Genomic DNA, 144,179 nt, shown 5'->3' on the forward strand with positions numbered 1-144,179 from the left:
AGCATGCCACACTTATAACCAAGAGGCTGCAAGGAGTTTACGAATGATTCTCTTTTCTTCATGTGCTAGTTTGTGCTATGGAGTCGGAATGTTCCTCTTTTATACTCTAGTTCGTGCTATAGCGTCATCTATAAGAAAGTTATCCAAATTCTTTCCTTACTCTAATTTTATGGGTCATGCCTCATTGTCAAGGAGATACACTTCCAAGTGTCTAGCTCCCCTAGCGATGTAGTTCTCTCTAATTGAGTTATCCTTACAGTTTTGAATTTTCACAAGGACTTGAAAGGATTCCATGAGTGCTTTAAAGTGTGTTGATTTAAGCATATACCCCTATTTGTATCAGTTATGAACTTGAGCCCGAGGTATGGAGTGTATTCAGTCTTCTTTAATAAATTCTTGTTGTGGATGTCATGTTTAAGGATGAGGATGTGAAGAAGAATATTGGCACTATATTGGTAAAATAAAGTCACAAGGTTAGCAGTCAGAGTAAGGGTGACATTTGCATAAATAAATTATTTCAGTTGTGTAATCATAGATTTAGGAATGGGTTGCCATTGTATAGTGATAAACTAATGTGGTATCAATAGTTGTAGATTGTATGATAGTTTACGAAAGAAAGTGGTTGGATAACATTATTATTTGTTCAAAATAGGGAAGGATCTCAGAATGGATAGTTATGGTGGTTGTAGAAATTATGTATAGGTTGTGAATGAAAAGGGTAGATTAGTCTATAAGTTATGAGTAGGGACTCATTGGTGTGAATGGAATTTAAAGGTGGTCTAATGTATGCATGGGTAAGTAACTATGATGTGAGAAAGTGGAATATGTTGATAAGATTAAAATGGGTTATATTATCAGATTAAGATCGACTAATCCTATCATATGACTTTACCTCTTTAATGGTCTTTTTCTTTAGTAGTAGTAAACTAGTACTTTATGTGAGAAGGTATGTAGTGGATTTTGAGTTGTAATAGTGAGTTTATGGTAGGGTTATGATTGTAGGTATTAGCTAAGTGAAGTGAAGTAATTGGGTTGATTTCCCAATTTGATGGACCAATATAGTATGTGGCATGCTTTACCGGTGCTATATAATTGTGGATAGATAACAGGCTTGAACTGTAGATGTAAAGTTTAAGTGTGGAGTGTAGTTGTGAGAATAATAGCTTAAGACTAAGGATGTATATTTTATGGATTAATTAGCAGGCCTAATGTGATATGCAAAATGGCCTAGGTTGATGACTTATGAAAAGTTTAAGTGGTAATTGTAATGTATATGTGTACATCAGGACTAGTGTTAAAATGATGAATTGTGGTTGAATCATTAAGTGGATGAGAACGTGAGTATATGGGAATAATTTGAACCCCTGGTAGCAGGTTGCTAAATAAACTTTTATGTGTATAAGTATTTTGTGTACCTAGATTTAATTCTTGATTCTTGAAGTATGGAGAATTCTGGGAAGTTTTTGTATGGTGCTCTTTAGAGTTAAATTAAGGAAAATAGGCAGGCAATATGTGCCCTTGGTATAGTCTTATAGATTTTGTACAGTTGTAGGTTATGTGATTAGAGGTGTAATAATAGTATTCTAAGGAAGTGAAGATGGAACGTTAAGTATTTAGAAGTGTGGGTGTATATGTCCTTGAAAATATTAGTCGTATGTTGATGACTTTGGGAGTTAGAAGAAATTACAATTAGTATCCCTGAAGGGGGATGTCCTAGAAGGTAATTTAGTATCTTTGTATTAGAAACTAATGAGAGAAGTTGTGCTCATGTATATACTGATACCCTTTTTGTAATAAGGAGTCTGGATGCGTGCGCTCATAAGAGTAGGAGTTGTAGAGTCATGGCCATACAGGCTAGAGGAAGTTAAGAGTAGCATTTATAAAAAAGCAAGGCCTTCAGAGTATAGTTCTTTAGGGAGAGTTTTGATTTTAAGTGTGTGGTGATGTCTCTTTATGTTGAGAGTTGTGGCTATAGATTTTGATGTAGGGATATGTTCGTAAGTCTACGACTGTTACTTTGATCTAAGGGGGAGATAGTGAATGAAGGTAGTTCTTTAAATGAGGAGCAAGTACCTCAAGTGGAAATAATTGTCTTAGTTCTAATACAACACCCCATAGCATTCTCGACCCAATACAACTCTTGGTTGCATGTATAGAGAACTGACAACCTAAAAAAAAAATTTAGTTGTTAAAAGATTTAGTCATATTTTTGAGCTATTAACTTCCATAATTTTTAAATTGATTTTCCCGACCGCGAGACATATATATTTGAGTTGATTCATGATCAGGGGTGTAAAAGGGGTGTCTCAGAAAAGTTTTCAATTTTTTAGATGACATTTGAGGCATGTTTGGATGATCAAAATAATGGGCCAATGAGATGTCCACTCGTCGCGCCAGGAATCGCATCGGTAGAGACCGAAACGGCACGACACTTAACGCATCAGGTGCCCAGTTCGTCTTACTAACTTTAGGGTCCAGGAGAGTAATTCAATTTCTTTCCCTCATTTTATCCTAATATGTGCATCAATGTTTTCTCATTGTGCTCTATCCTAAGAATTCATGTTGTATTGTGTTTTTCTGAATGACTCTCTACTTATGATCGACACTTGATTTATGGAGCACTTTGTGTTTATTTTATCATATATTCATTTCATGTCCCTCTTTCAGTAGTGCAAGGAGTATAAGTTATGGTCTAATAGTGTTACTTTCCATTGATGACATTTATGCTCTGGTCCTATAATGACCCTCCGTAAGTTAGTTAATGGAGTTTCAATTCTCAAATTAAACAACTAAATGTACATAGGGTTTTTCAAAACTACATGGGCTCGTTGAAAACTCTTCGAATAAGATTTAAAGTTATAGAAATCATGAAATTTTAAAGGGGTTTTGAAATTATGTTTACAATCTTGCATTATGAATTCTTTAATGATATTATTGTTTTGGTCTTGAGGCCTTTCCCCCAAATTAATTTTTACTCATATATATGTATGTATGAAATTGTGTTTGAATATTTAATTAAGAGCATGAAAATATAGAATCCCTCTCTTGCTATGATTTCCCATTTTTTTCATACGATATGGATTATTTTGAATGCATTTAGAGATGCATGATACAAATGCCTTCATTATTATATATGACTTGATCATGGTTTTTGAAATGAAAAGAGGGGGTTTTACATGTTGATAAATGTTGTAAATATATAATGAAAGAATTGCATGGTTTGTCAAAAAAATACATGACCACCACATGTTTGTTGAAATGTTGAAAAGAGAGATTCTTTAAAAAGATTTGACATATGTTTTGAAGTCTGAGTCTTCTTGAATGGTTTGAACTTTGAAGTATGGTGGTATGAACTTTATCTTTTGAAAGAAGAGATTACAATATGCTATTTTATGGCTCATAGATTTGACTTGCAAGTCAATGGTATGATGATACCATATAAATAAATGCCATAATAGAGTAAGAGTTTCAGATTTGGTTTCAGAGAATACATGTCTTAAAAGAGCTAAAAATAGGCTTAAAAAGGGTTAGGTGGTTGTCCAAGAAGGCTTGAGTTCAAATAACACCTAGCCGAAAACTGTGTTTTGCCGATATGGATTTATTATGTCCCCTAGAGGGACCATACGCTGGCCTAGTGCCCTGTGAAATATCAAAGACAGAGACTCCAACCCTTGTGGAAAACTTGTGTTGGGGGCTTGGCTGTTGATTCAATGGCAGAGTCCACATAACCTATGGAATTTCAGAGTTGTAGGGTATACCACCTAGCTCAGAAGTAAGATAACGAGTGAGTCATGGATTTCAAATAATTTTTCCGAGTCTTTTAAATATGCCCATGTGTTTTTAACTATTTCATGCATGATATTTCAGACTTCCTCTTATCTATGTTATTTTTATATAAAAACACATTATTTTGGATTTCCCTGTGTACCAGTACATCTGTATTAACCCGCTATATTTTAGGATTCTAAGACACAGTCCTGGGATCCTGTATGCCATAGATTGACTTGTCAGAAGTTTGTAACTGGTGAGCCTCCATTACTTCGGAAGGTCTGGTTATGAAACTTGATATTGTTATTTTATTTTGTTTCATGGTTCAACTAGGGGCCTTCTCCTAGATTTTAGATAGATGTAATTTCCAGTTAGTAGAGATTTCGCAGATTGATGTTAGACATTGTTAGAGGTTTATGGTTTCCATTCTAGATTGTTCAATTGAATTATGATATTGACCATGATTTAGTGTTGTTTTATATTTCCATATTTTCCTTCATATTATATGAAAGTGTGTATGATTGTCAGATAGAGTAGAGCGCTAGGGCCTTCATGATTCGAGATTCCCATCACGACCAGTGCCCTACTCGAGTCATGAAAATAAGGTATTAGTGTGGCAGGGTTTGGCCATAATACGAATCATGAGTGAGAGTCATTATCTCTGACTACTAGTCATAGTGAGACTCATAAGGTGGAAGGTTGCCTACACATTATGCACTGGTTAGGTAATGAGTCCTTCTAACGTGTCATAATGTTAGACTATGACTTGTTACCAACACTCGTTATCTGACCAAAAATACTTTTCTAGTGCAACGCCCCTTCCCAATCATTATGACTCCTAACTACGAGTCGTATAGTGTAACTATGACTCTTTGAGATGAGTCTTAATGTTAACAGAACCTGTACTCTTCTAATCAACCATGTTACTAGTGGTTACGAGTTACATAATGACTCGTTAAATTACCTTACCAGTCATTAAGAGTCCTCTAGACACTATAACATTAAAGATTAGAGTAGTTGGTTCCCCTATTCATAACCAACACAATATAAATATTTAACAAAATCAAGTGTCTCTAATTCATCCCTTTCAAGAAATTCTAGTCTACATTAAGTCATTTTCTCCCATTATCACTCAAAATTTTCAATACTAGGGGTCATCTACTTATATGCTTATGTATTTTGAACATAAAGACCAAGCAACTGGTTCACATTGATGCATTACTTTAGCACTTAAGAATTTAAACATAAAACACTTACTTGCTGCTTGTCTAGGATACTTCTCGAACGTACTTTAGAAAATTTTGAGCCCTACCCTTTTTGAGATTTTTTAATTTATAGGAGATTTTATTGCACTTGATGATGGGATAAAGTTAGAGTGTGGTTAAGTGGAGTTGCTAGCCGAAGGGAATGGAGGGAGCCATAATTTTGAATAATTGTAATACCAATCATTTGACCCTTTTGCTTTATTTAGTTTTAACCATTTGATTTGGGTCAAGTCGACCCGTTGGGTCTTTGATGTCGATCCTAGTTACGACTTGTCATAACAACTCATAATTAGTAACTACGATTCTTAAAATCCCTCTATGAGGACTATAACCTTAAATAGGTCTCCAATCATTGCGACTCAAGGTAACGAGTTGTAGTCATTGAGTTTGACTTATTTTGAGAGTTGTAATGACTCCAGAAACCAAATACTTGAGAGTGGTCTGATTTCCAGCACCCTGCTACTCTTGCTTATGAGTTGTTAAGTCTAACTATGACTCATTAAGAGAGTTGTGAGTGCTGACACCAGAAAATTTTTTGCTCTTTTTCTGCAATCCCCAGCCCTACACATTGAACACCCAAGTTATCGTATAATCAAATATGTACAAAAACATGAGTTGCCTCCCACGAAAAGCTTGATTTAACATTGTGAAATGACGTGGCTAGGTTGAATACTCAGATTTTTCCAACCAACCCCATGGGTTTCCTCCCATGCAGCTCCTTATCTAACGTCGTGGATGACTCAGTTGCCTTATTTACTCAGATTTCACCAAGGCTCACATCATCGGCCACCTTTACTTACTCAATGGTGCACATATAGTGTTTTACCCTTTGCCCATTCACTTTTAATGGGGCTTCACCACCATGCTTCAATTCTATAGCACCATATGGGAACACCCTCATCACAATGGACGACCCATACCACCTAGACTTCAACTTGCCTGGAAACAAGCGAAGTCTCAAATTATAAAGCAACACTTACTCACCTGGCTTAAATACTTTTTTCTCAATTTTTCAATAATGATGCAACTTAATATTCTTGTTTTATAGTGAAGCACTTTCATAATCCTGGATTCGAAGCTCATCCAACTCATTTACCTTACTTAATCGTAGTTTTATTGTATCACTCTACTCCAAATTCAGCTTCTTCAATGCACATAATGACTTGTGCTCAAGTTGGCTAGGCAAGTGGCATGCTTTTAAATACACAAGCTAATATAGGGAGGCACCTATTGGGGTTTTATAAGTTGTCCGGTAGGACCATAATTCATCATCCAACCTTCTTGACCAACCAGTTCTATTGGGATTCACAGTCTTCGCCAAAATGGACTTGATTTCTCTATTAGAGACCTTAACTTGTGTACTTGTCTGAGGGTGATAAGGTGTTGCCACCTTATTATTTAATCCATATTTCTCAAGCAAACTCTTGAACAAGAGATTGCATTAGTGCAACCCACCATCACTAATTATTGCATGTGGAGTGCCAAATTAAGAAAAGATATGCTTTTTCAGGAATATGGTGACACTTTTACCTTCATTATTGGAGGGCGCTACTTCTTCCACACATTTGGACACATAATTAACCACAACAAAGATATACCTCATGCCATAGGAGCTCACGAACAGCCCCATAAAATGTATACCCCACACATCAAACAGCTCCAGCTCTAAAATAGGGGTCATAAAAAGTTCATGGCTCTTCAAAATATTGCCTTGACGCTGTCATTGGTCACAGGCTATGGCAAAGTCATGAGTATCTTTGTGTATTATAGGCCAGTGGTACCCACATTGTAAGATTGTGGGTTGTATGGGTTCCTCCATGGTGACCCCCAATAGGTAAAGCATGACAACCTTCAAGAATACTCATAATCTCCACCTTCGAGATGCATCTACGAATAATACCATTTGTACAAATTTGAAAGAGATAAGGTTCATCCCATAAGAATGTCCTTAACTCATGCATAAATATCTTTTGCTACTGAAAGGATAAGTCTTCTGGGACAAGATCACTCGCCAAGTAATTGTCATAATAAGCAAACTAGGGAATTAGGTCTTACGATGCGGCCAAATTCTGCTCATCTAGAAAAGTATCATCGATTTCAAGCCGATCCCCTAATTTCTACATTACTTCTTCCTTAAGTCTTGACAAGTGATTTGCAACCTTATTTTCTATGCCTTTCTAGTCCTTCAACGCAAAATCAAATTCTTGTAGCAAGATAACCTACAAAATCAATCTTGGCTTTGCATCTTTCTTCGTTATTATGTATCTCAATGTTGCATGGTCTATATGAACAATAATCTTAGTTCCTATCAGATAGGATCGGAAATTTTCAAAGGAAAAAACCACTTCTAACAAATCTTGCTCAGTAACAGTATAATTTTCTTATCAAGGTTTAATGTATTACTAGCATAGTACACAGGGTGAAGTACCTTTTTTAGTCTTTGGCCTAGGACAGCACCTAAAGCCACATTGCTTGCTTCACACATGATCTCTAATGGTAGAGACCAGTCCGGGGACACTATAATAGGGGTTGATACCTACCGCTCCTTCAAGCACTCAAAAGGTTTCAGACATGCCTCATCAAAATCAAACTTTACCTCTTTCTCAATAACCTTGTAAAGAGGATTTGCAATTTTTGAGAAATCCTTGATGAATCGCCTATAAAATCTAGCATGGTCCAAAAAACATCAAAATCCCTTCACCGACACTAATGGTGGAAGTTTCTTAATTACTTCAATTTTCTCCTTATCCACCTTTATTCCCTATTTTGAGATCTTGTGCCTAAGCACAATTTCTTTTTTCACCATGAAATAGCACTTCTCCTAGTTGAGTACTAAGTTACATTCTTCACATTGACAGAAAGAATTTTCCAAGTGAACCAAGTATTCAAGAAAAGAATCACCAACCATAAAAAAATCATCCATAAACACCTTAATGGTGTCTTTTACCATGTCAAAGAAGATGGACATCATGCATCTCTAAAATATGGCTGGAGCATTGCATAACCCAAGTGGCATTCTCTTGAAAGTAAAGGTCCCATAGAAGTAGATAAAGATTGTTTTCTCCTAATCTTTGGGAGAAATCCTAATCTGATTGTATCCAGAATAGCAATCCATAAAATAATACCAGCCTCTTCCTGCAAGTCTATCAAATATCTAGTCCATGAAGGGCATTAAAAGCTGGTCCTTTTGGGTCCATGTGTTCAACTTCCTATAGTCCATTTACACTCTCCAACTTGTGATTGGTCTCATTGGCACGAGCTCATTTTTCTCATTCGGCACAATAGTAATTTTGCCTTTTCCTTAGGACACACCAAACAAGACTGACCCACTTGCTATCAGCAATGGGGTAAACAACACCAGTGTCTAACTACTTAATGATCTCTTTCTTGACCACCTCCTACATAGGAAGATTTAGATACCTTTGATGCCTTATACTATCAAGGAAGTCCAGTTCGAGTTAGATCTTGTGAGTACAAATAGCTAGCAGAATACTCATAATATTATTAATGGTCCACCCTATATCTCTCTTGAACCTCTTTAACACTAATAATAATGCCTCTATCTCTATCTCAACTAAGTTAGTCGTAATAATCACTAGTAAGGTGTTGTCATCCCCCAAAAATGCATAGCGCAAGTAAGATGTGAGAGCCTTTAACTCCATAGCCGGTGGCTATTTTAATTGATGGACGAGCGGGAGGAGTGGTTCTATTTTTCAATCTTGATCAAGCTTCTTTGAATCATAATTATAAGAACCTCTCCAATACAGAGAACCTACCATCTCATCATATTCCATAATTCCATTACTATTGAAATTAATAATTACCACTACTAGTGCATCAACACTAGTATTTCTTCAATTAGCACAGTCACTGTATCAACTTCATCATCAATAGTGTCTATAATATATACCACTCTCACATTGTCTAGCTACCATATCGATTGTCATACATAGAAGGTTACCTGCTCATTGTTGACACTCAACCTCATCTATCCCAAATCCATATCAACCAACACCCTACCCTTAGCTAGTAAAGGTCTGCCCAAGACGATAGGGACTTGGAAATTAACCTCACAATAAATATCCCAAAATCGTCCAGGAAGATGAAGGACAACACCTTCACCAACACATCACAAAGAATACATATCAGCTTTTTTATGATTCGGTCATCGATCAACAATCTCATCGATGATAGTTTAGGTTCCCCAGCCCCAAAAACTTAAATACAACCAATGACATAAGATTAATATTGGCTCCTAGATCACATAAAGAATGAGAAAATTTAAAGGACTTAATGGTACATGGAATGATAAAGGCTACGGAGTCATCCTTCTTCTCAACTAATGGTCTAAAGGCAACAACATTGCAATGATGCACATTGTACGCAGGCTCATAACTCACTGTCCACTTCCTAGTGATCATATCTTTCATGAATGTCACGTAACCAGATATCTAATCCAATACATTTATAAATGGTATGTTTACAGATAGCTCCTTCAACATTGATAGAAACTTTTGATATTTACTTTTTTTGTGCTTATTCCTTATCTTCTAAGGAAAAGGAGGGAGAGGTCTTGGAATAGTCTTCAAAATAGGTTCATCGACCTTAAACTTACCTTTATTCATCTTATTACTATTAAAAATGTCTGATAATTTTTTAGCTTCAACTTTAGGTCTCAACATTAGCATAATCATCATCATTCTTTGACTCACTCACAGTAGGCATGGGCGGATCCATGGTTATCTTACCACTTTGAATAGTAATGGACTAATGATGACTATTTTTCTTTTGGGTTTTGGACCATACTACTAGTAAGAATGTTAAGCTGTCTTTGGTGCAATATATCCAACATTTAAAAGAACTACTGCTCCAATTGTTTAATGGTGATGGCATATAACTCAACTTATTAATTCTACCCTGATATGTCTTCCTTAATCTCCATAAGGCAGCTCTCTTGACTTTATTTTTATTTTACTAGCTTCAACAATATTGTTTCCATACTTGAATCGGTATCTCGGATACTTGGTGGAACATATCTGTCACTCTTCTCATCATAGTCATCTTTACATCTTCAATCACCATCTCATTATTAATTTCTGTCTCAGTACCTATCACCATAATAGTTTTGACCTTGATTTCTGTATCCCTTGGCTTGAAAACTTGTCACTTCACAATCTAGATACTTTTCTTCCTCATCTACATCAGACTCATAGGCTCTGGAAGTAGATCTCTATGCCCCAACTATATTCACGTTTTCAGCCGTTATTGCTTTAAATTTTTTGAAAGCAGCCAATATCAGTTTTGAGATGTGTAACTTTTTGTGCTATTATATCATCACCAATTCTATAGTCACCATAAGCTCCAATAGCATATGTACCAGCTCTTATATCAGCCTCTCGAGTATGCCATTCTCCATTGGTGACAAAGATTTTATCTAGAATTTCCTACACCATATCCCACCGAAGATGCATAAGTACTCCTCCAGATATAGTGTATACCATTGCCTTAGAGCTACTATTCAGGGATCTATAGAATATTTCAAATAGGTAGATCAAGGAATCCGGTGATAAGGTACCATGCTTAACTTTTTTAGAATGAAAACCATGCTTCATACATAGACTCTATAGCCAACTGCCAAAAATTATAAATCTCATCTTTCAAATGTAGCATCCTGGTAGAAGGAAATAATTGATTCAAAAACTATTTGTGCAGCTTATTCTAAGTTATGATTGAGCCTCTAGGAAGTTTCCCCATCCACAATGATTCTTCTTCAATCAGTAAGAAAGGGAATAACAGCAACCTCAAAGCTTTCTTATCCACCCCTGGTATGGTATATGAAGTTTTGGTTCTAGTAAAACTGGCAAGATATGTGTTTACATCATCTGTTCTTGATCCTAAAAATACATATTTTAAGTTCAGCAGTTGGATCATTCCACTAGTAATATCGAATTTAACATTCAGGGGTAAAGAATGAGAAATAATAGCTCCTATCTCAGTAGGCTCAACATAACCCATGTCCTCATCTTCAACGTATGGTAATAGACACTAATATAATGGGATAACTCAAGCTCTACCACCCTACGCTCGATCACATTCTTCATCAAGTGATGCACAATGATTAGGTACTGGTTTATGCCTGGCTAGTTTTGCTTGCTGAGCCAACCTGGGTTCCTCAGCCGCTCTTCTCTGATGTTTAGCTACCTCCTATAATATTAACTTTTTCTATCTATTAGCAATATTCTATGGATCACCTAGAGTAGGTGGAGGTTTAGCAAGAGGATCATCCTGAAATCCTATTGGAACACCATCACAAGTCTGTTTCGTTATCCTTCTTGGTGTTTACAGAATTCTTTTTAAATCTGGATTAGTAGGGAGTAAGATATTGCCTTGACTCCTAGTTTTAGGCATACACCAACGTATACATAACTCAAGAACAAAAAATAAAACTCGCAAACTCACCAACTTCAATCAATAATTCATATCGTAGTTCCCTGGAAACGGTACCAAAATTTGACGTTTCCTAAAAACTAGCCTCCAAAGAAGTGTGTTATGGTAGATGTCAAATATAGTAATCCAAACAATGTTGGGGTCAAACCCAGAAAAAATACATAGAATAGTCTGTCAGACTTAACAGAATCCATGAGCAATGCCTAAAAGTAAATGGTAGGATTTGAAAATCAACAGTAACAAGTAGCGAAACTTGGACTCTTGAGTTTGTAAACAATAAAAGACGACACTAGGACTTTGTTACCACTGGCTTCTCAACTTAGTAAGTTTCTCATATTTGATTCTCCTAACCCATTTCCCTGGGTGCAAAGTTGACAAGCTATGTCTTTTCAACCGTCTTGTGAATATGTTGATAAATCTTACCCTTCACCTTATGAGTCTTAGGGTGTCGCCTTGTTGTTCCTTATTTATAACCTCATTACAACTCTTACTTTTTGAGTCATGAGTTGACTAGACAAGTGTTAATAGCCTTGAATTACTATTGTAACCTCTTTTTCCCAATCTCAAACTCCCTTGTGAGGATGTTGTCGAGAACAGGCAATTCCTATTCTTCTGCCATAACTTTGGATACAATTAATGCAAAGAATATTATGATACATGCAACTACAATAGAATAGATGAATCTCCCACTTTATTTACGTATCTAATCTACCAGCATTCCCACAACCCTAATCATGGAAATTAACCGCTCATACTTATGCAATAATCCATTAAAATCAATTATGAAGATATGTAATTAATTGCACAATAATGAAAGATTAAAATCCAAAATCTCTAATTCAATACAAAACCAAAAACTTAAGAAAAATAATTTCAATGATAAAATAATTTGAAACTGTCAAGAAAATTATCAATAGTGTGTAACATAATAAAGGAATAACACTAGGGTATTATAGTATCTCAAAATAACAAAGGAATCCTAATTAAAATAGAATAGAAAATTATGTCAAAAGTGGTAATGCCTCTGGCAACGAGTTATTATGTCTCCATACGATGCACTACCTGCTATCATAGCTCTCATTTGTCTTAAGTGATGATGACCATATAGATGAATTACGAGTCTACCCTACTAATCGTAGTCAATCCAATAGATTTTAATCTTCATGGAACTTGAGCCCTTTGTCTTTGTGATTCCTCACCACAATTCGTACTCCGACATGATGACTCATGGTCTTCACTCCCAACCACTTGAGTATCAATCTTAAGGGATTTAGATATTAGTCACAGTATGACTTCTCAGTATGAGTCGTAATCTATCCGTACAATGCATACCCTTCCATTATTTAGTCCCTCAACTTATTTTCAGCTACTGTTATCCTTATGAGTTGGGATATAAGTTGTAATGTGACTTAATGACTCGTAGTTGGATTAGTACTTTACTTATAGAGAGAATTTTCTTCTATTTTTAAGTCCAATCCACTTCCTACATAATTTCCTACAAAACACGTAGAACACAAATCATAATCGATAAAACAACCTAAGAAAATGTATAGTTTTACCATTTTAAGCATCAAATGTGCCATGTTACTACGACACATCATCTTGTGAGCTTTCTTCGGCATTCGGGTAGGCTAGGTTTTACCCCTTGTTAGATTGAGACATTTCATAGTATGGTTATGATATTATTTTAGATTTGGGATGGTTTTTAGGTGTCGGTGTGATAAATTGAAATACTTGGGATTAGTTGGATTATTTAGGATATTTTGACTCTTATTTTGGTCATGATTACATTAGTTATTCTTATCTTAGGTGAAATTTACCTTGGAGGATCTTGTTAGGATGGAAATACCTTAGTTACTCAAATAATCTAAAGATTTCATTGGTCACTTGAGTTTATGATGAAACTTAATCAAGTTACCTTACTTTAGGAGAAATTGACTTATTTGCTTTATATTAGGAGTTACTATCCTAGGACTAGTTGTAGATTGTCTGACATCTAATAGTGGATTTAGATACCTTAGCCTAGTCCAGAGTAGACATTGCTTAGTAAATGATTTCAAGAATTATGAAGTGGATTTAGATACTTCATTTACTATATTGTCAATCATGCTATTGATTATGCTAGAACTCACGATTTTAACTATAATTATTGATTATGTTGATATACTATGTTAATGATTATATTGTTATTTATATTGATGATATTGATTATTTATACCTGGTAAAAATCTGGAGGATGGCTATGATATTGATGATAACATTTATAATGATTTATACAACTGACAAGGCTGGAGGATGGTTATGATAATTAATATGCATGTCAAGGTTGGAGGATGATTATGATGATTAATATACCCACAAGGCTAAAGGATGATTTTGATGACTTATATGTTTGCAAAGCCGAAGGATGATTGTGATGATCTACATTCCCGATAAGACCGAAAGATGATTGTGGTTATATCATGAGGATATTGTTGAATATCCATATCAATTTGAGTTCATCTATTCGTATTATACTATGATGATATACTTATTATGATATGATGGCATTAGGGTGTGAGATTAACATTCTGGAAAGCTGAAAATGATGAAATGGTTATAACGGAGTATGATATGAATAGACTCTAATGATATAACGATTAGTTGATAAATATTGGTTAGTTGATAAATATTGGCTAATTGAAATGTTCGTTAATCGGTAAATAAATGACTAGTTGATAAATGATGTTAGCCACTATATGAAGATTTTCTAATGAGGGACATTTAAGTGATAATGGGGATTTATTGATACATGAGGTTTACTAGCAACATGATGGTTAGTTAATAAGTATGAATTGATAGATAAATGATGAATATGTAAAATTGGTGGTTACAGTATAGTATGACTGGGATGAACTCTAATTGTATTATGAGAGTTGGTAACTGACGGTGGTGAGTCATGCTATCTTGTTTGTACCGTCTAGGCTTATGGAGTCTTGCAATGGGTTATTTACTTTTCTGTACCAAGTGGCATACGATAGCCAATCTTGTAATTATGATTGCACATGTTAATGCTTTATGTTATATTATGTTATTATTCTAGTTTATTTACTTATTTATGCAAAGCAATTTGGAGTTGGTTTAGGTTCATTTCTATACCTTGACTTAGATATGTTATCTTGCATTTTATCATATTTATGTCATGATTTAGCTCAGTTGGCCGATTTTTCCTACTCAGTACTCATTATTTTGGTACTCATACTACACTTTTGTACATTTTTTGTACAGATCCAAGTACTACTTATTGCAGTTGATTCGTGTTCGTGCGTTGTTGATATATAAAGATAGGGTGAGCTCTTGGAGTTTGAATCTCCTATTTTCTTATATCTTTCTATATGCAGAATTTAGTTTTGAAATAGAAGTTTGACTACTCTAGATACTTAGGTTGTATTATTATGCTAGATGCTCGTATAATTTGTTTTACCAGGTCATGGGATGGTATATTTGTAATGACTACCTTTAAAATATTTTAATTGTATTGCTTATTTATTCTGTTGAATTGCTTGTTGGCTCATTTTTGGGGCATTTACACCAAGTTAACCTATCTTTTTAACTCTGGGTTATAGTTTGACTTAGCTACTAGTGGGATAGAGTAGGTGACATCATGACAGTATCATCATACCAAAATGCTTGCAAGTTAATATATTTATGTCAAACCAATCCATATAACCAAACAAACTCACAAGTTCAATTTAAAATCCAATCCATGGCTACTAAGGCCTTCCAAAAACCATATTTATCTATTTATCCTTTAGTATTAAGTGTCATGCCAGGCCATGGGTTAGATTAGGGTCATTTATGACTTTAAGCAACATTTTATGACTAGGAGGTAGTCTCGTATCATGACAATACTAATTTATCAAGATCCAATAACTGGTCATGATTGCAGTTTCGCATTCTAACCTTAATGAGTAAGCCATTCACCTAAATTGATAAAGGAAAAACAAAATCGACGATAACATAAACTAGGGAAAGACTTCTAAAATTATGTTAATCCATGTACTAAATATAATTAAAATAGAACATGAACGAAATCCATAAAACCTATCCCAAAATTTGGTGTCACAGTATAAGAGCATCAAATACAATATCCAAAACTAGAAATATATTGTCTAATTCTAAAATAGGAGTTAAGATATCTAAAAGATAGATAAGGCCCGGAGTCGACACTAAAAAGCCTAGAGTGGGTCAGTACCTTGAATTATCACCAACTCCACTACACAAATTAGCCTCTATGAGTCCTATTCGTGCTAGGATCTGTACTAAAAGAACATAATAAGGGTGAGTACAGTACACTTATACTCCGTAGGAAACATTGCAAATGGTAGCTCACACTGTCTCTACTATAAGTTATAATGTACGTAATTACACAAAAATAGAAAAAAACACATAAATAAATGAAAAATGCACTGAAAATAAGCAAAAGTCAAGGAAACTAAGGAAAACAAGAAAGATACATGTTCAAATGAAATACAATGTAGAGTGGATGGGATGAATGATGAAACCCATTCCTTAACATTTTATATACACCCACCACCCTTGCAGCAACCAAGTAGGCCCTATGGTGGATTCTCAACCTCAATCTCAATCTCAACAAATCTTTTCGGCTTGCGTTCATGAAGAGAGTTTTTCATAAAAGTTTCTTTTTTAAAAAAAAATAATGTTTTTCACTGGTATCAATATCTCACGTATATGTATGAAATGAGGATGTAATGCTTTTGATCAACCTAATATGATGATCCAATCTGTCAATATGTATGTATATAATTGAACCTAAAAATCAACTCAATAAATCAACAATTTTGATCATCAACTCCAATGAGGCACCATTATAATATAGCAATCAAATATACAATCTACATGTCAAAAGAAAGTTAAGGATACTCATATTGTCCATATTTGGGTTGGGTGAAGAACGGGTTAAGAAATGAAAGGGTTAAAAAGAATTTTTCTTTAAAAATACATCTCCAAGGTTATTGGAGTATACAAAAGAAAATCGATGCAAAAAGGGGTTAAAATAAGGTCCAAATCAAAGAAAAACCCTATTTAAGCTTTATCAGTAAAAACCTCCATTTTTCATTATGAAATCATGATTAAAGTTGTCTTTAATTATATTAGATATGCAAAATAGTGGATATAAAGTTTTGGAGCATACCCAAGTATAAATGGTGTAGAAATCCTAAGAAATCATCCCAAATCTAAGTCTTGAGGTCAAAAAATGGAGAAAAAAATTTATAATGGACTTTATATATTGTTCAGTGAACAATAACTCATGATTGCAGAAACCACCTCGCAATTGCAAGGGTCATTTTTTGACCGACCAATGTATTGTAATTCACATTCTCCTCAAAGGCTTCACATTTGTAAGGAATTAATGTTTTCAAAGAAAACTCACCCTGACCTAGACCCCTAACCATTCATAATTATGGTGCTCTCCTTGCATTTGTAATGAGGAAAAGATCAACCTTCACTTTTGCAGCCAAAGGCTCATGTTAGTGAAGGAGCATCTGGTTTGCTCTAGATATCAATATTCAGCTGATATGAATGCTTTTGAAAATCTCCAAATGGACCCTCAGGATTTATTTAGGACCTAACAAAAATAAATTATATATCCTACTAGGCTGATTTTGATGTTTCAAAATCATGCAATGCTTGATTTTTTATTAAAATTTATTTTTACCAAGTTAACCCTTTGGACCCTTTCTCCACTATATTCCAATCGGTGTGTTGAAATAAGATGTATGGGTCCCAAAATCAAACCAACACTACTAATAACATGAATTTGACATATCAGATGTGCTAGCACAGTTCATTTTGCCATCCGACACTTAAAACAATGAATTTTGACTGAAGCTAACTATATGGATATTCAAGCCTCTAAAAATCATAAACTCACGCAAATCTTTCTTGATTGAATAGAGAGTTGCACAACCATCCCTAATCCCAAAATCAACATGTAGAAACTACGGAGAAGGGCAAAATAGTCAAAATATATTGAAATGAAAAATTCAAAAATTCAGGTCATTACTAATACAAAGACAAAATATGATAAATTCATTAGAATCATTCATTTTGTGAATTAAAAATAATCAATTCATTAAATCACATAATATCATAAATTATGATAGATATTATTTACATTTTTTGTGTTGCATCGCAATAAAACTAATTACATTATATTTGAAAAACATTTATGTATACACACATGTGTCTTAATAAAATATAAAGAATTTTGAAAGTTAACGCATATCAATGTCAATGTCATTTAGAATTACTTCTACCTCAAAAATAACAACAACAACATATTTAATGTAGTACCACAAAGTAACATTTGGAAAACATAAAGAACAAGCAAACCCTACCATACATCTGTCATGAACCAAAAATAAGGTCATTATGATACTTATCATGGCCTAAACCTTGATAAGTAGTCTAATAACCTCAAATAAAATAAAATAAAATAAATAAGGCAGTAAAGTAAAATGACACTTCCTGAGGGAAGTCAAGTCTTGCAAATATATAATCGTAGAACAGAAATAAAAATAAGGTAAAAAAATTATCCAAAAATTAGATGTTAGAAGTATAGAGCATCCAATAGTACAAACTAAATCTGAAGTACATAGTCTGTCTCAAAAAAGAAAAATAATGATATCCAGTCAGATAAGAAGAGGTATGAGGTCGACTTTGAAGACATAGTGTAATCGGTACCCTCGATATCACCAATCAACAACATGATTTCAACCTTCGTGTGTCATACTCATGCTAGTATCTGCATCAAAAGAACACAATAGGGATGAGTATAGTCCACTTTTACTTAGTAGGTATCATAGGTTGACTGAGCACAGCAAAAAATAATATAAGTAAAGAAAAAATTGAGCTCGTCCCTTGAAAATAGAAAAGTCTAATATAATATCTCACATTGTCTTCTCTAAAAGTTATAATATATATACAAAAATGAAATCAACAAAGATATGCACAGTAAATATACTGAATGTAAACATAAGTCAAGAGTAACTAAGGAAAGTCTTGTAAGATGCACATACAATGCAATTGTTATATGTAGTTTTGATAATAAGCAGATGACTACAAGGGACCAGGTCCTTGAATGTTCAAGGCAACAGTACATCTGCCATGCATCTACACAGCTTTGTCAATTTGTGTAACAAACTAGCAGGTGTTGCTTGTACTAATTAGGACGCCTGGTCCAATGACATTTTATCCCTAATCATATCTTATCTATAAAAGTAAAAAGATGTTTTTTCATCAAAAGGTTTTTTGCAAATAAAAAAAAGATTGTTGAAGAGAGAGAAGAGGAAAAACCCATCTTACAACAATGCTTAAGCATAGCCCAATCTCTTAGATTGCTATATATACTGAAGTAGTGAGTGTTCTTGAGTTAATCCTGATTTGTAAATAAATTACTTAGTCTATAAGAGTAGTAAACTTTTCTTCTTGATTGACAGTTCTTAGGTAGAGTTACCTAAGGTGGATATTGGTTAGAGTTAATCAATATCAAGATGATTCCTTGGTAGTGTTGTCAAGATGAGCTAGTAGTAGAGTTACTAGAAGTAGGAGAAGCCTAGAGTTAGGCTGAAATTGGGTCTGTAATCAAGAGATTGATTATAGTGGATTTCTGAGGTGTTTGTGAGGGCATGTCATGGTTTTACTTCCTTAAGCAAGGGGTTTCAATGTTAAATCATTGTGTTGATTAATTTACTTCATAGTTGCTTTACTGGTCAATTACTTGTGATTGGCTTTGAGGGGCATAGTTCCTCAATATGTGGTGCAACCCCTAGGTTTTCTATAATTGGTATCAGAGTAGTTTCACTCTAAAAGGTTTATACCTAGAGTGTTCTGGTCATCACGATTGCTATAACTAAACTAGGGGTAAATAGAAAGGAAGCAAAAAGAAGAGATTCCTGACTTTAAAGGGTTTGGAATCTAATTCAAAGGAAGAAGATACTAATGTTGCACTTCGGGAAACAAGGATTGTTAAATCTATAAAAAAAAAAAGGTTTTAGTTCTGAAGAATTCATGAGGGAATACCCAATTCAAAAGAAAAGTCAAAATCCTAAACTATCAAAAAGAAAATATACAGCTAGTTGTATAGTAAAGAAAGTGTTGGTTGCATGGGAAGGCTTGTCAACGAAATCTGAGAAAGATAAAGAGTATGGAGATGATATCATGCTAAAATAGGATAATAAGAAATTAATCTCAGGTTATTAGTGTTCTCTAATGGTAACTACTTAAGATAAAGAATAAAATAAGGTAGAAAATGGGGGATTTCACCCAAAATTGGTTTATGGATAGTGGTTGTTCAAGACACATGAATGGAAAGGTTGATTGTTTTCTGTCTCTTAAGACACTTCAAGAGGGAGGTGTGTTTTTTGGAAATCAAAAAAAAGGGTATATCCAAAGTGTTGGAAAGATTAGAAAATTACCTCATCATGAAATAGAAAATGTGTATTATGTAAATGGCCTTAAATACAGCCTTCTAAGTGTATCTTAAATCTGTGACAAAGTAAGTAAGGTGAAATTCTCATCAGATAGATGTATTATATCAAGCATGAAATCTGGAAGAATTATTCTCATAGACAAAAAGATAAAGAATATGTATGTAGCTGATCTGGAGTCAGTGGCTGATGGCGAATTAACTTGCTTAAATGCACAAGGTGAAGATACTAATTTATGGCACAGGATATTAGGACATGTAAGTTCATCCTTGTTAAAAAAATTGATTTCAAGGTACCTGGTCTAAGGCCTGCCAAAACTGAAATATTTCAACAACAAAGTTTGTGATGCTTGCATTGAATGTAAACAGACCAGATGCTCCTTCAAATTGAAGAAGAAAGTAAGAACTTCTAGACCTCTTGAAATACTAAACATGGATTTATGTGGACTTATTAAAGTCCAAAGTGGAAAGGAAAGATATATGTACTAGTTATTATAGATGACTACTCTAGGTTCACTTGGACAATGTTTAAAGATCCAATGATGAAACATATAGGGTCCTCGTGGGTTTTGCCAAGAAAATCCAAGTGAAACTAAATTGAAACATTGTTGAATTCAGGTCTAATCATGGAATTAAATTTGACAATTTTTACGTTAATGAATTTTATGTTAAGCATGTAATCAGTCATAACATTTTCGCTCCTACAACTCTACAACAAAATGGATTTGCTGAAAGAAAAAATAGAAAACTCATAGAGATTACTAGGACTAAGATAATTTATAGTGGTCTTCCAAAGAGTTTCTGGGCTGAAGCAGTAAATACTGCTTGTTATGTGACTAATACGTGTTTGATTAGATCATTTATAAATAAGACTCCATATGAGTTGCTATTCAATAAAAAACCTAAGTTGACTCCATATGAGTTGCTATTCAATAAAAAACCTAAGTTATACTATTTTAGATTATTTGGATGCACATGTTTTTTGTTGAACAATAAGAAGAGAGAATTGGGAAAATTTGATTCCAAGAGTGATGAAGTAGTGTTTGTAGGCTACTCCTCAACAATCAAGGCTTACAGGAGTACTCAAAAAAGAACTTTATGTGTTGAAGAAAATATTCATATGATCTTTAATGAGTCAAGGAAATCAAATGAACTCAAGAGATGGTAAAGATTCAGAAGTTGAAGAACTCATTCCATTTCAAAGGGATATATTGCTGAAGCTAATGATCAAGGAATATATGATGCATAGGAGAGTGATGATAGTAATGATGATCAAGGATATCAGTCACAAAATCCATCTTCACTAGAAGAACAACCAAGGAGATTAGCCAAAATTCACATAGACCTGGACCCAGTGGTATCAATCTTAGAAGGTAAAATTAGAGGCACAAGTCCTCTCATCCCCTTGAGAATCTGACTACACACTTGTAAATAGGATTCCAAATAAGAGCTCAAGCCAAGAATGCTATGGCATTTTCAGCATTTTTATCCCAAATTGAGCCCAAGAATGTAAAAAAGGAACTGAAAGATATTGATTGGATTAATGCAATGCAAGAAGAACTTCAACAATTTGAAAGAAGCAAAGTCTTGTATCTGGTCCCTAGGCCTATTGATAGAACAATTACTGGGACCAAATGGGTATACAGAAATAAGCAAAATAAGAATAGAACTATCAACAAAAATATGGCAAAGGTAGTTGTTCAAGGTTATAACTAGGAAGAAGGGATTGACTATGATGATAACTTTGTCACTGTATCAAGAATAGAGCCAATCAGAATTTCTTTTGCATTTGTTGCATATATGGGATTCAAACTATTTCAAATGGATATCAAAAGTGTCTTCCTGAATGAAAATCTGGAGGAAAAAGTTTATGTAAACAACGTCTGGGTTTTGAAGATATAGATTTTCCTCATCATGTACTTAAATTGGATAAATCTTTTTATGGTTTGAAGGAAGCACTAAGGGCCTGGTATGAGAGACTCAAAGTTTCTCCTGGAAAATGGCTTCAAAAGAGGGAAATAAGATAATACGCTATTCTTAAAGACCAGAGGTAGCAGCCTATTGATTTTCAAGATATATGTTGATGACATAATATTTTCAACTACTTCTGAATCCTTATGTGAAGAATTTGCTAAGCTAATAGGGAGTGAATTTGAGATGAGTATGACGGGTGAGTTGAGCTTCTTCCTAAACCTAAGGATTAAGCAAACTTCTCAAGGGAAAATGATTTGTCAAGAGAAGTAGATCAAGGAACTACTGATAAAGTATAACATAAAAGATGCCAAGCCAATTGATACCCTAATTGGAACCAGCTCAAAAATGGACAATGATGATTTAGGTCCTTCAGTGAATGTGACAATGTATAGAGGGATTATTAGATCCTTGCTATATCTTACTGCAAGTAGGCCTAACATTGTTTTTTGTGTAGGAATGTGTGCCAGATTTCAAGTATGCCCAAAGGAGTCCCAGTTGAAAGCTGTAAATAGAATTCTTAGGTATCTAAAGGGGATAGGGAACCTAGTCCTATACTATCTATCATGAAATAGTTTGACTTGGTGGGCTATACTAATGCAAAATATGTTGTATATATGGTAGATAGAAAAAGTACTTCAAGAATTCCACATTTTCCTTACTCATCCTTAATCTCCCGAGGATCTAAGAAGCAAAACTTTGTTGCTCTATCTACTGTTGAGGCTGATTATGTTGCTTTTGCTTTTTGTTGTGTAGAACTTCTATAGATCAAACAGCAATTGAAAGTTTTGGATATTGTCTCAAAAACTATCCCTCTAATGTATGACAACACAAGTTCTTTAATCCAGTGCATCACAAGAAGACTAAGCACATTGATTTGAGGTCTCACTTCCTTAGAGACAGTGTTAAGAAGGGGCATTCTGTATGAAGTTTGACAAGACTGAGGATCAGATAGAAAATATCTTTACTAAGGCACTTTACAAGAAATAATTAGTGAAGAACAGGTTGAAGTTAGGATTGATCAAAAAGACCTAACCTACTATGTAAATTAGTAGTTCTCTAGAAAATTGGCTATGATCAGGATACAGGTATCCTTGGTAAAGCAAGTATTCCTAAGTCTAACTCAGTATCATACTTTTTCTAAGTATACACCTTTGGAAACAACTTTGGAAGAAAATAGATAAAATATGCTCAAATACCTAGTCCCATCTCTTAGTTTAGTATCATGAATGTACATGTTTTTTTTCTTGTTCTAATTAGAAAAGGCCACATTCTCTCTCCTTGATAGAAAATTTCTCTTATCTAAAATTATAGTCAAACTCATCCTTATATTAACTCCATGAATATTGTCCAACTCATCTATCCTGATTATCCAAAGATAAATCCTTTTTCACTTATCTCTCTTATGAAGATTTATCCCTTAAAATAATTACCCCTTTGACAATGTGAAAGGATGTTTGGATGGTCCAACAAATAAAATCACAACCTAAAAATAAAAGTGTTTGAAGTAAAATATGGAAATCCTATTAAAAGGTACCAGACTTCTGAGGGGCCTGGTCCCTAGAAGAAGAGAATGACTGATGATGAACCTATTAGGGATTATAAAATAAGAAAAAAAAGGCAAATTCTAGAAAATAAGAAATTGGGTGATTGCTGGTGCATAGTCAAAAATTTTCAAAAGAGTCTCCAAAGGTATTTGTAGAACTTAGAAGTAATAACTAATGAACTCAAGAAGAAGGTTACAAATCTATCTAATGAATTTTGAGCTTGAATACAACAAAAGAATTGTTACAACTGAATTTGGAGGGTTCAAACAGTTATACTGTCATAAGATGATCTTGCTTCTCCAAACCCACTTCCTAAATTTTTCACCTTTTTAACTCTTCAATCTTCTATGGCTTTTTCTATGGAACATGAAATGTAAATCTTGCACTGCAATGATACATAATCTTTTTAATATGAATAAGTTCTTGATTTTTCTCCCTTATCTGTTTTTGCCTTACAAATGTTCTTCATGTTAGTGCTGCTCCAGTGGCCATGAGTTAACTAACTTCTGCTTAGTATTACTCTTGGTTTATTGTTTTCACTTTTCAATGATGTCAAAAGAAGGAATACTGATCTCATATGGAGGAAGGGATCTCAAGGGAGGAACTATAACAAGATGATAAAAGTAAAAATTATAGATATGTTTGTATATTGACAAGGGGAAAAGGGGATATGATGAGCAAAAGTAAAGGTATGCAGGTATAGTGATAGGGGGAGTATGCAAATGCACTAGATGAATTATGGTGCATAATGATAGAGGGAAGAAATGGAAGCCTGATAAGCAATTGAAAATAAGGGACTAGGTCCTTGTGTTTCATGAGGTAGAATCATGATGATTGGGGGAACATTTATCTTCAGTAGTGGTAATCACACTAATTAAATGTGATGAATATGCATTTATGCTCAAAGCTTTGTTGTAGGTTTGTCATCATCAAAAAGGAGGAAAATTGCTATGTATTTTTTATGATGAGAAGATGACTACAAAGGACCAGGTCTCTAGATGTTCAAGGCAACAGTATAGCTGGAACGCGTCTGCACAGCTTTGTCTGTTTGTGTAACAAACCAGCAGGTGTTATTTGTACTAATTAGGTCACCTGGTCCAATGTAATTTCATCCCAAATCATCACTTATCCATAAGAGAAAAAAAATTCTTCTTCATTAAAATGGTTTTTTCCAAATACATAAAAGAGTATTGAAGAGAAGAAAGAGGCAAAAAGCCAGTTTACAACAATTCTCAACCATAGCTTATGTTCTTAGATATCTCTATAGATTGAAGTAGTGAGTGCTCTTGAGTGAATCCTGATTTGTAAACGAATTACTCATTCAATAAGAGTAATTAACATTTCTTCTTAATTTACAGTGCTTAGGTAAAGTTACCTAAAGTGAATATTAATTAGATTTAATCAATATCATGGTGAGTCTTTGGCAGATTTGTCAAGATGACCTAGTAGTAAAGTTACTACAAGCAGGACGAACCTAAAGTTAGGCTGAAATCGAGTTTGTAATCAAGAGGTTGATTATAATGGATTTTTGAGGTGCTTGTGAGGGAAAATCGTGGTTATTCCTTCCCTGAGATAGGGGGTTTTCACGTTAAATCTTTATGTTTATTAATAGCATGCAAAGCCTGTAATTTTCCACCACCTCATAATTGCTTTACTATTTTATTGCTTGTGATTGACTTTAAGGGACCTGGTCCCTTACTGTGTGATGCAACCCCCAAGTTTTCTAAAGAAATGCCTTGAGGAAGGGTTGAATGATAAAATCCATCACATGACTTTCTATATACACCTACCTAGCTCACAACTTCCAAGATAGATCGCAACCTATATACTCTATCTAATATCTGAAATCTCAACCCACCTCTCTAGTTAGTGTTCATGGAGAGAGATTTTATGAAAATGTCTTATTTTCTTTCAAAATAGTGTTCCGTAATGGTACCAATATCTAATGAATATATATGTACAGAATAAGGATGCAACACTTATAGTCAACTTAATATGAAGATATTTAATCCTTACAACACGTATGTAATTGAGCCTACAAATCAACACAATATGTCTAGAATTCATGATTAGTAACTCTAATTTGGCATCATAAGACTAAATAGTCATGTAAGAAATTATCTAAATCATATCAACTCCTATATCAGGAATTTCTATCATGATAAAGGCAACCAATTCTCATAATGTCCTAAATAATAATTCATGCCCCTACATGAGCATTATATCTGGATTATCGACATATTAATACACAAATAAGGGCAATGACGTTAAATAAAGACACTATATGGGAAACATCCAATATCAGATATCTCAAGTATACAACAACAGAATCAATCCCTTACACAGATACTCAACAATAATAATAATTTCAAAATGTAAACTCATAGTTATTTTCCCCAATCAATAGCATGCTTTACTTATTTATTAACCACCCACCTCAATCTAAAAGAAGTAAGGCCATAACCTACCTTAAAATGATAAAGTCTCAACCGAAAGTTCTTCAACAAAGAGCTTTTCCTTATGAATGGCCTCGAAATCAACTACAACAATCCGAAATTTCATATATACATTAAAAGAAAGCTAATAATACCCATATTGTCAATATTTAAGCTGGGTCCAAAACGGGTTTGAAAAACTAGTTTGAAAAAGAAAGGGGTAAAGCCAGAATATTGTTATAGAAATACATTCCCCGAGGTTATATGATTACACTATTGAAAACCCACAGAAAAATGGTTTTAAAATAAGGTCCAAAATGAATAAAATATATTTTTCAGTTTTTGTGGTAAAACCACAAAATACTATTTCAAAATCATGATTAAAAGGTGTTTTCGAAGATTTAATCAATGAAAAATAATAGGAATATGAGTTTGGGGGTTATCCACATGAAAAACTATGAACAAACCCTCAAAAATTGCCTTTTCTGAAGCTTGGAGGTCTAAATATAGTAAAATCGTAAAGTTGAGACTTTTATATTGTTCTGTAAGTAGTGCCTTGCAAATCCCGCCAACTCTGCTCTTTCAGAAAGGTCAATGTTGACTATGCCACAAAATTGGCCTTCACATTTGTGATGGTTGATGATTCAATCCTTCGCATTCGTGAAAAAGGACTCATCTACCTTTTACGATCATGGCCACCTCCTCGTGATTGCAATGAAGGGGAGATTCCTTCTCTGAATAGGTGGTTAGAGGCTTGCTTTCACACAAAAGGACCTAGCATGCACCATATTCAATAACTTTTCTGAATTTGTATGCCTTCGAATTCTCCAAATGGACACTCGATATTCATTCAGGTCCTGACAGAAACAAACAATATATACTTTTAGGCTATTTTTGATATTTTACAATCAATGGAATAGTCAAAGTTTTGAAAAAGACTATTTTTGATAAATTAACCCACGTTACCCCTTTTTCAATATATTCGAAATAAAGGATCACAAAACAAAATAAAGGTCCCTTACCTCAACCAATATCATTACAAAAATAAATTTGACATTTCATACCTTATGGAACTATCTAAATAGTCATTCAACAATCAAAACAAAAAAATTTGGACAAAATAAACCACATGGGTTTTTAAACCTTCAAAAACCACAACTCTTTAAAGTCACTCTCGATATCATCAAGAATCTTCCAACCATCCCCTATATGAAAATCAACATATAGCAACTACGGGGAAGGGAAAATAGTGAAAACATATAAAAATCAAGATTACACAAATTAGGTCATTACAACATCTAGCACTAAGACCCTTTTTCGTCCTCAAACTAGAAGACAAAGAAATAGCTAAATCGGTAAATAGCTGAGAGTGACTAATATGTTTGTCAAACTCAACCTCTCAAGAAACCTCCTCAATAAGTTCGTGTCTTCAGTAAACCTTAACTATAAGAATAATCAAGAATGCAACCATCTAACATCCCTAACTAAAATGGACACTGGCTCCTTTATAAAGGTTAACCTCTCATTTATCTAGACGAAGCACGTGACACTCATCAGGGTTGTAGCATCAAAGCATAAATACAAACAAAACTAGAGGTAAGTACAACTCATAAGAAAGCTCTCCGAATGTCTGAAGAATATGAAATGGTCCAATGCACCTCAATCTAAGCATGCCCTTCTTTCTAAAACTAATCACACCTTTTATGGAGATAAATGAAGGAAGACTCGATCACCTATCCTAGACTTCAAGGCATGAAGATTACGGTCATCATAGCTCTTTTACCTATATTGGTCAGCCCAAATCATCCTCACCCTATCAAAAATCTTGCAAAGAAAGTCGATACCATAGAGTGTAACCTCTAAAGTCTCAAACCAACCAATAAGAGATCGACAATGCATACGATACAATGCCTCAAAAGGTGTAATATCAATACTTGATTGTTAGCTATAATTATAAGTGAAATCTACTAAGGCCAAATACTTTTCCCATCAACCTTTGAAGTCTATAATGCTAGCACCAAGAATACCCTCCAAAGACTAAATGTTCCAATTCAACTGATTGTTGACCTACAGGCAAAAAGTTATGCTATATTAAATTTGAGTACCTAAATCCTCCTGAAAAGTTTACTAGAGGATAAAAATGAACACTATGGACATGGGCATACCATAAGGATGAACTATCTCATGAAAATAAATATGGAATAATGACTTAGTACTTAAGAAAATCAGAATATGTATAAAATAGGCCGATTTGGTCAATCAATCAATTGATCCACAATGACCCAAATAATGTCAGACCGATGAAAATTAAAAGGCGACCTACACATGATGTCCATAGTGATTTACTCCTACTTCCACTTAGTAATAAGAAAACATTGAAGCAAACTTCCCGATCTTTGAAGATTGTCCTTCACCTATTGAAAACACAAGCAATGAGTTTGTCACATTCTTCTTCATAACACCCCACTAGTAAAGCTTCTTCAAATCAAGATACATTTTGGTCACCCATTGATGGATAGAATATCTTGAATAATGTGCCTCCTTAAAAATTAGTATCACACATCCACTAAATCTCTAAATGCAAACTAGGCCCCTAATCCTTAAAAACCATCAGAATCAAGAGATGCCACATTATACTTACCAATTAATACCCTATCTTGAATCACCCTCAAACTATCATCATCAAATTGGTAAGCTCAAATCTGCTCCATCAAAGAAGATCTAGCATCAACAAAGGCTGCAACACCCTCGAGTGTTTAAATATAGATCCTAGCCATTCCATTAGTTAATATTAAACCTCCAAGGCTAAATTCCACGCTTGGGTCAAAAGATGAGCTAAACTCCCCATACTAATTAACTGTCGACTCAAAATATTTGAAACCACATTATCCTTACCTAGGTGATAAAGAATAATGAGGTCATTATCCTTAAGACTCTCAATCCAACACCGTTGCCTCATATTATGATCTCGCTAACCGAAAAAGTAATAAAGGCTATATGGTCCAAGAAAATATCACAAAGAACTCCATAAAAACAATGATGCCACAACATCAACATAAAGACAATACTGCAAACTCTAAATTATAAGTAGGTTATTTTCTTAGGAGGCATCAACTGAAGAGAGATATAAGAAATCACCTTACCCTCCTACATCAACATCACACTCAAGCCAACATAAGAAGTATCATAAAATATGATAAAATCGACATCCTTATTGGGCAAAGTTAAAATAGGAGACAAAGTCAACAACTCTTTATGATTTTGAAAGTTTTTTCCCCATGCATATGACCACCGAAATACCATATTTTTTAGTCAACTTGGTTAAAGACGCCATAATAGATGATAAACCCTTTATAAAGCCCTGGCAATATCCTAATTATGATCGTCATCTAAGCACAAGTCTAGGAAACTAAGGAAAACAAAAAATATGTGTATTCAAATGCAATACAATACAGAGTGGATGGGATGAATTATGAAACCAATCACAGAACATTTTGTATACACCTATCGCCCTCGCAGCTACCAAGTAGGATCTATGGTGGATTCTCAACCTCAATTTCAATTTGAACTCATCTCTCTAGCTTATATTCATGAAGATATTTATCATAAAAGTTTCTCTTTTTCTTTCAAAAATAATTCTTTTTAATGGTAACAATATCTCATGTATATGTATAGAGTGAGGATGTAACTTCTGATCAACCCAATACGATGATATCCAATCCATCAATACATATGTATATAAATAAGCATAGAAATCAATTCAATATATCAACAATTCATGATCATCAACTCCAATAAGGCACCATCATAATATAGCATTCAAATATACCATCTACACATTAAAATAAAGCTAACGATAATCAAATTGCCCATATTTAGGCTGGGTGTAGAACGGGTTTATAATGAAAGGTTTAAATAGAATTTTTCTTTAAAACTACATCTCTAAGGTTATAGGAGTCTACAAGAGAAAACCCAAGCAAAAAGGGGTTCAAATGAGATCCAAATCTAAGAAAAATCCAATTTAAACTTTACAGTAATACACCTAATTTTCCATAATAAAATCATGATTAATGTTGTCTTTGGTGATATAATTGATGTAAAATAGTGGATATAAGGTTTTGGAGCATATCCAAACACAATTGGTTTAGAAATGCTAAGAAATCAACCGAAATCTAAGTCTTGGGTTCCAATAATGGAGAAAAATTAAAATGGACTTAATATATTGTTTAGTGAACAGTTCCTTGTGATTGTGTACATGACCTTACAATCGCATCATTTTTTGATCAACCAATTAATTGGACTTCACATTCTCATTCAAGGCTTCGCATTTGCAAGGAATTCATATATTTGAAGCAGACTCAATCCAACCTATACCCCTTAACAATTCACAATTGAGGTGCTCTCCTTGCATTTGTAATGAAGAAAACATCCTCCTTTGCTTTTGCAGCAAAAGGCTCATGTTAGTGAAGGAGCATCTGGTTTTCATTCGATATCAACATTCAGCTGATCGACATGCTTTTTGAAATCTCCGAACAGACCCTCAGGATTTGTTTAGGACCCACAAAAATAAACCATGTACTCTACTAGACTGATTTTGATTTTCGGAATCAATAGGATACTTGATTTTTTATTAAAATTTCTTTTCACCAAATTTACCCTCGGGAGCCTTTTTCCATGATTTTCCCACCGGGGTGTCGAAATGAAACATAAAGGTCCCAAAATCAAACCAGCATTGCTACTAACATGAATTTGAAATTCAGTTATGCTAGCATAATCTATTTTGCCATTAGACACTCAAAATATTAAATGTTGGTTAAAGCCAACTATATGTCTTCTCATGCCTCTACAAAAACATAAACTGACATAAATTGTTCTTTATTGAATCAAGAATCGTACCAACCATCCCTAGTCTCAAAACCAACATGTAGCAACTATGAAGAAGGTAAAAATCGTCAAAACATATTGAAATGGAAAATTCATAAATTCTGGTCATTACTAATACAAAGATCATAAATATGATAAATTCAATAGAATTGTTCATTTTGATAATTTAAAAATAACCAATTCATTAAATCACATAATATAATAAATTAAAATTGACACGGTGTGTAAATTTTGTGTTACATGTAAATAAAATTAATTACATTATATTTAAAAAATACTTATGTATACATACATGTATCAATAAAATGTAAAGTTTGAATGTTAATTCATACCAATGCCAATGTGCTTTAGAATAACTTCTACCTCAAAAACAACAAAAACAACAACAACATATTTAACGTAGCACCACAAAGTAAGGTATGCTAAAGGTAAAGTACAAGTAAACCTTACCATACCTCTGTCATGACCCAACAATAAGGTCATGTGGCACTTATTGTGGCCCTAACCTTGATAAGTAAGCTAATAACCTCAAATGAAAGAAAATAAAATAAATCATGCAGTAAAGTAAAAGGACACTTCCAGAGGGAAGTCAAGTCATGCATACATATAAATGAAGGATCGAGACCTAAACAAGATAAAATCCATAAAAAAAAAACCTCATGTTAAAAGTATAGAGCATCTAATAATACAAACTGAATCTGAAGTAAATGATATGTCTCCAAAAATGAAAATAAAGACATCCAAGCAGATAAAAAGCATTCTGAGGTCGACTTTAAAGACATAGAAACTGGTACCTCGGATAGCACTAATCAACAACAAGATTTCAACCTCCGCATCTCGTACTCATGGTAGGATCTGCATCGAAATGACACATAGGGATGAGTACGGTCCACTTGTATTTAGTAGGTACCATAGACTGACTGAAATGATAGCTCACACTGTTTCTCTAAAAGTTATAATATATATGCAGAAATAAAACCAACACAGATACACACAGTAAATACACTGAATGTAATCACAAGTTAAGAGTAACTGAGGAAAGTCATGTAAGATGCACATGGAATACAATGCAATGAGGAAGGTTTGAATGATGAAAGCCATCACATGACTTTTTGCATACATCTACTGAACTCATAGCTCCCAAGATAGGTCGCAATGCATATACTCTATCTAATATCTAAAATTTTAATCCAACTCCCTGAATAGTGTTCATGGTTTTTATAAAAATATTTTATTTTCTTTCAAAATAGTGTTCCTCAATGGTACCAATATCTAGTGAATATATATGTATGGAATAAGGATGCAATAGTTAAAGTCAACTCAATATGAAGATATTTCATCCATAAAACATGTATATAGGTGAGCCTAGAAATAAACTCAATATGTCTACAATTCATGATTAATAACTCTACTTTGGCACCATAAGACTAAATTGGCATGTAAGAGATTATTTAATTCATATCAACTTATATCTCAAGAATTTCTATCATGATAAAGGAAACTAATACTCAAAAAGGCCTAAACAACAATTCAAGCCTCTGTACGAGCATTATATCCACATTATAGGCATATGAATACACAGATAAGGTAAATGACATCAAATAAAACCACCACATGGGCAAATCGCCATATCAGATTTCTCAAGTCAACAACACAATATAAGCCCTTACACAGATACTCAACAACAATAATAATATCAATATGTAAACCCATAGTTATTTTCCCCAATCCATAGCATGCTTTACTTATTTATTAATAACTAACTCAATCTAATAGAAGTGAAGCCATAACCTACATCAAAATAATGAAGTCTCAACCTAAAGTGCTTAAACAAGAAGCTTTCCCCTTATGAATGGCCTCAAAATCACCTACAACATTCAGAAATAGCATCTATATGTTACAAGAAAGCTAAGAATGCCCATATTGCCAATATTTGAGTCGGGCCCAAAATAGGCTCGAAAAATAAGTTTGAAAAAGAAAAAGGTAAAGCCAAAATTTGGTTATAGAACTATCTTTCCCATGGTTATATGATTCTACTGCTGAAAACCCATACAAAAAATTATTTTAAAATAAGGTCCAAAATGAATAAAATATATTTTTAAGTTTTAGTGGAAAAAACTCAAAATCACATTTCAAAATCTTCATTAAAAGGTGTTCTCGAAGATTTTATCAATGCAAAATAGTAGTAATATGAGTTTGGAGGTAACCCACATGAAACATTATGAAGAAATCCTTAAAATTGCATTTTTTAAAGCTTGGAGGTCTAAATAGTGTAAAATCGTGAAATGAAGGCTTTTATATTGTTCAGTGAGCAGTACCTCGCAAATGTTATCAACCATGATCTTTTCTAAAGGTCAATGCTGACTATGCCACAAAATTGTCCTTCGTAATAGTGAAGGGTGATGATTTAGGCCTTCACATTCATGAAGAAAGACTCGTCTGCCTTTTGCAATCGCGTCCACCTCCTTATGATTGAGATTAAGGGGATGTTGTTTCTCTGAATTTGTAGTTTGAGGCTAGCTTTCATGAAAAAGAACCTAGTATACACCATATTTAACAACTTTGTTTATTTTCTATGCCTTTGCATACTCTAAATGGACCCTCAACATTAATTTGTTACCCGACAGAAACAAACAATATATGCTTCCAGGCTATTTTTGATGATTTTCACTCAACGGCACTGAAAATCTTTTGAAAAATATTATTTTTAATAAATTAACCCACGGGAACCCTTTTTCAATATATTCCAAATAAAGGATTGAACTATAAAATAAAGGTCCCTTACCTGAAAACAATATCACAACTAAAATAAATTTAACATTTTGTACCTTATGGAACTTTCCAAATAGTCATACGATAATCAAAACAACAAATGTTGGCCAAAATAAACTATATGGCTTTTTAAACCTTCAAAAACCACAACTCATGAAAGTCACTCTCGATGACATCAGGGATCGTTCAACCATCCCCCTACACCAAAATCAACATGTAGCAACTACGAGGAAGGGAATAATGGTCAAAGCATATAAAAATCAAGATTACACAAATTAGGTCATTACAACAATTAGCACTAAGACCCTTGTTCGTCCTCAAACTAAAATGCAAGGAAATAACCTAAATCGGTAAATAGCTTAGGGTAACTAATATGCTTATCGAAACTCAACCTCCCAAGTAACCTCTTTAATAGGACGGTGTCTCTACTAAACCTTAACTACAAGAATATCTCAAGAATGCAATCATCTAACATCCTCTGCTAAAATTGATACTTTCTACTCTATGAAGCTTAACCTCTCATTTATCTAAAAAGAAAACATGAGACTCATCATGGATGTAGCGTCAAAGCATAGACACATATAAAACTAGAGGTAAGTCCAACTCATAAGCAAGCTCTCCAAATGTCTGAAGATTCTCAAATGGTATAATGTACCTTAGGCTAATAATTTCCCTCTTTCCAAAACTAATCACACCTTTCATAGAGACACATAAAGGAGACTCGATAACCTATTCCAAATTTCAAGGGACTAAGCTTACGGTCATCATAACTCTTTTTTCTGTACTGGGCAGCCTAAATCCTATCCAAAATCATCTTCACCCTATCCAAAAGCTTGCAAAGAAAGTTGATACCATGAAGTATAACCTCTAAAGTATAAACTAACTAATAAGAGATTGAAAATACCTACCATAAAATGCCTCAAAAAGATGTATATCAATACTCGACGAGTAGCTATAATTATAAATAAAATTTGCTAAGGCCAAATGTTGTTCCCACTGACCTTTGAAGTCTATAACGCAAAAACTAAGCATACCCTCTGAATCCTAAATAGTCCATTTTGATTGATGGTTGGGCTGCCAGTAAAAAGTTATGCTATAGTCAATCTGAGTACCTAAATCCTTCTAAAAATTTTCTAAAGGATAAGAGTGAACACTAAGTGTCAGTCTAAGACAATGGACATGGATACCGCATGAGAATGAACTATATTATGAAAATTGATATGGGCTATTCTCTTATTACTAAGAAAATCAAAATATGTATGAAATAGGTTGATTTGGTTAATTGATAAATTGATCCACTATGACCCAAATAATGTCAGACCCACGAGAAGTAAAAGGCAACCCACTCATGATGTCTATACTGATTCCCTTATACTTTAACTTAGTAATGAGTAATATCTAAAAAAATTAACCGATATCTAATATTTGACCTTCATCTACTGAAAACACAAGAAACGAGCCATAAAGTTTGTCATATTCTCCTTTATAATACCACACTTGTATAGCTGGTTCAAATTATGAACTTCTTGGTCCCCCCTTGATAGATAGAACATTTGGAACAATGTGCCTCATTCAAAATTTGTCTCATATATTTAATAAATCTCAACGCACAAACTAGGCCCCAAACGCTCAAACACCATTAGAATCACGATATGCCACCTTATCCTCACCAATTAACACAGTATCTCAAATCACACTGAAAATATCATCATCAAATTAGTGAGCTCGGATATGCTCCATCCTAGAAGATCTAGCATCAACAAAGGCTACAACACCCCCCAAGTGTTGAAATATCAAACCTAGCCATTTCATTAGCTAAATATTGAACCTCCAAGGATAATGTCGTACTTGGGTCAAAAGATGAGCTAAACTCCCCATACCAGTTGACTGTTGACTTAAAATATTTGAAACCACATTATCCGGTCCTAGATGATAAATAATAATAAAGTTATAAACTTTAAGAAACATAAGCCAACATCGCTGCCTCATATTATGATCTTGTTTATCAAAGAAGTAATGAAGACTATGATGTTCCAAGAAAATCTCACAAGGAACTCCATAAAAGTAATGATTCCACAACATCAACACAAAGACAACTACTACAAAATATAAATCTTCAACTAAAAAGAGTTATAAGCAATCACCTTACCCTCTTACATCAATATCACACAAAAACCAGCATAAGAAGTATCATAAAACATGGTAAAATTGACATCTTCAATGGTCAATTTTATAATAAGAGATGAAGCCAACAACTTTTTAAGATTTTGAAAGCTTTTTTCACATACATACAACCCCCAAAATACCACTTTTTTTAGTCAACATGGTCAAAGGCATCGTAATAGATGTGAAACTCTTTGTAAAACACTGACAATAACCCACCAAACTAATAAAATTCCATACCTCAGTAGTTGAAGTAGGTTTATCCTAATTACAATCGGCTATTTTGACCGGATCAACCTTAATACCCCTTTTGGTATCCACATGACCCAATAAAGAGATAGTATCCTACCAAAACTCACATATAGAAAACTTGGCATACAACTTCCCATCAAGAAACCACTGAAGTACAATTCCTAAATACTTTACATGATTGGCCTCACTTTTGGAATTAAATAAGATATCTATAATTATAATCATGAAAGAATTGAGATATGATCAAAATATATGATTAATTAACTCCATGAACACTATTTATGCATTTGTCAATACAGAAGACATGAATAAGAGCTCATAATTACTATATTGAGTTCAAAAAGTTATCTTTAGAACATTCAATGCTCTAATCTTCAACAAGTGACTTTTAGTGGTTCAATGGTATTTAGGTAATTATGGATCAACTGACCAACTTGGCATATTTTATTTGTATTTAGATACCCTTTAGCATTGAGAGGTTAGCTCATATTTATGTTAGTGAGATAGTCTATTTGGATGGTGTGCCTAACATCTATCATTTCAGACTAGGTCTGATGCTTACTTCTAGCTTATAAAGAGTTTTTTAGAAGGATTTGAGTACTCAAGTGGATCTTAAAAAAGCCTTCTATACTTAGAGCAGTCATAACAGACTATTTAAGTTCTTGAGGATATGTTTCAAAATAGTGTTATAGATTTTGTAGGTCAATAGGAAAAGCACTTAGCCTTGGAAAATTTTATGTATAATAATAGCTACCATTTGAGTATTGAGATGGTGCCTTATGAGGCTTTGTATTATAGGCGATGTTGTTCTCTGATTAAATGGTTTCACACTTATAAGATTAGACTATGTGGTACTAACTTGCTTTAAAAGTTGTTTGATAGAGTCAGGGTAATTTAGGATAGCTGAGGGTAGCTTAAGAGTATGCAGATCATAGAATTTATACCTTGAGATTTAGAGTTAGTGACTAGGTATTCCTTCGATTATCACCTATGAAGGGTGTGATGAGGTTTGGATAGAAAGGAAAGCTTAGCCCTAAATATATTAAACCCTTTAAGATTCTTTGCACAGTTGGTGAGGTGGCTTATGAGTTAGCTTACCCCCTAATTTTGCTATTGTCCATTTGATTTTCACTGTTCTTATGTTACGGGGATACATTAATAAACCCTTCTTATAATCTTAGATGGGGCTCGGTTCAATTGGATGAGTGGTTGACCTTTGTGGTAAAGTCTGTAATCATGTTGGTTAGTAATGTCAGGCAAATACACACTAGGGATATTCTAGTGGTAAAGGTTCAGTGAAGGCACCACCCAGAATAGGAGGCTACTAGGGAGACAGATATCGAGATGCAAACCCAGTATCCTCACATGTTTGAGGCTCAGGTACATTATAATTCTTTACTTTCACGGGCAAAAGTTCTTTTGGTAGTGAATAATGTAATGACCCTCCAGGTTTTGTAATTTTGCTCATTTTCACCATTTATAGCTTTCTAATAGTTTCCCCAAGTCATTTATTACTTGTTAGAACTGAAAATTTGATTATAGGGCAGTTCATTTAGTTTTTAGAGTCAATCCTCTATTTTGAAGCCTTTACTAGTTTGAAATGGCTATCGAGAAAAACTTTAATAAAATAACCTCATATTCCAATTTTGACTATTTTAACATATTTAAAATATCAATTTTAGGCTATATGGACCCTTGGTTCTGGTCCTGAGGTTTTCAGACTCATTTTGGGCCATTGATCGAAAGTTAAGAAAAGTGGCACATGGGTGTAGACCCACATTTTGTTGAAACAACCTCAGATGAAAATTTTGACTATGCCATTGGGTTTGAAGTGTTCAATTTAATAGGGTAGCATATTCGTTTGCATATACGAGATTCTGGATGAATTTCGAGGGGATGATGAAAGTATGGATTATTTATTGAGCTTCAGCTAGTGCACGCTTAAGCAACCATTTGGGTCATTTAAGAAGAGGCCCGCTAAAGCGCCCAACCAACCACTTAAGCAGTCAGGCTAGTATAGGGATGTATCATTTAAGCATCACCTTACCCCTTAAGAAATAGTTGTCGCTTAAGCGACAAAAGAACTGCTTAAGTTGTACCTGTGTAGTCACGAAGTACCGCTAAAGAAACACTAGGTCACTTAAGTTCCCCAATGACCACTTAAGTGGTACCTAAATACTTGAAAGGTGGATTTAAAACCCCACTTAGCCTGATTTTTCCCATTTTTCATCTATTCTCAAGAATATTAAACCTTAAATAGTGGAAAAACTTGGGATAATCATTTGTGGGTGATTTTGGAGCTTTGGAAAATTTAATTTTATGCGTTTCTTCTTCATATTTGTGGTAAGCTTCCATTAATTTCTTGATTTAATTCTCCATATTTTTCTAATATGCCTAAAAGCTGGTGGCTTGATTATAGCACCATTAGAGCTCAAAATTCACCTATTTTTAGGGTAATTATTCCTTAAGCATAGAGGGTCATTGCATTGGTTTCGAAATTAAGATTTTGTAAATGAGCCTCGCATGGGATTTTTATTTAATTTTGGACCCAAAGCACAATATTTCAATTTGGGTACATTGTTCTTATTTTGATGAGTACATTATGATTTTGATAGAGCGGCATCTTGCAAAAGCTTCTCGAAAGGGGAAATCAGTGTTTTAATGGATTCTTTAGGCTTTTCTTTGGGGTCCAGGTACGCTAGGTTTACAATCTCCATAGATTGAGCTAATTCATAGTATAATTATGATATTATGCTAGATACACAATGGAATTTAGGAATTGGAAGCATGGTTGGTATTATAAGTCTTATTTGGACTACTTAGGTTATATTGGAATCGTAATCTAGGTGAAATAGCCTTAGTTGCTCATATTTTGGTGAAATTGCCTCAGTTTCTCATGTTTAGGTAGAATTGACGTAGCTATTCTTGTTTTAGAGAAAATTAACTTAGTTGCTCATGTTTTAGGAAGAAGTGTTATCTTAGGCTATTTATTGTTTGCTTAATATCTAGAAATGAAATTAAACACCTTAACCTAATTCCGGTAGAAATTACCTAAAAATGGATATCGGAGATTAGAAGTGAGCCCCTCCAACCCACCTTAGGTCGAGACTTATGTTAGTTTTTCCAGACATATATACTCATGTTGCACCCTTCAAAATGCTTAGTTGGGGACCTTAAGGAGATTAAGTACTTAACAATTATGCTAGTTTGGTATTTGGAAGTTAATCTTAATTTCAGGTAAAATCCTATGGTTTATTGATACGGTTGATGGGTATGATTTGTAGATATTATATTTGGTAAGGTTTATGGATACGATAATCGTATGGTAATTGATATGGTTATTCGTATGGTTTATGGATGTGGTTATTAGTATGGCTTAAGGACATAGTTATTGGTGTTGTGTATAGATATGGTTATTGTTATAGTTCATTGGCATAGTTATTTGATATTGCTTATTGATAATACAAGTTTCGATTTTACTCCGGCAAATGATGTTACAATGTTGATACTATTGAGGAATTTTGATAATATTAGTTTCAGTTCAAGTTCAACAAAATAAAGTTATAATGTTGATTTAGTTGAGGATGTTATGATGATAATAATATGAGTTCCAGTTCAAGTGCGGCATTCGAGTTAGTTATGACATGATATGGTTGGTATGTGAAGTTTCATGGTTATAGGTGATATTCGGTAAGGTTATGGATCTTTGATTATTTACTTTTCCTTGATTGTATCCTCCGGACTTATGTGGCTTGTGTTTGCTTATTTACTTTTCTGCACTTATTGGCTTATGAGGGTCAATTTAGTAGTTATAATTGTGTGATCTTTATGCTAATTTTCCAAATTTATTTATTTATTTATGTATAATGCTGTTTGAGCTTATTTCCAGGTTTGGCTTTTTACCTTGACTTAACTTATTTTATCTTGTATCTTATTGCATATTTCCAGGTTTGGCTTTTTACATTAACTTAACTTATTTTATCTTGTATCTTATTGCATTTATATCATGATTTAGCTCAATTGGCTGATGATTCCTACTGAGTAACTATGGTTTTGGTACTCATACTATACTTTTGTACCTTTGTGGTGCATAATCGAGTACTAGCAGCCATCACTGATGTGAAGATCGTGCAGAATTAGGTTTTAAAAATAGGGTGAGCTCTCGAAATTGGAATTTCCCCTTTTCCTTCTTGTTATCTTTTTCTAGTCTTTCATCTTTTCGATAGATTGTACTTGAGTATTTAGCACTTATGGTTCATTTGTAGTAGCTCTTGTACCATTACTATTTTATCTATCTATTAGACTATTATCACTGTTTTATTATTATTACAAGTCTTTAATAGTTGGTTTCTGGATTTTTGGCTATTTTCCACCAAGTTAGCCTATTACTTATAGCTCCAGCTATGGTCTGGCTTACCTGCTGGTGGGATAAATTAGGTATAATCGTGACTTATAAATCAAGCCGTGACAATCAACCTTAGTATAATCCTTTCTAATTTTAGGAATAGGTGGTGAGGCATCTCCTTATTTTGTTGTTTCCATTGGAATATAGGGATCATCAGAAATAACATCTCACAACTCACTATTCCCTGCCATGATAAAATCATACATCCAAGTCTTCCACCAATTATAAAATTTTCCATTGAACCTTGAAGGTCGAGTAGTTGATTGTTCTTCTTCCAAAGTAGGTGTAGCTTCCATATTCAATATGATCTTTCCTAGGTGTTAACCATATAAGAAGAATCATGCTAATACCAAATGATGGTTTGCAAGATTTCGCCACTGCAACACGGACCTGATTCAGTACTAGGACCCTATTTGAGAATATAGAAGAACAATATAGACTCAAATAGAAATTTGCAGGAAGGTAAAGACACAAGATTTTTACGTGGAAGCTCCTTGCTCAAGGAAAAAAACTATGATATATCCTAGTAGGATTCAACCAACAACCTCCACAAAAACTTCGAGAAACCTTCAACTATTTCAACCTAGGAATTAACCTCCTAAGTTCTACAACTTTGCAATAACCTTATAGTAACACCCTCTCATAATGCATCTAATATGTGCTCTCCATAAGCTACCTCTAGCCATAAAAACACCTCTATTCTGAACAAAAAAACTTAACGAACTATTCACTGAGATCTCTTAAATGAGATGTGAGTTTCAAATTGTAAAATCAAACAAAGCCTCAAACAATCTAGAAACAAGAAAACATATATCACTCTGAGCAAAAGAGTTTCTAAAATATTGAGTCTTGCAATGTCTGGTGAGGCTTTTACGTGAGAAAAATCATTTTGATTTTGTACAAAAGTTGCCTTCTCTCTTGGTGGATGATCTGTATCTGTGTGTATGTTGTGCATTGGGAGAGAAGCTTCCTAATTGGATGCTGAAGAAGGACCACTAAGAATTTATCCCATTAATACGATGAGATTATCTAGAAAAGTACCAGATAGCTGACACATAAGATAAATGTGTGCAATTACAAAACTACACACTGAGATACCTGTTATCATAACTGGTCCTTTCATTAGGTTAGGCCATCATTAGAACATGAATATCAATCATACATGCAAGAACCAGGTTCCAAAGATAAGTGTTTGTCAATCAAACATAAGGAACAAATAAGAGCAAAGTTGGAATCCAACGTAGATCCTACAACAAAAGCCAATGACCTTGAGGCAGGAACAAAAAAGTAGGAAGAGATAGAACTTGTGTTGGGTGAAAATAGGACGAGATATGTTTTTGTTTATTTATGGATAAGATAGTATATTGCAAAGATAGTGGGATTATAACAGTATTTAGAATCAACTATATAATATCATTATTATCTATATCATGGTTATGAATTCATTTTAATTAATTAAATTATAGCCATTAAATTTAACTCATGTCAAGTGTCATCAATCAAAGTAGGAAATTAGAAAAAATTTAGAGTGGAAAAATGAGGAGACAAATCCCAGGTAATGTGTGAGTGTGTTTATAATTTTAAAAAGAAAGATAGACAATGTAGCTATAAAGTTTCCAACACTATCGTTGGGTTGATGATTAGAGTTAGATATATAATATTCATTAGGAATAATTTGACTAATATATCTATTATTGAATCTTTAATTTTTATCTATTTACATGTGTCTTAATTCTATAATAATTAATGTTAAGGATAAAGTTGAAAAATTAATTTAATATTGTCTTGATCTTTATTTTGAGAAAAATATTTTTACCAAACATGACAATTATTTTGATAAGATGGATTTGCATTACTAATGTGCATTAATAATAGGGGATCTTTCAAAAATAACAGCACTTTAGTATAAAACCCACCTTCCATAGCCACATTTAACATAATTATCATTTATAGCCGTTGTATTCGATTTACGCCCGCTGTATTCGGTTTTACAGATAGTATGTATTCATATAAAATATGAATACAGTCCCTATTTAGACGCACCAAAAATGGAATTCAATATTTTTAAAAATAAAAAAATTTCAATCACGATTATATCGTTGAACTAAATATTTTCTTGCCTAACACTATCATTATCTTTTTTATATTTTTTTCTTTTTCGTGTTTTTTTCTGTTTTTTCATATTTTTTCTATTTTTTTCTATTTTTTTTTGTTTTTTTTGTTTTTTTCTCTCTTTATTCTCTAACTTCTATTTCACTTTCTTCTTTAATTTTTTTTTATTTTCTTTTTTGTACTTATTTTCTTTATCATTTTTTTGTTCTATTTTATATTTTTTGTATTTCAAAAAAATATGACTAGCTGAGTACAAGTCATGGATGATAAAGTAAATACCACAATTATTTATCGTGTTTGTAGTCACACCGTCATTTATATTTTTGTATTCATTGATACAACTGTATTTGTATTTGTATTTTAAAGTTCGCACTTGTATTTATATTTTATAGTTCACATTTATATTTATATTTAATAGTTCACACTTGTATTTTTATTTGTATTTGTTAGTTTGCGCCATCATTTATATTTTATATAATTCGCACTTTTATTTTAAAGAATTATTTTGTATTTGTATTTTATAGTTGACTACATATTATATTGGATTATATTTATATTATGATTTTGTTGTGTTTATATATTTTGATTATATTTTGATTATACTTGTATTTTTATTCTATTTTCATCAATACCTTTTTATTTTTAAAAAATCATTTTGTATTTGTATTTCTAAGTTGATTGCATATTGTATTTAGCCGTGACTATATACAATTTATTATTTTTATTTGTGTACAAACAAGTAAATGCATTAATTAAATTTTCTTGATTCTAAAATATATAAATATGTAATGTACCATTTCATACAAATGTACCATTTTGTATTTGTATATAAAAATTATCATTCATATTTGTAAATAAACAAATATAACTTGATACAAATACAATGATAAACAAATGAAATAGATGATTTAACAAATACAAATACAATATGAATTTGTATATATTATATTTGACCAAAAATTTGAGTTGTATTTATTTGTATAAATAAATACAACTCGTATCAATAAATACAAACAAGTATTCGTAGAAAGAAAATCAATCTTTCCTTTTCAATAATTAAAAAATACAAATGATAGTTCACACTTGTATTTATATGTTATAGTTCACTTTTGTATTTGTATTTTATACTTCACACTTGTATTTATATGTTATAGTTCGCATTTGAATTTGTATTTTATAGTTCACACTTGTATTTGTGTGTTAGTTCACATTTGTATTTGTATTTTATAGCTCGCACTTGTATGTGTTTGTTGGTTCACACCAATGAAAAGAAGGAGAAAAATTGAAAAGAAAAAAAAATAAAAGGAGAAAAAATGAGAGAAAAAAAAGGAGAGTATAGAAAATAAAGAAAAAATACAAAGAAAGAGAAGAAGAAAAAAGAGGAGAAAAATGAAAAGAAAAAGAAAAAAATGAATAAAAAATATAAAATAAAAATAAAAAAGTGAAAAAAAAATAAAGAGAAAACAACAAAAAAAGGAAAAGAAAAAAATTGAAAAAGGAAAAAAATAATAGAAAATAGAAAAAGAAAGAAAATACATGAGAGAAGCTATGTATTGTAATTAGTAATAATTAATAAGCAAGAGGGAACAATGAATTGTAATTAATTAAAACTTAGGCTAAATAGAGTAATTGGGAGTCCATATTTGCTAAAACAGTCCTTAATAATATATATGTAACTAACCATTAATGGAAAGACTATGTTGGAAACTATACCGAAAGACAGTATTGGAAACTTTGTAGCTGCATTGCCTCATTTTTTATTTAAAATTGAAAACACAAACACACTTTAACTGTATGTAGTCAGTTCATTCCAGTGAAACATATGACTAAAGATAAATACAAAATCATGAAACAAGCGAAAGCAAAAGTGTCTCCTATTATTCTCCTTCTACAGGTACAAGAATCTGTATACTAGAAACAACAACTACAACTAGTTCAAGTTTATAAACCAAGAACACAATGAAGTGCAGAAAATACCCTCAACACAAGATCAAAGTGATCTTTTCAAGAGGTGTATTTTCTTTTTCAAAATAAAGATGAAATAAAAATGGCTAAGTCGCCCGAATTCATGGACTTTCCTTAAGGAAATAATTCCCCTCACTGTACCCAAGGTTGCATAATTTTCTTTTCAGGATAAAATGGCCAAATAAACCAACTGTAGCGATACCTCAAACAATTGGAATGTCCTCGAACTCACTAAACATTTTGAGTGATCACACAGCATATTTCTAAGGCAAGAAAAGTGTTTTTATTCTGAGATTTCCGTTCATATCAAAACCTGTAAATGAAACCAGGTTTATATAGTCAAAACGTGCCTCTTTAAAAAGGTGACAGTGGTTCAATTTAGAGGTGTGACTTTTCTAAAAATAAATGTTTGTTTACCCAAAACAGTGCAGTATTTTTACTAAAACAGTATACCATTTCACGAAACAGTGCATCAGTTTAAAACAGTGCATCACTTCATTAAAGAATTACATCTATTCGAACCAATGTATTAGTTCAGGAAATATTGTTTCAAAAATCTGCATCAGTTTAGTCGAAACAAAAATAGTGCATCAGTTCAGTAGAAACATTGCATCTATTACTGTTACTGCATGCATATAAATGGAGTATTAAACACACAGGAAAATTTCCTGCATTTTTATCATTGATTAGATTTAGTCAAATAAATTTTATTCAAAAAGATAGATCTCATCGATGGATCATTTGATAAATACAAATCCGAAGCCGAAGTTAAAGTCGAGCCGAGCGAGCGATGAAAACGGCGCGAGGCATCTATTATTTCTTGCCACACTTATCATGTGGAGTAAGTGTTCTTGATTATAAAAACATCCAAGTTCTCTTCTTCCACCAATGTGGGAGAAAGAGTAAACTTTCTAACTTGGGAGTACACTTTTCATTTTAGTGTCTTCTTCCCTCCACCATTTTACCCTCCATTTTTCTATTCACATTTCTTCCATATATTATGAACCCAACAATCCTCCACATGAATAGGGAATGACTATTTTTCTTAAAAGTTTTATGAACAAGTATGTGATCATCAAGAAAAGACTGATTGCATCTGGATAAGTGGGTTTTCCTTTGAACTTTCAGTAGTGAACATGCCTCGGATGTACTCGGTCAATCAGAAGATTTGATATCTTTGAACCGTCAAGATTTACTATATACCTAGACAATACATGTCACACAACCAGCCTTTTAACATTTACGGTTCTCACGGCTTTGTTTTTTTTCATACACAAACAAGTCCTGGTTTCATGAGAGTGTAGAGAATAGGCTTTTACTAACATTCTCCCTAAAGCGGATTCCACTTCGCCCTCACATAGGTGATTTCTAAATATTCAATCCTATAGACTAAACTATTTGGTGAAATCTACCAAATTTAGATAATCATTAAAAGACTTTTCACCTTACATCTTATTCTTATTTACTACATATTGTCTACATCATGAGAATGGGTTGGGTAATTGACAATGTTGAACCTGTCAGACACAACCTTTTTTTATCTGCTTGAACCTAGCTATTGGGATCTCCAGTCTGCTATGTAGAGTTACCACCATGCTGACTTGTCCTAGGCCTTAAACCCATTCCCTTAGATGTCTTTTCCACTCCTTCTCTAGATAGGCCTTTTATAAGTGGATCCGACACATTATTCTTTGACTTTACATAGTCAACAGTGATAATTCCACTAGAGAGAAGTTTCTTAACGGTATTATGTCTCCATCATATGTTATGAGATTTACCATTGTACATCATGCTCCCTGCCCTACCTATAGTCGCTTGGCTATCACAGTGCATACATACTGGTTCCACTGGCTTGGGCCAATACAAAATATCTTCCAAAAAATTTTGGACCATTCTGCTTCTTCGCCAGCTTTATCCAATGTGATAAATTCAGATTCCATTGTAGAGCGAGCAATACAAGTCTGTTTGGACAATTTCCAAGAGACTGCTCCTCCACCGATAGTAAATACATATCCACTTGTGGATTTTACTTCATTCGATCCGGTGATCCAATTTGCATCACTATATCCTTCAAGTACCACAGGATATTTATTATAATGCAAAGAATAATCTTGAGTGTATTTAAGATACCCCAAAACTCTTTTCAATGCCATCCAATGAGTTTTGTTGGGGTTACTAATTTACCAACTCAATTTACTAATAGCACATGCTATGTATGGTCATGTACAGTTCATTATATACATTAAGCATCCCAATACTCTTGCATACTCCAATTGTGAGTCACTTTTACCTTTATTCTTTTGAAGTGCAAAGCTTGCATCCAATGGAGTCTTGGCAATACCGGATTCCATATACTTGAATTTGTCAAGTATCTTTTTGATATAATGAGACGGTGATAATTCCAACCCTTGTGGAGTTCTATGGATTCTTATACCTAAGATCACATCCTCAACTCTAGGGTCTTTCATATCAAACTTGTTCTCGAGCATTCATTTTGTTGCATTTATGTTAGAAATGTCTCTACTGATGATTAACATATCATCCACATATAAAAAAATAATGACTTGGTGATTTGGAGTGTCTTTAATATAAACATATTTATCACATTCATTTATTTTGAATCTTTTTGCCAACATGGTTTGGTCAAACTTTGCATGCCATTGTTTAGGTGCTTGCTTTAGTCCATACAATTACTTAATAAGTTTACACGCCATGTTTTTCTTTCCTGGAACCACAAAACCCTCAGGTTTTTCTAGGTATATTTCTTCCTCTAATTCTCCATTTAGGAAAGCAGTTTCCACAACCATTTGATGGATTTCAAGATCATATACTGCAACCAAGACAATTAACATTCGAATCAATGTTATCCTTTTTACTGGCGAGTATGTATCAAAGTAATCAAGGCCTTCTTTTTGTTTGAAGCCTTTTACTACAAGTATTGCCTTATATTTGTCAATAGTGCCATCTGCTTTCATTTTTCTATTGACGATCAATTTAGAACCTAAAGGTTTATTTTTGGGAGGAAGATGAACCCATTCGCATGTATGGTTCCTTCAGATTGAATCAATCTCACTATTGACTGTCTCTTTCCAAAAGGATGAGTCTGATGATGACATCGCTTTTTTAAACATTTGAGCCTTATTTTATAAGAGAAATATTACCAAATCTGATCCAACCGAAGTTGGCGTTCTTTGATGTGTACTACATCTTGGATTCTTATCGTTATGGACATTCTCACTTGGTTCATCTAAAGGTCATTTAGACCCTCTACTAGACTGTTCATGTCTAAGTTTATACGGGTAAATGTATTTAAAGAATTCAGTATTATCTGATTCAATTACCATATTTTTATTTATATCTGGATGTTCGAATTTATGAACCAAAACCAACATTCTTTACTACTTTTAGCATATCCTATGAACACGCAGTCCACCATCTTAGGTCCTATCTTAACCCTTTTAGGCACAGGAAATTGGACCTTTGCTAGACATCCTGACACTTTAAAATATTTCAAGTTGGGTTTTCTTCCTTTCCACTTTTCATAAGGAATTGATTGTGTCTTACTATGGGGAACTCTATTGAGTATACGGTTGGCCGTAAGGATAGCCTCCCCACATAAATTTTATGGTAAATCAGAACTTATAAGTAAGGCATTCATCATTTCCTTCAAAGTTTGGTTTTTCCTTTCTACAACTCATTAGATTGAGGTGAATATGGGGTTGTAGTTTGATGGATGATTCCATTCTATACACATATTTGCGCAAAGGGAGATTCATATTCTCCACCCCTATCACTACTTATCATTTTGATCTTTTTGTCTATCTTATTTTCAACTTCAATTTTATGTTGCCTAAATGCATCTATTGCTTCTTCCTTACTATTTAGAAAGTAGAAATAACAGTATCTAGTGCAATCGTCAATAAAAGTTATAAAATACTTTTTCCCTCCACGTGATGTTGTTGATTTCATATCACAAATGCCAGTGTGTATTAAGTATAAGGGATTGGAATTCCTTTCAATGGACTTATAAGGATGCTCTGCATACTTCGATTCCACACACGTTTGACACTTTGATTTATTGCACTCAAAGTTTGGCAAAACTTCTAAGTTAATCAGTTTTCAGAACGTTTGGTAATTAACATGGCCTAAACGTTCATGCCATAAATTATAGGACTCAAGCAAATAAGAAGAATTTGAACTTTTATTTATTTTGACAGTCATTACATTCATCTTATAAAGGTCCTCGATGAGATAGCCTTTTCCTACATACATTTCTCCTTTGTTAATTACATTTTTTCAGAAACGGTTAAACATTTGAGTCCGTTCTTGTCTAGAAGTGAAACAAAAATTAAATTCCTACGTAATTCCAGAACATACAAGACATTTTTAAGTGTCAAGACCTTTCCTGAAGTCATTTTCAAGCATATTTTTCCTCTTCCTTCTACCTTAGCAGTAGTGGAGTTAGCCACGTTGATCATTTCTTCTACTTGAGCGGTACCAAATGATGAAAATAACTCTTTGTTGGCACATACATGGCGGGTGGCACCAGAATCCATCCACCATTCACGAGGATTTCCCACCAAGTTTCATTCTGAGAATATAGTACACAAATTATCGTATTCTTTTTTGGATTCAATCATATTTGCTTGATCCTTTTTCTTGCCTTTCTTTGGGGCACGGCAATCTGTGGACTTATGGCCAATCTTGCCACAATTGAAACATTTACCTTGAATTTTTTCTTGGGTTAATGGATTCCTTGTTCAGCTTTCTTCCTTTTCTTAGAATTATTGATCATCTTCTAGAATATGTGCTCCATTAGTTGAAGAATTCCCTTTTGACCTTCTCTCGGCAGCCTTATTATCCTCTTCAATATGCATTTGGATAATAAGATCTTCAATAGTTATCTCCTTGCATTTATACTTTAAGTAGTTTTTGAAGTCTTTCCACAAAGATGGTAGCCTCTCAACTATCGCTGCTACTTGAAATGCATCAGTCATAATAAAACCTACAAAATAGTTTATGTGAGTATTAAGAATATTTTTAATTTGTTCAACTAAGGTATTTTTCAAAGATATACCTTCTGCTAGGAGATCATGTATGATGACTTGCAACTTTTGCACTTGAGAGACAACCGATTTGTTATCTATCATTTTAAAGTCCAGTAACTGTGCAATAAGGAATTTCTTAATTCCTGCATCCTCTGATTTATATTTTTGTTCAAGGGCCCCCCACAATTCCTTCGATGTCTTAGTTTCACTATAAATATTGTAGAGATCATCTTGGAGATCACTCTGAATATAATTCCTAAAAAGGATGTCTGAATGTTTCCAAGTTCTAGAATTACGAAACTCTCTTTGTCCGAGGTTCCCTCGGGCACCTCAGTATTGTCTTTGCTAGTGAACCTTTGCATACATAAAGTGGTGAGGTAAAAGAACATCTTTATCTACATCGCTTAAAGTCAATGCCTGTAAAATTTTTGGGCTTCTTTGCCGGTGCCATTGTAGGCGAAGCATTTGTGCGACTTGATGTGGCAATATTAGTTGCCCCCACAGAAGTTAACACATCTTGCATTTAACTTTCGCTTATCATTTTTCCTATCACCACAAGACAAACAAATTTAGTATTTTCAGAATACTACTTATAAATTCAAATAACTTTTAAAATTTTCTTCTTGTTTCTAGTTAACGATGAAGTTTTTATAACTTAAAATCGCCAACCGAGTGAACTTTAACTTGTGATAAAGATTTTATGTCTTCTAATCACTAGTTAAATTCAAAAGGAGTAGAAAGCTTAAAGCTTTAATCTCCAAAAACAAGTAATACAGATTTTGTAAAGTAATTTCCTTAAGATTGTTATTCTCCTTCTACGGGTACAAGAATCTATATACTAGAAATAACCACTTCAACTAGTTAAAGTTTATAAACCATGAACACAATGAAGTGCAGAAAATACCCTCAACACAAGATCAAAGTGATCTTTCCAAGAGGTGTATTTTATTTTTAGAAATAAAGATGAAACAGAAATGGCCAAGTCGCCCGAATTCGTGGACTTTCCTTAAGGAAATAATTCCCCTCACTATATACGAGGTTGTGGTATTTTTCTCCTAGGATAAAATGGCCAAATAAACCAACTATAGCAATACCTCAAACAATTGGAATATCTTCGAACTCACTGAACGTTTTGAGTGATCACACAAAATATTTTTAAGGCAAGAAGAGTGTTTTTATTCTGAAATTTTTGTTCATATTAAAACCTGTGAATAAAACCAGGTTTATATAGCCATAACATGCCTATTTGAAAAGGTGGAAGTGGTTCAATTTAGAGGTGTGACTTTTCTATAAATACATGTATGTTTACCCAAAATAGTGTAGTATTTTTGCAGAAACAGTATACTATTTCACAAAATAATGCACCAATTCAAAATAGTGCATCACTTCATTGAAGATTTGCATCTGTTCGAACCAATGTATTAGTTTAGGAAACATTGTTTTGAAAATCTACGTCAGGTCATTCGAAACAGAAATAGTGCATCAGTTCAGTCGAAATATTGCATCTGTTACTATTACTACATACATATAAATGGAGTATTAAACACAGAAAAATTTCCTGTGTTTTTTTCATTGATCAGATTCGTCAAATAAATTTTATCCAAAAAGATAGATCTCACCGATCGACCATTTGACAAATCCAAATCCAAAGTCAAAGCCAAAGTCGAGCCGAGCGAGCGATGACAACAGCGTAAGGCATCTCTTATTTCTTGCCTCACTTATCATGTGGAGTAAGTTTTCTTGATTATAAATACTTTCAAGTTCTCTTCTTCCACCAATGTGGGAGCAAGAGTAAACTTTCTAATTTGGGAGTACACTTTCCATTTTAGTGTCTCCTTTCCTCCATCATTTTACTCTTTATTTTTCTATTCACATTTCTTTCATATACTATGAACCCATTTTCAAGTATATTTTTCCTATTCCTTCTACCTTAGCAGTAGCAGAGTTATCCATGTCGATCATTTCTTCTACTTGAGCCAGAGTAAATGACAAAAACAACTATTTGTTAGCACATACATGGCGGGTGACACCAGAATCCATCCATTATTCACGAGGATTTCCCACCAAGTTGTATTCTAAGAACATAGCACACAAATCATCACATTTTTTGTTGGATTCAATCATATTTGCTTGATCCTTTTTCTTGCCTTTCTTTGGGGCACGACAATTCGTGGACTTATGGACAATCTTACCACAATTAAAGCATTTTCTCTTGAATTTATTTTTGGGTTGATGGCTTCCTTGTTCAGCTTTCTTTCTTTTCTTAGAATTATTTTGATCATCTTCTACAATATGTGCTCCATTAATTGTAGAATTCCCTTTTAACCTTCTCTCGGCAGCCTTATTATCCTCTTCAATATACATTCGGACAATAAGATCTTCAATAGTCATCTCCTTGCGTTTATGCTTCAAGTAATTTTTGAAGTCTTTCTACAAAGGTGTTAGCCTCTCAACTATCGCTGCTACTTGAAATGAATCATTCACAATCAAACCTAAAAAATAGATTATGTGAGTATTAAGAACATTTTTAATTTATTCAACTAAGGTATTTTTCAAAGATATACCTTCTGCTAGGAGATCATGTATAATGACTTGCAACTCCTGCAATTGAGTGAGAACCAATTTTCTATCTGTCATTTTAAAGTTTGGGAATCGTGTAACAAGGAATTTCTTAATTCCCGCATCTTCTTTATTATATTTTTGTTCATTTGCCCCACATAATTCCTTTGATGACTTTGTTCCACTGTAAACATTGTAGAGGTCGTGTTGGATACCACTCAGGATATAATTCCTTCAAAGGAAGTCAGAATGTTTCCAAGATTCTACAATTACTAAACGCTCTTTGTCTGAGGTTCCCTCGAACACCTCAGTATGAGGACTAGGAAACTGTAATTCCAATCGTTCTGATATGTCTCAGATGTTTGCGTCTCTTAAAAAGGTCAGTTGATCAGTGCTTTTATCCTATCAAGCGACATTCGAGGACGAATGTTTTCAAGGGGAGATAATGTAATACCCCTATTGAGTTCTACGCTTTAGAGCAATCCATAAATTTTTTTGTGTAGTATTTCAAAGACGTTGACCTACCATTGCGTAGAGTATCTAATATGCTTTCCAACGATATGTAGATAATCGAAAACATACACTCGAGCGATGATTTACGACCATTTCGATCGAACTACGACCATTCCAATCGAACTGTGAACAGTAAAACGTGCAGGCAATTAAAAATTACTGCAGCCAGGCGAATTTTAGGGTCAAGTTCAAACGACCATAACTCCTTGTACATAATGATCTGGGTGAGATACTATATATCAAAGGAAATCTCTAAGATTCCTCTTTCTAATGAAATTGGTTACATGCAATTTGGCCGTCGGAGTAAAATGTTATGGTCGATCTACTTCAGCCTATCAAAACAATCCACCAAAGGATAGAGTTGACATTATTTGTTTTTTTAAGGGCAATTTGGTCATTTCATACCCCCTCTTGGACAAAAATTTGTCCATGTAATCCATACTTAAACCTTCAAAATTCATTTTCTCCATGAAACATTTGGGATAATGAAACCGTAGCCAAATTTCACCTTCAAATACCTTTCAATTTTGCCGTAGAAATCCAAAATTAATCCGATAAATGAACTCCTCATTTCAAGACCTTCGAGGAGCACCCATTATTTGTTCGAACAGGATTCCGTAATCAAAAAGTCAATTTCAAGGTATGTGGGGTTTTGAACAAGAGCAATCTTCCATTCTTGTGCCCAAAGCTTTAATTTTATTATGGTTTTACATGATTTTGCAAGTGAGATTATGTCTAAATAATTCGATTATGACATTATGATGGTTGAATGAATAAGCTTTGATTTATATGACTATCTCAATATTTTCATGATATGATTTAATAATTATCATTGCGAATTAACACTTTTACCACGAGGTGGTATTTTGAATGATTTTAGGACGTATGTCGAGATGGTATTTTGGAATAATATTTTGAGATATGTGTCAAGCTTTATGCTTCCCAATGACGATTTGAATTATTGAATATATATTTGAGACATGAGACGTCTTGATATCTATAATTGTAAATTTCATATTTTTATTTTGAATGATTTCGAGATATATGTTGAAATGGTATTTTGGAATGATTTTGAGATTTATGATAAGCTTAAAGCTTCTTTATGAAGAAATTGAATCATTGAGCATATTGAGATATAACATTTGAGATGTTACCATGAGTCTTGATATTTTCTCAAAAATATTGATGTTGTCATGACCTGATAAATTGTTACATTTTGACATTTAAAAAGGTTGAGTTCTATTATTGAAATTTCATGATATTCGAAAATGGGTATACACTCAAATTACTTTATGAAGGATTTGTAATACTTTGAATTTTTTTTCCATATGGATATACATGATTACCTCATTACTCTATTTCTTAAATTTAGAATTTATGCTATGAATTGCATACTACTACAATGAATTGATATTTCTAAAGGCTTTCGAGATAAAAGTCGTGATTTGAGTTGTACTATGGGATATGTATTCTTATTATGAATTGAAGGTCTCAAGTGCTTTTCAAAAGCTATTTTCATGATTTAATTGTCGAATTGAAAGAATAATCATTTGAGTACATTGACCTTGAACTCGCATAGTCAAGATGATTTTAACTATGAGAAAGATTGATTTTGATATAGATGTTGAGATGAATTTTGGTATTTTTTTTTCAGATGATTTTGATGAGTTGAATTTTTGAAAATATTATGTATTGAGTCTTCATATCCTTGCCCAAATGTCGAGTCGGTTATGGTCCAATGCATTGATACCTTGTTGATGTTGAAAAAGATTGAAATATTTTAAGTTGAAGTTTGGGTTAGGAATCCACAAATTTTTGAGGAATTATAAATTGACATATTTGTTTTGGTCTTTATGATAGACCCTTGTGATGATGATGGTGGATCTCCTAATATGTTTTGAGCTTGTCGGGGAGTAGTACTTAGCACCGAGAGGGAAATTTGGTATTTCCTCAAACCTATGTGCCATCGTAGGTTTGTTTGATGGTGATATTATTGGCCAGAGAGCCCGATTGTGATTATTGAAATTTTAAGTTCGTACTTCATGGCAAAGAGTATGACGCTCCTGCCAACGGGGGTTTCAAACATTGGTATTCCACGTAGCTCATGTGGGGTTGTCGGTTACAGGAAACTCCCTATCCATAAGAGTCATGTTTCCTAAATTACCGAGTCACTCTGAGATTTGAGTCAAAGAGTTGAGATATTATGATGAATTATGATTACCTATGATGAATTTGGACGATATGATAATTTATGATGATTTATCATAATTTATGATTTTTGATGATTTACATGGATTATGAGATTTTACCATTTGAACTATTTATTATGAAAGTATAAAGAGTATGATTTGATATAACTCAAGACAAGTGAGTCATCATTGTCTGTAAGCATGTTTTCATGAAATTGATGATGTTATTTAAAGTGTTGCATGCACCCGCACATACTTAGTACATTCTCTTTGTGATGACCCCCATCTATTATTCTATTCAGTTGCAGCATCTGGTCAGCAGGTAAAGGAGTCCTTATAGTTCAAGGTCTTATGTTAGTTATTTTAACTCAAAGACACTGTACCTTCTTCTGTCGGCCATATTGAGTAGGATGGTTGGGAGCCATAACCCGTTTATGTAAAGGCAATACTAGTAGAGGGTTCATAGATAGTAGTAGTGGTTGATGTATTCAGTTTCTTTCTTGTATATATATGTGTGTCAGTAGAATTGTCATCTTGTAATTCCAATATTGTATTGAATAGATTCTATATTGAGATATTTTCAGCTTCATTCTCTCAGAATTATGTTTTAAATCAGCTGCTTTTGAGTTATACCTATGAAAGAGTTAGCTTGGGGTCACTTGTAACCCTAAGCACCGTGTTGTATCTCGGGACTCAATTTTTGGGGTGTTACAAACTTGGTATCAGAGCACAGAGTTCAAGTGTCCTAGGGTATCTATGAAGCTGTGTCTAGTAGATTCTTGTAGAACGGTACGGAGACTTCTGTTCTTTTCTTCGAGAGGCTATAAGGCATTTAGGAAAGGTTGCTGTTCTTTCAAGTCTTGAATCGCGCAATAAGTTTAAACCAGATAAGCTACCAAATATTTTTTCAGGATCTATAAGTGACAGTTTGTACTTTTCTATCTATGTGTTATTCTTGAGATAGTGTGAGAAGCAACTCCCGATTCTCTCCTGATAATGTTTTCAGACTGATTAGCAAAATGTTTTAGAAGTCTCATAAAAGTGGCTTCAGAAGAGCCTCCCGTGTGTTATAAGTTCCTAAAGTTTCATGTTATGTCCTCTTCTTTATGACTTGTTCAGCTAAGACTGAGTGGATGCGTACTCCATCATCATCGAATATGGTATGCCAAGTTCCTATCTCCCGTAATCTTGCTATCATCATGCTGTTAAAAAAAATAAATGAACATCTAGTGAAGCCGTGTGGGGCTCTTTCGATTTACTAGCATAGCTGTTTTGATATTCACCTCAAACCTTATTTCAAAACTCATATTCAAAGCCTAGTGGAGCCGTGTGTGGCCTATTTCGATCCATTAGCAACTTGTAGTTCATCTTGTTCCTTGTGCTGGCTGAAAATGTGGGATTTAAAGTTGTAGTAGTAAGAAGGATGGTAAGTGTGATTGTTGAGCATAAGTATAACGGAATCCGTTTTTGCATACATTTGTGGTTAATAGGGAGTGATATATCATTGTGTGTCAATTTTGTGATGTACTTTGTTCGAGGTATGAAACGGGTGTTGACGGTATTTATATGCTAGAGAGTACAGGTTAGTAATAAAAGTACTCGGTGGGTGAGTGTTGTTAAATTATGCCATTGTCGAGTTGCAAGAAGAAGTTAAGTTAAGGCGTAGAGAGCTATGAACTAAGTTAAGTTGTGTATGAAGGATAGATAGTAGTGACGGGTGAAAGAAGGATGTGTTAATGAATTATGAATAATATAAGCTATATGATTATGTCCAATTACTATTGCTATGAAGTTTAAATGGGATAGCATTTGTTGAAGATTGTTTTATAGTTTCTAAGTGGAAATTTCGTGCGAAAATTTTTAAGTTATATTTTGTGCTAAAAGTTAAGCTTGAATGATTGGTGATCGTAAAGGTGACTGTTACGATTTCTTGATTAATGGTATTAGTTGTTAGGAAGTGATATAGTAGGCTTGAATAGTGGATATAAGATTTATGATTAAGTTTGATGTTGTGTTTATGATGAGAAAGTTCACCAAAGATATTATGGGACTACTTTAATTTTGAGGATTAGTGTATGACTGTAATGGTTGAGCTTCTTAGATGTGATTTTGATTCTTATGGTTTAGAAATATAAGTTTACAAGCGTGATTTTAATAAGCGATGACAGAGGTAGTGTGGTCCGTTAAGGATGAGAAAAATTTGAGTAGAGCGTTAGACTCTAAGATTGAAATTTCAAAGTTGAGCTAAAAACGTTGAAGCTCTAGATGGTGTATGCTTATTTTGAGCTAAGTGTTAATGTGAAGTAAGATTGAGATTAAGCTTTCATGCATATTATGGTTAGTTGAAGTTTTAAGTGGTTATCTTGAGGGATTGTGGTGTACATGTTTCAGATTCTAGAAGCTAGTTATGCTTTGATTCGTAAACTTCTACTAAATGATCTTTGTTTTTCAAGTATTCCAGCTCAGTCAATCAGAATCGTATAGTGTACCTTCTTATTTATCATTTCATCATTTTATCCAAGGATCTTAGGAATGAAATTATTTCCATATGGAGCATCTCAGTAGTTACGAGTATACCTCTATTCGTGCGTCATGCATATGAGCTAATTCATAGGTTCCCCATGCACAATCTTAGTGACCCTATGAAATAAGTGTTGTAGAGGAACATACAGTCCCAAGGGGGAGATACCCCATAACTTCTTAAAGCTTTTGTGTTTTAAACACATCTAGTTCATGCTCAAGTTCTCATTACGATCCTTGAATTGGCTATTGTTGCATACACATTCATACATTCCAAAGCCAGTTCAGCTAGATATTTATGCGTAAGATATGTATATTCAGTATGAGGATTAGGAAACTGTAATTCCAATTGTTCCGATCTGTCTCTGATGTTTGTGTTCCTTAAAAAGGTCAGTTGATCAGTGCTTTTATCCTATCAAGCGACATTCTAGGACGAATGTTTCCAAGGGGGAGATAATGTAATACCCCTATCGAGTTCTACACTTTAGAGCGATCCATAAATTTTTTATGTAGTATTTCAAAGACGTTGATCTACCATTGCGTAGAGTATCGAATAAGCTTTCCAATATATGTAGATCATCAAAAATAGACACTCGAGCGATGTGTTACGACCATTTCGATCGAACTACGACCATTCCAATCGAACTGTGAATAGTAAAATGTGCAGGCAATTAAAAATTACTGCAGCCAGGCAAATTTTATGGTCAACTTCAAATGACCATAACTCCTTGTACATAATGATCTGGGTGACATACTATATATCAACGGAAATCTCTAAGATTCCTCTTTCTAATGAAATTGGTTTCATGCAATTTGGCCGTCGGAGTAAACTGTAATGGTCGATCTACTTCAGCCTACCAAAACAGTCCACCAAAGGACAGATTTGACATTAATTGTTTTTTAAGGGTAATTTGGTTATTTCATACCCCCTCTTGGACAAAAATTTATCCATTTAATCCATAATTGAACCTTCAAAATTCATTTTCTCCACGAAACATTTGGGATAATGAAACCCTAGCCAAATTTCACCTTCAAATACCTTTCAATTTCACCGTAGAAATCCAAAATTAATCTGATAAATGAACTCCTCATTTCAAGACCTTCGAGGAGCACCCATTATTTGTTCGAACAGGATTTCGTAATCAAGAAGTCAATTTCAAGGTATGTGGGGTTTTGAACAAGTGCAATCTTCCGTTCTTGTGCCCAAAACTTTAATTTTATTATGGTTTTACATGATTTTGCAAGTGAGATTATGTCTAAATAATTTGATTCTGAGATTATGATGGTTGAATGAATAAGCTTTGATTTATATGATTATCTTAATATTTTCATGATATGATTTAATAATTATCATTGCGAATTACACACTTTTACCACGAGGTGGTATTTTAAATGATTTTGGGACGTATGTCGAGATGGTATTTTGGAATAATATTTTAAAATATGTGATAAGCTTTACGCTTCCCAATGACGATTTGAATTATTAAATATATATTTGAGACATGAGATGTCTTGATATCTATAATTGTAAATTTCATATTTTTATTTTGAATGATTTCGAGATATATGTTGAAATGGTATTTTGGAATGATTTTGAGATTTATGATAAGCTCAAAGCTTCTTTATGACGAAATTGAATCATTGAGCATATTGAGATATAACATTTGAGATGTTACCATGAGTCTTGCTATTTTCTCAAAAATATTGATGTTGTCATGACTTGATAAATTGTTACATTTTGACATTTAAAAAGGTTGAGTTCTATTATTGAAATTTCATGATATTCAAAAATAGGATTTATAAGACTTTGAATTTTTTTCCCAATATGGATATACATGATTGCTTCATTACTCTACTTCTTGAATTGAGAATTTATGCTATGAATTGCATACTGCTACAATGAATTGATATTTCTAAAGGCTTTCGAGATAAAAGTCGTGATTTCAGTTGTACTATAGGATATGTATTCTTATTATGAATTGAAGGTCTCAAGGGCTTTTCAAAAGCTGTTTTCATGATTTAATTGTTGAATTAAAAGAATAATCATTTGAGTACATTGACCTTGAACTCGCAGAGTTGAGATGATTTTGACTATGAGAAAGATTGATTTTGATATAGATATTGAGATGAATTTTGGTATTTTTTTCAAATTATTTTGATGAGTTGAAATATTAAAAATATTACGTATTGAGTCTTCATATCCTTGTCCAAATGTCGAGTCGGTTATGGTTCAATGCATTGATACCTTGTTGATGTTGAAAAATATTGAAATGTTTTAAGTCGAAGTTGGGGTTAGGAATCCACAAATTGTTGATGAATTATAAATTGAGATTTTTGTTTTGGTCTTTATGATAGACCCTTGTGATGATGATTGTGGATCTCCTAAAGTGTTCTGAGCTTGTCGGGGAGTAGTACTTAGCACCGAGAGTGAAATTTGGTATTTCCCCAAACCTATGTGTCACCGTAGGTTTGTTTGATAGTGATATTATTTGCCAAAGACCCCGATTGTGATTATTGTAGTTTTAAGGTCGTACTCCCTGGCAAAGAGTATAACGCTCCCGTCAACGGGGGTTTCAAACATTGGTATTCTACGTAGCTCATGTGAGATTGTCGGTTATAGGAAACTCCCCTATCCATAAGAGTCATATTTCTTGAATTACCGAGTTTCTCCGAGATTTGAGTCTAAGAGTTGAGATATTATAATGAATTATGATTACCTATGATGAATTTTGACGATATGATAATTTATGATGAGTTATCATAATTTATGCTTTTTGATGATTTACATGGATTATGAAATTTTACCATTTGAACTATTTATTATGAAAGTATGAAGAGTATGATTTGATATAACTCAAGCCAAGTGAGTCATCATTGTCTGTATGCATGTTTTCATGAAATTGATGATGTTATTTAAAGTGTTGCATGCACCCCCATATACTCAGTACATTCTATTTGTACTGACCCCCATTTACTATTCTATTCAGTTGCAGCATCTGGTCAGCAGGTAAAGGATTCCTTATAGTTCAAGGTCTTGTATTGGTTGTTTCAGCTCAGAGACACTGTACCTTCTTCTGTCGGCCATATTGAGTGGGATGGTTGAGAGTCATGACCCGTTTATGTACAGACAATACTGGTAGAGGCAGTAGTAGTGGTTGATGTATTCAGTCTACTTGTTGTATATGTATATGTGTCAGTAGCATTGTCATCTTGTAATTCTAATATTGTATTGAACAGATTCTGTATGAGATATTTTCAGCTTCATTCTCTCAGAATTATGTTTTAAATCAGCTGCTTTTGAGTTATACCTATGAAAGGGTTAGCAAGTGACCCTAAGAACCGTGTGGCATCTCGGGACTCGATTTTCAGGGCATTACACTAGTCCTGCCTAGGATGCATCACAATAAACAACAAAACCATCGGTACCCTCGGGTAGAGTCAAAATCGGAACCGAAGTTGACTTATCTGTCAACTCCTCAAAACTACCGTCACAAGCATCAGACCATATAAAATTTACCTTTATAAGTCAACCTAGTCTATGGGGCAACAATAGAAGTGAAACTTTCCACAAACCTTTTATAATAATCGGCTAAACAAAAGAAGCTTTGAATATTAGTTTGGAGTCATGGGTCTAGGCCACTTCTTAACCATCATAACTTTTTGTGGATTCACCATGATCCCTTCACTGGGAAAAACATGACCCAAATAGGTCAAAATATTCAACCAGAACTCATACTTTGAGAACTTCGTATACAACCATTGAAACTTAATATGCACTAAATGGTAGAGATACCCTTTGGAAATCAACCTCTGGGCTCGAAGATACGAAATGAACCTTCCTTTAGGAACTATAGAACTCCCTTCCCATTCAATCACTGGTTCATTTGAGATTTGAAAACTGACCCTTTGGGTCCGACAATCAAGAGAGGCATAGCACGAGTGCAACCAATCTATTCCCAAGATTGTATCAAAATCTAACATATCCATCAAGGTCTCCCTATTGACACTTAATTTTTTCCCTCCATGACCAAGTTTAATTCTAAGTTTCTTCAATCTTAAATAAAATTACAATATTTATTTTATCCGAATAAAAACTTTTCCAAAATATTTATGTATGAAATTTTGTCATTTTAAGTAGCAATTTTATATTTTTGGATTTATGCGAGATTATATAAATTCGTCACTGAAATAATTATTTTTATGAAAAATTAAATTTTTATCAAGTATTATATTTAATCAATTTTAGTATTTTGTGTCGAATGCCAATTTAATTTAGTCGATCTATTAAATTTGGCCATAAATGATATCAAATTGGCCATAATTGCAATACAGTTGGCCAATTGATTTTTAATTCGGCCAAAAATTTAAGAAGATCAATAAATCCTAAATTGATTGAGGTTAGTTTTTAAATAACCCCAAAATCCTTTTACCTATCCCCTTTATAATCCACCAGCCCATTTCCCTCTAAAATTAGGCCAACTGCTCAATTTCACGAAACCAGGCCCAACACTTTACCAATTTCAGTCCACAATATTAGCACCCAGCCATCCCACTTCCCCTTTCAACTAAAATCAGCCCCAACAACAATACAATAGCTAATTGAGCTGGCCCAAAACAACCGCCTCAGCTCATTTCACACACTACCCGACCTACCCTTTTTTCTTCATTAACCAGCATACAACACTAAAACATCAGGGTATAGCATCAACCAACGACAAATTCAAACAACCAAACACTGACTTCAACATCAACAATAGCCAATCATAAAACAACACCAAACCAATGTATAAACAATACCAACAACCATCAAAATTAAGCTCAAATTTTTTTTAAAAAATCATATTTGAATTTCAAAAAATAATACTATATTATACAATTTCCCCTAAAGATTATCCTTTTTCTATTTTGAAATTCAAAATTTGTACTAGATTGTACAATTCCCCCTCCTCTTCCTTTTTTCATTTTTGAAATCCAGTATTTCTACTAGATTGTACAATTCCACCTTACCTTGTTCTCCAACAAACCTTACTTTTTCAAATTCCAAAAATACCCTTTCTTTCTTTCTTCCACATTGATGGATTCAAAGAATTCAATCCCCATCCTTTCCTATAAATACTACCACTATTTTAGTACGGAAAAAGTCTCAAAGACTGAAAAAACCTTTTGAGCAAAGATTCAATTTTTTTAGTAAAATTTTTCAAGTGGTAGGATAATCGGGGTTCCCAAAAGATTGCTTTTTCATGGTGGTCAAGACTCCCAAGAAAGCTTGAAGTCCCATTTTGCTGCTCCGAAAAAGGTAAACACACCTTTTACATTTAGTATTGTTATCATTTTCTTCTTCATGTCCTTCTTAATAGTTTTTTAGTTGTAATTTTGTTTTCTAGGATTTTTGTTGTAGATGGCCCTGGAGGACATAGGATGATGTTATATCAATATTATGACTATTTTATGTTCATGGTATAAAATGAGCTGACGTGTTTCTTTGGCTCTATTCTTTGATTATTATGTTTAGATCGATAAAGTTTTTATCTTTTCTTGATTAGAATACGTACTCATGCCTTGTTTAAATTCATTGTTGGTGGATATGTTCGCCTTTAGAATGTAAAGTTGTTTACTTTATTTTGAAAATAATAGTTACTATTATTTGTTTTGCCTTAATAAATTAGATCGATAAAGTTTTGTCCTTTTCTTGATTAAAATATGTACTCATGCCTTGTTTAGATTAATTATTGGTGGATATGCTTGCTTTTAGCATTAAAAGTTGATTCATTTATGTCATAAAAAGATTTCCTCATCTTATGCTCATTCCCCTTTTCTTTCTTTTATGAAAACATGTCTTAGACTATATCATATTATAGTATTAGGTACAAATATGTGTTAATCTATAAAAAGTATTTCTCCAAAATTTAAGCAACTATACTTGTGGGTCAATGTCTTCTTTTCAAGGCTTAGTTGATTATATTGTGTTAGGCTTGATTTTTTGTTACGCTGTTTGAGAAATAGGTTAATTTCCTTTTTGTTGAATAATTTTATTTGTTTTTGATATCATAGTATACTATTTCTTTAAGCTTAAGAATACTATTTTTCCATCTCATCATTTATCTATTAAGTGTAAAATTTTCAAACATATATTAATTCTTTTTCTTTTATCTTTTTATTTGCATGAATCTATTTTGGAGTCCAAATGAAATCCTTTCCTTTTGGATTTTGCAATTGGCCAATGAGGCCCACCTCTTCGAGTAAAGTCAAAAGTTTAAACCCAAAGTTTATTATTTGGCGTGCGGGTGCACGAAGATGGAAGAAAAAGAAAAATGGTTCAAAACACATTGATGAGGTCACTAAGAGACTTGAAAAGTCTTGATTTTTATGATTATCATATTCTTTCTTTCTTTCTTTCTTTCTTTCTTTCTTTATCTATTTGTTCATTCATCCAGGCCTCGAAATAAAATTGTAATTTAATACAGTTGAAGCAGAATTTTGGGCCTTCATGGTCCAAAAACTAACTTAGGACAGGTTAGGGGCCAAAAACATAAATGATTAGACTAGGATAGGTGCAAGTGGGGCAAAAGCTTAAATGATTAGATCAGGACAGGTTGTGGGCCAAAAGACCAATTAAATTAGGACACGTTCATTTGAATGATTTGGGCCTAATGGCCTAAGTCTTTTAGTCTCCTCCTTGCCCCTTTATATGCTAGTTATTTTAGTTTCTTAGATTTAGTTAAAATTTCCGCTAAGTCGTCAAAACTCATTTTACACAAATCTTGAAAATTATTTTTTCCTTAATCAATTTCTTTAAAAAAATCAATTTTCCCTTTTAAAGATAGTCAAAAATTTGTTTTCAAATAGTCTGGATAATTGCAATTAGTGGATACTCTTGGTGCCTTAACAACCTTCCAAGAGTATTATTAGGAACCACTTACTCGAAATGTTTAGACTTAAAAGGTTTTTTCTATTTTGAATCTTTAAAGTAATATTTTTATTTTTTCTTGATATTTTCTCAAAAATCAGGTGGCCACTCTGAAATTTCTTAAATTGTTTTGAATTTTTCTTTAAGGTTTCGAAATAGTTTAAAAAGTCAAAAATAATATTTTTCAAACCCTTTCAATTGAAAAGGGGCAAAATAGAAATGACGATTGTGTTGTGACTTTAGCTAGGTTCTAACCAAATATTTGAATTAGCTTATTTGACTATCTATTGTAGTGTTTAAACTATTTAGGTTCTTATGTGCTTAAATTATTGTAATTATTAACTGTTGCATTTATTGCATAATTTTGCATTTTAATTGTTAAACTATTTTGGAGTTTCGTGGATGCCCTGGCCTCTATTATTCAATTCTAATTAAAGTGTTGGAAATACGAAAACTTATTTGCACGTGAGGCATCCGATGACTGTTCATATTTCTAAACCTAAATTGCTGCTTGCTCAAACCCACTCGAGACACCTAGGATAGAGAAAAAACAAAACTCTCTTTTTAGGCATGATCCTAGGATGACTCAATAGCTGAGGGGGTATTGGGCCCTTTAGAAACCTACCTAGTGTATATTGATCACGAGTCATAACAAATGATCATCACTTATGTGTTAAATTGAATGATATAATGTCGGATTGTACAGACCATTGTCCCTTTGATTTGAGGATTTTACTTAGATAATTTCTTTTAATCAAAAGATGATCTCCATCAAAAAGATATGTAGAAGCTTCAAGAAGTTCAAGACTAAAGGACTTCTAAGGAGGCTTAGTTTAGATTTGTTCCGCTGCGTAGGACTGATATCATGTATTTTCGCTTTCCCTTATTTTGTATCCCATCTGGTTTATTAATAAAGTTTGTATAATATATTTGGGGGTAATTAAACGTTTTACAACCGTGAATGTATATCCTTCAAATGTTAGGCTTACCTTAGGCTTAAAAGTTCCCATGTATTATAGGGCGTGTTATAAATTGTTTATGTGTGAAAGTGCATCATTATTTTGCTTTATCTATATTTGATTGATTTGTCTCATATATTACTTTGGTCAATTATTACAATTCACGAACTAACACTTTTATCTTTTGAGTGTTATTGGTAATCAAACTTGCTCATTTTTCAAAGACTAAGAGTAAAGTAATCATTGGTGTCATCAGTCGCAAAGAAGAATAAAAATTCCTCAAAGGCGCACTATCTTACATTCTGAAGTTATCGTATTATTTTCTTGAAGTTACACTTTGTGATTTCCTTGTGATCATAATTTTTAGTTATAAGGAACTACGTTTGACCTAAATTTTCCATGAACGGGATACGTAGGTGGCCTATGTTGGCTTCGGTCAACCCCTTAGTAAGTTTATCTTTTCATTGTATATACGAACTACGTTTGACCCAAATTCACAAAAATGAGATAGGTATGTCGGTTTCGATCAAATACTTAGAAAATTAATTTTTTTATTTTATGGTAAAACTATGTTTGATATAGTTCATACCTCAATGGAATACATGAGCACTACACTGGCTCGATCATATTCCCCATTTCATACAAATTGGGGCAAATTTTGTAGAGGATCTCAAATTTTTTTCAAGATCATCTTTCTTAAGTTACATGGAGATGACATTGGATCATGTAACTGGGAAAAAAAATTTTAACATGGTGTCAAAAATTTTACAAGACTCGACATTTTCTACAAAGGTGACAAACAGGCGTTGCTAAAGTAGAAATCAAGGCATAGTTCTTGAGAAGTTCTCACATTTCAAACCACACCAATTTGAACTCAAGTATTTTGAATTTTAGACTGGGAAATTTTTTTGAGAAGATCTCAAAAATTCCAAACTAGATGATTTCATAAGTTACAAGGAAATTTGAGAGTTTCTATGTTATAAAATGGTCCAAAATATTTGAGGAGGATCCATAAAAATTCCACAAAACTATGCTTCAAGATTAGAAGTAAACAAGGTGCATCAAGAGAGCAAGGCAATACCAACACAATTAGTCTCTCAAAACTAAGAATTTTTTTTAGATGCAGAAATAGTTAAGTCACAAAGTTGACAATGCAAATCATATCAAAGGATATTACCAGACTCACCATGAACTTGCCATAATAATTCAGACAACCCCTCTTCTCCATTACCCTCTTGATTTATGTTTTTATTACTTCGTTATGATCTCTAACATTTTCTCTGATTTAGTAGGGAAATGATCAGGCCTAATGATTGAGATATGGGGATATTATTCAAAACACTTTCTCTAAATCATCGTGACATTATGCAAAATCGCCTCTAAGAATTAACACAACCAATCCTCCCAAAGTTTGAGGATTCAATCAAGAAGCTCAGGATATACAAAATATCTTTTAAGGATTTCTGATTCAATGAATGAAGTTCAACGAATAAACTTCTATTTTTCTTTTATATTAGGGTTTTCTACCCTCGAAGAAAGTTATTGGCTTGTCATCCCATTCGAGAGGACACATTTTATTATATTTGGGACATCGACCCTTTCAAAAGGACATATCGAATTGTCACTTCAGTCGAGGTAACACATATTATTAAATTTATGTCATCCACCCTTTCAAAAGGATATATCTTATTATATTTGGATTTTCCACCCTTTAAGAGGGTGCATCAGATCATATATTTATTTGAGATAATGAATTATTATGTTATGGATTGTCACCTCCTTCAGTGTGACATGTTATTATATTTGGATCGTCATCTCTTTCAGAGAGACAAGTTAATAAGTTATGGATTTTCACCACCTTCAGCGTGACATATTACTATATTTGGATTGTCTCCTCTTTTAGAGTGACATATTATTAGGTTATGGACCGTCACCTCCTTTAGCGTGACATGTTATTATATTATATATTGTCACCTCCTTCAGAGTGACATATCATTATGTTATGGACCATAACCTCCTTTTGAGTGACATGTGATTATATTATAGACCGTCATCTCCTTCAGAGAGACATATTATGTTATAGAATGTTACCTTCTTTAGGGGACATGTTATTAAATTACGGACTGTCACCTTCTTCAGAGTGATACATTATTATGTTATGGATTTTCGGTTTTGGATCGTCACCTTCTTCAAAGTGAAATGTTATTATGTTATGGACCGTCACCTACTTCAGAGTGACATATTATGTTATAGGTTGTCACCTCCTTCAGAGTAACATGTTATTATATTATGGACTGTTACCTCCTTCAGAGTTATATGTTATTATGTTATAAGACTGTCACTTTTTTTAGAGTGACATGTCATTATATGGATTGACATCTCCTTCAACATAATATGTTACTATTAATTTTTAACTTATTCAGTGTGGCGTGCTAAAACAAGGTTTGCATGATTGTGCTTATTTCATTTTCTACTAATAAGTTTGGTGTAGGTGATTAAGAGACACGTTGGACCGTCACTCCATTCAAAATGGTATGTTACATATAAACTGGTTCGATCACCCTTTAATGAGACATATTAGACCGTCATTTCGTTCAAAGTGGCACGTTACATTCAAAATAGGTGGTTCGCTCTTCTATGATACATGTTGGACTATCACTCCATTCAAAGTGTCATGTTACATTAATAATGGGTCATCCATCTTTCAGGAAGACATGTTGGACCATTATTCCATTCAAAGTGGCATATTATATTTAAATTGAGTCGTCCACCCTTCAATGAGACACGTTGGACCATTACTTCATTCAAAGTGGCTTGTTACATTCAAAATGGGTCGTCCGCCCTTCAATGAGACATGTTGGACCGTCACTCCATTCAAAGTGGATGTTACATTCAAAATAGGCCATCCGCATTTTAACGATACACCTTAGACGGTCACTCCATTCAAAGTGGCATGTTACATTCAAAATAAGTTATTTGCCTTTTACTGGTATTTGTTGGGTTGTCACTCCATTTAGTGTAGCATGTTCAAACAGGTTTGCACTAAGTTACATTTGTGTAATTCTACATTTACAACTAATCATTTGTTTGATTTACTGTCGAGAGAATCCAAAAAGATGAAATTCTCAAATCTAAACCTTAGGTGAGGATGACTTCAAAAAGTATGCGACACAACGTGGAACTTTTTCTTAGAAGCAACATGGGACGTAGTCTAGAGAGGGCCATCAAACTCTTTAGACATGAACTAAAGGATGATTGCCACCACCCTCAAACCATCCCCCTGTTAGAAGGCATGTGGGTAATTTGGGATATTTTGATTTTAACTTCACTTTTGGGATATTTCTAAACTCATACCGAGGTTAATCTCTTTTTTTTCAAATTCGAGTGACAACGTACTTAGAGTTTTTGAAATTATGTTTGGGTAGATTCTTACTTATGGAGGTAAAGAGCTCCATAATCATGTTTAAGAGTTTACATGAATCTTTTTCAACACTTAATGAACTTATCACTCATCCCGATCTAAATATCATCTAAAATAAAAGACTATCTTTTCTACCGATCGAGTCAAACTACAAGCAGTGTGATTCCCTAAATCCGGGGATATGTAGGATGGGTTCTATGTTGCAAACTCAACTACATTCCAACCTTCCCCCATCAAATCCTTTTATTCCCTAGCTTTTTGATTTTACCAAAATTCAAAAACTGAAATAGCTTATGATTTCCTTTAAAATCATGATTTAAAATCAAACGTTATGAACTAGAAGTATCCTGATTTCTCATATAACCTGAGATATGTAGGAAATTTGATACCGGGGTCCAGCCATAACTTCATAAAACTCGTGGAAAACCAACTCCTTTTGAGAAATGAATTTGTTGTCGGACAAAAATTAGGAACATCAAACTTTCTTTGCCCAGGGTTACTTGCATCCACCCTATCCAAAGGGAAGAGGTAGTTGTTGACACCTAATTTTTGTCCTCCACGACCAAGTTTAATTCTGAGTTTCTTCGATCTTAAATAAAATTATAATGTTTATTTTATCTGAATAAGAACTTTTCAAAATATTTATGTACATAATTTTATCATTTTAAGTAGCGATTATGTATTTTCGTATTTATACGAGATCGTATAAATTCGTCACTTAAATAATCATTTTTATAAAATATTGAATTTTAATCAAGTATTATCTCAAAAGATAATTCGAATAGGCAAAATCCTGATTTAAACATGATTTGTTCTCAAAATAATTTATTTAAAAATATATTTATTTGATTTTATTAAACTAAGAAGCTCGGGATTAAATAAGGCAGTAATTCGTATCGAATGTTAATTTAATTTAGTCAGTCAATTAAATTTGGCCATAATTGAAATCAAATTGGCCATAATAACAATGCAATTGGCCAATTGATTTTTAATTTGGCCAAAAATTTAAAAAGATGACTAAATACTAAATTGATTGGGGTTATTTTTTAAATAATGACAAAATTCTTTTAACCATCCCCTTTCAAATCCACCAGCCCATTTCCCCTTAAAAAACTGTTCAATTTCATCAAACCAGGCACAACACCTCACCAATTTCAGCCCACAATATTAACAACCAGCCACTCCATTTCTCTTTTCCATTAAAATTAGCCCCAACAACAATACAACCGCTAATCGACCAAGCCCAAAACAGCCACCCCAACCCATTTCACACACTACCGGTCCCACCTTTTATTTCTTCTTCATTAACCAGCGTACAACGCTAAAACATCAGCGTACAACATCAACCAACTATAACTTCAAATAGAAAAACACCAAATTCAGCATCAGCAACAGCCAAACGAAAAGCAACAACAAACCAGCGCACAAACAACACCAAAAACCATCAAAATTAAGCTCAAATTATAAAAAAATTCAAATTTAATTTCAAAAACATTTTACGAAACTATACAATTCCCCCTCTACCCTGTCTTTTTTCCATTTTGAAATTCAAATTTTGTACTAGATTGTACAATTTTTCCTCAACTTTGTCCTTTTTCTATTTTTGAAATTTAAAATATGTACTGGATCGTATAATTCCACCTCACCTTATTCTCCAACAAACCTTTCCTTTTCAAATCAAATTCCAAAAATACCCCTAAGTTCTTTCTCCCACATTGGTAGATTTAAATAATTCAATCCCCATCTTTTCCTATAAATACTACCACCATTTTGGTGGAAAGAAAGTCTCAAAGAGTTAAATTTTTTTTAGTAAAATTTTTCAAGCATTAGGCTAATTGGGGTTCCCAAAAAATTTCTTTTCAATGGTAATCAAGACTCCCAAGAAAAATTGAAGTCCCATTTTGCTGTCCCGAAAAAGGTAAACACACGTTTCCCTTTTAGTTTTGTTATTATTTTATTCTTCATCTCATTGTTTGCAGTTGTAATTTTATTTGTTGGGATTATTTGCTGTAGATGACCTTGATGTCCATAAAATATTATGATATCAATATTATTACTATTTGTTATGTTCATGGTATAATTGAGCTATCGTGTTTCTTTGACTTTATTCTTTGATTATTATGGTTAATTGATAAAGTTTCGATATACTTGATTAAAATACATACTCATGTGTTATTTAAATTCTTTGTTGGTGGATATGTTCGCCTTTAGCATGTAAAGTTGTTTTCTTTATGTTGAAAAGAATATTTACTATTGTTTGTTTCTCCTTAATAAATTAGATCGATAAAGTTTTGACCTTTTCTTGATTAAAATATGTACTCTTGCCTTTTTTAAATTTGTTATTGGTGGATATGTTTGCTTTTAGCATGAAAGGTTTTTTCCTTGATTCCACAAAAAGATTTCCTCATCTTACGCTCATTCCCCTTTTCTTTCTTACATGTCTTAGACTATATTATATCATAGTATTTGGTACAAATATGTGTTAATCTAGAGGAATTATTTGTCCAAAATTTAAGCAACTATATTTGTGGGTCAATGTCTTGTTTTCAAGGATTAGTTGATTATATTATGCTAGGCTCGATTTTTAGTAAGATTGTTTGAGAAATAGGTTAATTTCCTTTTTGTTGGATTATTTGATTTGTTTTTGATATCATAGTATACTATATATTTATTCTTGAGAATACTATTTTTCCATCTCATCATTTATCTATTAAGTGTAGAATTTTTGAACACATATTAATTCTATTTATTTTATCTTTTTCTTTACATTAATCTGTTTTGGACTACAAATAGACTCCTTTCTTTTTGGATTTCATAATGGGTCAATGAGGTCCACCTCTTAGAGTCAAGTTGGAAGTTTAAACCCAAAGTCGATGATGTGGTGTGTGGGTGCATGAAGATGGAAGAAGAAGGAAAATGAGCCAAAACCCATGGATGAGGTCGCTGAGAGACTTAAAAAGTCTTGATTTTTATTATTATCTTATTCTTTATTTTATTTATTTATTTATTGGTTCATTCATTTGGACCTCAAAGCCAAACTTGTAATTAAATATAGGTGAAGCAGATTTTTGGGCCTTTAAGGTTTGAAAACTAACTTAGGACAGGTTATGGATCAAAAGCCCAAATGATTAGACTAGGACAGGTGCAAATAAGGTAAAAGTGCAAATGAATAGATTAGGAAAGGTTGTAAGCCAAAAGCCCAATTAAATTAGGACGGGTTTACTTGAATGATTTGGGACTAATGGCCTAAGTCTTTTGGTCTTCCCCATTACCCTTTATATACTAGTTGTTTTTTTAGTTTTCTTAGACATATTTAAAATTCCTGATAAGTCGTCAAAACTTATTTTCTACAAATCTTGAGAATAAATATTTTCTTAATCGATATTTTTTCAAAAATCAACTTTCCCTTTTAAAGTTAGTCAAGAATTTATTTTCAAATAGTCTGGATAATCGTAAGTTAGCGGATACTCTTGGTGGCTTAACAACCTTCCAAGAGTATTAATAGGAACCACTTACTAGAAATTTCTAAACTTAAAAGGTTTTTTCTGTTTTGAATCTTTTAAGTAATATTTTTAGTTTTTCTTAATATTTTCTCAAAAATCAAGTGGTGAATCGAAAATTTCTTAAATTGTTCCGAACTTTTCTCTAAGGCTTCGAAATAGTTTAAAATGTCAAAAATAATGTTTTCCAAACCCTTCGAATCGAAAAAGGGCAAAGCAGTCCCTACCACAGACTGATACCACACAACCCCTCTATATTTTTCTAGCCAGAATAGTCACCTACTGGGATAGACACAGAAAAGGAATCGGGAATACAATCACGACCAAAACCAAAATGAATAGCCACAAAAGGGGTCGTATAAAAAAGGGTAGACCTGGGATCAAGCAGACAATATACATCATGATAGAAAAGTTTTAGCATACCGATAGCAACATCAGGAGATGCCTTAGAATGTTGATGAGTGGCAAGCGTATATAAGCAGTTTCAACTAGTGCCAGAGCTAAAAGTAGCATCCTTTGGTGCAGGATCTAAAGAAGCAGTGACCAGAACCTTGTTATCCCGAGTAGCAACACTACTAGAAAGAAAGTTCCTTTTAAAGTGTCTAGGCTAGCTGCATCTGAAACATTTATTCCTCCCCTCATCACAAAATCCACAGTGCAATTGTCCAAAAAATCTTCAAGAAGGATATGATAGAGCTAACTGGGCCGCACTGGCCTAATACTTGGTACCTTGTGCCTTAAGCGCATTGTTTCTCTGGAAGCAGTGATCACCAGATGACTTAGGATATGGAGCACTATCTGTAGAATAAGAACCATAACTTCCCCACTTCCTCTTAGAGCACTGCCTTGCATCTCTAACCCCATTCTGCTGGCCTCCACCCTACTCAAAATACCAGGAACTCTTACTTTGCCTCTCTCCTACCTTAGCTTATTTCTTTTTTTTCATCTTCTACCTTCTGTATACACACTACAAACCTAGAGATATTTATGTCACAATTTAGCAGGGCAACCTTGCACTCCAACACCACGTCTCAAAATAAACCCAAAGCACAATTCCTTATATTAGACCTTATCTAGACACTAGCTTAGGAGCATAACAGGAAAAATAATGAAATTTCAAGTCATACTCCTTCACATATATCTTGCCTTTCTTTAAATTCACAAACTACTCAGATTAAGCCTTTCTTAACTCTTAAGGAAAGAAGCGATTAAGAAAAGAACTACAAAAATCCTCCCATAATGCCAACTCTACATCATCACCCCTAGATTATTCCCACTCCTCATACCACCAATACGCCATATCTTTTAGTTGGTATGCAACAAATTCCATACCCTCAAAGTCAAAAGTATGTATAACACTAAAAACCTTCTATGATCCTTTAAGGATCTTTCTCAACCTTAAAGCCAGTAATGGTAGGAGGATTCAGCCTCATAAACTGGCCAACCTTGTTGTTCTTAGAAGAACTCATAGCAGCACCAGCAGGCCAGACTGACATGATTGAGATGTCACCAACTGGGTCAACAAATGAATAGAACAATGGAACTAAGCATTATTAATATCTCCTAGAGGCGAACGAGTAAGAGTATCACCAGTGATAGGAGAATCAGTGGGGACCGGTGGAACTCCACTAGGGCAATTAAAAGAAGTAACCTTAGACCGGGTCTGAACTCTATATATAGGACGGGCCCCATCCATATTGTCCTAAAGCAGGATAAAAGAGTTTCTATGAACATCAGATCTTCTGCGAGGCATAATGTAAAAAGCAAAAAAATAGGAATTAGATGAGATTTCAACACCCTAGACTTTGCTTCCTAAAAGTAGATCATAAGATAGGGAAACATTCCCAAATGCCTCGTAGCCTCTCCCTTATAAGTGTGGTGCACTACACACCCATAAAAGAGACTGTACTTAACATTGCTTTAAAGACACCCAATATAACCAAACATAGGATATGATACTAACCTTGTCACGACCTAAAATAGGGCTTGGTCATGATGGGTATCTCAAGTTAACCAAGGACTGGAGACTACCCCTTTTGCCTAACCACACAAAATATAGCAAACCTAGCAACGACTGAAATCTTAATATATAAAAAGATACAAAGTTAATAAAATCAAGGATAACTAAGGGTGTCAACATCAATACCCAATCCATAGTAATATCCACAAATCCTCTACAAATCCTAAAATAATGTAGGTCGGGACATACCCTATACTCTGACAATGATAATGAAAATAATAATGTTAGTGTAAACTCTGTAATTCTAAATCATGAATAAATACCTATGGAATGATCAAGTCTTCCAAAGAATGAAAGCTCACTACTTTACTGCAAATGACCAACAAATTGAGTTAATCTACCCAACACTGCGCATAAAAAATAGAAGTACCTCCGTTGTCTGCATTACATGGGGATGCACCATCCAAAGATGATTAGTGAGTTGAACACAAATATGTAACTCAGGGATAGGGGATAATATAATTCTTAGTCAAATCCAATTCAAAACTATGTGAACTTCATCAGGATAGGGAACAAGACTTAGCATGAAGTAAAACATTATCCTAGACTATGTAGCTTAACTATAAAAAATGTCATCCATGGGCTATATGGGTTTAGCCCCCTCCCTTCTCTGCCCCCTCTAAAAGGGCCCCAGTGCATATTAGTTGCACGAACCAAAGAAAAATTGAGGAAAAGTTAAAGCCATCAAGGAAACTAGCCACCCTAATCTATATGTATGTATGTGTGTATATATATATATATCAAGTATGACACATGTATACGGTCATCAAGACCAAATCTCACATTGGCAAATATGAGTTTCCAGTATAGGTCATTCGAGAACCATACCTTTACGACTTTGCTACATAACCCCCATTAGGCCCAATTTAAAGAAAGCTTCACATAATGTATATATTAACTAAAGAATCAAACATTAAGCCACACCATGGTATTGAAGCTCGTGGGTAATTTTGAAGCTTGATTAATGCTTATTTCCTAATTCTCGTTTGGATTTAAGGTAAGATTTCTAAAATTTCATGATAAAAATTTCTATTTCTTGTTCAAAAATTCCAAAACCTTAAGGGATTGATTTTAGCCCCAAATTATTTTGGAATTCACCCATATTTATGAAAAATAATTACTTGAGCATGTGGGAATGTTGGGTTGGTTTCAAAAATATGATTTTTCCATAAATGAGGGACATGGAATTTTGGCTGATTCTTGGACCCAAAGAATAATACTGTAATATGGGTATAATTATTCTTATATTGATGAGTAGAATGTGATTTTGATGGCTTGGCATCATGCAGAAGCTTCTCAAAAGGAAAAAACAGTGATTTAGCATATCATTGAGCTTTCTTCGGTGTTGAAGTCAACTAGGTTTTCTCTTTTTTCAAATTGAGATATTTCATAGTATTTTCTAATATTGTGTTAGATTCGGGATGGGTATTAGGTGTTTGCATGATGAATTGAAATGCTTTGGGTTAGTTGGACCGTTTAGGCTATTTGAAATTTGTAATTAGGCATAACTGACCTAGTTAGTCATAATCTTAGGTGAATTTCCTATCATAGGACTAATTAAGGATTTCTTAACATCTATAAGTGAATTTATATACCTTAAGCCTAGCTAAGGTAGAATTTTTCTAAAATATAACTTTGACGATTAGAAGTGGGCCCTTGACACACCTTAGGCTAAGACACATGTTAGCTTGTGTAAACCATATATGATTATTAGACTCTTGAAAATTCTTTTTGAGGTAAGATTAAGAAACCTTGACATTTTTTGAATATGTTGGTTGATGTACAAGATGATGCCATTGATTATGCTATTACTTATGCTATTGATTATATTAATATATTTATACTTACTGATTTGAGTCTGAAAGATGCATATGATATTAAAGATATATTTATCAGTTTAAGTTTGGCTATTGATGATATTTTACCAATTCAAGTCTGGCTATTTATGATATGTTGCTAGTTTTATTTCAGCTATTGATGATATACTTATCGGTTCAAGTCCGACTATTAATTATATTTGCCAGTTAAAGTCTAACTATTGATTATATTTATTGGTTCGAGTCTAGATATGTATATTATTCTATGAAGCTATACTTATTATGATATGATGACATTGGGGGTGTGAGATTGATAATTATTGCTAAGATGAAAATAAGGAGATAATTAATGTAACATGTTATGAATAGACTCTAGTGATATAATGATTAGTTGATAGATATTGGCTAGTTGGCAAATATTAGTTAATTGGTAAATAATGACTATTTGGTAAAGGATGATTATTGATACATGATGAGTAGTGTTACATGATGGTTAGTTGATAAGTGTTGACATATTTACAAATTATGAATATGGTAAATCGATGTTTATTGTGAGGCATGAATTGGATGAATTCCAATTGAATTATAAGAGTCGGTAAATGATGGTGGTGAATTGTTCTATCTTATTTGTACTTTCAGGCTTATGGAAGCTTGTGATGGGTTATTTACTTTTCTATACCAATCGGTGTATGAGAGACAAATTTGTAGTTATAATTTCTTGTGTTGATGATTTATGTTACTTTATGCTATTATTCTGGTTAATTTACTTATTTATGCACAACGGTGTTGGATTTGATTCAGGTTCATTTCATACCTTGACTTAGTTATGTTTTCTTGTATTTTATTATATTTGTATCATGATTTAGCTCAGTCAGCCAATAGTGCCTACTGAGTACCCATTCTTTTGGTTCTTATACTATACTTTTGTGCCTTTTAGTGTTGATCCGAGTACTAGTTTCCATCATTGATTCATGTTTTTTGTGGTGTTGACATCCAAAAATAAGGTGAGCTCTTGGAGTCCGAGTCACCCATTTCCTTCTATTTTTCTATGTTTAGTATTTTGTTTCGAGATAAATGTACTGACTATTCTAGATACTTAGGTTGTGTTATTATATTAGATGCTCTTGTATTGGATTTGACAGGTTATGTGATAGTATTTATTTAGTGACTACTTTTAAACTATTTTTATTGTCTTGTTCATTTATTATGTTGGGTTGCCTATTTGGCCCTTTTGGGGCATTTTACTAAGTTAACCCATTGCATTTAGCTCTGGGTTATAGTTCAGCTTACCTACTGGTGGAATTTACTAGGTACCATCATGACTCTTTAATTGGGTCATGACAAATTGGTATTAAAACCTAAGCACCACCGGTATTATTAGTACAAGATCAAGTGTCTAGTGGAGTCCTATAGATTGGAATGATGACATCCATTTCCTATATTTGGGAGGCTATAGGACATACTTAAGAGTTTTTCACTTCTTTTACTTATATCATGCTAAGAGTTTAAGCTGGTTTATTGAACATTTCTTTGACTTCACTCTTTCGCAGATGACTAGGACACATGCTACCATAATACAAGATGAGGGTCTTGATACTGAGCCCAGGGATCCTACTTCTATTTATTGATAAGCCAGAGGTCTTGAATAGCCTAGAGATGTGTCCCCAACTAGGGGCCAGGAAAGGGGGCCTTCATAGACCATATTCCCATTCCTAAGCTTGAGATTGTTTTGCCCCAGCCAGTAGTAGGATAGGGACTAGCCCAGGATCCACCAGGGTTTATTTCTTTCTTAGTGCTCAGAGATGCCTTAATTTAGCTTTTAGGGATAGTTAGTGGTGCACTATTTGATAATATATAATCTAAATATTAGAGTGGTAAAGAGGTGGGGTTGTATCCTCTAGTTGCGGCTCCTAGAGTTGAGGTCCTTCATACACCAATGGTTTCTTAGCCGGTAGTTGCTCAGCTAATGGTTGATCAGCCTACTATATCTGTTGAGGAGGAAAAAATGGTTGGTATATTCTTGAGATTGGCTCCCTTAGTTTTTTGGTTCTTTGGGTAAGGATGCGTATGAGTTTCTGATATATTATGAGGATAGGCTCCATAATTTGGTCCTTATTGAGAATCGTGGAGTGTAATACACCATATTCTAGTTGGAGTTAGCTGCTCGACATTGGTGGTAAGATTATATGGAATCTAGGCCAGTCAAATCTTCTCCCTTGACATAGACTTAGTTCTCTGAGATGTTCTTGGATAAATACATACCTCACAACATTAGGGACTCTTTGAGGGATTAATTCTTTGTTATGGAGTAGGGCTCAATGATAATTATAGAGTATAAGGCCCATTTTTATAAGTTGTCTAGGCATGCTACTTCTATTCTGGACACCGAGTATAAGAGAGTTTGTTTCTTTGTAAGAGGTTAAGACTTCCTCTTTGCATGTCTACTTAGAGTTTAGTTGTAACGGGTAGGACTTTTGCTAAGGTTTTAGATTATGTTTAGATGATGGAATCATAAGGCCTAAGAGGGTAACGATAAGAGGCCTAGATATCAAGGTAGTTTTAGTAGGAGCTATAGTTGTTCCCAATTTAAAGGTAGTAGTTCTCATGGTAGGTATTATCCATATCTATTCTATCAGCCTCATCGTTAGCCCAATTGACCGATTTAGAAAAATCCTTAGATTATTGATAGAGGTCAATCTAGTACTAGTGATCTCCCTAGTTAGGTTAACAATTAGTGTTTGAGGGGTTTATTTTTTGGCTATTCTAGTCATGGTGGTTACTCTGGGTTGGCCGAATCTATTGGTTCTAGTTCAGATCAGGGAACATGATATCGTTGTAGATCTTTTGGTCATTATTCTCATGAGTGACCTAGTAGTGGGATGTTTATTTCTTTATCTTTGATTATTCCCTATATTAGAGCAGTTTATCCTCAGCTAAAGGTGGTTCTCAGTGTCGTTGGTGTGATTTCAAGGGTCCTTGAGGAGGTTCTTAGGAAGGTAGGACTAGAGGTTGGTCAGGACCCTAACTAGGCAGAGGTCATTGTAAGTTATATGCAGTACCTGCTAGACCCGAGGTTGATTCTATGGATACCATTATTACAGGTATAATTTGGGTGTGCCGCCAGTCGACGCTTACTTTATTTGATCTGAGATCCATTTATTCTTATGTTTCTACTTATTATGCTCCATGATTAGAGTTATCTTATGATTTATCTCTACACCCTTGAGTGTATCTACTCCCATGGGTGTTTCTTTAGTAGTGGATCGGATGTCCAAATCATGTGTTGTAACTATTAGTGACATTGATACTCATGCTAATCTTATTGTTCTTGATAAAGTGGATTTTGATGTGAATCTAGAAATGGATTGGTTATCCCACTATTATGCAGTCATGGATTATTTTGCCAAGATCGTTACCTTATCTATGCCTAATGTACCCCATTCTTATGGAAAGGAGAGATTAGTCATAAGATAATGGGGATTATTTTTGATGTTCATGCTAAGAGGCTTATTTTAAGGGGTTGCAAGTTTTATCTTGCTAATATTTTTCATACTAGTATGGAGAGTTCGTTTCTTGACTCTATTCCTGTAGTTTGTGAGTTTTCTGATGTGTTCCTTACAGACCTGCCTAGTATTCACCCTATCTGTGAGATTGAGTTTGCTATTGATATCGAGCCTAACCCCCGATTATTTCTATGGCACCTTATTATATGGATCTTTCCAAACTTAAAGAGCTAAATTCTCATCTTTAGGATCTTTTTGGTAAGGGCTTTATTAAACTAATTGTGTTTCCATGGGTAGCCCCTGTGTTGTTTGTGAAGAAGAAAGATGGCTCCATGACTATATGTATTGATTCTTGGCAGCTTAATAAGGTAACAGTGTAGAATCATTATTCTATGCCACACATTAATGATTTATTTGACAAATTTCAGGGAGCGATAGTGTTTTTGAAGATTGATTTGATATCTGATTACCATTAGTTGATGATTCAGGCTGAGGATATCCCGAAGATAGCTTTTTGGACCTGTTATGGTCATTAAGAGTTCTTGGTAATGTCATTTGGATTGACTAATTCCCCAACTGCATTTATGGATTTGATGAACTGAGTGTTCAGGCCTTATTTGGATTCCTTTGTGATTGTGTTCATCGATGATATCCTTGTGTATTCAAGGAGTAGAGAGAAAAATGCGCAATATTTGAGGATCGTTCTCCAAACTATGAGAGATCATGTGTTTTTTGCCAAATTCTCTAAGTATGATTTTTGGCTTGAGTCGATGACATTCGTTAGACATATGGTGTCTAAAGATGGTATTACGGCAGACCCAACTAAGATTGAGGTGATTCATGATTGGGCTAGACCTATATCTCTGACTGAGGTTCATAGCTTTATTATTTTAGCCGGTTATTAGAGATGATTTATCAAGGGGTTTGCTAGTATTTCAACACCTATGACCAGATTGACTTGGAAAGATCTCCTTTTAGATAGTCCAAAGAGTGTGAATTGAGATTTGGAAAGCTCAAGGATTTTCTTACTTTATCTCCTATTCTAGCTCTTCCCGTTGAGGGTGAGGGATTTAATGTGTATTGTGATGCTCCTGGCATTGGTTTAGGTTATGTTTTGATGCAACAGGGTCATGTTATTGCTTATGCCTTGAGATAGCTTAGGTGCACAAGTGTAACTACCAACCTCATTATTTGAAATTGGCGATGGTAGTTTTTGTGCTTAAAATTTGGAGACATTATCTTTATGGCATTCATTTTGAGACTTTCACCAATCGTTGTAGTGTTTAGCATCTTACGACCTAGAGAGAGCTTAATGCTAGACAACGTAGATAGATGGAGTTGCTTAAGGATTGTGATTTTTCATTCTTGTGTCATCTGGGCAAGGCTAATATAGTAGCAGATGCCTTGAGTAGGAAGGTTGTGACTATGTATAGCTTGGCTTGTATTTTAGTTTTTTATTGGCTGTTGGCACGTGATATTTAATCCTTAGCTAACTTGATGTTTTGCCTTAATATTTCAAATCATTTTGAGATTTCTCCTAGTTTTGAGTCAAGGTCTTTGATTTTTGAGAAAATTTGAGATCATCAGTTTGAGGATAGAAAGCATTGCTATCTTTGTAATCAAGTACTGAGTGGTGAATCTGAGAGAAACACCATAGATTCTGAGGTAGTTTTGTTATTTAATGGTTGCATTTGTGTTTCAAGGATTGATGACTTGATTCAGTTTATTCCGCATAAGGCTCAGAACTCTAGATATTCTATCCATCTAGGTACAACTAAGATGCATAGAGACATGATACAACATTATTGGTCGAGTGGCATAAGGAGAGATGTGACATACTTTGTAGCTCGGCACATTTATTGTCAATAGGTAAAGGCTGAGCATCAGTGACCAGGTAGTTTGATTTAGTGATTGCCCATTCTTGAGTAGAAATGGGATCAGACTACAATGGATTTTGCTAGTGGTTTTCCTTGTACCTCCCGTGGTTTTGATGGTATTTGGGTCATCGTGGATCGATTGACCAAGTCAACATATTTACTTCTTATTCAGATGCTCTTCAGTGCCAAGAGGTTAGCTCGCATCTATGTGCATGAGATATTCCATTTGCATGGTGTGCCCATATATATTATTTTGGACCGAGTCTCTGTGTTCACTTCTAGATTTTGAAGAACTTTTTAGAAGGAGTTGTGTACTCAGGTGAATCTTAGTATAACCTTTTATCCGCATACCAATGGCTAGTCCAAGCAGAATATTTAAGTACTTAAGGATATGCTCTAAGCCTATGTTATAGATTTTGGAGGCCAGTGGGTGGAGCACTTAGCCCTTGCAAAGTTTGCTTATAACAACAGTTATTATTCGAGTATTAAGATGGTGCCTTTAGAGGCTTTATATGGTAGGAGATGTTGTTCTCCAATTGGATGGTTTGAGACTTCTGAGATTAGGCCCATGGTACTGATTTGTTTCAGGAGTCATTGGATTGAATTAGAGTAATTCAGGACAGGTTGAGAGTAGCTCAAAGTAGGTAGAAGGCCTATGAAGACCCTAGGCTCCGTGCCATGAGATTTGGAGTAGGTGATTAAGTATTTCTCCGAGTATCTCCCATGAAGGGCGTGATGAGGTTTAGGAGAAAGAAAAAGCTTATCCCTAGGTTTATTGTCCCATTTGCGATATTTTGTATAGTTGGTGAGGTATATTATGAGTTAGCTTTACCTTCAGATTTTGCTGCTCTCCATTTGATTTTCCATGTTTCTCTATTGCGATGATACATTCTTGATCCATCTCATGTGATTAGTTGGAACAAACAATAAGGTTACCGGGCAGTTCATTTAGTTTTTAGAGCCATTTCTCTATTTTGAACTCTTCACTAGTTCCAAATAGCCACCGATAAAAAAATAGCTAAATAACCTTCAATGCAAATTCTAGCTATTCCAGCACCTTCAGAATGTTAATTTTAGGCTAGTTTGACCTTTAGTTTGGATCTTAAGACACCCGGGCTTATTTCGACCTATTGGTCGGAAGGTTAAGAAATCGAAAAGTTAGGTGTGGGACCCATATTTCATCAAAACAACTTGGGATGGAATTTTGGCTATGCTATTGAATTTAGAAAGTCGAATCTGGTATGGTTGCATAGCCCATTTGTGTATATGGGATTCTGAATTAATCTCGAGGGCTTGGCAGAGACTTGGAAAATTCTAAGTTTACTACTGTTATCTAGTGCCTCGCAATGACAAGCCAAAGGTCGCAATCGCAATACCCTCGGGAAAGCCCAAGTGCCACGATTGTAGTGGCTAGTTGCCATTGCAATTCACTAGTGCAACTCCAATATACTATGATCGGAAAGACAAGGTCACGATCGTTGGACTCGGATACTTGGGACATGTATAAATAGGTCATTTTTGCTTGATTTTTCCATTCTTTACTCATCTTCTTAAGAGCTAAACCCTAAATAATGAGATAACTAGGGATTAAAGCGTGTTGGTGATTTGGGAATCATGATTAATGGTTATTTCCTGATTCTCTTTCGAATTTGAGGTAAGATTCCTTGAATTTCATGATAGAAATTTCCATTTCTTGTTCCAAAGCCTTGGGGTCTTAATTTTATCCCCAAATTAGCTCAGAATTCACCTATATTTGAGGAAAATGATTCTGCAGTATGTGGGAACATTGGGTTGGTTCGAGAAATATCATTTTTTTGTAAATGGGACCAACATGGGATTTTGGATAATTTTTAGACCCAAAGTACAATAGTGCAATATGGGTATCATTATTCTTATATTGATGAGTAGAATGTGATTTTGATAGCTTGGCATCATGTGGAAGCTTCTCGGAAGGGAAAACCAGTGATTTAGCTTCCTTTTTAGAGTGAGCTATTTTATAGTATTTTTATGATATTGTGTTAGATTTTGAATGGGTTTTGGATGTTGGCTCTGTGAATTGGCAACATTTGCCAACTAGCCAATTTTAGGAGTTAGTTGATAAATATTGGCTAGTTGGCAAATGTTGGTTAATATTGGCTAGTTGGCAAATGTTGGTTATTGATATGTGAGGATTATTGTTACGTGATGGTTAGTCAATAAGTGTTGACATATTTACAAATGATGAATACGGTAAATGGATGTTTATTGTGAGGCATGACTTGCATGAATTGCAATTGTATTATGAGAGTTAACTTATTTACAAATAATGAATACCATAAATCGATGTTTATTTTAAGGCATGATTTTAACCCATTGCATTTAGCTACGGGTTACAGTTCGACTTACCTATTATCAGGATTTAGTAGGTTCCATGATGACTCATAAATGGTGTTGTGATGAATCTTCTTAAGCCTTCTGTCTTCACTGAGTTGCCCTCAACATATCCTGAATCACCCTAACTTTATCCAATTAATCTCCAGGTAAGTCAGTACCACGAGGCCTAACCTTAGAGGTATCAAACCATCCAATCAAAGATCGACAATGTATATCATATAATGCCTTGAATGGTGTCATCTTAATAATTGAATGTTAGCTATTATTATATGTGAACTCTGCCAATGCCAAGCGTTTCTCCTATTGAACTCTAAAATCGATAACATAGGCTTAAAGCATGTCCTCAAAAACCTGAATTGTGCGCTCTGACTTATCGTTCTGATGGTGAAAGCTAGTGTTAAGATTTACCTGAGTATCCAACTCCTCCTCAAAAAAAATCCCTCAGAAGCTAGAAGTGAATATCGAGCCTTGGTCTGAAATAATAGATATAGGTATTCCATGCAGACAAACCATCTTAAGAACATAAATACAGGATAACCTCTTGACACTGAAGGTCATTTGACTAGGAATGAAATATGCTGATTTGGTCAATTGATCGACAATGACCCAAATACCATTAGAATTATGGGAGGGAAAGGCAAACTACTAACAAAGTTCATAGTGATCTACTCCTATTTCCACTCGAGAATGGACAACCTCTCAATCAGGCCACCAAGCCTCTGATTTCTTTGCCTTCACCTTCTGAAAACATAGGCAACGTGCTATAAAGTCCGACATCTATCTTTATGCCACTCCACCAATAGTGCTGCCTTAAATCCCTTTACATCTTAGTTGTCCTAAGGCAGATAGCTATGAGCCTTACGCAATATCAATTAAATTAATTCACCAACCTTTAGAACATGATGTGCCATGGTTTCATATGACTTTAGATAATTAGAAAAAGTAACTTGTCTAGGAACTTAGATATTTTTATTGGATATAAAGTGCATTTGTACTGATTTTACAGGAAAATAAGGTTCAAAGCAAACACTGAGAAAAAGGAATGAAGAGTTGATAGTATAGTAACCCACTAGTCAACCTACTAATAGTGGGTAGAACATACTAATACTAGGTAAAACCTACTAATAGTGGGTAGAACTACTAATTGTGGGTGGGATAGTGAGTTGAGTTCTGAAGGTGGTTTGCTGAGTCTGAATTCTACTTCATGGGCAGGATAGTGAGTTGAGTTCTGAAGGTGGTATGCTGAGTCTGAATTCTACCAGTCCACCTAGGATTAGTAGATGCAACCTACTAATGGTGAGTTGAATTAGTGAGTTGAGATTCTGAAAGATTGTAGTTTGCTATGATTTCCACAACTTGAAGGCATAATTAGTGGGTTGTACCTACTACTCAACCCACAAATTGTGAGTTGGCCCAGCTTTTCTACACTATTTAGGATAGATATTATTATATAACTATAAATACACCTTTGGTATTTTATTGTTGGGTTACACACACCATATACTTTTGACATTGTTTTGAGTTCTGAGATACATTATTGAGCTTAGAATTATTTTTCTTGGTTTTAAGGTTTCTAATTGTTTTGAGATTTTTGGTTTTCATTCTTATTCTTTGTAAGTTCATCATTATCGTTTCATCTATGGAATCTTCATCTGATATTGTAACCATGAGTAGCTAAACACCATAACTAGGGTTGTAGGGACCCTGATGAATTAATAAAGCAAGTTAAGTGCGAAGTCATTCTAGATTAGCGTTCTTACATGTATTAGCATTCCCTTTATTTTGATTTTTTCCTAATGGGTGCATATGTTAGTAACTTGCCTGTATTTGATACTTGCTTGAGAGATAGGTAGCTATTCGGAAAAAGAGATAACAATAGTAATTTAAGCTCTCAACATTCATCTATTTAACTTGATATTCCGAGAAGATAGTTAATCTAAGCTCATAAAATAAGGGTTAATAATGTGACACTCTGATACCAAGAGGAGATGAGTGAAATTCACCCAAACCAAGGTCGAGAGACGGTTAGGTGATACATAACTTGTTAGAATTTTAATGCAACACATCGAGGTAGTTTGACAAGCATGAACAGTCTATGAAGTTATTAAGTCAGACGGAACACACTCCAAGTACACATCTCATATTGATCACCACTATAGTTGTCGTGCACTCATTACTCTTACTCTAACTATTACAAAACCCCTCTTTTTATTTATGCAATTTCCAATTACGTCAGCAAGCTCTTGATAGAGTTTTAGCCTATTCCTTATGGGTTTGACCCCAACTTTATTGGGTTCTATATTTGATTCATTGACCGCTTTATACTTTCTTGGAGGAATAATTTGAGCGACATCAAATTTTCGCACCGTTGCCAGGGAATAAAGTTACATATTGATTGAGCTTGTTGAAATTGTTGATTTTTGGTTTTCTATTCTTTCTAGGTCACACGTTAGTGTATGCCCATTACTCAGAGTTAAGGCAATACCCTAATTCCATTTGATCCTAAGCTTGAACAAACTTTATGATAAAATTGTAAGAGATAGAAAGAATAAGCTTATGATTAATAGACCTACTCAAAAGAGTTCATGATGCTCTAACAACATTGAATCGGAAACTTCAACATAGTGTTCATAAAACTACAGAGAAAGTTATTTCTCACTTAATGGCCAAAGAAAATACTTGGCAAATAGCTACCCGTCGAGCAACTATGGAGGAAAGGGCTAGATTGGAGGAGGAAGATCGTCAAACAACACTTAATAAAGATAGAATTAGAAGGAATAAAGGTCAGTAACCTGTGTAGTAGTACCTGCCAGTGCATGATGATCCAGATGAGGACTTATGGTATGTTGAAACAATTATGACGGGTGCAATTATTTCTCTAGAATATCCCCAAAGTATGAAATTTGATATTATAAGGCGATGATCTAGTTGCTAAACACAAAGGGAGTGTTTTCTGGTTTTCCTACTAATGGTAAAAATACGCAACTTATGAATTTTGTAGGGATTCGCACTTAGTCAAGAAGATATCTGAATAAGGTTATTCCCATTCTCTATGATAAGAGAGGAAACTTTGTGTTAGAAGAGCTGGATCTTAGATCTATTACCACTTGGAATGAGTTGAGGAGAAATCCCTTGGACCAATTTTTCCCACCCTCTAGAATGGTGCAGTTGAAGGATGAGATCTATAGTTTTAGGCAGTTACATTTAGAGGCACTGTATGAAACATTTTTAAGTTTCAAGAAGAAGCTAATGAATGATCCAAATCACAGAATCGTGGAAAGGATGACTGACATATTCTACAAAGTTTTGAATATAAATGCCAAGGCTGTAGATGATACTATTACAGGTGGAGTTTTTATGAGTCTTCATTGGGATTTGGCTTCATAAATCTTAGACCGTATCACTAAATCCAACCGACGGTGGCATACTTGTGAGGAAAATAGATCAGCCAGTACTTATGATTTGATGATTCCAGTGAGCAACGGGCATTAGATTAGATAGTACCTCAAGAGGTAGCACACCTGAGAACTGAGCTTGGCTTACTTATGAAGTAGTTTCTGAAAATGGGAGTAGAAAAGGTAAATGTAATGCGTACTTGAGGTACATCATTTAGACATAAAGAATCTGATTCTATAAAAGAAGAGAAATATTTGTATAGAAAGATAGGGGGTTTTTGAGCCAAGGGCTAAGGGTCTAATAAAGACACTTCGAACTCAAGGAAAATCAAGGTTAGAACTACTACATAGAACGAAATAAGGACATAAGTGATGGTGACTGGAGAAGGAAAGATAATTACAAGGATAAGAGTGTCCTTTACGTTCCTTCGGAGAATTGTGATGTTGAGTCTGAAAGTTTGAGAATGGAAGCATTGTTTGCAAAGTTTGTGAAGGGTTTAGGGTCATAACCCGATTTACAAGTCATAATGTCACCTACTCTTATCACTCAAGTAGGTAAGCCAAGCCATAAGCCAAAGCTAAACACAATGGGTTAACATGGTGGAAAATGCCCAATTATAGACGAAAATGACCAATACACTTATAAATAAGCAAAGAGTTCTAAGTAAATAAAACAATCAATACAAGATACCGTCCCACGACCTGGTGGAGCCAGTATAAGAGCATCTAAAAGTATTAAAAATTAAAGACTTAGAATAGTCAACAACATCTATCTCCAACATCTGACTTTAGCTCCAAGATCTCACCCTATCTATGAAAATATCAACACAGCACAATCAGCGATTAATAAAGACAACTTGTACCCGGATCTACACCAAAAAGGAACAAACATGTGTATTAGTACAAAAATAATGGGTACTCAGTATGCATCATCGGTTGACTAACTAAACCATGGTATAAGTATGATAAAAATGAAATATATCATAACTAAGGAAAGGTATAGATACAAACCTAAATCATCTCCAATATTGTTGTACATAAGAAGTAACTAAACCAGGATAATAATACAAAATAAGACATCAACATAGTTCAACCACGTCGTGCATAAAAAGTAAGTAAATCGAAATAACAACGCATCACCAAGCATAACACAAACAATCACAAACTACAAAATTAGCTCCTATATGCCAATTGGTGCGAACTCATCATAGACTCCCGTATGCCTGGAGAGTACATTCAAGGATAGAATAAAGAAACCATTCATTGCTTACAAATAGCCAACTTTTTCTTTAACCATCATTTCACAATTTATCATTAATCAGTAATTTATCAACATTTGACAGTGTACCCATAGTCCATAATATTACCATTATTTAAAACCTTAGCTTCAATACTCACTAGTAACTATTTATTTGCTAGCCATCTCTTATTGACTAATTCATTTGATAACTAGTAATCAGATAACCTCTAGTCACCATTTAACACTATTCAGCACCTATCCTTTAATTATCATTTATTAGACAACCACCATTTATCAACTAATATCATTTATTAACTAATCATCCTTTACCAACTAATCCTTGTTATCCACCACTAATCCTTATTTGTCACTAATCATCAACTATACCACCTTATAATTATTTATCACTTATGGATTATAACTAGCATCCCTAATAGCAAAATCATACCCAAATTGTATACGTATATATATATTCATTCATATATATATATAATCATATAATAATACATAGCCGGACTCAAACCATTAGATGTACACATAGGTACACCAGCATAATCATTCTCCAGCCTTGCTAGGTATCAATTTATCATCATATTTATCCTACGGCCTTTTTGGATATCAATGTATCACCATAATCATTCTTTATCCTTGCCGCGAATCAATGTATCACATAATCATCCTTCAGAATTGAATCGGATATAATCAGCATAATCATATTTCGAAATTGAACCAGGTATAATCAATATCAACATCATCTTTAAAAATTGAATCAGATATATAATCATCATAATCAACTTTTGAAATTGAACGGGGAATAACCAATGTCATAAGTGCCAATATAGTCAAGCATCATGATATATAACATAATTACTAGCACAATTTTCCATATAATAAATAAACATCACTTCTAGCACAATTAATCAACAAATTGCTAACATCATCAATAAGAGTGCTTTCTAACATGATTACTAGCATAATTATTTAGCATTATCATAATCATAAGTAATAGCATTGGCAATAGATTATCATTAGCATGGTCAAAGTCTTGTCATTATAAAAATTAGTAGCTTATACATGGCATAACCAATAGATTGTCACAATATGATTCATATTTCATCATAGAACAAGTGACAATCTAAACCATTAGTCTATGAACATCAATTCTAATGTCATCATTACCAAGACCATCAAGTGCCGAGGTTACTCAATATTGCCTCAAAAGGGCATTCTCTAGGCATTTAATAAGTGAATAAGGGTTTTAAGATAACTATTCATCAATCTTGGCTTAAGGAGGGTCAAAGAGACCACTTCTAAATCCTAAAATTACATTCCAAGGAATGTTCTACCCAAGACTAGGCTAAGGTATCTAAATCCACTCTTAGATGTGTAGCAAGCCACAATTATTCCTAAGGTAGAGATTTCTCTCAAGAACTTTAACTAAGTCATTTGAAAACTAAGGTGGCCTTCATTAGTGTAAGCAACTAAGGTCAAACTTACCCTAATCATGAGTGTGTAAAGCATATTTACCTAATATGAGTAATCTAAGGCAATCTTATGCTAAACAGCAGCAATAAAGTCCAATACGCGTAAGGCATAAGGAAACAAGTCAAGTGTTTCAAATCTTTGGTTTAAAATCAACTTCTCTAACTGTCACAACACATGATCTAAGAGCTCAATCCACTACTAAAGAATCACCCACGAGAGTAGATACGTATAATGCCAGAAAGAATATATCACAAGATAACTCCAACTGTGGTGTATAATGATAAGACATATAAGAATAAGAGGATCCCTAATCAAATAAAGTAAGGGTCGACTGGTGGCACACCAAAATAATACTTGTAACAACAACATCCAAAGACAAAGCCTTGGGTCTAAAAGTGTCATGACTGTTTTTTATTGTTGGTATTTTAAATATTTTATCTACACTTAAATCTAATTCTTTTCCTTTTATTTCATCAAATATGTTACTGTCAAATATTATCTTTTGTTCCGTTCCTTCATCGTTTAAATATTCTTCCTTTGTTATTATTTTTATATCTTCTTCAGTCATTTGATTCATCTATTTCGCTATCTATTTCATTATCTGTTTCGTTTTCTGAAATTTCATATATACTATCTTCACTTTCTAATTCATAATCTATATAATCTATCTGTATATATTCGGTATTTTCTATTTTTATTTCTGATATTTGTTTATTTTTTGGATTTTTAGGTAATTTACAATCTCTAGCTAAATGTCCTAACTTTCCACAATTATAACAAGTATATTCTTTTATAGATTTCTTTTTTCTATATGGTCTTTTATGTTTATAATTTTTTACATAATATCTTTTTCTTGGTTTCTTATATTTATATTTTGATTTTTTATATTTTTTATATTTCTTATGTCTTTTTCTTTTCTTATAATATCTTTCTTCGCATCCAAATTGGGGTGCTATTTTATTTTTGCAACAAGCTAAATTTCTTATTAATGTTTTTTCCATTTTTAATTCTTCTCTATATTTTTCACATAAGTTTCTATACCATTGTTGTAAATATTTTATTCTTGCTCCTAACGTATCTACTATTTTTGCTTCTTCCCAACTTTTTATTATTTTCGAACTAAATGGCTCGGGTAATTTATTAAAATATAATTTTCTTATTTCTTTACTTTCTTCTATACTATATGCTCCTTTGTAATAATATTCTTTAAATGCACAAGTATATTCATCTATGTAGCACATATTACATATTGCTAATTTTAACATTAAATTCCTATTTGTATCTTTTTCTTCATTTTGTTCTTCTTCGATTGTTGTCGTACTACCAAATTCATCTTTTATAGCTGTTTCATATTTTTTTAATAATTCTATAGGTGTTAGTTTAGTTGTTGTCGATGATGTTCCTTCTATAGGTTTATTAGTTCTTAATACTTTTTTGCTATTTTCGGTTAGATTTGCAAACCATAGTTTTACTGATCCTATTAGTGTTTTTTCTATATATTCCGGTGCATCTGTTATATTTATATTATTATCTAATAATTGTTGTTCCATAGCTTTTTCCATTGGAGTATGTTTATCTAATTAACTGAGTATTTTTTGTGGATTGGAGAGAGAGATTTGCTTCAACACATGAAGGCTTGCCTTTTGCAATGCCTTCTGCCTCTGTATTTATAGAACGAAAAAAGCTTACGATTTTTACATGTGTTTTTAATTTCTGAACCTAAAACCTAAAAAAGTCAAAGAAGGTGGCTTTATGGCCTACCTAACTTTTCTAAAAGAACGTAAATTTTCCTATAAGCTAATTAATGTCCTACTATTACATTTCAAGACTTTTGTATCATAATTCTAGACTTTTGTACAATTATTCTGCCTCTGTACAGTATCTTGTCTCCGTTGTTTTTGTCGTATCTGCTCCATTATTGCTCTGTATCTGCTCCATTATTGCTCTTTATCATATCTTTCCAGCTGGCATTTTATCTTCTCTATTCTAGATGTACTTCTGGAATAATATTGTCTTCTCCATTGCACCTTGAACATTGGTGGTCTGGATATTTATGTCCGATTATCTTACAGTATCTGGTTAGCAGTCCGTCTGAAATAAATCCCTTTCTTATTGCTCGTGCGGTAGATTGTTTTTCTGGGTTAAGTAGCGTCAGTATCCATTGTCTTACGTCTTCCATATCTGCTTGTCTTAGTTCTTTCGAATTTGAATATATCATTTGGTGATCTCTTGAATAGTAGCTCCATATTGGATTTCCGTTAGCGTAGTTATTTGCTAGTTCTTGTATGATCGTAGCTAGTCCGATAAGTCTTTTATTTGCATAAAAATCTGGTATCTCGATTCTAGGTATCTCCGGTTGTTGCGATATATCTTCTGGTATAATCATATCTCTTGTCAGTCCTATCTTTACAACTTGTATTACTGGTTTTATCTCATCATATAATATCTCTGCTGGTGCAGTATAACACTTTATATAAAATAAGTTTCCTTTTGTTATTCTTTTATAGGTAGTGAATATCTTATATAATTCCTCCATAGCTGTTAGCTCTTCTCCGTCGTGGGTATGTATGGTATTTAGTAGTCCATAGTCAAAACAAGTTTTAACTAGGCTTGGGTTAGTTTTGGGTAGTGCGATTAGTTTATTGTATCCTTGTAGTTTTTGGGTTATATAATTGGAATTTGGTTCTTTGATGTCTGTAGCTCTGGGGTTATGGTTTAGAAAGGTTTGGACTCTGTATATATTTTCTATGTATTTTTGGGCTGTGTAGTTGTATATTTTCTTGTCTTGGTTTAGGCTGTCTCGGTATGTGTTAACTTGTGGGGGTATGAATAAATGGTCTTTTTGTGTTTTTGGGGTAAATGGTTTTTCAAATATTTTATTCATATTTGCATTTTGATATCTTGGCCTATTAACTCCTTTGCTTGTACCTGCAGAAGTAGATTGATAAATGTTATGGGTTTTATGGAGTGTCCCAACGTCTCCTTCTAGCTCTGGATTTTTAATGTCTTCCGATCGACATAGCTCTGCACTCTGCTGAGTTAGCTGATTTGTAGCTATAGACTTCAGTTTATCTTCATTAGTCTTTAGCTTTTCTATCTCATTACCCCTACTGTCCACTTTCATAGAAAGCGTAGTTAGGGTGTTAAGTATTTTTTCTAGAGTATCTTCCTCTACTATATCAGTCTGTGTAGCTTTGTCTTGATATGTAATCTGCAATAACATTTTTGTTAGTACTGATCACTTCAATTGTAAATGTGAAATTTAATATATTTAAAACTAGTCTTCGAATCTCTTTTGTTGTAACTGAATTTTGTATTTTCTTTGTTAGCCACCAGCGTACCTGTGTATTATCTGTTCTTACAATAAATTTGTTATATACAATATATGGCTCAAATGCTAATAAACATTTATATAATGAACATAACTCTTTTCTATTTATTTCCCATTTTATTTCTGTCTCGTTGAACGTACCTGAGTAATATCTACAATGGTGTTCTATTTTTTCTGCTTCATACCGATATTTGAGTACTCCTCCGTAACTATATTCACTTGCATCTGCTTCTACTATATATATAAATTTTCTATTTTCATCTGGAAATTGTAATTTTGGTAATTCTCTACAAAGTAATTTTATTTTTTGAACTTGTTTTTTATCTTTTTCATCATAGTTATATTCTATATCCTTTTTTAATTTTTTCTGTAGTGGTTTTAAGGTTTCTGCTAATTTTGGAATATATTCTCTTACTTGGTTTACTAATCCTAAAAATGATTGTAATTTCTTTTTTGTATCTAATTCTTCTTTCGAATTTATTATTTTTTGTACTATATGTTGTTGCATTTTTACTCCACTTTTATCTATTTGTATTCCTAGAAATTCTATCTGGTTCTTCATAATTTCAGCTTTCTTTTTGCTTAGACTTATTCCTGATTTTTCTATTATATCTGTGAACTGTTCTAATAATTTTAAATGTTCTTCTTTGGTTTTTGTATATAATAATATATCATCTATGTATACTATACAATTAGATAATTGTTTAAAATAATTATCCATAAAATGTTGGTATCTACCTGGTGCATTTTTATATCCAAATGGTAACACGTTCCATTCATAAAATCCTTGTGGTACCGTAAATGCGGTTAATTCTTTAGATTCTTCTTCTAGCTTTAGGTGGTAAAATCCTGATTTACAATCAAATTTGCTAAAATAATTATATCCTTGGATTTGTCGTATTTTTAATATCTTGTTTGGTATCGGATAATTATATGTTATAGTTTTTGCATTTAAATTTCTATAATCAATAACCATTCTACTTTTTCCTCTTTTTTGTTCACTATGTTTATTTACTATAAATGCTGGACTATTATGTTTACTATTGCTTTTTTGTATATATTGTTTTTCTAATAATTCTTCTATGTGCATTTTAAATTCTTTTAAATCATCAAAATTATATGTTAATGGTTTTTGTGTGATTATGCTATTCTTATCTATTAATTCAATTTTTATAGTAGTTTTGTGTTTTTCCCATCCTTTTAATGGATCTTCACTATATAATTGTTCTAATTTTTTCTGAATTATTTCTATTTTATTTATTGAAAATATAGTTATTTCTGTTTTATTTATCGAAAATACTACTAGTTCTACTGTATCTTCAGTATTATTTATATTTTCTAACTTTTGTGTAATTTTTTCACTTCCTTTTATCCAATCAGTTTTCTTTCTTATTTTATTATTAACTCTTTTTGCTCTTACCTTTTGTTTGCATGGTGTTGTAAACCACCAGTCTGTTTTGGTTATTATGTGTGGGTATAATTTATCTAAAAATGGCATTCCTAAAAGTATATCTTTTGATGTTAATTCATAATTATAAATTTCTTCTATTGTTAATATCTTATCCCATACTTGTATTTTTACATTCCTAGCTTTATAAGTAATTAAGCTTCCTTCATTATTAAATCCTTTAACTATTATTGGTGTTTTTAGTTTATCCCATTTGCTTTCTGGTAAGCAATTATATCTACATAAATTAGCTTCTGCTCCTGTATCTATCATAGGCGTATAATATCTACTGTAATATCCTTCTACTACTATCTTCATTAATACATGTATCTTCATTTCATGTTAAGGCTCTTTTTAAGAATAACTTTTCTTGGTTATATGTTAAGGTTAATTGTGTATGTTCTATATTATATGGTTTTACTTGTTCTAACCATTTTATTCCTAATATTATATCTGCTTTTTGCATTTCTTCCTTTACTTCGAATTCTATTTGTATTTTTCTAACTCCTAATATTATTTCTTTTTCTGCTATATTCTTATTATTTATTAAACTTCTTGGTAGATCTGGGCATATATCATTGTCAGTTTTTATTTCTTCATTTTTTACTAGATATTTTGCTATATGATTTTCTTCTTGTCCTGTGTTCAAAAGTATTAAATATTCTTTTTCATTTATTTTTCCCGTTATGTAATATTGGTTTAGAAATATAATACTAAATCTATTATATCTATTAAATCCGCGCACCCCCCTATAAATGGTATCAGAGCACAGCAAATTAAAAAGTACGGAAGAGATATATATGTTAGAGTTAGAGTTTAGAGTTAAAATATACATGTTAGAATTAAAATTAGATTTAGAGTTAAAAATTTACCTACAAAAATATTAAATTAATTATGCGAAGACCATTTAAAAATAGAGAAACTTTTAGAAAAATTAAAGAATCGTTAATTAGCAATTATTCAGAATATATAAGTCTAAATAAAACAAAAGAAAATCCAGAAAAACTAGCCTACTTAATTACATTAATATCTAGTATTGAATCAAAATTAATAACACATTTAAAATCTAGAAGAATGAAACATATACCACCTAATTATGATAAAATTAGATTTAGATATCCACCGAGATATTATAAATATAATTTAAAATGAATAAAATACAACGATATAAAGAATTAAAACAAATTATCTCTGAAAAACGAAAAGAATTAAAAATAAGAATAGAAAGACTACACTATAATATATTTGCCGGAGTTAGTAAAAATTCAATAAATACACAAAAAGATGAAATATCAAAATTAGAATCACAAATAGATAGTTTAGAATATGTATACCAACATGACCTATTCACAATAAAATGAATAAAGAAGAATTTATAATAGATGAAAAAATATATGAAAATTACGAAGGATCAAAAATAAAAATAGTATTTTCTAATCTAGGACGAAGATATAAGAAAATAGGTGAACATTTATATTTAATGTTAGAAAAAGAAGAATTAAAATTAGAAGATAAATTAACAGCAATGGTAAGAATAGAAAAAGAAAATGAAGAGATAGATAGGAAAAAAGAAATAGAAAAAATAAAACAACAAACTACGGAAGAAATACGAAAAATAGAAGAAACCAAAAACAGTAGAATTGCTGAATTAGAAAAGGAATTACAAATGTTAAAAGAACTGTATGAAAAAAGACAAAAAGAAAAAGAAGAAAAAGATATAGAACAGAAATTACTAAATGAGATAAATCAATTTAAGGAAAAATTAGAAAACGAAGAATTAGAAATAAATAATATAGATATTGAAGAGACAGATAATTATGAGTCCGAAGATAGTGAAACATACACAGAAATATTAACAAATACAAAAAATCTAGAAATCAATGAAGAACAAAAAATTAATGATGAAAACTTAGAAGATACCCAAACAGAAATAAATACTCTTGATAAAAAAGAAAATGAAAATATAATACCTAAAACAACAGAAATAAGAAAACCTATATATTATAAGAATAAGTTTAAAAAATATAATGAATATGATAAATGGATACCAAAACAAATAGTGAATAAAAATTATAACTTTTTAGATCTAGACTGTGTAATAGATACAGAAAAAACAATACAATTATGGATAGGATACATGACTGGGTTCCTGGCTATGGCGAGTATTTTGAACCATCAAGGCCCAAAACACCCCTTATCTATCTAGTAATCATGCACATGACTTATATGAAAAAGAAATGCGGAAGATACACTATATAACAGAAACATGGTCAAGAATCATATGAAAACATTAATGGGGAATAATGTCCCACAATCTCAATCAACATCTCTATAACATCTGCAAAATTTCTACTACCGAACTGAAATAAATATGTATCTGAAAACTGGGACAAGGCCTCCAATAGACCTAAAATTAATAAATGATAAATAAAACTGGCATATATCAGGCCTTCCGAAATATAGAAGGCTCACCAAGTGACTCTGCGAATCTGTCTGAGGAAATCTACTAATTTTCTGGACCCTTAGACTGTGCCTCCGAACCTGGGAGGGAAGGGGGTCAATACAAAAGTACTGGTACGCAAAAATATCAAAAATAAACATAATATTTTTACAAAATATAGTTGAGAGCCATTATAAAGTAGTTTCATATCAAATTATTAGAAAACACATGGGCATAATGTTATTGTTTTCTACAACAATGCAATGCAGCTGAGCTAAGTGGAATACCCTACATATCACATTTACACCAACTGTCAAACCTCGGTTGCCACTGAGATTAGAGTATAAGTGAGGGAAAGACACACAAGATCACACAACAGGGTGTCTCGACCCAATGGTAGTGCACAAGATCAAAAAGCAAGGCTCCTAACCATAGTCCAAATTTGGGAATGACATAAAGTTAGGTACGCAAGATCACAAAGCATGGTACCAAGTTCCCATGTCGGCAAATATGATTTTCAACGATGAGCCCTTACACTCAAATGCCTTCTTCGGGCATCCACCTATCTCATGTTAAATCAATGTATTCAAATTTCATCTGATTCAACCACATATCATATTCTGTAGGGTATCGTCATACTCGACTTGCAAGTCATCAATATCACATCATTACTTCATGCAACCATTATATTCATCATATTTTACCATAATAACCCTCTCCTTGCAATTCAAAAATCATATCCACATTCAAAATAGTTCATGTCATGCTGGTCAAGATGATTTCAAACAATTAACATCATATGAAAATTTCAAACAATTTCATATCAAGAGAGGGGTTTCATATAATTCATGCTCTCAAGTTAACATCTTTTGAATCACAAGCATATGCATATATAATATATCAAATCACTTTGGAAATAGTCCTAAAGACCAAATCAATATCATAAAGATGTTTGAAACATGTTTATATTCATAATTTCCAAATCTCCATTTTTAAAACATGAATTTTTAAGCCCATGAGATTATCAGGTAACCCCACGTACCTCTATATGTGAATATGTTAGGTGCTTCTTGAAGCCTACATTGCGGGGATTTCAAATCTTCAATTTGTTTTGAAAACCCATGGTTGAATCTTAAGTTATTGGGGTTTTTATTTTCAAACCCTAATGGGTGTTCTTGAGAGAAAATTTGAGAAAAATAATTATATTTTGATGAATTGGGGGCTAAATATGTTGTTATAGATGAAATTTGGGTGAGGTGAAATGACTAAAATGCCCCTAAGAAAATAATAAAATTCAAAACTGTCCTTCAGTTGATAAGCTGACAGGCTGAAGTAAAACAGGTATAAATCCTTACTGAGATGTTGGATTTGGATGAAACTTGTTGCATTGGAAATAATACTCAAAGAGCTTTCGTTTTATAGGTAGCAGCTCTCCCAGTTTATTATATTCAGAGAGTTATGATAGTTTGAAGTTGACCCTGAAATACTGAAAACTGGGCAATAGACTATGCGTTTTGCTACTGTTTTGAAATCCAAACGCAGCCTTATGCGTTCCAAAAAATTCCGAAACATATCCGAGATGTACTATGAGCTTTACCAATCATAACGCAACTTGAAAATATAAAAATGGATGTCTTGAAGGCTGAAAAGTTGTATCCCGAAGATAGCCAGCTAAAATGACTCTAAGTCCTTATTACACTTAGAAAAAATATTCTAGTTATTAGCCCCTCAAATATAACACTAAAAATGAAATCGACTTGAGAATTTTATGGGGAAGTATGATAGGAGTGATTACCACATGTATGTTAATAAAGAATAATCCAGTTCGGGTCTATATATGTAGGAATGATGGTCTAAACTCCAGCCCAAAAATACGGGTTGTTACATTATCTCCCTCTTGGGATCATTCGTCCTCGAATGATGGGTAGGAATGTATTGAAGCTTAGAGGTATGGAATAACGCGGACATGATATGTTTCTCTAAGAAAGAGTACACTGATCTGAAACATGACTATAAGGCTGGAACTACTGATGTTCTAAATTCTTATACCGAACGTGCATATCTGATGCATAAAATACACAACTGAAGCTATTCATAAGCTGAATTCTCATAATGAAGATGCATATCTGATGCATAGATCTGTGACTGAGTTGTTCTCATGAACGCAGGACTAAATACACTGATAAGCTGAACTTTTTCTATTGAACATGCATTTCTAATGCATTCATATCTGACGGAACTGATGTATGAATGCATGACTAAATACGCAATGATAGCTGGTGTGAGTCTTGTAATAAGAATCTATGCATGCAACTGAATGAGGTATCTTCCCCTTGGGATCCTATGTCCCTCTATGAATGCTCAATTCACTAAGATACTCGAGAAACTGAGGCGATGCACAGGGCACCTACGAATTGAATTATAACTGAACCTCTGGAATCTAAATCTAATGCATGACGCATGAACTGATCTATACTCACAATTACTAGTATACTCTATCTTGGAATAGTAGCATGTTTGAGATTTTGGGTAGCATGAATAAATGAAACGACAAGAAAACAAGCCATGCGAATCTGTTTGTTAAACTGACTTACTGACTATACAGACTGAATTATGCTAGACCTTCATACTTAACTAGAGTATTCTCTTCAACACTCTCTCTATGGAAGTTCTAGCAGTAATAGGGAGCCACGAAGCTTGGGTATGGATTGCACAAGACATCCACTAAGGAATCATCACAATGACACCACTTGTAGTCTGGAATATAGACATATAATTCCTAAATTAGGATAGAATTACTAGACCTTTGGCAATACAACTTCTTACTTTCAAGGTTAGCACACTTCTCGAATATCCCTTAACTATACCATTCCCTATAAATATCATATTCATTTAATTCATCTTAAAATTCTCATATGAGCATTGACAATTTTTTTTTCTACTAATGTCTAAAATAGCTTAATACTTACACCGCGATCAAGCCTAACTCTAAGTCACAAAAATACAACATGCTACACCACGCTATTATTCTAAACCATATGATGCCACCTTCTATACCTCTTTTAAAGATCACATCCTAAGCATAACATGTCTTACCACTTCAATGACTACTCTGAACTCTTAATATGAAGTCGCTAATGCATATTGCGACCTTCCACTACAATCCCAAAACATCATTCAAGCCTATTTTATAACCACATGTTGACTTCAAGGAAACTACCCATAAATACATACTTCACATAGTTTCTAAACTATTGTCAATATAACTCCCACGCGCTACCCTAAGACATACACACAAACTTTTCCACTAACCATCATATGTATCAAAGACTTGGCCCCAACTCTTACTTCATACTTATGGCCTTATCTAAGAAAGCATACTATGATATTCCATCAACAAGAACATTTACATCATCACCACTATCATTGCATAGGGAGGGTCACTAAAAGGTTAAAACATAAGATCCTAAAGTATGAAAAGATTTTTATACGGGACTGACCACACTATAAAGAGTGAGTACATGCGTCATGAGTTGCATGACCTCAACTAGAGTTCATAACATAAGGAATGTGATTTCGACTACTTGAATGAACTAGAACACATTATCTCAGAACTGGAAGAGTATATGACTCTCTATCATATATAGAAATCATGAACTACGATCACGAAACTGGATCATAGGGCATGAGTAAGCATCCGAATAACTAAAAAAAAATACTGAGGTAGGAATGGGTTGAGATTCACCCTCACTTTGTGATGTTCTAAATCATACTACATCACTACTAGAATATGAGAGCCTTACTTGGTCATTCATTCTATCATCTCCCCCTTAGCTTCAAGTCATCTTCTAGAGTTTGGGAGATCCCTTACCAGATTCTAACTGAACTACACTTACTGCACTCTAGGGTCTGAAAGAAAAAAAATGACAATACATGCATATCGTAGACTTAACCTGAATGACTATCTTCTGGGATACACTCTATGTTTCCATAGCCACCAACAGTCATAGTATAATGCTTGCACACTTATTTTTATCGGTTCAACCTTCAAAACTCAAACTTAGATTCTAACACTTAACATGGCTATTTAGATCACCATATACCATCTAACTAGTCTTTCTCCACTTAACAATTCAATGGTACCACTAGCTACACAAATTATGTAATAGTCTTAGAAAAATATGCCGCAACCTCATATCACCTTGGCATACTTCTACACCATACCTATAACATTATACTTCATTATGAATCAATTTAAACTTAAGCCATTTCATACACCGTTCAAGCCTATTAGATCACTTTCATATAACTAACATCATTGATCAAGAAATCATCACATCCACCTTTATGAACTTCAACTATTCAAACTTAAGGTCTAGTGCTAAACATAATTTTACAACCCAACCTTATGCATGATTCTCACTTAGAAACCATGAAATAAAAATCAAGAAACCCTAGTACACTAGAACTTCATAACAACAATAATCGACCTTGACCTTTCGGTCTTCCTTATCATAACTCATTAGCATGTACTATTTCAACACATCAAGCCTACTAATATTTATTCCTACAAACATACATCATTAATCTTATGCCACTATTCTTACATCCACATCCAACATTAAATTCAAGCCAATGGTCTAGCATCAATCATCCACCACCAATAACGAGTGCAACATAATATACTAATCCATCAAATTGGAACATTTTATCCCAAATACTTCAAAATCTGCTACATACCTTCTCATAAGTAGTACTAGTTTACAACTACCAATAAAAGAAGGTCAAGGGGTAAGGTCACATAATAGACATGATCAACCTTAATCTTATATTATAACCCCACACAATCTTTTCTACTTATACGGATTTCTCACCTCATACTTACTCACTCAATCATACATTTAGACTGCCTTCAAATTCCTTAAACAACCATGAGTTTATAATCATAACTTAATCGCTAATATAGCCATTTTCACATTCAAGCAACCAACAAATCACCCTAACTAACAACTCCTTCTCTACCTTATACTAAACTAACTCACAAGGACGAATTACCTCTTTACCAACTCAATCTCATGCAAACAGATTTAGCCATACGTATATTAAACCAATGAAAGAACAACAAGTTGGACAATAAGTTGCTAGTGAATCAAAACAGGCCTCACACGGCTTCACTAGACTTTGATTTTGTATTTTGAACAAGAAAATGAGATGGATGACAGGCAACTATGCTAGTGAATCAAAAGAGCCCCACACGGCTTCACTAGACTTTAAATTTTTTATTTTTTTTTAAAAACACCATGATAACAAGATTGCATAGTACAAGGGATAAAAAATTAGCACATAATATACATATTATTCTATATAAATAAAAATTTGAGTAAAACACTTCTTCCATGGACTACCATACCGTCCACATACGCTGCTAGCTACCATATAAGTTTATCACTATATAGGGGTAAATCATCCTCAAACATCGGTTATTCAAATGAAATATTCATTTACACAAAATCACCCTCACTCTGACTTCTAACTTTGTGACTTTACATCATCAACTTCTTGGTCTAATATCACTACCAATAGGTCATGAAAACAACACTTTAACTTAAGCTACTATTCAGATGGAAATACAGTTCCAACATTCTACTATATATTATCCACATCTGTAAAAAGATTTTGAGAGTAACTAGATACACTTAATACCTTTAGCTGGAATGCATAATTCCATCAGGATCAATATTTACATCAGAATCAACACATATTGATGCACTAACAGACTCCTATAGAGTCTTTACATAATTTTTAAAATCTTATAGGACTCAATCGGAAAGGACTATATCATGTAGATTCAATATTTTTTGCACTTGAATCAGCCTAATAATGGGACATATCTGAGAACATCAGAGTAAGGAAAGAATTTAGGATGACTTTACTTTCATATGGGAATTTGGGATGACTTTAATTTTATATGGGCGAAACCATAGCATGAATTAGAGCATGAAATGGGAACATTCCAACTCTATTGCATAGACTAGAACATGAAGAAAGAGAGACATTCCTAAACGCCTAGTAGCCTCCTGTTTATAAGTGTGGCATGCTACACACCCATAAAAAAGACTCTACCCGACGTGATTTTGCAAACACCCTGGGACCATGAACCGTGCTTTGATACCAAGTTTGTCACAACCCGAAATGGGACCCTGGCTGTGACGAGTATTCCAAACATTAAGGCCTAAAACACCCCTTATCTATCTGGTAATCATGCACATGACTTATCTGAAAAAGAAATACGGAAGATACACTATCTAATAGAAATATGGTCAAGAATCATATGAAAATAATAATGGGAAATAATGTCCCACAATCTCAATCAATATCGCTATAATGTCTGCAAAATCTCTACTATATGACTGAAATAAATATCTATCTGAAAACTAGGACAAGGCCCCCAGTAGACCCAAAACTAATAAATGTTAGATGAAACTGGCAGATATCAGGCCTTCTAAAATATAAAAGGCTCACCAAGTGACTCTGCAAATTTGTTTGAGGAAATCTACTAATTTTTTGGATCCCTAAACTGTGCCTCCGAACCTGGGAGGGAAGGGGGTTAATACAAAAGTACTGGTATGCAGAGATATCAAAACAAAACATAACATTTTACTAAATATAGTTGAGAGCCATTATAAAGCAGTTTCATATCAAATCATTTGAAAAAACATGGGCATAATGTAGTTGTTTTCAACAACAATGCAATGCATCTGAGCTAGGTGGAATACCCTACATATCACATTTACAACAACTGTCAAACCTCGATTGCCATTGAGATTAGAATATAAGTGAGGGGAAGACACATAAGATCACACAACTGGGTGTCTCGACCCAATGGTAGTTCATAAGATCAAAAAGCAGGGCTCCTAACCATAGTCCCAATTTGGGAATGACATAAAGTCTGGTACGCAAGATCATAAAGCATGGTACCAAGTTCCCATGTCGGCAAACACAGTTTTCAGCGATAAGCCCTTACACTCAAACGCCTTCTTCGGGCATCCACCTTTTTCATGTAAAATCAATGCATTCAAATATCATCTGATTCAATCACATATCATATTCTATAGGGTATCGTCATACCCAACTTGCAAGTCACCAATATCACATCATTACTTCATGCAACCATTATATTCATCATATTTCAACTAATAACCCTCTCCTTGCAAGTCGAAAATCATATCCACTTTCAAAATAGTTCATGTCATGCTTGTCCAGATGATTTCAAACAATTCACATCATATGAAAATTTCAAACAAGTTCATATCAAGAGAGCGGTTACATATAATTCATTCTCTCAAGTTAACATCTTTTGAATCACAAGCATATGCATATATAATATATCAAATCACTTCGGAAATAGGCCTAAAGACCAAATCAATATCATAAAGATGATTGAAACATGTTTATATTCATAATTTCAAAACCCCCATTTTTAAAACATGAATTTTTAAGCCATGAGATTTTTGAGATAACCCCACGTACCTCTATATGCAAATATGATAAGTGCTTCTTTAAGCCTACGTTGCAGGTATTCAAAATCTTTAATTTGTTTTGAAAACCGATGGTTGAATCTTGAGTTATTGGGGTTTTTATTTTGAAACCCTAAGGGGTGTTCTTTTGAGAAAATTTGGGAAAAGGATTATATTTTGATGAACTGAGGGCTAAATCTGGTGTTATAAATGAAATTTGGGTGAGGTGAAATGACTAAAATGCCCCTAAGAAAACAAAAAAATTCAAAACTGTCCCTCAGTTGTTAAGTTGATAGGATGAAGTAAAACGGGTATAACTCCTTACTTAGATGTTGGATTTCGATGAAACTAGTTGAATTGGAAAGAAGACTCAAAGAGCTTTCAGTTGATAGGTAGAAGCTCGCCCAGTTCATTATATTCAGAGAGTTATGATCGTTTGAAGTTGACCCTGAAATGCTAAAAATTGGGCAATAGACTATGCTTTTTGCTACTGTTTTGAAATCCAAATGCAGCGTTATGCATTCCAAAAAATTCCGAAACTTATCCGAGATGTACTATGAGCTTTCCCAACCATAACATAACTTGAAAATCTAAAAATAGATGTTGGGAAGGTTGAAAAGTTGTATCCTGAAGATAGCTAGCTAAAATGACTCTAAGTCCTCATTACACTTAGAAAAATTATTCTAGTTATTAGCCCCTCAAACATAACACTAAAAATGAAATTGACTCGAGAATTTTATGGGGCATTACGATAGGAGTGATTACCACACGTATGTTAATAAAGAATAATTTAGTTATGGTCTATATACGTAGGAACTACGGTCTATAGCCAAGGTAGTGCAAACAACTGACCATGCCTGCCATCTAGCTGTGCACCTGACCGACCTCCTGTCCTGCCTGCCTAGGAGCCTCTTCAAGTACCCTAGGAACCATCTCTATGACCATGAGAACTACATCTAACTGAGGGATAAACTGATCTAATAGGGGAATCACCCTAAGCTAAAACAGCAATCACCCTACAACTAGGGAAATTTTGTGAATAGTGACCAGGAGCTTCACAAATATGACATAAACCATGAGCTAAACCAAAACCAACAAATTTGGCTAACCCAGGAATAGCCACTACGACTAGAATAACTATAAGATGAACCCCTTAAAAATTGATCTCCACCCTAAAAAGGGCGATCTCTGGGTTTGGCCTCTGTTAGTAATCTGAAGAATTACCTGAACGAATTGACTAGGCTGATGTTCAAGCTGATAGGATGGATGCAGAGGATATATATTCTATGAACTACCATCTTTGGGTTGAGAACTACTACGGCTCTAACTGAATCTTTCCTGAAACCTAAGCCTCTTATCATGGTCCTCACAACCATCGCAGTGCATCTCCTCTATCACCCAAGTGTGATTTAACACCTCAGCAAAATACCTACCAACAATAGCTAAACTCTAAGAAGACATATTAATGAGGAGTCTCAACCCTCGAATAAAGAAACGAACCCTCTCATACTCTGTATCTAAAATAGAAGTTGTATGCCAGCTAACTCATGAAAATGAGTCTCATACTTTGCAATTGTCATAGAGACCTAATCCAATCTAGAGAACTTATCCTTAAGGTTGCAAGGCATATACTTCTCAAAGAACATCTCGGAGAACTAAGTCCATGACAAGGGAGAAGATCCAACTGGTCTAGAATCCATAAAACCTGTCCACCAATGTTGAGTAGCCAAATCCAACTAAAATATATGTAATCCATACCAGGAGTCTCAACAAGGCCCAAATTAAAGATCCTATCCTCACAAGAAATTAGGAAATCATAAGCATCCTCGCTCGCTGAACAAAAACCTAGTTAGAGCCAATCTTAAGAATCTACCCAATATCTTCTTCTCCTCAAAAGACATAAAAGGCTGAGCAACCACTGACTGAGCAACTACCGGTGTAGATGGACCTCAAATCGAGAAGCTGTAGATAAAGGCTACGCCCTTGCCTCTGTAGCACTCTTATCCGTAGACTGTGCACCATCAGACAACACACCACCAACTATCCCTAAAATTTAAACCAATATAAATCTAAGCACTAAAGAAAAAATAAACTCTATGGAGCCTGGGTTGGTCCCTGGACCACCATTGGCTAGGGCAGAAGAATCTCTAGCACAAGAGCAAGAATAGGACCTATGGAAGAAGGCCTATACTAGCCCCTAGATAGGGAAATATCATATGGATTTCCATGACCTCTGGTTCATCCATGAATAGGAGTAGGTTCCCTAGGCTCTATCTCAGAACCCTCATCTTGTGCGCGATTGCACATGTCTTGGACATCTATGAAAGAGTAAAGTCAAGGGAATACTTCTATAAACCAACTCAGCCTCTCAGCACAAAGTGAGTGAGAGAAGTGATGAACTCCTAAGAATGTTCCATATCCTCCCAAAGATAATAAACAAATATTATCGCTCCTATCCATAATACTTTACTAGAAACTTGTTCTTGTACCAACAATACCTATGAAACCTAGGAACAAATACCAATTTGTCAAAACTCAATTTATAAGTCATAGTGGTGCCTACTCTATCCCTTTAGTAGGTAAGTCAAACCATAACCTGGAGCTAAACATAATGGTTTAATCAAGTGGAAAATTCCCAATCATAGACGAAAATGAAAAATTCACTTATAAATAAGCAAAGAGTTCTAAATAGATAAAATAGTCAATATAAGATACCATCCCACGACCTAGTAGAGCCAGTACAAGAGCTTATAAAAGTATTACATATTAAAGACTTAAAATAGTCAACAATATCTATCTCGATAATAAAAAAACTGAATATCAAAATATAGAAGGATATAGGTAACTCCGGCTCCAAGAGCTCACCCTATCTTTAGAAATATCAGCACAACACGATCAATGGAAAAAACTAGTACCTAGATCAGCACCAAAAAGGTACAGAATTGTAGTATGAGTACCAAAACAATGGGTACTAAGTAGGCATCATCGGTTAACTGAGCTAAACCATGGTATAAGTATGATAAAATGTAAGATAACTGATGTATCATGGAAACATGACACTTTCGATGCTTAAAACCATGAACTTATGTATTTACTTAGGTTATTTTAATAGATATAATGCACTTTTGTATTTATTGCAGGTAAAATAGGTCTATAATAGTGTTGGGATCAAAATGGAAGAAAAAGGCCTAAAAAGACCAATATGTAGCAAGGTATGAGTTTTCTCATAAGCCGTCAACACAACACATGACTCAGAGGCTGACTTGTATGAAAATAGAAACCAAGAAGCAAAAGAAAACCAAAATGCTAAGAGGATATGACTCGAGTCATAAACAAGGATACAAGTTGTTTGAGGCAATCGTAAGAATAAAAAAATCTAAAGTTACCATCCAAAGTTGAAATCTCAGAAGTATATAAGTCGAAAGTCTGAGTATGATTTGCATAAGGAAACCATAAGTAGACCAGTGTTCCTAGCTATAAGGAAAGAAGTACCAGGTGTATACGAGTCAAGGCCACGAGTCATATGGTCAAGGTACAACTCATGAGCAAAAGTCGTATGAAGAACAAAAATTTATATCCTTAGAATATCAAACACTGGAATTGATACGAGAGGTATGATACGACTCGTATGATAAGCATACAAGTGGATGAGCGATTCATACTATGTGCCGAAATAACTTTACCTTTCCCATTTTTATTAGGATTCTTTGTATTTTTTAGATACTATGAATACCCTAGGGTTTATCTTTATTAGGTTACACACTTTTACATACTTTTACATTTTTTAACAAGTTTTGCTTTGTTCTTAAGATTTTGGGTTTTTATTCAACAACAAATTCTAGATTTTATTCTTCTCATTATCATGCAGTTAATTACATTCTTTCTTCATTGATTATTATAGATTTTTGCATAAACATGAGTGACTAATTTCCCTGACTAGGGTTGTGGGAACCCTGGCAAATTAGCTATGCAAAGGAAGTGGTAGATTCTTCTATTTTAGGGTTTATGCATATATCATACTCCTCATCACAATAATTGATCTTAGAGCTGCTACAGAAAGCTTGAGGATAGCCTATATCTGTATACATCCTCACCAGGGAGTTTGTGATTGGGATAAGAGGATTAATACAGTAATTTGAGATTCACTTCCAACTTACCATTTCATTATCTCATCTAATCACTTAAGACTCAAAAGGTGAAAGTGAAAAAAAGTTATCAACAAGGAAAAATAAGGCAACACCCTGAGATTCATAAGATAAAGGGTAAGATTTATCAACACATTCACAAGATGGTTGATAATACATATCTTGTTGACTTTACATTTATAGCAATAGAATAGGTGGATTGAACACGAGAAATTTATGGAGTTGATAAGCCAGGGGAACATAGTCCTATTATTCATCTTCTATTATTTATAAATCAAAATCATTCAAGATTTGGTTACTAGTTACTGATAATTCCAAATCCCCCTATTTACTTTTCCACACTGCTCATGAATTACATCAAGTTAAGAAAATATTTAACATTTTTCTTGTGGGTTCGACCCCAACCTAGTTGGGTTACTATATTTGGCATCGACCGAATCATACTTTTTTGGAGGTTAGTTTTGGGCTACATTTAATTTTGGTATCATTGCTGGGGAAGATGGTGTAATCATTTGATTGAATTAGTGAAGTTCGCAGGTTTTATTTTCTATTTTGATTTAGTATACGCCGGTGTATGTCAAACACTAAGAGAAGTGGAAATCCTTTACTCTCTTTTGGTCCAAAGCCAGAGAGAATTCTTCAAATACCCAGAAGAATATAAGGATAAGTTCGTGATGGAGTTCAAGACCCTTCACCTATGGATTCCAACATAGTACTCCCACGTGCTCTACTTGATCCATAGAATATTGCCAATTTACCAATGCAATAACTAATAACTACTGCTTAGGAAGAGACACGAGTAACCAAAAAGGCTCGATTAGCTAAAGAGGCTAGGTTAGCTCAGCAAAGAGGATTAACTAAGCCTAGACAGGGAGTTGAGCACTGAGACAGAGTTCAGACAGGCAAAGCTCTAATAATTTTTGTATATCAGCACTCACACCCGTATAATACGGAAGAGGATATGGGTTATGTTGCTTACTGAGATAGGAGCCATCATTCATCCTACTTTACCCCTCTAATGTGAAGTTTGATACTACAAGTGCCATGATCCAATTATTGAACTTGAAGTGTATATTTTCTAGATCACTGACTAATGATGCAAACATACATCTTACTAATTTTATCAGGATCTACACATCATATACTATCTCGGGGGTGGTTCATGAAGCTTTTAGATTAAGGTTGTTCCAATTTTCATTGATGGGTGAAGCATCACTATGGTTAGGTGAACTTCCAAAAGGCTCAATCACTAACTGGCATGAGTTGTATAAATAGTTTCTTAATAGAATTTTCTTTCTTGAAAGGATGCTATTGTTGAAAAATTAGATTTATAACTTTAGATAGTTACCTGTAGAATCCATGTATAAAGTGTGGTTTAGATTCAAGAAGAAGATAAGCATGGTACCTAATCACAAAATTAAAGGATCAAATTTTTTGGAAATCTCTATAGATCATTGAATTTCAGTTTGAGAGAAATGCCAGATACAATTTTGGGAGGTCTAATCATGCATCTCCGATGGGATGCTGCACAGAATATGCTGGATAATATTTCAATGACTAATAAAGGTTGGCATACTAAACATGCAGAACATGGTATGGGTACTTACGCTATTAGAGCATGTAATAATTATTGGGATAGTCAGGATTAGTAGTACAAAAGGTTGCACAACTTCATACTGATATTGGGTCGCTTACTAAATATTTTGCAACAATGAGTGCTAAGAAAGTTAATGCAGTAGCATCACAAGGGTCTACTGCCAAAATTTTTGAGATTGAATTTGAAGAGGAATTAAAGTATATTGATTGTAGTTTGGTGAATTTTTGAACCCAAGGGAAAGAAAATCAAGGTCGGAACTATTATAAGGATAGATATAGAAACAAAAGTAGAGAGATATGGAAATTAGTAGCAGAAAGATGACTATAAGGAAAAGAGTGACAAAGAGTGACAAGTATATTCCACCAAGTAATCATAATTCAAAATCTAGAATGGAGGCATTGTTGTTGAAATTATTCAAGGGGAAAGAAAGTGAAGAGAACTCCCTTAAGGATATTAAGGCAGATCTATCAGGGCAAAACCAGAAAGTTGAATCACATGCTATAACAATAAAGTAGTTTGAGTAATAATTTGGTCAGATATCACCCACATTAAATTAAAGACAGCCTAGCACTCACCCGAGTAACACAGTGGCTAATGCAAAGAATGATGGTCACTACCATTCCATTACCACCCAAAGTGATAAATCCACCATAGACCCATCTATACCAATTATAGATGAGTAAAAGATTAATAATCATATTGATGTGGATAGTAGTAGCAAACAAAATAAAGGAGAAAATAAAACTGAAGATCCTATTTTGAAACCTATCTCGAGACCTCATTTTCCTTTTCCTTAAAGGATGAAAAAGAAACAAGAATATGGTAAGAATCAAAAATTTTTATCAATCCTAAATGATCCATCAATCAACATCCCACATGTATCGGCATTAGAGAAAATTCTAGGATATGTAAAATTCATGAAAGATCTAATCACTAAGAAGAGGTCAGTCAGTTATGAGCAAAACAATAACATTCATCACTGTAGTACAGTAGCTACTAGATTATTAGTCGAGAAGAAGAAAGATCTAGATACTTTCACTATACCTTGCACTATTGGATCCTTCAACTTTGCCCGTGCATTATGTAATTTGGGTGCTAGCATCAACATCATGCTATTTGAAGTATTTAAATAGTTGGGGTTTGGAGCTCCTAAACCAACCACCATGAGATTAGTGATGGCAAACAAAACGGTGAAAAAGCCAATTGGTATCTTATATGATGTATTGGTAAAGGTGCCTTTTTTTATCTTTCCTATGGATTTTGTGATATTGGACTATGAAATAGACTTTTATGTCCTAATTATTTTGGGAAGACCATACTTGGATACGAGAAGGATGTTGATTGATTTAGAGTTAGGACATGTGATATTGAGACTAAATGATGAATAAGTGATATTCAATATATGCAAACCAATAAAGTAGCCTGATGATTTAATGATCGTATCTGTGATTGATGTGTATGATGATGAAGTGGATTAATTCTATGATGTCAATTTAGTTACTCATTGGGATAATCGTTTTGATGGTGTTGTTTCTATTAAAGAGAGGTTGAGTATTGAAGATCTTGTAGCCATGATCATAAACTATATGAGTGATGGTATTGGTGAGATGGTATATGCACTTTATGGAAGTGGTTTATATAATTATGCACCAACAAAGCTTGATTTGGATTTGAAGAATACAACTACTCCACTTGCTCACCCATCCATTATAGTGCCTCCGATTTTAGAGTTGAAGGACCTTCCTTCTTATTTGTGATATGCATCTTTGGTGGCCTACAATACTTTTCCAATAATTATTATAGACAATTCATTTGACTCATAAGCGGAAGCATTGTTATCAGTATTACAGAGATTCAAGAGGGCCATTGGTTGGTCAATTATAGATATTATGGTTATTCCACCTGGTTTATGTACTCATAAAATTTAACTTGAGCCAGATTGTATTCTAAATATAGAGAATCAGCGCCGACTCAATCCTCCTATGTAAGAGGTGGCAAAGAAAGAGATAATCAAGTAGTTGGATGCTAGTGTAGTATATCTTATTATAGATAACAAGTAGGTCAGTCTGGTGCAATTAGTCTAAAGAAAGATAGCATTATCGTTGTCCCTAATGAGAGAAATGAGCTAGTGCCAATGAGGCCAGTAACATAATGGAGAGTATGCATGGATTACATAATATTGAATGCATGAACTCAAAAGGACCATTTTCCCATGCCCTTCATAGACCAAATGTTAGATCGGTTAGCAAGAAGAAGATGATGCTATTTTCTTGATGGGTATTTAGGTTACAACCAAATAACTATTGCACCTAAAGACCAAGAGAAGACTACCTTTACTTTCTCTTATGAGACCTTTGCATTAAAACGTATGCCATTTGGTTATGTAATGCTCCATCTATATTTTAAAAATGTATGATTTCAATCTTCTCTAACATGTTAGAAGACACCATCAAAGTTTTTATGGATGATTTTACAGTCATTGGTGATTCTTTAATTTCACTTAGTGAATGCTCTTAGAAGGTCTGAAGAATATAACTTGGTACTTAATTGGGTAAAGTGCCATTTTATGGTCAAAGAAGGTATAATGCTTGGACACAAAATTTTCTAAAAAGGGTATTGAGGTAGATAGAGTTAATATTAAAGTGATTGAGAAATTAAATCCAACAATTTCTGTGAAGGGCGTTCGTAGCTTTTTGGGTCATGCTGGGTTTTATAGATGGTTCATCAAGGATTTCTCTAATATTGCCAACCCTCTTTGTAGGCTTCTTAAGAAAAATGTGATTTTTGAGTTTACTAAAGAATGCTTGAAACTTTTGAGTGTTTGAAGGGAAGTTTATAACTGATCCTATCATTATATCTCCAGACTGGTCCTTGCCATTTAAGATTATGTGTGACGTGAGTGGTTTGGCCTTAGGGTTGTACTAGATCAACAAAAATAAAAGATCATTCATCCCATCTACTATGCTATCAAGGCACTAAATCCTGCTTAAAAGAACTATATCGTGATAGAATAAGAGTTGTTGGTAGTGGTTTTTGACTTTGAGAAGTTTAGATCTTATTTGATTAGGAAAAGGTGATTGTGAACACTGATCATGCAGCATTGTGGTACATAATGGAGAAAAAGGATGAAAAGCCTAGACTGATTAGGTTGGTGCTATTGCTATAAGAATTTGATTTCGAGGTCAAGGATAGAAAAGATACTGGGAATCAATATGCAGATTATTTGTCTAGACTTAAGGAGAAAGCTATGTAGAATGTTGAAGATGAACTTGAGATTGATGATAGTTTTCCAGATGAGTAGATATTAGCAGCTTCCCAAGATCTAATTCAATGGTTTGCAAGCAATGCAAATTATCTAAAAAGTGATGTAATCATAGAAGATCTTTCCTTTCAGTAGAGAAAGAAGTTCATGCATGAGGTAAGAAAATTCTTTTGTGATAAGCTTTATTTATTCAGAATTTATGTGGATGGGATTACTCGTAGATGTATACCTGAGGTAGAGATGATAAGTAAACTTGAGGCTTGTCATTCTTCTCCAGTAGGGGGTCATCATGGAGGAACCTGTACATCCCAAAGAAATCTTGCAATGTGGGTATTATTGACCAACAGTCTACAAAGAAGCACATGATTTTGCTTCTTCTTGTGATCAATGTCAATGACAAGGTAATATCTCTATGTGCCATGAACTTTCTATGACTCCTATCTTGGAATTAGAATTGTTTAATGTATGGGGTATAGAATTTATGGGTCCTTTTTGAGTTCATTTGGAATGAAGTATGTACTTGTGGTTGTGGATTATGTTTCTAAATTAGTGGAAACAATTGCATTTCACAACAATGAAGCATGTAGTGTCACTACATTCTTGAAAAAGCACATTTTTTCTCGATTTGGCATGCCATGTGCTATCATCAGTAATGGTGGGTCATATTTTTATAATAATCTATTCAAATGTCTTCTTGAGAAGTATGGAGTGAAAAACAAAGTGGAAAAACCTTATCATCTGCAAACTAGTGGACAAGTTGAGGTGTCCAATAAGGAAATAAAGTTTATCTTGGCAAAGACAGTGAATGCCAATAGCACTGATTGGTAACAAAAGTTAGATGATGCATTATGGGCTTACTGAACAACATTCAATACCCCATTGGTGCTTCACGTTATTAGCTAGTGTAAGGAAAGGCTTGCCACTTGCCTGTTTAACATGAACATAAAGCACTGTAGGCTTTGAAAAAGCTGAATTTTGAGTGGCAAGATGCGGCCAAGTCAAGGATGAATAGTATTAATGAGTTGGACAAATTTTTGCTCCGGGCGAATGAAAGTTTTGAAATTTACCAGGAAAAGATGAAGCTGTATCATGATCACAAAATTAAGAAAAGAAATTTCAAAAAAGGTGACTAGGTATTGCTCTATAATTCAAGGCTTCATTTTTTTCTAGTTAAGTTAAAGTACAGATGGTATGGTCTCTTTACTGTGCTAAGAGTTTTTCCATATGGTTCTTTGGTATTGAAGCAGGATGATGAAACCCTGTTCAAGGTGAATCAATAAAGAATCAAGCACTGTTTGGGTAACACTAAGAAAATCATTGTGATTTTTGAAATGGACCTTGGTGAAGGATAAGTAACAAAGGTAATTGCATCATTCCACGACGTTACATCAAGAGCTGCATGGGATGAAACCCATGATTCTAGTTGGTTAAATCTAAGTACCCCACTTAGTCATCTCATGTTGTGACATTAAATCAAGCACTGCGTGGGAGGCAACCTATGTTTTGTACTTATTTATAGGGTAATATGTTTGTTCAGGGTGTAGGACTAAATATTACTAAAAATATCCAAAAAATTTCAAGAATTTTGGTCATACAGACTCTTTAGGAGTCATATCTAGATGGTACGACTAATGAGTAGGAGTTGTAAGGACCTGGAAGAAAAATCAAAATTGGGTAAAAGTTTCTAGAGTGGATATGATTCTTAGAATGAGTTGTACCCTCAAGGAACGACTCATCACATTGAGTCCTATCCACTCTAGAACCCAGGTAAGGTTTCAGGCCTAATTCCCTCACATTACACAAATTGAACACTAATTTGGAGAGGAAAGGATAATATCGGGAGAAGCTAAGAACTTAACCGCACAAGTAAGCTATCAAACTTAAACTCCATTCATTTCAACTTGATATTGCTTGAATGTGGTATGGTAAACTTTCTCTACGTTATATTTATGGACTGAATTTTAGTACCCCAGTTCATAGAATTTTAGTTGAAAATTAAAATAGGGGTGAAATTGATTTTGGGTATTGATATTATGTGTTATTTTAGCTGAAAATGGGTGATATTGCAGCATAAAATAGATAAGTAGTTTGGGGATTTTGATTTTGAGTCAACTCTAAGGTTGAACCTCTATGTTGCAGTGGATACGAAACATCTTATGACTCTTACCCACAAGTAACGACTCATAACATTACTCGTACCCACTAACAACATAGAAGGTTAACTAAGTTAAAGTTTTGGGATGGGTACAACTACCCAAAGCATACGACTCATACACTTAAGTCATAATGACTTAGGTTGACACCATATTTTAGTCTTTTATTTCTGACTTGCTTATGGGTGTTGGTAATGAGCGATACCTTAGCTTAGGACTCATTAGGAGGACTCGTAAGCAAGCCAGTGAACACCCATTTGTACACTGAGTATAATATGACTCGGTCATGTGAATCATACCTAGTCTATACGAATGGTACCCTCTACTCATACCCTAGATAAACCTTGCACACTGAACTTTAATTTTTTATTTTTCTTTCTTTACTTACTAATGAATGTGAAATTTTAGGTACAAATCCTCTAAAAATTGCATCTTCTTCCAAACAAGTTCCTAAAAGGGCAAACAAAAAGGCATATTCTTCCAGTTTTGAGGCTACTAAATCTTTCACCAGTAGCGATGAATTATTTTACCACCCATAGAAGGGAAAGGTTGAAACAAAGGCACAAAAGGGTGAAAAGAGAAAGAAGATAGAAACTCCGGAGGATACACCTCCATGGGGTTCAAGGATAAATAACCCAACTATTTTCCCTCCTCATACACCTCCATCTTCAGACGTCAAAGAAGATGTTGAATCCAGTTCTAAAGAAGCAAGTTCTGAGAATGCTCATGGTACAGAAGAGGTCGATGCTATACCAATCGACAAACAAGATCCTTTTCTATGCTCACTACTGCTCCGGTGCCTAATGTTGAATGATGGGGGTACCTCGACATGCAGAAGACATTTAATGATACACTAAGGAGACTCCCGACTGGCTGAATTAAAAGAAGATTTTTCCTTAAGAGATGACTAATGGCTACTGAGATAATAGAGTTTCCTAGATATAAAAAAAGGATTCCATATTTATGGATTCCAGTGAATGACCACTGCACCCAGGAAGTGCAGTGAGGTACACGTAAGAGAATTTTATGCAGTATATAAGGGCAAATTAAAGAGACAGTATCCATAGGGTTAATTATGGAAATATGGTAATCCTGTTCCTTTACTGACTGTTTGGGGAGTGCAGATAGACATTCCCCATGCACTATTAGTAGATTCTTGTACAGAGCAGAGTATCAGCTTTCAGTCAACACTGGGAAATAGACTACCATGAGTTACTTATAAAATTGATGGGGTCGGAGGAGAAAATGGAGCATTTTTAATGGATTCCAGAGCGTATAGAGTCCAATGGTGAAAATCTAGTATGGGTTGTCTAAGGCCCTAGAGTGGCCTCCCAGAAGATAAAAAAGATACCCTAATGTTTGAGGCGAAGACATGGTTGATTTTGGCCTAACACAGGCTTTGTCCCACCATAGGAGATCATATTTTAAGCTCGATTTGGGAAGCTTTAATAGTCAAAATCATAGCTGGATATGAGTTTGATATCAAAGAGTTTCTAGCTTGTGATATAAGAGACCGAGCTGTAGGGGGTGAGAAGTCAGTAATGGCATACCTGTGTATGATTACACAGCTTTATTTGGCTGCAGGGGTACAGGTGATCCCAGGGGTTGATGAGATGATCGAGGCTACCAATATTATTGACCTTAAGCTGATCTAAGATGTATCAAATCCAATGGCCAGACAAGCAAAGTGAGCAACAAATATGTTATTTGATATATTCTAGTAGAGCGGTAAGAATGAGACTGTTGAGGCTGCTACGATATATGGAATGATAGATACTACATAGATTAATGCAGTGGGTACTTTTGGTACTCCTCCTCAGAAACAGTCTATACCACCAAGGCCAAGAGATATAACTTCTAGACTTATTATTGTTTCCCAAGCCATGTGGACCGAGGCCATGACCATACTGGGTATATTGGAGGCCTAGGTCCATTACATGGACGGGGGCTCGAAGATCTGGGTGGATGCATAAATGGAAAGCCAGGACAAACGAGTACATCAGCAGTTTTATGCTTTTGAGTTAAGGATTACTCAACAGTTGGGTAGCGGGTAGAGACCTGATATTGTTGAGATCAAAGCCAAAGTTGTTGAAATTAAGAAGATGGTATCGAAGCTATATGATGACCGGTGATCTCAAAGCCCGTTATCGAGATAGTTGTTCCCATAATTCATGTTCCTAATATTTAGGCTATCCCAGACACGATAGAGGCACAAAATAAGGATAAATAAGAGAAAAGAAGAGAGAAAAAGAGGAGAAAGCCTGAGGAGAAGGATGCTAAGAAGAAGGCTAAGGAACCTAGCATTCAGGATGAGCAGGACCGGGAGACATGGGTCCGTGAGATGGATGCTAAAGTTGGTGGTTCGAGACCTCCTATTATTGATAATGATGGGGATGGTGTTGTGCCTTTGAATATTGTGCTGATTTAGTCCCAGTTTATAGGATGATTACCGAGGAGAGTGGGACCCAACCAGAGGGCCTATATATTGATACAATATGATTCTACGCATAGAGCACCCAAGTATGACCTCTTATCCTTGCTTTAAATTTTTTAGCATTGGGATAGTGCAAGATTTTTTAGATGGGGGTGAGGGTGTATATTTCTAATTTTGAATGTCTGAGAAGTAGCTAAAAATTTAAGCAGCTAAAAGTCTCTTATGAGTTGCTAGTTTAGTGCTGAGAAATAGCTGAAATAGGGAGAAAATCTGAACCTATGATAGAAAATAGATATTTACTAATTTTGAAATTAATTTGTAATGAATTGTTGTTTTTGAAATTGATTTATGAGTTTGGAAACATTTGTGGATTAGAAATGATGATACTAAAAGTATTTATGTTAAATTGATTTGAGTTGAAAATTTAAGACCCCTTTTATGTGTGATAGGTGTATGTGTGTGAGACTATTGTAAATTTGATAATGGCATTAATATTAGGGATAGAAAAATTAGAGACAAACAGTTGCATAACTGGATAAGTAGTACTTAGCAATTTAACCCTATGCAAGTGTGCATGAGGTATTACTGAGTTCCTGGTGTAAAGGAATCTAAAAATTTCCCAGTTGCTTTTACCTAGGACTAGGATAGTCAAGTAGGAGATGATCAAAGGCCCTTGTTGTTGTAAAGTTCACTCAAGCCTAAATGCCCAACAAAATAAGAGGGAATCCCTTTGATATGAATGTTTTAGCCAAATTTACCTTTTTCTTTGATTACACCAATTTTACCCTTCCCGTTTCCTTTATAATTACCAATTTTAGCCCTGGTCCTCCTTGGACACTGTGAACCTCAACTCAAGAAAATCGCCAATTTGAGGGTTGCTATTATAGGGGTGAGTAGGAGAAAGCATGTATGAAAAAAGTCGTGTAGAAGAAAAAATTTAAAATTGGACAAGTGTGGTGAAACTAAAAGAAGAAGAAAAATTCAAATGAAAACAAAAAGAAAAAGAAAAGATAAATAAAGTGAGAAAATCATACCTAGCCCAATCTGAATATGCTTGAAATAAAATAAGAGGGACATAAGGGCAGAAATAAAATTGAAGAATAAGTGGAGGAATAAGTGGACTCCGAAAAAATGTTGTGTCAAGGTGGCGTAGTCACTAAATAAATCCCCAAAAAATATCATACCATCCCCAATCCTATGTCATAATCTGAATAAAGTCATGTAGTAATCCTACCTCGTCTGTCTAAAAACTTAGGAAGAGAGCATAAGGGCAAGCCTATAGTATTCGATATACACCGGTGATACTTCTTTGTGAGTTAGAGAGTCAATTTTTATATCCTTGAATAAAGTGATTGATCCATACTGAGAGTGACAGGAATTTCTTTAATAGTGAGCATATACGGGTTATACTGCTAGGTTGCTACCTTTTTGGTGAATGTACTTTGTGTCTATGCCCAGTTGTCTTTCAATAATATAATGCCATTATTAAATTCCCTCGTGTTTCTCTGTGTGTTAACTCATTATACATAATTTAAGTCTTGAAATCTTAAAATTAGGAGGCGATTAACATACGTAGCTTAAGATCTTCCTGTTGGAGCACTGTTTCTGTTTTTTGAGGTAGTTTTTGGTTTTGTTTGCCTGAGGACATGCAAAATTCTAAGTTAAGGGAGTTGATGTGTCATGGAAACATGACACTTTTAATGCTTAAAAATATAAACTTATGCATGTACTTAGGTTGCTTTAGTAAATATGATGCACTTTTGTGTTTATAGCAGATAAAACCGGTCTATAATAGTGTTGGGATGAAAATGAAAAAAAACCTGAAAAGACCAATTTGCGGTAAGGTATAAGTTTCCTCATGAGTCGTTAACACAACATATGACTCGAAGGCTGACTCATATAAATAACAGAAACCAAGAAGCAAAAGAAAAACAAAGTGTTGAGAATATACGACTCAAGCATCTGAGTCATAAATAAGGATACGAGCTGCATAAGGAGATTGTAAGCATAATAAAATCTAAAGTTACCATCCAAAGATGAAGTCTAATAAGTATACGAGTCAAAACTCTGAGTAAGACTCATATAAGGAAACCATAAGTAAACTAGCTTTCAATGATATAAAGGAAGAAGTCCCAGGTGGATACTAGTAAAGGCCACGAGTTTTATGGTCAAGGTACGACTCATGAGCAGAATTCATATGAATAACCGAAAGTTAAAGCCTTGGGAGATCAGAAACTATAATGGATTCTATAGGCATAGTATGACTCGTATGATGAGCATACGAGTGGATGAGTAAGTCATACCATGTTCTGACAAAGCTTTACCTTTCTCTTTTTTATTAGGATTTCTAAGTATTTTCAAGATACTATAAATACCCTAGGGTTTATCTTTTATTAGGTTACACACTTTTACATTCTTTAACATCTTTTTCTTTGTTCTTGAGATTTTGTGTTCTTATTCAATAACAGATTCCAGATTTTATTCTTCTCATTATTATACAACTAATTACACGCTTTATTTATTGATTATCATGGATTGTTGCATGATCATGAGCAGATAATATCCCTGACTATGGTTGTGGGGACCCTGGCTGATTAGCTACATAAAGAAAATGGTAGTTTGTGATTGGGAAAAGAGGATTAAAATAGTAATTTAAGAATCACGTCCATCTTACAATTCCATCATCTCATCTAATCACTTGAGACTCAAAAGGTGAAAGTGCACTGAAGTCATCAACAAGGAGCAATAAGATAACGCCCTGATACTCACATAGTAAAGGGTGAGATTTATCAACCCGTTCATAAGATAGTTGATAATACATATCTTGTTGACTTTACATGCAAAGCAATAAAATAGGTGGATTAAACACGAGAAATTTACGGAGTTGAGAAGTTAGGGGGGAAATAGTCCTAGTGTCCATCTTCTATTATTTACAACTCAAAAGCATTCAATCTTTGGTTACTAGTTATTGATAATTCCAAAACCCTCCATTTACTTTTCTTCACTGCTTGTGAATTACATCAAGTTAAGAAACTATTTAACATCTTCTCTATGGATTCGACCCCAACCTAGTTTGGTTACTAGATTTGACATTAACCGCAGCATACTTCTTTTGGAGGTTAGTTTTGGTTAACATCAATAACATAACTAAGTCAAGGTACAGAAATGAACCTAGATCATCTCCAATATTTCTATACATAAAAAGTATTTAAACCAGGATAACAATATAATATGAGGCATCAACATATTCCAACCTCGTCGTGCACAACAAGTAAGTAACTCAAAATAATAACGCATCACCAGGCATCACACAAGTAATCACAAACTACAAAATTTGCTCCTATACAGCAATTGGTGTAAAAATTAAATAACTCATCAGAAGCTTCCATATGCCTGGAGAGTACACTCAAGGATAGATTAAAGAAATCATCCATCGCTTACAAATAACCAACTTGTTATCTAACCATCATTCTACAATTTATCATTAATTGATGATTTATCAACATTTGACAATGTACCCCCATTCCATAATATTACCATCATTTAACAACCTTAGCATCAATACTTACTAGTAATAATTTATTTGCTAACCATCTCTAATTTACTAATTTATTTTATTACTAGTTATAATATGACCTCTACTCACCAGTTAACACTATTCACCACTTATCCACTAATCATCATTCATTATATAACAACCATTTATCAACTAACATTATTTATTAACTAATCATTCTTTACCAATTAATCCTCATTTATCAACTAGTCATGATTAGTCACTTAAACACTATCTATCACTAATCATTATTTATCACTAATCATCAACTATACACCTTATAATCATTTATCACTTTCGGGATATAACTGGCATCCCCAATATTGACATCATACCCAACTTGTATATGCAAATATATATACATATATATATGTGTGTGTGTGTGTGTGTATATATATACCACCTTATAACCATTTATCACTTTCAGGCTATAACCGGAATCCCCAATATCAACATCATACCCAACTTGTATATGCATATATATATATATACCACCTTATAATCATGTATCGCTTTTAGGCTATAACCGGCATCCCCTATATCAACATCATACCTAAATTTTATATGCATATATATATATATATATTTAATAATCACATAATAATAAATATCCATACTCGAACCGATAGATGTACACATAGGTACATAGGCATAATCATCCTTCGACCTTATCGAGTATTAATGCATCATCAAAATCATTCTTCGGCCTTGCTGGGTATCAATATATCATCATAATCATCCTCCAAAATCAAAATAGATGTAATCAAAATAATCATTGTCATAATTAAACCGAGTATAATCAAATATCAATATCATCTTTTGGAATAAACCAGGTATAAAATCATTATAGTCATCTTCCAAAATTAAATCATGAATAATCAATGTCATAAGTTCCAATAGAGTCAATCATCATTATTTATAGCATAATACTATCATAACTTCCCATATAATTAGTAAGCATGTCTTCTAGCATAATTAGAAACACAATTGTTAACATCATCAATAAGAGTTCTTTCTAGCATGATTACTAGCAAAATTATTTAGCATGATCATAATCACAAGTAATAGCATAGATAATAACTCATCAATAACATGGTAAAAGGCTTGCCATTAGTAGTATAGGTAGCTTATACATGGAATAAACAATAACTTGTCTCTACATGATTCATATTTCATCATAGCACAAGTGACAATCTAATCCATTAGCCTATGAAAATTACTTCTAATTTGATCATTACTATAACCATCAAGTGCCAAGGTTCCTTAATATTTCCTCAAAAGTGCATTATCAAGACATTTACTAAGCGTGTAAGGGTTTTAAGAGAATTAGTCATCAATCTTGACTTAAAGTGGGTTAAAAAGACTACTTCTAAGTCCACAAAATACATTCCAAGGGAAGTTCTACCCCGGTCTAGGCTAAGGTATCTAAATCCACTCTTAGATGTATAGCAAGTAATAATTAGCCCTAAGGTAGAGATACCTCTCAAGCATATTAACTAAACCATTTGAAAACTAAGGCAACCTTCATTAGTGTAAGCAATTAAGGCCAAACTTGCCCTAAGTATGAACATCTAAAGAATATTTGCCTAACTTGAGTAATCTAAGGAATTCTTATGCTAAACATGAGTAATGAATTCAAATTCACCTAAGGCATAAGGAAACAAGTCAAGTGTTTCAAATCTATAATTTCAAATTAGCCTAAACGGTCCAACTAACCCTAGTCCTGAATTTCATCAATCCAATACCTAAAATACATGCCAAATCCAACACAATATCATAAAAATACTATGAAATAGCTCAAAAAATATGGGATAAAGCTACCCTACCTTTACATCGAAGAAAGCTCAACAAACTACTAAAGCACTATTTTTCACTTCCGAGAAGAGAACGCAAGATGCCAAGCTATCATAAACATATTCTACTCATCAATACGAGAATAATGATACCCATATTGTACCAATGTGCTTTAGGTCTAAAAATCACATTAAAATCACCATGTGGGTCCTATTTATGGAAATTACATTTTTGAAACAAACCTAACCTTCTTACATACTCATGGAATTATTACCCTAAAAAATAGGTGAAAACCAATTTAAATTAGAGATAAAATTAAGCCCTAAAGTTTTTGGGAGGAAGGGGGTGTTGAGCGCTAAATTACTAAAATCCACTAAAAAAGGGTAAATTTTTAACTCAAATCGAAAGATAATTGGGACATAAATGTTAATCAAGCTCCTAAGTCACCCATAAATCTTAATTTTAAGATATCACACTATTTAGGGTTTTTAGCTCTGTAGGAAGTGATGAAGAATGGCTAAAATCACACAAAAGGGGTTATTTTATACCCATTCCAGGTACTTGGGAGTTTCTATCGTGACCTCAAGATTGATGATTGCACCATCTTTTATCTGCCACACAAATCACGATTATGACACCCCTATTACAATCATGGTATCTCTTCTACTCGATCAAGTTGCAATAATAGACTGGAGAGCCGCTACTATCATGGTAAACCAAAAACCTGGTGCACCAAATTTTTCCAAGTCTAGAACGGACTTCAACCGGGTGCTCGAGATTTGTTCAGGATCATGTATACAAAAAAGAACTATCTAACCACACCAAATTTAATATTTTGGATGTGATAAAGCACTCAAAATTTCCAATCTAGGTTATTTTGACCAAATATGGGTCTTACACCCATATTTCATTTTCTTAACTTTTCGACCAATAGGTCAAAATGAAATCGAGTGTCTCTAGACCCAAACCAAAGGTCTACCTACCCTAAAATAAAATTTCTACAGCCGTTGGTGTAGTCAAATTTTCATACGAGATCGTTTTACTGAAGTTTTTGCCCGATAGCCATTTGGAACTAAAGAAGACTTCAAAATAAGGAATTGATTTTAAAAACCAAATTAATTGCTGAGTAACTAAACTATCAGCTCCAGCAAGTCATAAATGACTTGGGATGGTTATGGAAGGGTTCTAATGGAAAAAATAAGTAGAAATATAGAAAATGACCTAAAGGGTCATTGCGTTTATAGACCTAAGAGAGTATACTTTAGGAAATTAAGGTAGATATTTTAGGGGTGATCCAAAAAGTAGAATCAGATACAACTACTATTAAGCATCCTGAGCAGCATTTTGGTCAGATGTCTAATACTTTGAATCACCATCAACTTGGAACTCTTTCTAGCAATGAGATTCAAAGTCTGAAGAAAAAAATCATTATTTAGCTTATACTATCCAAAGCGGTAAAGATACTAGTGATCCACCTATACTTGTGGTTGATGATATGGATAATGACCTTGTGGTCATTAATGTTGTGGATTAAAATAAAGCTAAAAAGTTGGTGATGAATGATGAGTTATCTCAAAAGCCTATAGTTATTGAGAAAAACATTGATAAGGATAAAGGAAAAGGTAAGGAGGTTTTACCACCACTAATGCCTATCCCCAAACTCCTCTCCCTTTACCTTAATGATTAAGGTAAAACTCAAAAAATGGAATATAAGAAGCTTACTTCAACAGTAAAGGAGTTGACTATGAACATCTCTCTTTTTGAAGCTCTAGAACAAATGTCTGGCTTTGCAAAATATATAAAGGATTTAGTGACACATAAATGAACTATCAGTTATGAGGATATTAGCGGTTTGCACCATTTTAGTGTGATTACATATCAATCTCTAATGTAAAAGAAAGGTAACCCCATTTTCTTTATAATTCCTTATATGATTGGATTATTTGTATTTGTCAGGGCATTAATGATAGGATATAGTTAGCATGCTTTTTGCTTGTCCTATCATTGCACTATTGATGGTATTCCTGAGATGAAATTCTTTCTCCTTAGTTTATACTCGAAGTCTAATGTTCGAAAGACAACCAATTCTTTTCCAACAACCATTCTGAGTGGGAGTTCGGATCTACGTTTAATGGGTATTTGTAATCGGAGTTAAGCACCCCCTATTTCACTAAAGCAAAAAGGGAGAAATTTAATTTTGAGAAAAAAGGTCTTCTATTTATATTTGTTTCTTAGTAAAAGATAAGGCAAGAAGAAAGGGTGTTGCAGCTATGCAAAAGACATTGCACCTTAGCTCATCCCTTTTCTCACTTATTAGCGCCCCCTACCACTATTATTTGTTTTATAATCATAAAGGAACTAAAGGAAATTTGACAATATTACTAATAAAAAAAGGTGATGTGCTTAAGCATGCAAAAAAAACTGGAAGAGCTTCTCTTATATTATAGAAAGGTTTGTAGAAAGGGGATTCTTCAAATATCCCATGTTGTAGGGGATTCAAAAAAGCTTTTAATTTAGGGGTGACCACATTTGGAACCCTATACAAGGGGCTAGTGAGCAATGTATTTCTCTGATAGAGTCTTGCCTCTTCAAGTTCAATTTTTGCTTGCTGCTTTTCATTTTGATATGAGTAGGTGCTTGCAGCTCTCTCATTGGCTGCTAAATGAGCCTTTAATGCCTACTTGATCCCTATCTTTAATTATAAGTAAAGTGCAGTCAAATCAATGAAGTAAATAGCTCACTCATTGGTAGTGTTCAAATAATTGGCTTGAGACCCCCAAAGCTAACAATTCTATTATTGATGACAGATCGTACGGTTGAAAAACCTATGGGCATATCATTTGAGTTTTTGGTCAAGGTAGATAACTTTATATTTCCTACCAACTTTGTTATATTGGATATGAGGTTTATTTTAAGATGACCAAAAATTTTGAGGAGGCCATTTTTAGCCATAGGTAGAGCATTAGTGGGTATGGAAAGAGGTGAGCTTAAGTTCAAGCTGAATAATGAGGAAGTCATGTTCAATGTTTTCAGAACTATGAAGAAACGAATATATATGAGGGTGGTTGCATTAATAAATAGTTTTGATGACCCCGGAAGCCAACCATATGGATACCTTGATAAAGTCTGAGTAGTCAAGATTCCCACATTGTGCCATGATGTTAAATCAGATATTGCTTAGGAGGAAACCCAAGGTGTTTTGTCATTTTTTCATTTGTGATACTTCTTGTTAATATGATGGATATTAGATCTACGAACCTAAGGTTCCATAGGTTTTTTTCTAACTCTCTTACTTTATGATGACCTAATGCATTAGGGAAAATACATGCTTATTTGGTGGGGGTAGGGCTACTTTTGGGTCTAGAGATCCTCTTGGGGTTATTGTTTTGGTGTCTCTTACCCCTACAGTGATTTTTCATATTAGAGCCGACAAATTTAGGATATTGTGTTATTCCTGACTTGTGTTCTATTTTTCTTGTTTGACTAGAAGAAAAATGAGTAACCTTGGTGCAGTCAAATTTTTGTGTTTTTATGTGTTTGAAAAAATGATACCCTTCCTAAAATTTTTGTGAATTATGTGTCAAGAAGATATGTTGTAACCATCATTAAATCTTGTTGTGGAATTAGTATTAGGGACAAAGTAGTCATAGCTTAGTATTACATGAACCAAATAGGTAGTAGTTTGATTATGTAACCTTGTGCCATGTTTATGTGAGGTGTTTACCTAGTTCGCTTTGTGTGATTAATTCAGAACTTGACTGGTTAGCCTTGCCTAAGTTATAGGTATGTTGGTTTGGACATGATCATGGTCCATGTTTGAATAAGTTCATACGTAGCCTAAAAGACCAACCAAATTAAAATAAGCATCCCTTGACCCCTAATTTAAGCTTAAACTGACCTATTTTGTTATTTAACCTTTTCACCTTCAAGTTTAATTATATTGAATTTGTTTTTCTCTGGTCCCTCCTTGGATATTGTGTACCTCAACTTAGGAAAATTGCCTAAGGTCAGGGTGCCTATCATAGGGTTGCATAGTTGAAGATGGGTATGAAGAAAATGTTTATGAAAATAAAAAAAAAGGTTGAGTGTGGTGGAAAAGTATGTCAAATTAAAAAAAAGGAGAAAAAGAAGTAATAAATGTATTGACTGAATAAAAGCACACCTAATCTGAAAAATAAACAAAGAAAAAAAGGAGAATAAAAGAAGCATGGTTAAGTAGTGGAGCCAAAAATGTAAGTGTAGTGACAAAAAAGGGTAAGTCAATATTTCCCATATGTACCATACCTGACCCTAAGCCTACATTACTAGCTGCTTCCCTAAAAGCTAGACTAACTAATAGCGTACCTCATATTTTTTTCTTTGCCTCAAGATGTCTCACGATACCCTCTACTTCTTGACCTACGACAACCCCTTGACCAACTCTAGGTCCAATAGAAGCAAGCCTTATGGCCAATTTGGCAGCAATAACAAAAGCAAAAAAATCAGTGGATTCATAATAAGTTCCTTATACCAAAATAAAGAAATGGTTAATGATACTATAAATAAATGATTTATTACTTAATTATTCCCTCTGTAGGACTCATCCAGTCTATGTAACTAAGTAATGATCCTAGTAAAACTGTCTGAAAAGATAAGGCTTAGAAAATAAGGGCAAGACAATGATATTTCATGCACATTGTTTTAACTTCTTTGCGAGCGTAAGTGTTTTGATATTTTCCCTGCATTGATTGCATTATGATACTGTGAGAGTTTTAAAATCCTTATTGTAAGGTTATATGGGTTGTATTGTTAACTACCTATTTGTTCAGGTACTGATTATTTCATACATGCTTGGTTTTTTGTTGCTAATCAGATTCCATCACTTGATTCCCTTAGTTTCATGCTATTGAAATACATGTATACACAGTGGTTTTGAAAAATATACATAGAAGGGGACTACTAGTTGGAGACTGAATTGAATGTCATAGGTACCTTAGGTTTCTTTTAGCTTGCATCATCTTTGTTTGGATGGCATGCAAACCTTTCAAGATGAGGGTGTTGATATGCCATGGTTTCATTCCACTTTTGATGCTTAAAATTAGGAGACTATGCAAGAACTTAGGTATTCTTGTTGGATATAATCTACATTTTTGTTGATTTTGAAGAAAAATAGGGTTAAGAGCAAAGAATGAGAAAAAGGAATGAAGAGTTGTTGAAATAGTGAACCACTAGTCAACTTACTAATAGTGGGTAGAACCTACTAATAGTGGGTAAAACCTACTAATTTTTTGTAAGATAGTGAGTTGAGTTCTGAAGGTGGTATGCTCATAGTGAATTCTACTAGTCCACCTCCGATTAGTAGATGGAACCTATTAATTGTAAGTTGCATTAGTGAGTTGAGATTGTTAAAGATTGAAGTCTACTTTATTTTTTACTACATGAAGGCAAGATTAGTGGGTTGTACCTACTTCTCAACCCAATAATCGTAAGTTGATGCCGACCCAGCTTTCCTACACTATTTAGGATAGATTCCATTTTATACGTATTAATACTCCTTTGAAGTTTTATTGTTGCATTACACACTCTATATCCTTTTTATATTGGTTTGAGTTCTGAGATACATTATTGATCTTGAAATTATTGTTCTTGGTTTTTAGGGTTTCTAATTGATTTGAGATTTTGGGTTTCATTCCTATTCTTTATAAATTTAACATTATGCTTTAATCTATTGAATCTTTGTTTGATCGTAACCATGAGTAGCTTAACACCAAAACTAGGGTTGTGAGTGAAATTAAAGGGGGGTGAATTGAAATTTTCTTCTGTGAGTCAACTACTGACTCCTCATTTTCAACTCGCCTACAGATCAGAACACTGCACACACAGATTATTCTTACAATAGTTATGTAATTAAATAACAAAACATAAAGTAACAACACAAAGATTTATCCTAGTTCGGCAAACCAATGTAGTGCCTACGTCTAGTCTCCTTAGGTTTCGAAGTTTCCTTAGATTGTTGAAATTTTGGCTCGATTACAATGATACGAAATAAGTTTTGGAGACTTATTTTGCTCTTTAGATCTTGTGACACAACTTCAATTGATGTTACAAAGTTGACTCAATCTTACTCTTTATATAACAATTGTAAACTAAAGTTATAGAGCTTTGTAAGACTGCTACTTGAAGTTGCGTGACTTATGTCAGTCTTTAGTCATCATTATTTATAGTCTTAGACTGCTACTCTTTAGAAGGAATCCCAAGAGATTTCTTCTTAATAAAGGATTTAAATTGATTCTTTGATTGAGAAATACAACCATTTGATATATCCATATACGGCTTAGGATCACATCCATCTAAAATATTTCCGTGATCTATCTTTCCTTTTAGTCTTGATGGTTGTGGCCTTCTTTCTTTTGGTTTATATCCTGATTGAATTCTATCTCATTTGCCGTGATTTCTGGAATGATGATTCCTTTTCCATTCAGAGTGTTAGATTTGATTTTCTTGCCATGCAGTAGGATATTTCCGTGATCTTTTATTCTTTGACCATCCGCAATCTTTGAGTATTTGTATCCTTTGTTCATGCTGTAAGATATTGCTGTGATCCTATATTTTTTTACCATGATCAATCTTTCAGTATCTGAATCCTTTATTCTGTAAGGATTCAACCGTTAGTTTGTCATTATTAAAATGTTACTTAAGTATCCTAACAATCTCCCCCTTTTTGATAATGACAAACTTAAACATCAGTTGATATCCATTGTAAGATTGCTTGCTAGCTCCCCCTGTCTTTCTTCCTTGGTGACTGTAGTTGGCTGAAGTTGGGACTGGTGTGATAATAGTCGACTTGCATCCTTTGTTACCTATCTAGTTAACTGATGCACTTATCTTCTCCCCCTTTGGACATAACCAAAAAGGACAGAGTAAACAAAGCAAAAATAATATATCCTTCCTTAAAAAAGGGAAAGAACAGAGCAAAACAAAAAACATAGTACAATAAAATATCAAGTCAAAAAACATAGAGTAGTAGACATGCATAGTTATGGTGGAAAAAATCCACGTCAGAGGAGAGTATGTAAAGCCTTTATGCAGGCTAGAGTACGTGAAGGGACAGACCTCTTTTTGAATAAAATAGTTCAACGTCATTTGGCATTTAATTAAGTAAGAGTGTTGTGCATGTTAGAGCAGAAATGATCATATGGTTTTCAACACTCTTGGTAAATTTGGAGTAAGAGTTCTGAATCGAGATAGCAAGCTCATTGAGGAGGTAGAGGATTCTAACTTGATGGACTCAACTTGGGAAAACATCTTGTTAAACAATATCACTCATTTCTATTTGAAGTCTTAAAGGGAGAGTCGCACTTTGCTGATGTTGGTAGCTGTCTATTTACCCTACAGTAGCAGGTTGGAAGTCGACTCTTTGATGCTGGAAATTTCTTCCTCGATAGTAGGGAGCCTGTTCTTGATTTCTTCAGTATCCTTATCTGTATAAGTCATGGATTTAGGCACAGGTTTACTTACCCTAGACGTGTCAGGTCGGCTCTTGATAGACTTTTTTACCCCATTCTTTTTCAATCAGAACATAATCCATACTTTCAAAGGTCTTTGAATCATAGTTTGTAGAGACTTCTACCACTTGATAGGCTGAAAGATAAATTCCATAGTGGATAAGAATCCGAGTGATGAGCAAACCGTAGGGTAGACTTGCCAAGGCATGGGAGTCAGCTGCACTTTCCACCATGTATTCACGAATCTAGGCACTCCAGTTGATCTTGTTCTTTTTTATCAGGTAGTAGAGAATAAATACATCTCTAAAAGTCACATTACTGAGAGACCCTTTTTGAGGAATCAATGTGGTTGCCACGATATTAGCCAAAATCCTATTACAGAAACTGAGGGACAGAAGACCAAAAATGGAGTTGATTGTGTGAGGATCTGAGACAACCTTATTTCCTTTATCAAAGCTGACCTAAAATTCTCAGGCCAAGTGTCGTTCAAAAAAGGGACAGCTCCAGAGAATTTGATGTCAAAAACTTTCTCACATAAAAAGTCATTTAGAATAATATGAGTACTAAGAACCAGTGTTTCTAGCTCCCCGCTATCAGGGGAAATGTGAAGATTGGTGAAGAACATGCGGATAAGGTCTTCAAAAACTTTGAGGCCATAAAGGTGATGCATCATTGACAGTTCTTGAGCATTAAGAAAGTGACCAATATTGCAGTGGGTTTCCTTTAGGAGGGAGAGGTTGATGACTCATCTAGAAAGAATAGGGTAATTTTTGTAGGTGAGAAACTTCTCTTTGTGCATAAAAGTCTAGAACTTATGCATATACCCAGAGGAAGAGACTCTAGAGGAGAGGATCCCCTTTTGTTAGAGGATGACAAGATACTAGAAATGGTACGTTTCTTGGATATAATTGACTTGATAGAGTGAGATGAGGCTTCTTTAAAGGACTCTGAGAGAAACACAGGGTTAAAGTTGGAAGACTTTTAATTAGGGGAAGCTTTTGAAGGATATGGATTAGCCATTAAATGGGTTTTAGTCAAAGTGGGGAAGATGGGGATGGATGAGTATAAGAATGAGTAAAAAGAGAAGGGGAAGAGATAGAATAATAGAGGAGAGCTAAGGGATAGGGTTGAAGAGGAAAGAATGGAGAAGTTTTGCGAAGAGAGACTTGCAGAAAAGGTAATGATGAAGTAAGAGAAAATGGTGGTGTGTGAGGGGGAAGATTTGAAAGGAAAGGATAGGGAGGGTCAGAAGAGTTGATGGTTTTTGTGCAAAAAAAAAACTTTAGAAATCTTTTAGAGATTTTTATAAAAGCACCGAGATTTTCTCCAACCATGAATCTTCACAATATATAAAGGTTTTGGTAAAATTGGTAAGATTGGACTAAGTAAAATTTTGTGACCAAAGATACGACTCATGAGTCATTAATGCTAAATCCTTTTTAAAGATCTTTCTTCTAGTATAAAATTGGACTAAGTAAAATGATTTGTGTCTAAGAATAAGACTCACAAATAATTAACACCAAAAATTTTTGGAGAAATTAAAACTTTTTGATAGGAATCAAATAACTTCAAGATTACTACAAAACAATTTTCCCTAAATACACAAAACAATTAAATAGGCCATCAACACAACATTACCACATGTTCTCAGAACAATCTCAAGAGACAGATCAAAAAGAAGTAGTTGACGCTGGACTCAGAGAATTTAAGTAAAGCAGTTTCTTAGAGTTGTGTCTACTGTTCCGATTGTTGGTGAATCATAAAAAGTTTGGGGCATTACTTATGAGACAAAGCTTTCATCAGAATGACAAAATTCTCACAAAAAAAGTTTGAATTGTTAGGAACAGTGGTAAAACATGTAGCGAAGATTAATAGAACAATATATATATATATGTATATTTTAAAATAGAGAATTTTCCTCCCTTTTCTGAAGGTTTTAAAATAGATTTTCAAATTTTGTAGATTGTTTCACAAAAATCTCTTAAGAATTGAGGCATCTTAAAATATTTGAGAGTATCAATAGACAAGGACGATTTATATTTAATTTTGACCTCATCTGCGATTTTATTGATGTTAGTGCCCTCTGCCTTTATTTCTATTTGAAGAGTCGACTTTGAGAAGTGAATAGTCAACTTTGGTGAAACTGGCTTCGTCATTGTCACTGAATCTGACAGTTTTTCATCTACTTTCTGTACAAAAAAATAAGACATTTTTCTTTCTAGATATACTTATGGAACATCCTCAATCAATCACTCCTTTTTCTAGATTCTGCGGACATGTTCCGGCAAAATAAGAAGATTATTTTGTTTAGGCACCCAAGTGGTCTTGGGTCCTTGCGGGTTAGAAGTACTTCTTTTGTGATTACAAAACTACACACTTTTAGGCTTATGCCTGCAACTATAGGATTTGTGTCCTCTTTATCCATAGATGAAACAAATCTTCCCTCCGTAGGAGAAAGAGTTCTTAGCTGATTTCAATAATCCTAATGAGGAACTCAAATAGTTTTTAAAAGAGTTTGATCTTACGAAACTATGGCTTAGGGATGCCTTAATTACTTAATTTTATTTTTGTATCATCAAGCTCTTCATGAAGTAGGTCAATTTCAGTATTACATGCTTCAATTTTTTTTGCCAGTTTCATCGTTCCTCTTTTATTTTTCATTTAAATTGAGCTTAGAAACTTTTTTTCTCTTGGGAAATTTTGTTATACTCATCAAAAAATTTTTTGAAGTTCGTCAGTAATCAAATCTAAGTTAGATTCGAGTGTATTATAGTTATGATAATCATGTAGTCGTACCTCACTGGATTCACCTTTTTCCATAAAGCACATATTGAAAGCCTCTATTTCTTTTTTAGTTTTATCTTCATTGCTCCAGGCTCTAAAATTTTGATTTTTTCTAGACGATCATCGTCTTAATTCTAGACAGTTTTGTTTGAAGTGTCCAGGCCTTCCACAGTAGTAACAGAGATCATCATTTCTGATGGAATCATTATTTTTTCCTCCTTGGGATCTTTGTTGTCTTTATCTCATAATCTGCCTTACCCCAAGATTGATGAGGGCCATTCCTTCTCCATTAGCATCTTTCAAAATTTCCTCCTCTTTGGTTGGAGTAGCATTGAAGGCTACTGGTTTCTTTTTTTATCCTTGTGAAACCTGTTGATATAATTTTTCTCATATGCAATAAGGTTAACTCGTAGTTTGTCATATTTCATGTTGTAAAGATCTCCGTCATCCAAAATAGCAGCCTTGGTTTCCCATGTTTTGGAGAGTCTTCAGACCAGCTTCTGGACTTGCAGGCTGTGAGGATAAATCATCCCTAGTGATTTTAGTTTGCACTCAATTTCACTGTATCTAGTAAACATTGTTTTAATATCATCATTTTCCTCTATTTTGAATAACTCGTATTCATTGACAAGAGCAAAAATCTTTGACTTCTTGACTTTTGTGGTTCATTTATAGGTTACCTCCAATTTGCCCCATATTTTTTTTGTTGTTTCACACGTTGAAATCTTGTCGTATTCTTCTCCGCTAACTGCACATAAAAGAAAACTTATAGCATGTGTGTTAGTTTGAATTAACTCTTGCTGTTCTTTGGTGACCTCAAAGCTTTTAAGGTCCACTATATCGAAACTTCTAGGTTCATTATCTTTGCCTTTTAACTTCTCCTTGAGTCCTGGAATCAGATTTGGGCCCTTCTTGATAACAACCCAGGCTTGGAAGTCATTTGATTGGATAAAGATCCTGAACCAATTCTTGTTGTAAGAGTAATGTTGCCCATTAAAGTATGGTGGTCTTGTGGAACAGTGACCATCCTGAAGGAGAGCATCAAGAATTTGATAACTGCCCATTTGATCTTTGCTCACTTGTGGTTAAGTAATGCTATCTATGATACTTTCTATGATACTAATTGAAATTCAAGAAGGGAGAGGGGGGGTGGAATTGAAATTTTCTTCTGTGAGTCGACTACTGACACCAAACAGTCAACTCGCCTGCAGATAAGAACACTTCACACATATATTAATCTTAGAATAGTTAAGAAAGTAAATAACAAAACATAAAGTAACAACACAAATATTTATCTTGGTTCAGCACAACAATGTAGTGCTTACGTCCAGTCCCTTTGGGTTTCAAAGTTTTCTTAGATCGTTGAAAGTTTGGATCGAGTACAATGATAGAAAACAAGTTTTGAAGACTTATTTTGCTCTTCAAAACTTGTGACACAGCTTCAGTTGATTTTAAAAAGTTGACTTGATCCTACTCTTTCTATAACAATTGTAAACTAAAGTTACAGAGCTTTGTAAGACTAGGAATGAGACACTTTGAATTTTCTCCTTGAAGTTGCATGACTTATGTCTATCTTAAGTCATCATTATTTAGAGTCTTCGGTTTCTACTATTCACAAGAAAACCCAAGAGATTTCTTCTCAATCAAGGATTTAAATTTATTCCTTGATTGAGAAATCTAGTTGTTTGATATGTCCATTTACGGATTAGGATCATGTCCATATCAGATATGTCAGTGATCTATATTTTCTTTTAGTCTTGATAGTTGTGGCCTTCCTTCCTTTTGTTTAGATCCTGATTGACATTCAAACTCATCTACCATGATTTCTTGAATGATGATTCCTTTTCCATTCATAATGTTTGATTTAATTTTCTTGCCATGCTGTAGGATATCTCCATGATCTTTTATTCTTTGACCATCCGTAATCTTCGAGTATCTGCATCCTTTATTTATGCTTTAAGATATTGTAGTGATCCTATATTCATTGACCATCAGCAATCTTCCAATATGTACATCCTTTATTCTGCAAAGATTTATCCGTTAGTTTGTCATTATTTAAATGTTACTTAGGGAGGCTAACAATGAAAACCGTGATGAATTAATGAGCCAGGTTAAGTGCGAACTAGATCTTTGTTCTTGCATTTGTTGGGATTTCCTTCATTTTGATTGCTTTCTTAATGGATGCACATATTAGGAACTCTCATGTATTTGATAATTGCCCAAGAGGGAGGTTGATATTAGGAAAAAAAGATAATAATAGTAATTTGAAGTTCTCAACCTTCATCTAATTAAATGGAGAATGAGAGGAGATAGTTAATATGAGATTATAAAACAAGGGGATAGTTAATATGAGATCATAAAACAAGGGTTAGTAATGTAGATCAAGAGACAGTCAGGAGATACATAACTTGTCAGATTTTGTGTGCAAGGCATCGAGATAATTTGACAAACATGAATAATACATGGATTTTTGAAGTCGGGAAGAACACAACCCTTATTACCCAACACTAATTACTATCACTTTGGTTTTTAGAAAACCCCCACTTCTTATTTACCGAATTTCCTATTACATTAGCATGCTCTTCATAGATATTTTGCCTATTCCTGGTGGGTTTGACCACAACCTGATTGGGTTCTATATTTGATTCAGCGACCACTTTATACTTTATTGGAGGTGTATTTTAGTGTCCATAATATCTAAAAATACCCTCAAAATCTATTGCAACCCTCTTAGACTCACCACTTATCACTTAATCTGGGATGATACAAAGTCTCATTATCTTTAAACCGGTGACTCCAAATCTGCTCAATTAAGGTTGACTTTGCCTCCACACTAGAAAGGATCCTTCTGGAATCAGAAATATCAAGTTAACCATCAAGTAGGATAAGTACTTAATGCCCCATGCCAATGACCTATCAAAAACTGAAATAGAAGCCAAGATACTCATACATACCACCTTCCGACTTTAGGTGTTTGCTACAATGTTCACCTTACTCGGATGGTATAATATGTCTTAATCCTTCAATAACTCCACTCGTTTGTGCTGTCTAAAATTAATATCTCTCTTAGTCATAAGATATTGAATACTCTGATGATCCATGTACATCTCACAATGCACGCCATATAAATAATCTATCTAAATCCTTAGCACGAAATTACTGCTGCTAACTCTAAATCATGCTTTAGGTAGTTGCACTCGTGCACCTTAGCTACCTCAATGCATAATTAATAACTCGGCCCTACTTCATCCACACACAACCCAAAACAACACCAGAAGCATCACAATATATGGTGAATCCCTTACCCTCAATAGGAAGAGCCAATATAGGATCTGACGCGATAAAATCCTTGAGAATAAAAAATCTCCACTCACACTCCTCAAACTACTAAAAAGGGACCTCCTTTTGGGTTAATTTGGTCATCGGTGCTATAATATTCGCAAAACCCTCAATAAATCGCCTATAGTAACCAGCCAAGCTAATAAAATTACAAACCTCAAATAGAGATATAGTGCTGGTCTAACTATAAATTGCCTCAATCTTTGTTGGGTCCACCATAATCCCATCCTTAGACACCATATTTCTTAGGAATATCACTGACTTGAGAAAGAACTTACAATTTTACAATTTGGCAAAAAAGCCTATGATTTCTCAAAGTCTGGAGTACAATCCCTTAATGGTGCATATGCTTCTCCCTCCTTTACAAATACACAATAATGTTGTTGATGAACACAGTTATGAATAAATCCAAATAAGGTCTGAACATGTGGTTCATCAAATTCATGAATGCAGTTAGTGCATTGGTCAACCCAAAAGAAATTACTAGGAACTCATAATATCCATAGTGAGTCCTGAAGGCTATCTTTGGGATGTCCTTATCCCAAATCCTCAATTGATGGTAACCAAACCTCAAGTCAATCTTAGAGAAAACTATTGCTCCCTGAAGATGGTCAAACAAGTCATTAATATGAGGCATAAGATATCTATTCTTTATTGTCATACTATTCAGCTGCATGTAATCAATACACAAATATAAGAAATCATCCTTGTTCTTTACGAACAAGACAGGAGCACTCCAAGGTGACATACTCAGCTTAGTAAAACCCTCACCCAAAATATCTTAAGGTTGAGAATTTATCTCCTCAAATTTAGTAGGATCTGTACAATAAGATTCCATCTAAAAAGGTCGAGTGCTCGACTCAAGAACAATAATAAACTCACTATTACGCTCAAGAGAAAGATCAGGTAGATCGGTAGGAAAAACATCAAGAAAATTATGGACTATAGGAATAGAGTCAAGTGAAGGACTCTTCATACTAACATAAGGAATATAAGAGATATAAGACTCGCAGACCCTCGATACAAGTCTCCTCGACCAAATGTAAGAAATAATCTGCACTGGCGTGTGACTAATCGATCCCTGTCACACAATCAGGGGTATGCTCTACAAGGATAAGATAACAATCTTGGAAACTAATCCAAGACCGCATAATAAGGTAATAATTAATCCATTCCCAAAATCACATCAAAAACTTCCATATCTAACACAATAAGATCAGCTTGAGTATCAAACTCTCAAACAGTCATAACATATATTCTATAAACCCAATCACTAATAAAAAATCACTCACAGGAGTAGATACACATAATGGTATGGATAAAGAATCCCAAAAAAACTCTAACCACGATGCATAATAAGCCTACACATAAAAATAGGTGGATACCAAATCAAGTAAAGAATAAAATAGCCGATGGCACACTGTAATCGTACCTGGAATAATAGCATCTAAAGATTGTACTTCTGGTTTACCTACTATAACATATAAATGACTTTATCTGCAACCTAGATGGGACCCTGAATAATCAACTATTTTATTGCCTAAGGACCTCTATGAGAACCCTCAGGACCACCTCGATGACCCTACATACCACTTTTAGCTAGAGGCAGTAATGTCTTAATCTACAAAACACTCTGTGTTACAGGTACAACTGCCCTATGTTGGGGACACTCTTTACAGAAATGAACACTACATTGTACGTAGAAGATTTGGATGGCCCAAAATAGTTACCTCAACTAGAAATCCAAAATATGCACCCCTCGAAGGCTGACTACTACTCTGGCTAAGATGATCACTTTAAATAGGATGACCCTTATCGATAAGATAAAGTATAGCATAAATGGTCCTACTAGACTGACCTTGATTCTAATAAGATTAACGTGGAGGGTACCTACCCTAATACCCTCTTCCACTAAATCATGAGCTACTTTGGATCCCACAAAAATTGCCTTGATAATGCATCCTCTTATTGTTACTCCATTAAGACTCGCAATGTATCTCCTTTATGATCTGAGCATGATAGAAACCTCAATAAAAAACCTACCAATAGCAACCAAGCTAAATGTATCCACACAAATAGAGTGTCTTAATTCCCATACGAAATACTAAATTTGCTCATACTCATTTGGTAAGATAGTTGTAGCATCCTTAGCCAAATTATAACATTGATCCTCATATTCCAAGATGGCCATAAAACCCTGTGCCAATCTTGAGAACTGATCTCTGAGGCATTCTATAAGGATATGTGGCATATACTTCTCTAAGAAAACCTTAGAGAACTGAGTCCATGTCAATAGTGTAGATCAAGCTTTCCTGGAATCAAAATAAAGTCTCCACTAGTGTCAAGCTTCCAGATCCAACTGGAAAGTAGGGTAGTCAACCCCACAATTCTTAACTAGTCCCTAAATATAGAGCCTATCCTGACAATCCATAAATACCTCATATGGATTGTCCTTCGGTGCCCCAAAAAACCTAGGGAAAGTTAATCTTAAGAGTCGACCCAATATTTTCCACTCCTCAAAAGATATAAAGGGTTGGGTAACTACCAAATGAGCAACTACCAGCGCTGGAGGGGTATAAACTCTGAGAGCTATAGCTAAAGGATATGTCCCTACCTCGATACCACTCTGATTCGTAGAATAAGAACCATAAGAAAGTGTACTACCAACAAAACCTAAAAGATAAAATAGAGAATCTTTGAGCAACGATGAAGAAATAAACCCCGGTAGAGTCTAAGCTTCCCCTTGGCCCATCACTGGCTAAGGTGAAGGAATTTCTAGAGTAAAAGGCAGGAATAGGGTATGGTGAAGGCTCTTTATCCTATTCTCTAGCCTAAGTTATAGTTCTTATCCTCCCCTAACCTCTAGGTCATCCATATACTGTTGTAGGATCCCTAATTATAGAGTGGGAGTCCTCGTCTATAGTAGTAATAGCTCGCATCCTAGCTATTTGTGAAAGAGTGAAACCAAAATTAATCTCAAAAACCAACACAGACTCAGAGCATGAAATGATTGAAGAAAGTGATGATCTCCTAGGAATGTCCTACAGCCTCCCAAAAATAAGAATCAGATGTTATCATTCTGATCCACGGGACTCTACTTGACACTTTCTCTAATACCTACTTTACTCCACCAGTAGGTAAACCAAACCATAGCCAAGAACTATAACTAATAGGCTAGTTGGTGGAAAATGACAAATGCCAAAATTATAATAGTAAATAGAGTAAAGCTATAAAACATATGGATAATAACATATCTGAAGACGATTAATGAAAAGAGCAATAACATCCCACAACCTAGAAAGGTCGGTACAAGAGCCCTCTAGCAAATGAACAAAAGTAATATTAATGTAAAATATATGTCTCAAAATAGAAAGACTAACAAAAATAAATAAAGGAGAGAAAGTCAACTCTAGCTCTAAGAGCTCACCCTATCTCCAAACTCTGAACCACATTTATACAGTGTCAATGGCAATAGCTAGACTCAGATCTTTACTAGAAAAGGATAGAAGTATAGTAGGAATACCCAAGCGACGGGTACTCAGTAGGTATCCAACTTGGATTAATCATAGTATAAATGCAATAAAATGCAAGATGATAATCTAAGCAAAAATTAAAAGGGAAAACCTGAAATAATACTCCAAATACTGAAAATAAACTACCAAAATAATAATATTAAAGAGAGCATGGCTGTTTCTAGCATAACTGGGCCCCCATAAGACTAAAAAATTCAAATAAAAGTAAATAATCCAATGTGATCCCCCATAAGACCGGTGGATGCAATCAAGAAGGAGTAACTATAGTAAATATTCCAATTATTCCAACCTCGATACCATAACCATAGATCCTTCCTTACTATAAACATCAAACCTGAATCAATTCCATAATCATCACAAAGAACCTCTCAATGTCAGACTCGAATTAGAAATAGTGTCTAATAAGCCAAACTTGAATAGGAAATAATATCATGAATATCAAAATTGAACTGAATATAATATCATCGTAGATCCTAGACTTGAGTCAGTCTTAATATCATAATTTGCCAGACTTGAACTGGCCTTATCAACTTCTAAGAAAAAATTTAGAATAAACCATCATATGCCTAAGGCCTTCCCGGTCTCAAGAGTATAATTAAAATAATGATAAAAGGCCTATTGAGTCTATAATGAGCTAATAGTAAACGTTGCCTAAGATAGACTAAGGAGCCCACTTCTAACCCTGAAATTCTATTCTAAGGTAAATGCTACCCCAAACCAAACTAAGGTGTCAAATCCCACTACAAGGTGTGAATCAAACCTCATTGCATCCTAAGTTAGCAATTTTTCCTAAGGAACAAGTAGTTAAGTCAAATACTCCTACTTACAGTCCCTTATTGTTTAAATATTACAATTCACACAAAATATACTTCCAAGTCCTGATTCCTAACCCAAAAGTAGCACAATATCATATCGATACTATAATTTAGCTCAATATAAGAGAAAGGCAAGCCTAGACTACCTGAACACCAAAGAAAGGTATTCTGAACTTACCAACACCCTATGATCACCCAAAGATTAGTTTCCCAATTTCCTACACTCTTTAGGGATTTTTGGCTCTTGAGACTTATGAGAAATAGAAGAAAATTAGGTAAAAGGCTGAATTTAATGCCCTCCAAGGTTCCTCTTTAGCAGTCACAGCTAAAGCAATCCCTACCTTGGGTTGGCCTCCGCTAACGTAGTTAAGTCGTCGCTTATATAATATCCTCTTTAGTAGATTGTCCTTTGTTAAAGTGACCAAGATGGACTAGCTTTGGCTGTAAAAGCAATCTCTTAAAAGCTTATGCAGCTACTGCTAGAGTTACCAAAGGTTTGATTTAGCGGATGCATAAACTAAAACTTGAATTTTCCAAGTTTCCAGTGATTCCTCAGAACTAATTCAAAATCTCGTGAATCTAAATAAACTATGCATCCCTATTAAATTCGACAATCCAGACTCAATAGTGCCATAAAATCCAACCGGGGTCGTTTTGATGAAACGTGCCCCTACACCCAAGGGCCATTTTTACTAAATTTTGACTAATAGCCTAAAATGAGTTTCAAAGCTTTGGGACCCAAACCAAAGGTCCCTCTAGCCTAAAATTAACATTTTAGAGCTAACAAAATAATTAGAATTGCCATGCAAGTTCATTAACAAAAAGGTTTTTCTCGATATCCAGCAAAGACTTCAAAATAAGGAATTGCCTCTAAAAACCCACAAAATCTACCCAACAACTAAACTGTCAGCTCCAGCAAGTCATAAATGACTTGGGGCAGTTATAGGAAAACTCTAAATAACAAAAATAGGTGGAAATATAGAAAATAACATGGCGGATCACTACATACATATGCTTAATATGATAATATTAAACGTTTATACTTGAAACACCCTAGGTTTTGGAACCTTAGAAAATTTCCAAGATTTTTGGTTTCTAGACAAAATAAAACTAAGGGGTACAGGTCGTATACTGGGGTACGATTGGTAAGGCTTGGTCGTACACTGACCAGTGTTGGTTGGTGGGTTGGATTGGTTTCTATAAGAGTTATAAATTTGGTTGGTATGAGTCGTATATTGGTTGAAAGGGTCATATGGTTTAGTTTTACTTCACTTAATCTGAGAAATAGTAAAGTAACATAGATCTGAGTATGAGTGGATCACAATGGGTTATGAAATAGTGTACGAGTTGTATTGTTCAACTCATATATTGGACAGTGTCTACTCCTCTTGGTTCTTTTATGGGTATGGATTGAGGGTACTAGTCTTACCCTAGGATATGATTTGTATTGCATGCTCATATGTTGATCAGTGCAGGGGTCTAAGAGGGGTCTAGGGTAAAAGTGTCGGGTACCACTCGAATTGAAGGGTACAACTAGTATAGTTGAGTCATACCCACCTGCGGGGATTTTATACAGTTAAGTTGGGGGTAATCTGGACATTTCCCCTCTTAACCCAATTTGACCCCATAACTTATATCATACTTAGGAGGTTATTTTCCCTATTATTATAATCTAAAATACTTAGAAACACTCTCTAATTCTCTCTAAGTCTCTTAGGTAAAAGAAGGATAGGGTTTCATCTAGAGGAGCAATTTGAGGTTTTCTTAGGTGATTTATCTCTATCATCTTCATGGACTAAGAAAAGATACTTCTCCCTCATTGTTAATTCAAACTAAATGCATGATTTATACAATGTTTTCATGGCATAGTTATTGTATGATTTTGGGGTTTTCAATTATATGTTGGGGTTTTGGTATTAAATGCTTGATTATGGTTTTTCTATGTTTTGATTATGTAATTACATGGCTCAATGGTGGTTTGGACAATAGGTTTCATGTGAATGGTAAATTGGTAATTGAAATTGGTTTTGGAAATACTATGCCCCCAACATGTTTGATAAAATGCCTATGATAATTCTTTTACTATAATATTGGACTTTTTATGGAACTATTGCATGGTATGGTTTGGTACATAAATGGTTTAAATGGTTTGGAATGGTTAAAATGGAATGGGTTGGTGGTCATAATTATGTTTAACTAAACTTCCTCGTGGCGTACAAAGGAATCCCCCAAGTAAACTTAATAATGGAACACTTGTAGGGAACACGGGATTTCTCCAAGTTAACTTGATGATGTAATCTATGGGTACATGGGAATCCCTTTACATAAAAAAATTATATAAGGACATTGCTTGCAAGGTATAGTTGGTATGACAATACCACTACTCATAGCCCTAGTTAATAATAATGGAATAAGGGTTTGGTTAGTTGGAAATGGTTTTAATTGTGCAATAATAGTGGGGTGTGATAGCTAACCATTAAGGTGTGCATCCAACTAATAGACACTGGAAACTCATGTTTTTTGACATGAGGGGTTGGTCATAGCAACCATATATGATACTAGGAGGTACATGGGAATCCTCTAAGTATACTGTACATATGTATCATGGAGAGCGACGGGTACTCAAGAATCCCCTACTCTTATGGTATATCCAATTCGTGCGGCTACATACATCGGGGTTATTTTAGGGGTTACACTGGTCTCAAATAGCTCATGGGTGGTTCTAGGACAGTTAAGCTATGCATA

The sequence above is a fragment of the Capsicum annuum genome, chromosome 10 (genome assembly GCF_002878395.1).
Source record: "Capsicum annuum cultivar UCD-10X-F1 chromosome 10, UCD10Xv1.1, whole genome shotgun sequence".
Lineage (NCBI taxonomy): Eukaryota > Viridiplantae > Streptophyta > Magnoliopsida > Solanales > Solanaceae > Capsicum > Capsicum annuum.